The sequence below is a fragment of the Aphis gossypii genome, chromosome X, assembly GCF_020184175.1.
Source record: "Aphis gossypii isolate Hap1 chromosome X, ASM2018417v2, whole genome shotgun sequence".
Classification (NCBI taxonomy): domain Eukaryota; kingdom Metazoa; phylum Arthropoda; class Insecta; order Hemiptera; family Aphididae; genus Aphis; species Aphis gossypii.
The window spans coordinates 55,626,782-55,745,526 of record NC_065533.1 but is presented as its reverse complement, the minus strand read 5'-3'; the positions used below and the strand labels follow the sequence as shown (position 1 = coordinate 55,745,526).

At 28.6% G+C, this 118,745-nt stretch overlaps 6 protein-coding genes across 19 annotated transcripts in view; 4 read left to right on the top strand and 2 right to left on the bottom strand.

Annotated features, from left to right (window-relative positions):
• Positions 1 to 7,372: 7,372 nt before the first annotated feature.
• Positions 7,373 to 63,199, top strand: LOC114121912 (ETS-like protein pointed). Of its 2 annotated transcripts, none has more exons than XM_050205574.1 (10): positions 7,373 to 7,987; positions 11,628 to 11,993; positions 23,331 to 23,622; positions 36,308 to 36,469; positions 40,447 to 40,929; positions 43,051 to 43,329; positions 54,209 to 54,529; positions 58,529 to 59,110; positions 60,186 to 60,483; positions 61,992 to 63,199. In XM_050205574.1, the coding sequence occupies exons 2-10, from the start codon at positions 11,688 to 11,690 to the stop codon at positions 62,065 to 62,067; spliced, it is 2,799 nt and encodes a 932-aa protein (XP_050061531.1). In that variant the 5' UTR covers positions 7,373 to 7,987; positions 11,628 to 11,687; the 3' UTR covers positions 62,068 to 63,199. The 2 variants fall into 2 exon arrangements, with proteins under 2 accessions (XP_050061531.1, XP_050061532.1); XM_050205575.1 differs by having other exon boundaries at positions 7,375 to 7,987; positions 54,209 to 54,523.
• Positions 63,200 to 68,747: 5,548 nt separating this feature from the next.
• On the top strand, positions 68,748 to 79,767 carry LOC114121918 (putative ATP-dependent RNA helicase TDRD12). Of its 5 annotated transcripts, none has more exons than XM_050206560.1 (24): positions 68,750 to 68,946; positions 69,716 to 69,815; positions 70,706 to 70,826; positions 71,153 to 71,320; positions 71,457 to 71,612; positions 72,178 to 72,327; positions 72,393 to 72,618; positions 72,688 to 72,831; positions 72,918 to 73,108; positions 73,319 to 73,450; positions 73,570 to 73,718; positions 73,865 to 74,044; positions 74,112 to 74,295; positions 74,361 to 74,540; positions 74,601 to 74,823; positions 74,886 to 75,033; positions 75,701 to 75,814; positions 75,878 to 76,019; positions 76,088 to 76,198; positions 76,255 to 76,563; positions 77,565 to 77,944; positions 78,018 to 78,145; positions 78,616 to 78,717; positions 79,487 to 79,767. In XM_050206560.1, the coding sequence occupies exons 2-24, from the start codon at positions 69,781 to 69,783 to the stop codon at positions 79,612 to 79,614; spliced, it is 3,801 nt and encodes a 1,266-aa protein (XP_050062517.1). In that variant the 5' UTR covers positions 68,750 to 68,946; positions 69,716 to 69,780; the 3' UTR covers positions 79,615 to 79,767. The 5 variants fall into 5 exon arrangements, 4 of the variants coding, with proteins under 4 accessions (XP_050062517.1, XP_027840228.2, XP_050062518.1 ...); XM_027984427.2 differs by having other exon boundaries at positions 68,750 to 68,989; XM_050206561.1 differs by lacking the exon at positions 68,750 to 68,946 and adding an exon at positions 69,054 to 69,652.
• A 1,751-nt stretch (positions 79,768 to 81,518) lies between these two features.
• Positions 81,519 to 88,212, bottom strand: LOC114121915 (SOSS complex subunit C homolog). Of its 2 annotated transcripts, none has more exons than XM_050205961.1 (3): positions 88,068 to 88,212; positions 82,839 to 82,945; positions 81,519 to 81,889 (listed from the first exon to the last, which is right to left on the bottom strand). In XM_050205961.1, the coding sequence occupies exons 1-3, from the start codon at positions 88,117 to 88,119 to the stop codon at positions 81,770 to 81,772; spliced, it is 279 nt and encodes a 92-aa protein (XP_050061918.1). In that variant the 5' UTR covers positions 88,120 to 88,212; the 3' UTR covers positions 81,519 to 81,769. The 2 variants fall into 2 exon arrangements, with proteins under 2 accessions (XP_050061918.1, XP_027840227.1); XM_027984426.2 differs by lacking the exon at positions 88,068 to 88,212 and adding an exon at positions 83,032 to 83,205.
• On the top strand, positions 88,073 to 101,661 carry LOC114121913 (NHL repeat-containing protein 2). Of its 3 annotated transcripts, none has more exons than XM_050205960.1 (12): positions 88,073 to 88,201; positions 88,858 to 89,136; positions 89,211 to 89,377; positions 95,376 to 95,535; positions 96,722 to 97,101; positions 97,197 to 97,361; positions 97,451 to 97,782; positions 98,577 to 98,847; positions 99,009 to 99,266; positions 99,675 to 99,800; positions 99,889 to 100,081; positions 100,555 to 101,661. In XM_050205960.1, exons 2-12 carry the CDS (start codon positions 88,896 to 88,898, stop codon positions 101,076 to 101,078), a joined length of 2,817 nt encoding a protein of 938 aa, XP_050061917.1. In that variant the 5' UTR covers positions 88,073 to 88,201; positions 88,858 to 88,895; the 3' UTR covers positions 101,079 to 101,661. The 3 variants fall into 3 exon arrangements, with proteins under 3 accessions (XP_050061917.1, XP_027840223.2, XP_027840225.2); XM_027984422.2 differs by lacking the exon at positions 88,073 to 88,201 and adding an exon at positions 88,350 to 88,693; XM_027984424.2 differs by lacking the exon at positions 88,073 to 88,201 and adding an exon at positions 88,594 to 88,776.
• Positions 101,662 to 109,489: 7,828 nt separating this feature from the next.
• On the top strand, positions 109,490 to 113,415 carry LOC114121922 (uncharacterized). Its single transcript, XM_027984433.2, has 6 exons — positions 109,490 to 110,741; positions 111,107 to 111,280; positions 111,405 to 111,546; positions 111,624 to 111,964; positions 112,719 to 112,920; positions 113,046 to 113,415. The coding sequence occupies exons 1-6, from the start codon at positions 109,938 to 109,940 to the stop codon at positions 113,354 to 113,356; spliced, it is 1,974 nt and encodes a 657-aa protein (XP_027840234.2). The 5' UTR covers positions 109,490 to 109,937; the 3' UTR covers positions 113,357 to 113,415.
• Positions 113,416 to 113,522: 107 nt separating this feature from the next.
• LOC114121925 (E3 ubiquitin-protein ligase RNF185-like) overlaps positions 113,523 to 118,745 on the bottom strand; it is a 7,586-nt gene continuing 2,363 nt past the window's right edge. For 2 of the 6 annotated variants that reach the window (XM_050205818.1, XM_027984437.2), the window contains exons 4-6: positions 118,629 to 118,683; positions 118,251 to 118,362; positions 117,490 to 118,156 (exon numbers count right to left, since the gene is read on the bottom strand). In XM_050205818.1, the coding sequence (XP_050061775.1) occupies positions 118,059 to 118,156; positions 118,251 to 118,362; positions 118,629 to 118,683 (265 nt within the window). In that variant the 3' untranslated portion in view covers positions 117,490 to 118,058. Of the gene's footprint in view, positions 113,741 to 113,874; positions 114,009 to 115,842; positions 115,929 to 116,156; positions 116,285 to 117,489; positions 118,157 to 118,250; positions 118,363 to 118,628; positions 118,684 to 118,745 lie in introns of those variants that run through there. The other 4 variants (XR_007605644.1, XR_007605645.1, XR_007605643.1 and 1 more) reach the window with 4 other exon arrangements.

Here is a 118,745-nt window from a genome sequence, read left to right as displayed (position 1 = left end):
TACTGAAGTATTATTTATTTAATTAGTTAGTGGTATTACGTAGTAGTATAATTAATACACCAACCAATATAACAATACAATAAAAAATATAACATTAGCAATTAGTATTGTATTATAGGTGTGGCTCTATTTGTAATGAAATTAAAACCATAAAATATATCTATTAACCAATTATACAGTTAAAAGTAAAAATTAAATCATAATTCTTTAACAACAAAAGAATAAGAACTTTTTAATTAAGTTGATAGTATTATTATTATTCAAAATCTCTAAGCACCAAAAATGACACATTTACAGAAAACAATGAAATAAAATAAAATGTATATTATGAAATTCTATATTTTTTCACGGAAATTTAAATTTCTTATCAACTTGAAAGTATTAATTAGTGACTAGTTAGTTTTAATATTAAAGATCAAACATGATAAAACTTAAAACAGATAATAATAATAATAATAATAATAATAAATAATACTATAAACAGTACAATGTATAAATATAATGTGATATATTATTATCTGCAATTATAATATAAAGTGCTTATTGATCATTTATTGTATCTTCGTTCTTCGTATTATTCATTTAGATTCTACTTGTCTATATAAATACGCGTACTGGCGTACCTATTCTAACCTCATACAGTCACATTACATCGTAACTGATCACGGTAAAATCTTATACATGCTAGTATATCTGATATATTAATATATTATGGTAGAAATTTGGCAAGAAGAAAAGTTTTGACGTTAAAATATAGTCTATATATTCACAATATAGCATTCATCCGTTTTGTTTATTTAAATTTTAAATAATTATCTAAATAAGCATATTGTATAATTTGGAAAGTGAAAAAAAATACTTAAAAAGTTATTGATATCAAAGATTAAAATATACAAAACATTTTTTTTACCCGGGTTCTTGCACAACTGAATATTTAGATATTATTTTATATTCGATTACAAAAATAATCGTCAATTTATATAAACAAATAATCAAGTAAATAATTCACACAAATCATCAACTATTTGTCATAAATGCAATTATCTTCAATATTATTTGTGTTTGAATATATATTATGGTGATGACATATTCTTTGACTTGACTTTTATACCATCAATAGAGAATAACAAATAAAAAATAAATAAATACCAAACACTTAATATTCGTGCATAAAAAACTTATCAGTATATCAGTTTCTTTTTTGTGCGAGTATGTTTACGAAAACCGATTACCTATTTCTTGTTTACACGAGTCATGGGAAATTAGATTTATGTATAGTATACTTTATTTCTATAATGCTATCTACAAATAAAATAATTTTTATAACAATACACATGTCACATAATAATAATAATGTAATCTTAAAGTACAAATTACATTGGTCAATAATTAATAGTAGAAGTAGTGAAATACAATCATTGATGACAATGGTTTTTGTGGATTTATTTATTTTAGTTATCATCATAAATAATTAAAATGTAATTTTAAATTCTGCTAGTATAGCGATAAATATACCTATTGATTTTTAAAGTAGTTTTTTTTTGTATCTATCGTTACTTTTTGAAGCATTAAAAATTCTTAGATTTTAACATTGAGTATAGAAAATTTGATCAACTTATAGTACTGTTGGGAATTTAAAAGTAAAAAATTCTCTACACTTTTCTTAATAATTGAAAATGATTTTTTTTTTAATTTATGTATAATACAAATTTTATTCTTGTATAAAAAATTTGAAATTTCTAAATAAGTTACTTAAAATTGTTGCAGAACAATTAATCTTAATCATTTTTTTTTCGAGCGTTATTTAAAGTTAGAATTTTGATAGAATTCGTCAAAATCATGATAATTTGCAAATTGTTTTGTAGCTAAAAATTTATAAAATATTTTTTAATAATCATAATCAATATCGATGCTATGTTTAAATTTCGTAATTTTACAACATTTAAAACTCGAAACTACATCTCCTATCACCTATCATCTCATTTCGACATTTAGTGCGTTGGTGTATATTTTGTCTAATTTGCCTATATAGAACCCCTTTAAATCGATAGATGCTATATGATACATAATTAAAATAAACGGAAATGTTGAACACATCCATAAACAGTAGAATTAAAAAATAATAATAATATTATAAATAATCTAATATTTTAAACCAAATTATCTATTATTAAATAATAATACCACAAAATAATAACTAAAATCAATTTATTTATGCAGTATTCAAGAATCTATTAGTATCAATATTTATTTTGTCTACTTTAAATAATTGTCTTACCTATCATTGTTATTTTAGTATACACTAAACAGTATTTTTGTAAAATTGTATTATTGAATTTCAATATATGTGTAAGAAAAATGTTACTATAAATCAGGTTGACTACCATTGTATTGTTTAGTACTTTTTATCAGGATTCAAGTTTACCGATTTATGTATTCATTTTTGTTTACCATTTTTGTTCTTATTTGCATTGTCAAGTGACACATATACACGTTATTTTTACACTTATGTCGTGTTCCTACATACATTTACACTATTATATTCATATAAGACTTGAATAAAAATATTGTGTCCCTTATTAGGACCTGCAGTTTTTTGTACTCAGCAAAATTGAAAAATATATTTTCTTTTATATAAATAGAGATTTTATTTTGACCTGTTACAATTTTTATTTTTTGGATGATATAAAAATATTTCCAGAGAAGTAAAAATATAAAGATTTCATAGTATAAAAATGTATACGCGGGAGTTAGCCTAAATAATATGGGAACCTTGAGAAGCTAACATTTAATATAAAACACAATTTGATTTTCAAGTCCACGCACGCCTATATGGGTGCAGTTACATTGTACACAACCCCTGGCTCCGCCTATGAAACACTTATATAGTTTCTTCATTCATTTATAACATGAAAATATGTTTTGTAAAGCCGTAGTTTATTATTTATTAAATAAATTTATAGTTCGAATTTTTTCTTTAAATGTATGCTAACTGCAAAGTAACATTGTATCAAAATGTCAAATAATTTATGTAACACAAAACTATTGACTGAATTAAAAAAAAAAATTTAAAAGATTAACATAATTACAAAAATTTAATGTCATTCATATTTAAAATGCTTAAGAAATAGTCATAACGTGATTTTCTATTTTCTATTTATTATTCTCGAATTTAATTTTTAGGTTTAAGAAATAGAAAATTAATAAGTTCAAAAATAATTATAAAAAAATATTTTTAATAAATAAAAAATCTAGTCTTATTACCTAATTTTATTTGGTACCTATGATTTCAATTTGACTATAAATGATTATTTAAGTTAAGAAATAAAAATATCAGGTTTAACTGCTTATTTTTAATTTTAGAATAATGAAGTGTATAAGAATAACTAATAATTAGCCTTAAATTAACTTTTTTATTTATTCAAAATACTTTATACGTATATTAATTCTATTCATAACTCTATATAATATTGCATATTGAGATTAAAATGAATTGGTCATCAATCATCATAATTTGTTTCTAAATATAGTATTTATACTTTTATATAGATAAAAATAAATTAGTTGTTTTATTTTCTCAGTATTCATCAAAGTTATTTGAACAATAAATTAAAATTTTTTGTTGAACTTCTATCTAGTCATTAGTTGCAATATCATTCATTACAACTGATATTGGCATTAGCTGTACCTAAAAATTATAGTATGTATAATTATATAAATTGGCTATTAGGAGATAATTATTTAATAAGTATTAAAAATTATATAATTATTATAATTAAATAACTAATTATAGATTTTTAATATGAGTTTATCATTTATCAGTTGGAATTATTTGCTAATAAAATTATGCCACTTTCTTTTTTTATATTTTTTACAACTATTAAAATATATTTACTAATAATTACTAGGCATTTTAAAGTCAATTATTCATACTACGTGGGTTACCTACAATGTTTTAGAACTTCGTACCATTAATAGCTAGTGAAAATGTTACAGATTGCAATATTTACAAAAGCATTTCTGCGTCTGATATATTGTTAATCTTTGTTTACTTATACTTTATAGATACACAATTACGTCACTTATATACAGACGACGGTCAAGGTGAACCATAGTCCACCCTAAAAAAGTTAAATATTTAAGACTTGATAATATAATACAACTAAAAATATTCATTGATATAACAAATAAAATAAATATTAATTGTTATAAATCAACGTTTTATATAAAAAAAAATACAAAGGTATGGGTACTCATTGCTAGATTTATATATGTATTTATTTATAATTTATATACAAAAAAAAATCTTAGAGTATATTCAATAGTCTACATTTGGTAGTTACTTTTATGAAAACCTTATTTTGCATATTTTAGTATAAAGTATCAATTAACTGTTTTAAAAATAAATACATAATACTTTAAATAGTCTAAATGAATATTTTCCTAAATATTATTAAGCTCAAAATTATACTTATTCTTTAAAACCAAATAGAAATGATATTTGATGTATTTTTATAGAATAATATTTTATTAATATTGTTAGTTATTTTTATATTCTAATTAATATATCATATTTATTATGAAAATCTATACATTTCTAAGAATGTACAAACACTAAAAACTAATTAACTAAGCTCAAGTTAAAACGTATATGTATCTTAAATCCTAATCCTTGTATAATAAATATTTAGGTATTTGTTCTACTACTTTTTTTAGATTCGGGTTTAGAAATAGGTTATAGTCATATAATTTTATTATGACTTATAAGTAATTTATAAATTATGATGCATACACTTGAGTACTGGACTACTGAAGAATATCTTTAATTTTTTTTTTTTCAAATTCGCATACTGCAATTTTATTCTATAAAATTCAAAAAACTTCTTCCTTTATACTCTATAACCAAAATTTAATATGAGGTACAAATTTAAATATAACTATTTATTCTTAATTAAATATTATATAATAATAACTACTATTTTAATAAAATTAATTTGCACTTATGGGATATTTATTTTTGCGCTTTTAGATTGCGTTTGGCCATATTTTGCGCTTATGGGCTACAACCCAAAATACTTAGACACAAGCTCTTTTTCAAATATTTATTACCCTTAATCATCGAATATGAAAAATATCTAAACTTTTCAGTCTAAAATTTTTGATTGATTCACAAGCTGCCTTCTATTTATTTAATCATATACCACATTTGAAAACCACAATATTTTTCTTATACGTATCAGTAGATTCAACAGACTCCAGCACTTCAATATTGCAACCTACAAATAACACGAATCCTCTAGTTAAAGGGCTTGCATTTGAAAGTATAATCAATGACCCCTTTTCAAATGACTAAAGCGACATAGGTGTCTAAAAATAAAATGTAAATACCTAGTTCAAAAATGTATGTTTATCATTGGGCAAAATTCCCTCACTTTATTATCACGCCATATAATAATTATTAACCCTACATTTTACTTATTGTAAACTAATCATAAATTATACAAATTATAAATAAAATACAGTGATATTCTTTTATCAACACTCAACTGTGCTTATTAAATATTGTATTTTTTTTAAAAGAGATTAAAATGATTTGTTCAACATTTTTTTTAACAAGCGAGGAATATATTGGCTTAATAAACTTCTAACATTAGAGTGAATATTACGAGGGTTTGTATCACCTGTTCATATATTTCGTGTTTGAATGAAGTCACCTGTTTGAAAATCGTAGTTCAAAAACACATGTTCGAAAATAAATTGTTTTTATGAATCATTTGGTGTTTACTATTTAATAATTAGTAATTACTTTTAATTTAAAATAGTCCTAAAAACGATTTAGTAAGCCCAAGTCAAATCAGAATCGGTTTTATAATTAAAATGGGTAATTTAAATGTATACAATAATATAGTTAATATACATTGACCAGTGTCTAGTGGTCACTATACCATTAAATTTTAATGAATGCTGACGCGAATAAACAGGATTCCTATCCGGCATAATACTTACTGACACAATGTAACAGTAAGCATCTTTGTATCTTTTTTTATTTTACAGGTTTTTCGCACACTATGTTTATTTTTTTTATTCTCATTTGTTTCATTCTATTTCCCGACATAATCCAATAACATACACGTATAGTGAATAAGGTCAAGTCATGTACCAAACAGTATCTATAAAATGGTACATGGTATATAAACACTTAATGTGTACTATATCGAATTGTGATAAAAACGTCAACATAAACGACAACAATACCTGCAAGGTATATATTATATGTATATTTATAAGCAGGTTCAATTCCGGTGCACATATTTATTGTACACACAAGTGCTTCTGTATATAATTTAAAATCGATTTGTTCACAATAGAATCGGACGCGACACTCGGAGTAAGTACCTGTCGCAGTGGTACCTATATTATGTAGAGGAGGTATACCTGTTGCGGTCGTACCCATATAACGTGTCGTAATAAAAGGAGACAGCAGCAGCCGTGTTTAATACTTTTACACGCACATATATTATGTATTAAAATATTATTAAATAGTCGCAGTTAAAATAATATTATTATACTGTGGGCAGCTGCGGCGGGGCATTCGGTGACTCTTTCGGAACACTACAGCAGTTGCAGTAATCGCCAGTTAATGGTTATAACTTATATAAGTCTACCACAACCGCGTATGTATATAACGGTGCGACCGTACTTATACCGCAATAATTTTATGCGAGATCGGCCGGACACCGTCGCGTCGACCAGACACCGACCGACAGACCTAAACGAACGGGTTACGGAATCGGCGCGATGGCTTTTCGGTACCTACGCGCGCCGCGACGACCAGAGACTTACCTACAGCCACCGCCGCCCGCCCGCCCGCCCGTCCGTTCATTCATTCATCGGTTCGCGCGCGCGCGCGCGTGCGCTGAAATCGCGTAGAGCCGTCGGTCGGTACTATGCCGTGTTCTACGCGTTTCGCCGGAACAAAAATATCGGCGGCCGACGATGCCGGGCGGCGTGTCGTGTTTCCGAGAGACCTGTTTGCGCGCGCGGTCCGCCATCTGGTGGATAACGGTCATCGCCGCCGTTTGCGTTTTTAATACTCCATCATCGTCGTTATATGGTACACGTAATAATATAATATAATATACACACCAACGACTCGCATCGTAGTCGTCGTCATTATTATTATTATTATTAAAACACTGCGGCTCCCCGCCACCCCACCATCACGCACACACACACACACATACGGTCACACACGGCCGCCGAACGGCTCGGCCGAAGAACGACGACGACGACGACGACTGGAAGCCGGCCAACAGCAATACTCGTAGCCGCCGCCGCCGCCGCCGCCGCCTCTACCACGACACGACGTCCGCGGTCCGTCTCATTCATCGTTTCGCCGCCGCCGTGCCCGTAGTCTTTGCCGTGCCGTCTCTTTTGTTGCGCGTCGTCAGCGAGCGTACATAATAAAAATATTATAATATCACATATACACTTGTCGGTTGCGCGGTTATTATCGCGCACACGCATCGGTCCGGTTTCGTTTTTCAAATTTTTTCTCGCCACTCGACGACGTTTTGGATTTACTACGACTACTCTCGTATTTAACACGATAATTAACCGTTTTATTATCTCTTTCGATCTGGTGTACAATATATACACGTATTATTTACTCGCAAATTTGTTTGTTCGACCGTTTTTTTTTTTGAAAATCCATCCATTGTTTTCTCGACCGAGTGTGTTTAACGTAGTACATACTGACGTATGTAGCAAAATGTTAATCCGTGATTTAAAAACGTATCGCCAATGCGAATGTTGACAATGAAATCGCCAGATCAAATATTACACCGTCCGTGGTAGTGCGACAACACGAGACGGTCACCAATTCGTTTCATAACAATATTATTGTTGTTGTTGTTTGTTTCGAATATTCATCTGTTGCTGTTGTATATTGCTGCCCTACAGATTACAGTTGACTCGAGTTATATAGGTAACATTTTTTGCATTTTTTTAAGTACCTAACACCTACTTTGACAGTTTGGCAAACTTGTGTTATTATAATTTATTGTTACACTAAGTCAGCGTTTTTATCATTATTCGTTAGAATATTATACATTTTACACATTCTTGTTGCTATAATACATTTATACTATCGTGATTTGTGGTGAAAACAGAAAAATTACAAATAATACGTAACACATACGCTGAATATTGAACGTATTTTTAATAAAACGTTGACCACCCGTCCATTAAAGCGATAAAACATCTTACACCTGTTGGTTGTACCAAAATAATTAACTCGTGTATCAGTTATCTTATCTATAATATTTAATTGTTACGACAGCACGAGTGTACAACACACCACTAAACACTAAACACTACTAGTATGTATCTGATGTATGTACTATCTGATAGTGTATCTCAACCAAATGGCAAGTATCATTATAAATCATGTATTTTCAAATTATTAGGTAATTATTACCTTTATAGCTCTATTGTCAGGTTAGATTGTCAAATGTACTGTAATATTTTTGTACATTCAAAAATAATTTACATGCTAAATCTATCTCTACTAATTTAACCTATAGTTGGAGCATAATATTTAATATTTGTATTGAATTATACATACAATTTTGGACTTGGGTGTATTTTTAAGATCCTCTAATTTATTGTGATAATTATTTAAATTGTATAACTGCAGTTATTATTTTATATTTTAAATATAATAGGTAAATAATTATTCAAATTTAGTCCCTGCACCAGGGTCATTGTTTTCATTTGGTTGATGTTTTTTTCATTAAAATAATTCATCAATATTCTTGAATATATTATGTCCTCGTGAGCCATCCAAACATCTGGAGGAAGGTAATAGCATAATTTTAATATTCTTATCTGATAATATTCTCCAGTATTTTTCTAAGTGTTAATAATCATTCAGGCTTAACATAACGTGCAAAACATTATTTTAAATTTTACAATATTACATAACTAACCATTTGGGCAAGATAGTGCTGATTAGGTTAGATTATCAATATATCAAATATCAAAGGCTTACAGGGTACTTTTTTGTGGATATTACTAAAAAAATAATTTATATTTGATTTGTACACTTTATCGGACATTAAAAAATTTAATTATTTTACGAAAATCATAGGTATAAAAATATGTTACAAATGTCTTAATCAATTTTACAATTTATGATATAAACTATTAAAATGTTGTATAGATAAAAAAAAAATTAAAAACATTATGCAATTTACGACGGTAAATATAGTTTGTAGTTTGGATTGTTCAAAATAACTTCATTCTTATTATCTCGAAATAATTGAAATACTATAGTTTTATCTTCAACTTTTACTTACACCATCCACTATAATACACCATAGACAAAGCAACTAAAATATTATGAAGTTGAGTCTATGAAACTGTTTGTTTTTCATTTTTTTTTTTTTTTTATCAATGGAATCAGTGTGCTAAACTCTAATATACGAGTGAAATCCAATAATCCAAAAAATAAAAATAAAAAAAAAACCCTTGCCTCTTATACTTGTCCCAATAGATCACGCCCGTATACATCGCATAATATATCTCTTATACTACCACCTAGAACGTACCACCTATACGCATTGTAATATTATATACAACCGATGACGTAGTCGTCCTTCTGCACACCTGCTGCTGCTGGTGCTGCTGTCATGCCAAGTATCTACTCTTTTACACACATACACACACACATACATAAAACATACACACACTCGACCGTCATCTGGGAAGCAGCACAAAAACGGCGTCGTGTGTCGTTTTTTTTTCCTTACAATATCCGTCTACTACGTTCAGTGGGTAGTGTTGTACCCCTCCGTGTCGTCGCCTCCGAAGTCTCTCGCTCGATCCCTCTCGCTCGTTCACTATATCTGTTTCTTTCTCCCCCTTCTCTCTCTTACACACACACATACACACTCTTTCTCTCTCTCTCTCTTTCCATGTGTCTCGCCGTCTATAGCGATATCACCCATTCAAGTATCGTGTTACTTAACCATGGCGCGTACCCGTACTTACTTACTATGCAGTATGCACTACTACAACCACCACACAGTTTCACCACTAGTACTACTACTCTGCAGCTATATCTCCTATTAGTGAGGAGAAGACTTTATATGTGTGTGTATTATAATCGAGGGAGAGCAGAAGGCTCATAATATATAGTATATATATTATATAGAGAGTGCCGTTTTCCTTACACATTTGTACGTGCGTGCGTGCGTACATGCGTGTGCAACCGGTCGTCGCCATCGTTGTCGTCGTCGTAGACCTAGTCTCTTTCGTTCGGTGACGATAACCCGTCGGGGACGGGGTCGGTGGGGACAGAAACGAGAGACGACCGCGTGTGTCGGAGAAATATACAGAGAACGAAAGGGCGGGCGGAGAGGCAAACTAATATATATAGCCGAGCATATGTGTGTATGTGTGTGTGTATGTATGCTCACGATGGTAGACAGGAGAGATTCGTGGGAGAATAATATTATGGCTAACCGAGCCGCCCGCGTAAAAAAGGGATGTGTGTGTGTGGTTTTGGGAATATTATGCTTATTACTTATTGTGTACTACAAGAGACGACGGCGACGAATTCTTTGTGCCGAAAAAAATACCCATAACGCGTTTCGTACCCGTTGATGGGTTGTTGATTTTGTTTGCGCAAATGCGTTTATGTTGCATGCCAAAATATATGATCTGTTATTATAATCCCTAATATAAACTCAAATACTCAATAGGTAATTCATTATCAATGACAACAATATTTTAAATGTTTTATTTGAATGATGACGATGAAATCATTTTTTACCTATAAATGCCTTTCTATACTATACATATAGAGTATAAGTTACAGAAAACATATTACTTTCATGTTTTTCCATATGGCTAACACGGAAAACCACAATTTCCCACACTTCTACCCTGAATATAATAATGTGTTCTATATTCAATTACAAAAACGTAGGGTTATTGCATTTTATGTTTATTAAACTTTCTGTTCAAAACACAAAGCAACTATATAAATAATATATAATGTTATAAAATCTTACCAAAAACTCGATAGTCAATAAATATTTAAGTTTTTAAATTATTTACTTTTATTTGTCTTTGAAAATTATATTTATTATTATTTTTTTGTGTTAGTAATTAGGAAAAGTGTAGTCATTTCTTTTAATTACTCTAATACTTGAACTTATTCAAAGGTTTTCTTTCAAATAAAGTTGTTCACAGTAATGCATAAAAATAAAGATTTCAGTAATCATTTTCCAATATTCCAGTGGCAATGAATATTTTCTATTAAAAAAAATGTTCACTGTTTTTCAGTTACTTTTTTTAAAACTTAAATTTGCATATTACAGTGACGGGGCGAGGTAAAATTTGTATGTGGACGAAGTAGACTTAAAGAGGTCTTTTTTAAAAAAATTTCTAGTAAAAATTTTTTAAGTAACAAAGAACGCGAGGCCCTTTAAGATACGAGGCCATGGGTAATGGCCCACACCGCCCACGCTTAGCGCCGCCACTGGCATATTATTACCTAATAAATATTAATACAAACAAAATAAATGGTAAAATTTAACCAACTTTATTTTATTCAACAGGTGAACAATCATACCACCGGTGGTCACTAAAAACAGTGGCTAATACCGGGTTAGAGTAGTATGGACTCTGACGAAGACTTCAAACATTATTCGTCGTGCTATTACGACGACGACACTGACCGAGCTTTTTATCCAGAGAACGCACAACATCAACTTCAATTAGATACTAAAAGTTGGCTCGACTGTGACAAAACATCAGTAGTGACTCATCAACAATCTCAGTGCCTGCCACACCAGAGAATACTTGACAATATTGTGACATCATCAAACAAAGTTCGTAATAGTAAAAACGCAGAACGATGGACTAGAAATTCTGAACTATCTAGAGATTTAACGTGTGATGTAGATACCATTTCTCTACGTTCAGTAAGTACATATTCATTTTGACTATTTAAATAAATTCTTAGTCAACTATTGGTTATTTCTTGAATAGCATATACTTCTCATTTTAGACAAATTTACCAAAATTTAAGAACTAAAAACTTATAGTTGCTCTTATATTAGTTGATAGTACTTATTACAATATATTTATCAGTTCGATAAACCAAACTACTGTCTACTCATCAATAGTAATAAATATTAAATAGTAATCATAAGTATAACTTATAATAAACATTTTAAGTGTTTTTTAGTGTACTCCATTAAATGCTTTTACTTACATGGTAAATTTTAAAATTAACTTTTATATTTCTTAGTTTTTATCAATGTTATTTTAAACCTGCCAATGTTTTTAATATTTCACTAATAATTATTCATAAGAGTATTTAATACTAATTAGTATCATTATATGCAATTATAGTCATTATAAAATATAAATATATTGATATATGAGACTAATTTGATCATATTAGTTGACATTATTTTATCTATTACAAATTCTATTCAATAAAGTAATGCTGCTTGTAATAATGTAATTATCGGATGGTCCAATTGTGACTTACCTTAATTATTTTAATAATAGTATTGTCCTCGTGTGTTGAAGGCAATTGAAAAAAATTATTTTCTCAATAGAATAAAAACAATGCTATAATCTCATTGTATTTAGTCATACATTAAGGAATAAGTAATTTATTTTTTACCAATTTTGATTCTGAATAAATCAATAAATATGTATTGATTTTATAACTTTTTTTTTTGATTATTATTATTATTATTTTTTTTTTTTTTTTAAGTTAAATGTAAAAATTTTAGTTCTAGATCAGAATCAGATTTCAATAGTTTATCGTTGCTATAAAATGTATTGTTATAAATTATAATACATAATTATTCTGTGCAGTTGACAAAAGTTAGTAGAGTTTTACAATTTGTTATTTTTTTCGTTACTCGTAAGTTTGCGTAATTGCATGATAACTACATTATATATATACGCTTGAATGAATATTTCGATTAATTATTCTATATTGACGTGACGAAATGAGATGGGTCATATATTTTATTGTCACTCAGTATTATTAACTTAAACTTGTTAATAAATTATTTCCCATCAGGTATGTAGGATTCTCTCAAGGATAGTTCTCATTAACCTCAATTACAAAGTTAAGTTATTATACTATACCACTCAACCAATTGTTTAGATACATATTGTACTTCTAAAAAAATATTTTTAATTCAGATACAAAATAGTTAAACACATCTATATCTATGTATTACACTGAAAATATAGTATTAAATATTAATACATTTAGATGACGAAATAATGTACAATATATCATTATACTTATATTATATGTATTATTAATTTGTCGGGTTCTAAAATTCATACTTCCAGTTTGGTTTAAAATATAAATGTTTAGATAAAACAATAATTAATTTTGTAGATTGGAAAATAATATTTTTCTATTTCATAAAGTTTTATTAAGCCAGATAAAAAATAATAACTTTTCAGTTCTACAAAATTTCTGTAAATTATTATTTGAAAAGTCAATAATTATAAAATGAATAGAAAAAATTTGATTTAAAAAATTCACATTTTAAAAAAAAGATATAGTTTTTTCTCTCAACTCTAAAAACATACATTTTGCCAAGTTACACGATCAGGATAATACTTAATAAATTATAATATTAAATAGTTATTTGTATTATTATTTTAATAATTACGTGACTGAGTATAATATATTAACTTCTGCGACCGTAGTCCATCCGGTGTTGGTGATGCGGTGCTGTGTGCATCCGGTTTTTCTATCTTCATTCACCTGACCGTTACTTACAGGAAGTATTGCAGGAATAACAATAATAACAACGTATACACGCCACTTATACTGACGATTGTTATTATTAGATTCTTTAAAAAAAAAATTAATATGAGCAAAGGAAACGAACGATGATTCTATAGCGTTGACAATAAAAACAACGTAGACAGTAGCAACGTAACAGATGATACAGAAAAATCAAAAGCGGGAGTGAAAAAGATTTATTATTGTTATCAGAAGGGTACCAAACTAAACCGGCCGCATCCATCCCTATATATTAAGTATATTGTAATAGTGAAACAGCGGCGTTACGGTCTCCTCAACAATCTTGTAGTATTATAATGTCTTGTTGTTATTATTACAACGGCTATGATACTAATAACGTGTTCCGCCGGCGCGAGAAAAGACATTTCCGGTTTTTTAAATAACAATCACTATAGAATAGCGACATTTAACTCGTTAAAAAAAAAAAAAATAATAATAATAATAAAAAACGAAATTATGATGTCGGGGGCGACTCATTTAATCTTTAGATCTTCAGTTTGTGTGTATCAAGTGGGTACTAATAATAAAAATAATGCTGACGAAAGAAGAAATATCATTTGTTATTATCATGCATAAAAAAATGTATATCATATTCTACATATAGTATATTAGTACGTTGCTAGAATATATGTATTTTACTTTGAATATATCTATTTAAACATAAATATATTTATAAGCACAATCTATATATTACTCTGATAGATATACGACTGTGAAATAAAATTGACGAAATTGCTATACTAAGTAGTTTAAAATTTAAATACATTGTTTGTGCTGTCTGTAGTAATTTACAATTCCCGTAGTTCTGAGCCATGTTATTTTGTATTTGGTCCAATAATTGAATAATATAGATTGACTGATAATCCGTATTTCATCAGAGTCCAGAATTTTACGCAACAAATTATTTTATTTGTTGTTGTTGTATGTATAATGTATTGATTGTTATTCTTCATTTTTCAAATTCGCTTGAATAATATTACCGAGTATGTAAAACAATTTTTTGATCAAGGGTGTCATTGGTACCTATATTGTAAAATACCCATGTATTAGCTATTAGCATATATTGTGTCTACACGTATTATTATTATTATTATATGCATTGTGACGGAGATGGTGGTGGTGTTGTTGATGGTGGACGATGATAGTAGTGGTGGCGGTGAATAATAATGAATGGATCTTTTAATATACACGTTACGTACATGAATAATCTCGGTCTCTTAGGGTATTTTATATTTTCTTTGTTTTACATGTCTGGACGACGAGTAGTTTACATGAGCTGTACACGCTATGAATATTAAAATCTCATAGAATTTTGACGGATTCAATAATCGTTAATCCTATGAATTTCAATCGCGTTATTTTATTATTGTTTTAAACCGTGTATAGTTATGTCTATGAAATTTCAATATTTTATTTGTACCAAGAACAACAGATATTGTATTTGAGTATTCGACGTCTCGAATGGCCAAATCGAATAATAATGTTTCTTAAATATGAAATCAGATGATATTGTTTTATTAAACAATAATATTGTACAAAATATTATAAACATTTTTATTTAGTTACAATTTTGATAGGTGAATCGAAAATATAAAATTCCATGAATACAAAAAGATTTTAATTATAAATTAAACAAAAATAACATTTCTTATCTTCTGTGGTGAAAGGGTGCGTTGATGATGGTTGTTCAGTAGAAACAGCTGTGATGACTGGGTAACGACTCCTACACACTACCAGAGTACCTACCAGACACCGCCGTTGTTACAGACTATAGTTGTTGTAATGCTGCTTGTTGATGCTGCTGTATTCACAATATGCGTTTGCGTTTTATTTATATAAAATATTTAACGCTCCTAAACTGTACAGTTCAATGAAAATAACTCTTTTAACATTATGTTATAACACACTACATAGTATTATTGTAATAAGCCTGATTTACTATTTTAATTGATTACAAAATAATCTATTAACTTCGATAGTCTCTCGAAATCATACATAATACTTGGAAATCGTGTTAATGGAATTGTGATCATTCCATAATTAATAATAATGTAGAACTTTATAATATTATTATCTAGCAGCCTTTTATCATATTATTAGTTATATTACATAATTATATTACCTATTCACCTAAGATTAGTTTCACTTATATTATTCCTGTTATAATATCATAATATAATAATGTTTATATTAATATGTAAAACGAGTCTTGTGTGAAACACATAACGAGCGACTATCTGTATAGCAACAGCAATAACGTTGCTCACACACACTTGTATATTATACGTTCACACTTGGATTGTAGCCAAGTTCCGTCGAATTTTCATTATTTAGTCTCGCTTTAAATTCTGATGGCGCTGTTGACGATACTCTTGCAACTGCATGCGATTGAAAATAATTATAAAATAATAAATATTTTACTTCAAGATCTAAAGACATAGAACTGTCGGATAACCAAAATATCTTTTAAAAGTTATTGTTTAGTTTTGTTTTTTATTTTCATTAAATGTATAGATTAAAATAATAACATTGAATAATAATAATATTTTTTTAATAATCGTTATCAAACCAACACCAAACGTTACAGTAACTGCGGATTATTTAAATTAATATGTTAGTAAGCGTGGGCTTTGAAAATTGGAGGTGGTAGCGAATAGCGATAGTGTTGTATAGTGTGTAGTTTCGTTATGATCAAGATGGGTACTATTTTTAGAATACATAGCATACATATACATAAGCATTTACCACCTATGTATATGTATAATATAAGCTTATGCCCGCGTATTAAATGTGTATACAATATATTATCATGGGCTTGGCTATCATTAGACATGATATTATAGAACTATAGAAGTATAGAACATGGGCTGTGAACATGAGTAAACTTGGTCGCAATATTAAGTATAATTTTTTTCTCATTTATTAGTATAAATGTTTAATATATACCAAGTATCCTAGTTTAATAGTTTATAATATAGGTACTGTTTACTAGATTGGACAATATTTCTTTCTACTCGGCTTGTTTATAATATATTAGATAGTATATATTTTTTTTTCATTATTATTTTATGGAATTTATTTAAGAACTGTTTTTTGGTTACACTATCCAGAACAGTTGATCTTCAATAGTTTATAATAAAAAAACAAGATTTTTAATCACCATAAGCATAATAAAGAACGAGCGCCACCACTTTTGTCTTCTTACTTATTTGTAAAATGAAACGCCCGTTTGGTGTCTAATATCTGTTACATGTGTTTTCTCAGTATTCTTCTCCGTTTTTATATACAAGGATTGTTCATTATGCTGTTAGTGGTATAGTTTGTATGATGATAACCTATTTTACTCTTTTGACTTTTCATGTTATGGTGTTTGAAATTTCTGTGTTATACTAATCATAATATACATATTATATATGTTTTTTATACGTACGTGTTAAACTAATATCATTTTTTTTCCACTCGATGGATGATTAAAACAATAATATAATTTTAACACATTCGTCATCATTAATAGCGACGAACTGTGGACTAGCTATTAAATAAACTGAAAATATACAAACAATGACAGAAAAGAAAAAAAATAGAAAATATAATAATTTACTTGTGTTTGCTGACCAACCGTTTTGATTTGATTCATTGCTACTATACTGTCTATATTATATTACTCACGGTAAAATTATCTCATATTTTCATTTTCGTCAATCCACCTACTTTTTGTGTGCACATTTTTATTGCACAGTTAAATAATAATAATAATAATATTCATCTATTCTTTCGGTTAATTTTAGTGACAAAGCTTCTCCGCGTCGCGTGGTGGTGGTAATTCAATTAAATCAATTCGTTCCCAGCAACCGAATCAACTGGGGCCAAAGGCCGACGAGTACACCGGTCATAATAATATTATAGCCATTATAGGGGACCTCGCGACCCGTCCGTTCGTAGCTTCTGCTACCAGGATTTTTTTTTCAATTACGTCCCGCCTTATCCTTTCCATCAAACCGGACCGCGTCCCGTTTAATAACTATAACCAACTGGGTCGTGTTTAATTTTGTCGTCGTCATCTCGTCGCGTCGATCGTTTTTTGCCGGACAAAATATTTTTGAAATAACAAAAAAAAAAAAAACTGAAATCGGCACATTACATAATATGAGACGATAGTTCTATCCGGGCATCCGACCACCACCAAAGGCACGGGGTATCGCTTATATACAGTACCTGCATATAGAGTAGGTAATTGTATATTATATTAATTTAACGTATATATCGAGTGTATAGTTTTATTTTCACTCTTCCGTTGCACACACACACACACACACACACACACACACACACACACACATTCACACACGTACACACATGCACAGGTGGTCGGCGGCCAACTAGGAGTAATTTTTTTTTTTCGTCGTTCATTCATTCATTCGCCGTTCGTTCGCCGCGTTCATTCATCGGGTCCGCCGGGGCGGCCTACTCCTTGCCGTCGTCGACGTTCATTCATTCATCGCCGCCGCCGACACCGCTCTCGCACGCACTCGCACGCACCGTCACCCCTCCATCCCGCTCCTTCCCTCGTTCGCCACGCTCTTTTTCACCATCCCGTTTGCCGCCGCCGCCGCCGAGCTCACGAGAGCAGCAGAGTTCTCTCTCTCTCTCTCTCTTGGAACACCACACGCGGTGGCGGCCACGGTCTAGGCAGCGTCCGCGGTGTTCTACATTATTTTCTCTGGCTCGGCATGTGTGTGCGTATGCGTTTCACACGCTGTATACGGAGAGGAGCGTGCTCGCGCGCACTCGCACTCACGCGTTCCCACACACTGCAGCGGCGGCGGCGGCGGGGCAGCTGTTGTTCATTCATAGAGTTGGTAGTTGTAGTCGTCCGCGCGCCGACCTTGTTCTATCCCTTCTTTTTTATTCGATTCCCCCCCGCCCCGATATTCTTGGTGTGTAACGTTTTCGTGTATTATTTTATTATTATCATTATTATCATTACACGTATATATATATATATATATCTATATAATATTATTTACGTGCTAGAGCGCGTGCGTGAGTGTGTGTGTGTAGTACACAAGGTGAATTTGACCGCACTACACAATAACGCGTCTATGTGTGTGTATTATACGACCTGCTGCTACAGTTGTACCAAGCGCGACGTACAACTGAATATGCTTCCACTACGACACACACTACACTCATAATGATATTATTATAAATAATATAATATATGATAATATGCATAATGGATCGCTCCCGTGTTCCTCGTGTCTTATTATGTTAATATTATATATTGTAATATGCGCTTATACAGCGGAGATAACGGACAGGTACTATGTGCAGCCACCGCGGCCCGCCGCCGCCGCCGGTTAATCGAAGTATAATATTATTATCCCGAACGATGATTTTACACAGTGCATTTGTTATCATCATCATCATTACTTTTTCGAATAATATACATAGTAATATTGTGGGCCCGTGTGTATAGCGTATATTGTTCGTTAATGAATAAAATCAATGGTCTAGACTGAAAAATTACATCCAATTTAAACAATTAATTTTGTTTTGATCTGCAGCCGATCGACGAATACCCCCGACTTTTTACATTTTTTTAGAAAGTTTAAATTTATACGTACTAATTATGCAATGCCGGAGCATTCGCATTTCGCGCATACGCGGCGCGAGGAATTTTTTAATTAGAACATCTTTTTTTTCGAAAAATAAAAATTATCGCATGTGCGTACTAGTAGAATAGTTTACCGTAATAGTATAGTTTTGCTGTACAATATTATATTATCTATAGTTGGCGTTTTTATATAAAATACCATTTAAAACATTTTTTTAACAAAAAATATTTTAATTATCTTATTTTTATGTTTTTGCTATAGCAGTTTATCTACAGAAAAAACTTATATAGGTCGTTTAGAAAACCAAATATCAGATATATGAAGTGTTACCACAGAGGTGGACGTTAAAACTAAAATAATAAACAAAATTATATTTTTTTTTTTTATTCACAGTAGTATATATTATAGTAATGTATAAATATATACATTGACTATGTTATGTTATTTGAAAAGTATTTCTAATAACAATTACGAACCAATTTCACAATTTTCTATTTACATTCTATCGTTCATGTATTTATTAGATTTTAATAAAAAAAAACCACCATTTTACAAGTTTTTTCTAATAATCATAAATTTATAATTTTTGTTAGTTATACTCAACAACTATATCAAAATACGTTCACTTTAATATTTTTGTAAGTACCTACCTATTTATTTTATTTTTAACTTTTTTGCAGTTTGTTTATAAAATATATATTTAAATAGTTATTAATGAGTAATGATATTTTTTATCATATATTTATAACCAAGTTCGATACGTATGAAAATTGTATACGTCATTAAACATTTCTAGAATATAACTCATAAAGTCATAAGTTTATTAAATGCTGAATCATAAAAAAAATAATACTAATAAGTAATGACCATTAACACTAAATTAACATTCATTACAATTTATATGATTAGGTTTTTACATTATCTGTTCTATTGATGAATATTGAATAATGTCTATTATACACTTGTCAGTTGTCCTTATACAGTTATACATAATACATATTTATTATATACATAAAAACCTACTCGTGTTCTGTTTAGGTCAATATAGTTTTGATTAGAATAAAATTTATTAAACCATCAGAAAATTGAATTAAAATTTAAGTATTAATTGTAAGTTTAAATATATACCTATTGAGGTTATTATAATAAAATTCTTTTGTTTTTATTACATTTTGTATAAATAATTTTAAGTTAGTTTTAAAATTATTTTTATAGGTTGTGTTTAAAAAAAATAATAATACAAAACCAGCGTCTGTAATAGTGTTTTATTAACGAGAAAATATACCTATTATAGACTCAAAATAGTGATAAGAACTGTTCTGTTTTCCAATAAAAGTATTATATACCGTATATTATATTATACACCATATAATAATTAATAATAACGTTTATTATTATATATCATAATATAATATATACCTATCTGTAAAATTATTATGATTGTTACTATATTTATTCAACACCATATAATTTCAAGAATAAATATCAATATAGTATTAATTGTATTATTCACATAATTTAGATATTACCAATAGGTTAGGTTATAACAGATTAACAACCATAATATTTTCGGAGCGCGATGTAGGCGAATATCCCTAAGTATCATGTACTACGTATTTGCACCTACAATTATATAACATATATATAAGCTTAAACTGTATAGATATTATTCATATTAGGCTTATGTTGCAACATAATTAGAGCTAAAGTGGCGAGAGCGTATATTATAACCTGCATAAAATTATATTATTCAACAACATAAAACACTTTTATTTTAATTTTTTTTTCTCCGCCGCGGTTAATCTTATACTGATGAATTTAGCCCGTCAAGTTTAATATGCCTATTGTTTATGCTACGAATTATTTACTAACCTATAATATTGGTTCATAGTTCATACGTCTATAAATCTTGTCACTCGATTACTATTATATATGTTATCAGTATCTTAATATATATTTATGTTTATTACATATTATGTGTAGTATGTATATATGTTATAGTAATGAGGTTTTTTACTTCGTTGTTTTAATAATCCTTTTAGTTATATGAATGTATAAGTATATAAATTATTATAATATTTTATCTTAATGTGGAATCAATTGAAATTTAAAATTTTTGTTTATTCTAATAATTAAAATTATAATCTACCCAATTATATAATATTAAGTACCCAGTAAACAATATTTAAAGACAATCTAAAATCTAAACTGCAATAAGTAAATTACCTAAGCCTTTATTATTTATATTTTTCTGTGAGCATTTAATTTTAGAAAATACTTTAGATTGTTCACGTAAGTGGTTAATAATTAGGTGACAATCCTTAACACTATGTACTTACATAAAACGTACTACAGTATTTTTAATAACATCAAACTTGTATTATACCATAATATTGTTTTTTAATTTAATGATAATTTTTATTTTATTTTATACATTAAGACATTTCAATTTAATACTATTTATATCGTCTTATAATTTTGTATAGTGTATTTCTTAAATCTTTTTTTCACGATTTTGTTTGTGATAACGTGCAATTTTGTATGAGTCACTGCTCACTGAACTCCCTGTAAATTTTAAAGTTGACTATTCGTTCATTATCAGATGTTGAGATGATAATATTTTATGAGCCGTAACATTGATTTTTTTTTCATTACCTTACTATTATTAAAGTATAATGCTTGTATAAGTTATGTTTATTTGAAATAAATACGTAAACCTCTTAGCGAAATTAAAACATAAAAAAAATACAAAACTACGTCACAGATAATATTTTCATCTATTAATTTGATAATAGATCAATCAACTATAAAATATTGACCTAGAGACCAATGTTGGTTCTATAAAAGATGTACATTTGCTTTATTGTTCGTATTTTAATAGACAGATAACAAATCGATGTGATGGTACCATCCTTTCGATATGCTCAGATAAATTGTCAAAAAAAAAAAACAGTTTATTAAACTCATAATAATGATATAATTAAAGTTACCTATTTTTAAAAGTTGGTAGTTCAATCATTTGTAATTTGTGATCGTTTAACCACTAATTAGTAATTACCACTGAGAGATATTGCATTTTTTTTTAACATAATTTTAATTATATTTTTTCTTCCTACATATTTAAATGTTTGTGGAAAACAGCTTTACATATATATCTGTACATAAAAATATTCATATTATAATAACTAAATAACACGACTTAGCACAAAATAATAGTGATTAAATGTTATATTTGTAAAATAAATTGTATATAGTAGGTACTCATAGGTTTGTTATAACTTTATAAGTTAGTAACCTTAAGTTTAAAATTCAATGATAATTAATATCAATAGGTAATAGATATATAGTTTATTAAGTGTTCAAACTAGTATTTGTTCTATTGTTAGATAGATGTACTATTCATTTTATTATTGTTTTCTAGCCAGTAAAGGCTATCATATAATATATCATTTCAAAATACGTACTAAACCCAAAAATAATTAAATTGTTGTGGTGTTTGCAGTGATGGAGTACACAATTAACTATTAAGTCAAGTCTATAATATGTTAGATCAGGAAGATACATTAAATCGGGACTATTTGTTAATATTTATAAGCTTATAGTGCTTATACACTACTATTTATACTAAACAGCAATGTTTTTTCACTATTTACAGGACTATTGGGCTATAAATATTCGATAAAGATTATATAACGTATTAATACAATTTTTTAGGCAAAGTCTTACGAGTTATATTTTTAATTTATCATAAAGATTGTAAATATAAAACTTTACATTTTAAATTATCAATTTTGTGAAAAATTAACTTAAATAAATAATTTCTAAGCAAAAACTATCAATTGTGTTTACAGGACATGTCTTCTGGAGGTGAAGATTTTCAAAGTAGCCCAAATATGATGCCATCATCTGTATCTTCAACCATCATGTTGAACAGTAATAGCACTAGCAGTACAAACGATATGAATGGAGCTGTGACTAGTGAAAATAGTTGTGGAGGACTTGTAGTTATTAAACAAGAACCCAACTCATTGCAAGATTATAAAAGCATCACGACCAACTACAGCAATAATACAACAGAAGGATGTAATATGCTTCAAAAAGTGCCGTCGCTAAGTGATCTTTCCGATCCAGAAAACTCTTTAGGTATGTACTTATTATTAAAACTATTTTTTCGCTAATTTTTCTTTCCTATTAATGGTAGTATTGAACTATTATTTACGGTATATAGTATTTAATATTAGAATTAGTACTATTAAATGCTCAATATTATTTAATGGGTAACGGTCAATATATAAAATTTTTCATGAGTAATGTGTATTGTATATATAAATAACCAAATTCTACCGGTTTTAGGAGATGCATATATTTGCGATGTACCTAAGTTTACACTTAATTCAATGAGTAACGTTTGATATAATATAGAAAGTAACAGCGTGTTTCATATTTTTCCGTGTCTGATCATTGCCATTCTTTTTTATGACCTAATAAAATGTAAATTATGCATGAGTATTCCAGTTTTAAAGATAATATTGTCAAAGTTGGAATTAGGTAATATTATAGGTATATTTCATAAATGCATGTTCATAAAGAGCCTCAGAAATATGCATTACTATACTATACTATGCTATGTAGTATATTTTATAAATACATAAATAGGTAATTAATAATTTGTAAAATTAGTGGGAGACCAATATAATACCTATTAATATAAAAACATAAAGAGTAGGTACTTGTTACTCCCACGTCCTTTTATTCCAGACTTGTATATAGTAATTGGGTGAGCGGACAATGTCTCTTCTATGTATATTGTTTGCCCCTCAAGCTAAACGATTAATTCAATCACTTTTAAATAATATATCATAGTTCATAATTTATACCGTATATGTAGGTTAATATTTATAATATATTTTAATAGTCCCTTTGTTTGCTATCCCTGAAATTTCAGAATGGTTATAGATTTATTATACACGCCAACAATATGATGGTATAGGTACTTACAGGATATTACTTTGATAATAATAATATTACGTAGATACTTTAATTTGACTACTTCACGTTGAATCAAAATTTTCGGGTGAATTAGAAAAAAAATTCTTAATAGAATTATAAATACAATATCGTAAAATACTTTTTAATATAACGTTTCTTTAAAAATATTACCTTTGTCGATTACTGAACTTGTTATTTTTTAACCCGTTATATTATATTATATAATATTATTTATCTGTGTGTATAAAGATGTTTCTTAGCTCTAAATATAAGCTTGTTTTTAATTATGCTTAAAATAAGACAATTTTATTATATGTTTCAGTACTTGATAGTATAATAATATATGCTAACGTATCATACTATTGTATACTTTAGTACTCAATACTATGTATACCTAATATAATATTATGCCATATACCTAAAAATTTAACTATTTGAGCAGAACATTCCAAACCTTTGTACTAAAGTTTGATAACATTCTCAGTATATTAATATATGTTATATAACAAAAATATACAAAACGAAAATAAACGGTTTTAAGTAGGTTTAGTGATTCATATTTAAATATTTACACTAATTAACTATATGAAAAGTGTATACTAAAATCCACTTATTCACCTATCTAAATATTACAGGATACACCTACCAAACGGTTTGTTTAACAAATACAAATTATAGCTATGTTGATCGCTGTTACCCATATCGTTAATAATATTTACACAGAAAAATTGTTTTGTACGTTTGAAACTGTTATGAGAGAATGGAGCGATTAAGAGTAGAGGAGTGCTTCGAACATTGCAATTAATTAAAATCACAATTAAAAACGGTCGAATAATGAGTACAGTTGTAGTCAAACGTTAGCGTTTAAAAGAAAATTAAAATACAAATACAAATTGTATTAATAGAAAATCGTAAAAAGTCGATTATCACAATATGCTATTCTTTAAATGTTATAAAAATATGTTAATAATAAATATAACATTAAAAGAACGTTACACCTATACTTTTTTGAGGGGTTTGATATCGGCAATTTTTATACAATTTTGACAATATTAAAATTTTAATCCTTAAATATATTTAAATACTACCTACTTCAAAGCAATCAAAACACCCAACTTGCAAATGTCTTATGTCAATACTATTCTTGATTGTCACGCTTCATTATGATATTACATAAACAAAAATAGGTTTTGCGCAAAAAAAATAATTATCCTACAGTAGCTATATTATTGGTTGAAAAAATAATATCTATATATTCTTTAAGAAGACAGTATTTGCTGTAGCGTAGACTCTTAGCTTTTATTTTTTATATCATTAGTTTTAAAAAGCTATCATTGTTTTAAAATTCATTATTTTTATGTTTTTCGAACTTTACAAGATTTTTATATCATTATAACAATGATAATATCTAGAAAACAATGAAGTTACTGTACAGAAAATACTGTCTTCTGTAACGTTTATATGAATTTGGTTTCTCAAAATTTCAATTATAATTGACTGTTGTAACTCGAATAGTTATTTTTCGCACTGTTTTGACTATAATGATATGTGTGTGCATCACTGCAGCGTCCTCATAACAAAACACGTTAAAGAAGGCACATTTGCTTCAAAATCAAAGCCGAATGCGTTTTCATTGTGTTCTCCTGACGAAAGGTATAGATAAGAAATCTCGTTGACATCTTGTAGATATTATATTATACTTAATATTTATGTAACATTGTAATGATATGTAAACTGTTGTAAAATATAAAATGTGTCGAAATTGTCACACTCTTACCGCGTTCGTTTTCTTATTCTTGGCACTAAATACACCGCAGTGACAAATTACAGTCGATTTTTTTTACTCGAAAACAAAAAAAAAACTATAAAAATTTGAATATCCTCAAAAAAAACCATCACTCGCAAAACGATCATTATGATGCATATAAATAATTATAATTTACCCGTACGTGTATGGAAATTAGCCGCGCAATTTTAACCCAATCTGGGCTCCCAAATAGGACTTACGCCATAGGTCAAAATACCGTAACGCGTGCGAACGCGAGTTACACGTATAGTTTCGGCCGTAATACACATCATTCGCCGCCATGTCCGCGCGACGAGTTTCTAAATCTACGATTTATCTACCTACGTAAAAATCAAAATTTTAATATTACGTCGTGTTGTAAACGCCGTGTTTTATTATTCGTGTTCGCTAACGACGCGCACGCCGCGCCGCAAAGACGACGACAACGACATAGTGCTGCCATCTATCGGACCTCACACCGCCCGCTGCGCAACGCTGCCTGTCGGAGGATTGTTTACTGTCCGTGTCTGGGTATCCGGTTAGGCGTTTACAACGCAGATGGCGCTCGTCTATTTAGGTCCGACAGTCGGACTACGCGATTCTTACAACCCATAAATATTCCATTCACGCGAGACCCGTAACGCGCGTCCGTCGAACGAGTTGTGGAACGATCCTCCGACCGATCAATGGAAACCGTGTTGTTTTCGGATTACAAATACGTTTAAAAAATCTACCTCCGTACACCGCCGTCCCGTGCAACGCGATATTGACGGTTTCGATACGATATAATATTATATGACAAATCGAAGCACACGATGCGTTCATTGACATGCGTAATGGCAGCGACCGACTGTGCATTACATATGTATATAATATAAGTATTATATAGTGACTAACCAATAATATTATAATATTATACGAGGTTTGTGCAGATATATAATATTCACTAATAGTGACGTGCCGAGAATAACGACGAATAGCGTTTTTATATTGTTATTGACCATTTCCTGTCGGGGCTACGTAATAAACATATATATACGTATACGCCGGGCAACATGTTTGTGTGCCCGGGCAGCGACGTTACAATAAGCACAGCAACCAGCGTTCGTGCCTAAACCTCCGTATTGAAATTTATGAACTGTCGTCCCTATTATACGAAGTATATTATATCCGATCGACGACGATTGTTGTTATTAATGACAAACGTACGCGTCAACGTAAATATTATATACCTATTGTACAGTATACAACTGTGGTCTGTGACAAACCATTCGGCTAGCGTATAATGCGCATATATATATACGATATAAATATATCGATAAAATATAGTATAATATTTGTGAAAACCTTTTCAAGCGAAAAAGATCATCCACTCGGGCTACACAGACTACAGGTAGTCGACAAACCAGATTTATACGCACGCGGTTAGGAGAGTACAGGCGGGGGCGTAAACTCCGACACAAGTACCCTTTTTTTTTTTACTGTAAAATGCTCCATTGAAAAAAACCGGTAAAATTGGGTTCATCGTGTAAACTCTACCAGTGAAGAAAATCAAGTACATAGTACTATTGTAGTATAAAATCAATATGATATATTATAAGAAAAAAAATTATCATATCATATCGTTCATATTAAATATTTAAATCATAATAAATAATCGTTATACCTAATAATCTAAAAATATATAGTTATGTCATGTATGTAAACTAAAATAATGTGATATACAATTGAAAGGTCCGGTGCAAGAACCGGCTATCTCCAATTTTTTTACATTTTCTGATAACGAAGAATTTTGTCTACATTTCGGTGCAATAATCGGCTATGTCCGTTCATTAGATAGCCTAATACCATACAAATAGAGATGTCTGATATACAGTTACGGTGCAACAACCGGCTATAAGTTAATATTCTAAATTTTGTATCTTACATAGTAATTAAGTCTTGTTTTGCATCCTGTAACACTGTTATTTTATTTTTTGATTTCAAATTTTGAAACTGGTGGAGTTTACAATAGACCTTTTGTTACCTTTTTTGTTGACCGATATTCTGGCGAATTTTACAATCGCCCGGAGAGTACACGTTGACGATTGCAGACGACACAATATCTGACTTAGGGTTGCCAACCGTCCAGTTTTCGCCTGGACAGTTCAGATTTTCTGGTTCCTGTCCAGTGTACAGTTATACCTTTCAACTGGACGCCAAAATTAATTATTTATTTATTCATTTATTTAATATACATGTTTTATATACTTTTATTTATTTATTGTATTATCAGAAGTAGGTATAGTAATAAACGAATGAAAAAATCAATTATCCATAATAATAGTAAATATGCAGTTTTTTAAATTAAAAAATTTGGTAACCCTAAATTCTGTGTCGTAACGATTTTTTTTTTCTTTTGATATTGTTTACACAAAAAACTATTAAGTTACTCGAGTTAGAAAAACGATAGATTTCATAACAATAACACTACGTGTTTTGTATATTAATAATATCACTTCGATGAAAACCTTATGCTATACAGTAAATAATACTGTCTGTAAAATTTAGTTTCTTAACTGTGACTGTAGCGTAAAACGCAAATGGTTGTTTTACTCGCCAAACCGTTTTCCACTTATAATTATTGCGCAACTGCTAATAATATGGTTCTGACACAGGACCACTTTTAAGTTAGATACATACTTTGAAATAGTATTTAAATATACTGATGATTTAATTTAATTTTTTGTAAACATTTCATTAAAAGAGTCGATATCAAGCATCTCAAAAACTGTGTGTGTGGCATATTTCTTGGGACATTTAATATACTCTTAATTGGTAATTTATTTTAACGGCATATTAAATCCAAAAGTGAATCTTAATAGGTATTTAGTTTACCCAAATAGAATTGGACATAGATTATGTTGAAGATACAGTTAAATTATATTTTAGTAGGTAATCAATATAGTATGATTTTGAATTGTTCGCTTAATAATTAATTTCGATTTAGAATGTGTTTCTCTTTTAAAGGAGAAATTATATTAGTGAAGCACAATTGATGTACATTTAGAGTAAACCGGTAAAATGTAAAAAAGAATAGTGGTCTTTAGAACACATCCGTCTCCTTATAAAGTCTAAAGGTGTACTGTATGACAAAAAAACTATTGTATTTTTGTATATCATGCTATTAATATTTAAACAAAATAGCAATAATGACTTATAATTAAAGTAATATACAAATATAACATTAAAAATGTCAAATAAAAAACACTATTATTTACTTAAACTATTATTATCTTTGATATTTTCGTAATTTTATTTTAACGTTTTGCCATAAAACCCACAAAAGACTATAACCGGATACGTTTCCATTTAAATTAACTTTAGAAGTATAAATAAATATCTAGATTAACTGTAAAGTACCTATATGGTAAATACGTAAATATATGATTATAATTTTTAATACCTACAAGGTAGTCGCTGAATAAAAGTTAAATCTATATCAAAACACCAAATCAATTATAAAATGTCATTTTTGTACTGGTTAAACTCTTATTTATTATTTAAGGACAGGGGTGACAAACCTTTCGAACTCTATGTCCCAAAAATTACCTATTTTTTTTTTCGAGCGTGCCAAGAAAAATATTACATATTATATTATATTCAATATTGACCGATAAAAACCGAATTCTCTCAAAATATTTTTATCTGTTGTATATATATTATAATATAGTTATAGTAAAAATATTTTAAGTTTTCGCGTGCCATGGAATTTGCCGTCCCCGACTTAGGATATATCATTTTTTGACATTTGATGATTGTATCCAGATACTAACTTTTTTTTTGTGTATATCCTTGTATCTTTTTTTAATTTTCATGATAAAATACTATATACAAATTAAGATACTTTGTAATATTATTATTTAATTTAGAATATTTTAATTCACAATTTGTAACATACCATAACATATACAGCCATACAGGATCCTAAAAAAGTATTGTTATGTACCTATTCAATTAACTTTACAAAGTTACCTAATACTTATATATTTTTAGTAGTATAGAGGTACCTATACTCCACAAAATGTTGTTACCACTACTTAGCTCTTTTACACTTATTAAAAGTTATATATTAATAATTATAGTCACTCGTTCGAAAACTTATTTTTCATTAAATAATATCGAATTCAAAAATGCAACGATAAGAAATATAGACGCCTTGCGGCTTACAGGATATGCATCGAAAAAGTTATTTTAAATATAATATACCTATTACTACTTAATTATTATCTATATGCCGATTTAGATCATATATTTTAAAACAAAATAACGATAAATAATATACAAGACCTTTTTCCACTATTTAAAATATTATACCTATATTATGTTTGTTTTTCCATAAATACGTATCAATTCAACAGAAGCTATGTAGTATAATATACGATGCTGCACCCTATCATTGAGTTTTGATAATTAAAAATAAATACAGTATGGGTGTTATATGCTAATATTATATTTCTCGTATCTACTAACGTACAGTATATGTTTCTGATTCATTGCCAAATTGGTATACGGGTTTTTTCTCGATAATTTACATACACAAATATACTCGTCGAATTTACTGCGATTCGCGGCAAATAATACGCGTAGATGTACGCATAGTTACAATAGACGTTTTATTGAATTTGAATATTTTGTTATTTTTTTTTGTCCGACGTTCCCACGATTGTGAGCACCTGCAGCAGTTCTATTTATTCCCCCCCAATGTAATTACGGCTTCATCGTTACATTATTTTATGGCCGCCCATGTGCACAAACACCAACAGTGAACAAACTATCTTTATCTATTCGTTGTTGTTTTGTGACGACTGCGAGTGGGCGAGTGGATGATACGGTCTAATGGTCACTGTAGCACAGGTATTATAGATGTATACAACCATCCAGCCAAGCTTGAAAGTATGGTAAAAAGCGTTCATAGTTGATTTAATAATGTTTCCACTTGGAAATATAAAACAACTATAAATATTCAGTAGAATATAAAATAAGTACTTGATAATTTTTTTTCCATAAAATATTATATAATGCTTTAAATCTATTACGTATTGTGCCTTAAAAGTTATTGCATTGGCTAAATGTATTTTCTTATAGTTGCTGTTATTCGTACAATAATATTTTACACTTATCACATAAAAACTAGTTATTTAAACAATGAGTTCATTTTATGACGTATTATATATTATGCTGGTTAACAAATTATGTCAATGGCAAAATAAAATAGGTACGGTTGTACATTTTAAAAATCATGTTGAATTTGGAAAATGTTGTTTTAAAATATATGCATATTAGACTGCTGAAACGATTTGAGAAAAAAAATTATCATTAGGTATTATAAATACTTAATAAAAGTCCTTCGAGTGAGCACTGTCTTGTGTGGTATTGCACTAATGCAATAAATGAATAATTTCAGTTAACCTTTAGCACCTGTTGACTAGTAGCGGTCAAGCGACACGCAATTACTCTTAGCGTGCGTGTGAATATAGGGTGCTGAGAAAAAGCCCATGTCTATCAAATTAATATTATTTGTACCTACCTATACTTCACGTATATACAAAACAGGTGGTTGTTAAATGTTAATCATAAGAGGGGAGTATTATTGATGTACTTTCCCACACTTTAATAGTACATTTCGGATGATTTACGTAGGGTTGTTATAGTGTTTCATTTTTATTTTAAAATTAAAAATTATAATTAAAAGATTATTAAATTCATAGTTAATTTTAGTTAACAGAATATTTGAATATTTATGTTTGTTTATCAATAAATTTACACAAAAGCTATTTGAAGACAATATTTTACATTTAACGGTGCCTCTAAATATACTATTGTATAGATATTTATTTAAACACGAATAATCGATTTTAAAATATCGGTCTTTATACCTTAAAATTTAAAATCATTTTTTTAAACATAAACAACGCTTTAACAGTTGATAAGTTTCTGAGTTTGATGCACCATAATATAGCAGTTAAATTTTCTTTAGTAAATAAGTTTGCATACAATATACTAGTAGGTATGTGTATGAACTATATACCGAATTTCGTAACCAGTATAAATAAACATATGCAACAGTTTCAGAAAAATAAGCATTGGTATAATAACGAATACGACGGCTATGTCGATGTTGACCCGGAATTAAAGACCTGTGAGTGAACATTACTATTCGACTATTTATTATTGTAATGTATGCACGTCCTGGAGGTGACACCAACGAGTGAGCTAAGCAAGCGAGTCGAATTACGTTTTTATATTTTATTTATGATTTTGACATTAACTACGTCCTTATTTTTAAGCATTTATAATAATATAATACATTATTCTCTTACTACATAAAAAAAAAAAATTACCTACTAGTGAAAATGATTATAATATGTTGAATGTTAATTAATTATGATTATGATAATTTTTATACTTCATTATAGTAAACATAAATTACATCTTGGTTAATAATAATTATCAAGAGTATCAATGAACGTAATAATATTAAACATAAAAAAATATTAAGGCATTTATTCTTATAGAATTATGCATTTCATTACAATAATGGCCAACGAATAAAGTGCAATAATGAAGTACGTCATTTTTATTATTGTTTCATGTTAAATACGGTAATATTTACATTTCTTGGACTATTTTTTTTATTCTTTCCTCAAAAAAAAAAAAAAAAAAACTACTGGGAAATTCTAAATAAATAATTAGACAGATAGAAAAATCAAGTTACTGTGGTAGATGCTACACTGCTGTATGACCTATTTCACTGTTCTGAAAGTATTTTTTCCGAACGAAATGACTAAAAAAAACAACAAACAAAATAAAAATGCATGTCATTGTATAAAACCGATAATACTGTATCTATTATAATAGCTCCCTCACATCACAGTTCTGAATCTAAATTCTAAAACTATGGTGATGGCGTTCTACTATGCAGGAAATTTATAAACGAATTAGTTTGTTGCTACCAGCAGAAGTACAGACTTGAACTTTTCATCTGGGTTCGCCGTTACTCAATTTCTGTTGTTAAACAACACTTTAATATATTATACTCGTGATAACCCGCGCGGGCTCGACCCCACTGATGGAATATTTACTTATATTTTTAAATGTCTTAATCAACCATCCACAGTGACCTTTTTTTCCTTCTCTTAGTACGTATTTATTAATCACAGTGTGTGGGTCGTGACCCGCATCATCGTCCTATATACATTATTCGTTCATCTATTTATTACTTGTAAATTACTTAATCTGCCACCGCTCCTGAATACCGTCGTCGACAAGTGCTGAAGTGCCGTGCATTATGACTAGATGAATTCGTCGTAATTCATATAGATTGACTGTTTGGTAGTCACATGTTCACATGATAATATTATTATTACATAAAGCGTACTTGCAGTCCTGTTTAACTTATATCATAATATATTATACTTAATTTGAAATGTATACGATGAGAATATGTTTTTAAAAACATGTGCCTACCGGGCTACTCGGTTCACTTTTTATTTTTATTTTTTTAATACACGTATTAGTGAAACTCCTTAGGATCTCCATAATTAACGAAGGTTATTACTGATTAGTTATTATAAGTATATATACTTTTTTTATTGTTTACATTGAATTCTGGTATTAATTATTAACGTTAATATACAGTGAAAGAAAAAAACACGAGAAAATGTTTGAATGGAATTTATGTTTACACGGATAGTTACCTACTCTAAAAGTAAATTGCGTATTATTGTAACGTGTATTTATATATATGTCGTGTTTTGTATATTATACGCTCGTGTTTATTGTTTTCTCGCAAGAAAATGTGCATACTAGATACATTATCCTATTATCCATTGTCAAGCTGCTACGGGGAGAAAGGGTTAGATAACGCAGTGACAGGTAACACGCTTGCACACGTCTCAATTGCATCAGTATTGAACATCGGCTAGGTATAATAAATTAAAGTGTACTCCTATTTTATTTACCACCATTATTGGTTCATCTTTGCAGCCCAATCACAGCTACATTGTTATAATATAACCGTATGTTTTGTTCATACTATAAAGACTCTTCTATATAATTTACTTTTTACATTGTATATTATTAGGTACCTATTTGTAATTTTAACGAGGACATTTGTATTATCTTTATCGATTATCAGTGATGCTTGAAATCCAAATATTTTGCTTAAAAGTGTGTCGTCTATCGACTGCACGCAGTGCCACAACTGAGTACCTATACCAAAATATATACAGTACCTATGTTATAATTGAGTATAATATATTATGCAATATTCCCTTAAAAATATTCTTCATTTAATTTAATTAACAACACTAATAAAAAGGTTATTATTTGCAACCTCGATATTATTTCATTGTTATGGCCTATGATTTAGTTAAAATGATACTGTCCGGCTGTAACGATAGTGAAATATCATATTTTATTATACTGCTTCTTTAATCATCCTTTCTTAAAGTAATTCACATAATTATAATTTATAACAGGTATAATTCAAAACTAACATCTCGTCGTATATATAATTTATTATGATACTTTGTATTTTTCAGAAAAAAAAAACCTTTTAATTTAAATTTAAATTAAGTTTAAAGATTATATAGCGAATTTATCTAACAAGCATTCAAATAATTTTAGCTAAATAATCATTGTAATGCGTGTAAAATACGAGACCACGGAACATGAGTATATACTTACATCTTTAATTTTAATAATTATACACAGTAAAGCGATTATTGTTCATATTTTTAGAATTACAAATTATTCATCCATTATTCGTGATGATTATTATAACATTTCATAATATCATGTAACTTTGAAAAAATAATTTAACCAAGTAAAATTAGTCATAATGTACTATATATACATATAAAATCGACAAAAATATTATTTAAAATTTTTACATTCATGTATACTATGGTTAACATTTCTTCGCATCTAAGCAACGTGCATTTTGAGTTGTACGGTTACTTTAATCGCAATAAATGGCATTGCAATAGGAGTTTTAACTAGTTAACAAAAGTCCAATAAAAAGGCTGCTGTTATAATTTTTGTTACAATACCTTGCCATTTATTGTTGTAATATTAGTAATGTGGCCATAGAGTAGTTCACTCGTTACGATCCCTATTACTTAACATTTAATAACGTTATAAATTGTTATAGCAGAATGAATAGTAAAATGAATGAAACTATTAAAACGAACAAAATTGGTCGTCCGTTCAATTAAAACTTATATACAAATAAATTACTAGAATGTTAAGGATGTTCAATAGGTACGAGATAAGGTACCTTATTATAATGTAAAAATAATAATTATTATAATTTATAACAATAATATTGTTATAACTTAAATTTATGTTAACTACTGTTATATAGAGGTAACTATAACTGTATAACTGATCTAGGTTTGGTTTACTGTCCTGTGGTAGCCCTAATACATACCTATGTTAAGAAACCATTTAAAAGTTCCTGTGCGTTTTTCTGATATACAAACTCATTTTTTTTGCCTAACCATTAAGCCATATATATATAGCTGATTTTAACCCTTCTCTTTTGTTGTAGAAAATATAATTATGTAGGTATTTTAAAATGTTATTATATGGTAGGTATCTAATCATAAAAATATTATTAGATATTTATTTTTGTTATTTTTACAAAATCTAATCATATATATGTTCATATAATAAATTTATGTTTCAAATAAAGATTTTTATTTTAATGTACTAATAGTAAATTGGGCTAAGCCCAATTGTATTTGGTACTATATTATTGAATAAATAACATAGGTTAATCTTAAATTTGATTTACATAATTTTATTTAAGTACATATCACACATATTATACATTATACTTCAGATATTTTTAATTTGTCTTTTTTTATTCCTTCGTATTTATCTGGATATTGTTGTGATATTGATAGTTTTAGATTGTTATTAATTAGTAATTTTCATTACAATAATTATCATTTAATCAACTGTTGAATACATCATCTATAAAAATATTTTTTTAATTATTTTTAGATCAAACCCCGTCAGCGGTAAACACCAACAGCACAAATAATGCCGGTGGACAATTGGTTCCACCACCTCTAACACCTGGTACAAATAAGAAAATGACCGAAGCTTTGCAAGCTACATTCGCATCTTGGGAGAAAGAACGACATAAGCTGAATGTCCCAAAAGGTAATGAATAGTTAAATCTTAATAAATTTTAATGGATAAGTAAAATATTTAAGTTTAAGTTGAATTGATTTATTGTGTATGACTTTCGATGATAGCTATGAAATACCTATCACATATTATGAAAATGACTGTTATATTTCATAAAAAATAAGTTACCTACCAAAGTATTTACGTATTATCTATAGGAGTCTCGTGAATCACTCGTGATCAAAAGCTACACTATTTTAAAACCATTACCTTTCTTATTTAAACAAAATGCGCCATTATACTATTACCTTATTCTTAACTCAGTTTTAAATAAATATATTCAACGGTAAAATATTGTTGTCTAACATTGAATAAATATTACTTCAAATAAGGCAGTTTTTTAAGTTATTGTCATTGATTTTATTCTGAGCAATGCTATAAGAATTTTCTAGTTTTATAATGATGTATTATTTTCATTTATGGACATCTAACATTATGTTTTAAATCGATAATTTTAAATTTTAGGGTGAGTTTTGGTAGACACTTTTATCTATAGTTATGTAGAGCATATAGCAAAAAATTCGAAAATTCGATTAATTAACCTATAATAGTTGAAAAACTCACAAAAAACCGCAGAAAAACTAGGATATATACACAACATACACAAAGCCACTCTTCTACAAAATCAATTTTTTTTTATAATTAGAAATTAAAAAAAAAATCGGATGCTTGATGTTTTCATCAAATATATAGATTAGTATATTTTTAGACCTAACAACATTTTCAAAGTATTCTAAACATTTTAAATCTTTGACTTTTTCTTAGTTATATTTTTCAATTCACGGATTGTTTTTCTATTAATAAGAAAGTATTTAATATAATCTTCGATAACGTTTCTCAATGTTTGGTTTATAGAAAATCAAAAGTATATCACAAATAAATAAGACATCTTTTTTTTTTGAGTATTAAGTTCGAATGTTGATGAAAACCCAACAATTTTAAAAATTTTGTAGTAAAATAATCTTAGTTTTCATTTTTAATACATCTAATGGTGCTTGAAAATAAATAACAAAGTTCTCATACCTAAATATCTCTTATAAAAATCCAAAATTCGTATACATCGTTTATTACTAAAAATCCTACTACTATATGTATAATAGCAGTAGATAATCGAGTTTCCCGTTTTACATTTAACCTCAAAGTACATGATATGTTTTATTTTAAAATTATCAAGTTATAGCATACATGCAAAATGTATTTCATGTATAAAATATCGATGTGTCTTATCTTTATCATTTACAATCAAAAATAACAAATTCACATTAATCAAAACTGCAGTAATTATAATTAATGTTAAGAATTTTATACTGTAGACATGTATGATACTATCTAAAATTGTGTAATATTAAAAATAATATATCTTACTCCATGTTTATGTATTCAATTGTATTAGATTTTCCCCAAACTAGATTTTATTTCTGAGTATTTTTCTCGGTTGAGTGACTTATTATAGTTGATGAACCGTGAGTCACAATCCATGCAATTGTGCTCTACATAAATGGTCCCATTTTATTCTGTCACCTACAAAACGAATCACATTGTTAAGTTATAATTTATCTAAATACATATGTATAATACATTATTATATAATTACTTAATTAATAATAATTAATAATTAGACCATCTTTATTATTAAAAGCATATACCTATATAAATTTTTTATTAAACACGATTATTATTACAGCAGTGTGTACCCTACGTTTATAGGTATAAGTATAATAAGTATAACTTATATATATATATTATACTTAATTAATGTTATGGAAACTGATGTTCCCACAACGTAGTCCTAGCCATTGCCGCCGTCGGTGATAATATTATGCATAATATCCTATTATAAATAGGTGCTGTTGGTACAATATATATAATATCCAAGTGTGACTTCAAACTATAGTATATTATACGTCACTATATGTTGTTGTTTTTTTTTTTTTTTTTTAGATTTCTCTTGAACCTAAACGTATAGATAGATTTAAGTTTTTACATTGTATAAATATATGACAATTATTGCCTTCGTATATTGGGTGCGGCTCGAACAAACAAGAGGTGTGAATGTGTGTGTGTGTGTGTATGTGTGTATGGTTAATTACGCCATCATCATTGCCGTAGTCGTGTAGACTGTAGAGTATAGCGTGTGAACTCGACTCGAGTAAGTGTAAATTTTGTAGAAAAATAATATACATTTGCCGGACCCCATAATGTCCGTGGTTCCCACGACGGAATTGGCGTCGGCCCTCGACGAGCGGCTTGCACACAACGTCGCTACTTCCAATATTGAACTTTCAAAATGTATAACATTCCATTATCGTTCTATTCGTCTTCGAACGAAATCAATCGTTTATGTTTTCGACTGTTCCACGCGCACATAGGACAATGTTATAAATTATAAAGTATAATAAGTGATGTATGGTAGGTAAATATGCGTTGCTGCACCGCGGTATACCATTATAGTACTACCAAATACGAATCATATAATACGATTATAAATAAACCGTGTCTTGTCTACTACATTCGCGAAGCTTAAAAGACATCGAATGCCAACAAGCATTATTAGTTCTTCCAACAAACGGCGTGGAAAATAATAATATGTATTTATATCATTTTGTATTATGCGCTGCACAAAACGGGATAACGTATCTTGTGCGTTCTGCAGTAACAAGAAGAATGGAGCTTATTTTTTATTTTCTTAGAATAATTACGTTCGATAAAGAATCTAAAACGATATAGCGTATATAGGTACATATAATTTTATTGTATTTATATCGCGTATATATATATAAATGTAATATTTTTTCGTTTTTACATAACATGCAGAGGGAAAGCGTAACGACCATTGCCGATACGCACCGCGAGTATGGTGGCGGCTATATTATAATTTTTATTATGTGAAAATCATTGTGGAAGCATCAGACACCACTGCCGCCGCGTGTCTATGTACAATAATAATATGTAATAATCTAGATTGTAGAACATACGTATACCTATATGGGACGCCACTGTAGAGGGCTGAACGTGCGTATCTCGAAGGGTTATTATTCACGTGTATCGGTTAAATTGTTATTATTATTGCTGCTATTAGAGGGTGGTAATAGTTGCTTTTGTTTTGACGATTTTTTTTATCAGTTATTATTATTATTCATTCTATAAAAATAATACACCCTCGATCGTTTCATTCAAGTACTGTGACACTCAGTAATATTGATATTGATTACAAAATATTTAAATATTTCGTTAAAAATAATTATCAAATTTTCAAATGTCATGTTATTTATTTTTGAAGTTATTTTGTTTATTTTGTTTATTTTGACAAGCCATGTGCAGGGATCATTATCTTTCCGAGTCTTACATTTGAGACAAGCCGATGAGTCGTTTTATCTTTAAATGCAGTTTCGAGTTTAACGATAAAAATTGAAGTGTTCTGCAGATAAGAAATCGCTACCCTATTTGGTCGAAATCACCTTATAAAATGGTCTGTTATATAGTAGAGTTTTCATGTTGTATGCAGACGAGGGACATCGTTGTATAATACACTCAAATAATATTATGTATGGTCTTAAATTCATAACTATCAGCTTAACACGGAATCTCATCTTAAATATAAAAAAATATAGGTAGTATGGGGTTATATCTATAAATAACATTTATAATTTTATGTTAATAAATCGGATATTCGCGTGCAGTTTTCACGGAAATGTTTTACAATGTAAATAAAAATAATTTTTACGAGCGTACGCGTGCTCTGCAACAATAATTCTCATCGTGATATATGAACATAAAAATTATGATAATTTGACCGAATTAATGCCAAACTATATATATTAACTGATATTATTATTATCGTTCACCGTATGTTACCACCGTTTTTGTTGTTTTTTGAGTAAAAAATATTATATCATAACAAACTTTATAAGTATCGCTTTTAACGTCGGTCGGGGTTTTTTTTTTTTCAGATCCCAGACTGTGGACCGAGGCGCAGGCCGCTCATTGGTTCTGGTGGGCTTACCGCGAGTTCTCGGTACCCGAACCGCCGCCGACGCCGTTGCTGCGTCGCGTCGTGTGCGGCGCGTCTCAATTCCAGAAGTTCACCACGGCCAGCCCCAACACCACGATCATGGGCCGCAGCAGCCAAATGATCCGGGAACGCGTGCGACGCGGTCGCCGCCGCCTCCGGAGCAGCGGAAACTGCAACGGCGGAAGCAAGTCGCCGGGCAGCAGCAACGACGACGACGACAACGACCCGGACAAGGACCTGCAGGACGACGACGACGAACCGTACGACGAGCTGGTGTCGTCGTCGTCGAGCGGCGGTAACCGACCGCTGTACGCCCGGAAGGGCAGACACTTGTGCAATATGGGACGCGAACGTTTCGTGGCCGAGGCGCCGCCGTTTTTGGGCGACATCCTCTGGGAACATCTCGAAATGATGCAAAGGGGTGAGTGGTATTCTAAGGCATTATAATATTCCTATTAGGCGCCCTGCGCACCCCTATACCTCATCACTCAACCGTGATGTATAGTATAATACCTAATAATGGCGATTTCTGGTGCGATGCGTTTGATGACGACAATCGATATAGCGCAGATCTATTAGCAGTGCGACGTGGTGTTAAAATAATATAAACTATATATTGTTGTGACTGATATTAAATAAATTTTATCCGAAATATATAATATTATTGTAAATATAAAGCAGTGTCGTGCGAACCGAACGACAAAAATTCCTCGTGTCTGCAGTGCCGTAGTTCCGGTCATCGCGTTATAATGTGTATACACTGAATACTGAAAGTGGTTGGTCGTACACAATCATAATTTAAACATAATATACGTGTAACAATAATATATATAAGCTATTGTTTAGACGATAAAAAAATATATGTATAATAAAAAACATTATTTCGTGCAATCCGAACGTGCATATATATATATATATATATGAAGAAAAAATCGTAAATTTATTATAACCGAGCACTCACGATAATAATTATAATAATATAAAAAGTTATTATAAAACGTTATAACATATTATAATATGATGTATACATTATACGTTCGGGGCGGACGATGTAACGAATTTTACGATATCGCGGTGGCGTGGGATGCGTACCCACATACATGCTATATCATATATGTGTGTGTGTGTGAGTGTATCAGACCGAGTACGATGCGAATGTCCAATATTATCTATAATATACCCGAAAGAAGAGCGCGCGTTTAATAAAATATAATAATATATGACGATTAGGAAACGATATGCGATTATCGTATGTACATGTATATTATGTATTCGGTTAACACACGTGCCGGGCATGGTAAAGTGACATGACGGTTCGTAGATAAACCACTACCGCATACCAACTGTGAACGTTACTGTGTAAGTCCGATAAATAAAGGATACTGATGATACTATATAATAATAATATATAATATATATGCTGTATAGTTACTATATAGCTACCACGCTGTACGTTTTATATTATAATATGTTGTAATAATATATATCTGAAGATAAATATTGCAAATGCGGTATACGTGTCGTTATATGTATATTTTTGTGTCAAAAGAATTATCGGTTTTGTGTTAATAAAATATTCTGTTACAACCATATCGGATCGTTGATAAAAAAAAATTAAAATTAAAAATAAAAAAAAATAAAAAATTGTTATACTGTATTATAATATTATACATTTGTATAAACCACCGTCACTATAGGAAAAATAAATAAATGCAATTTACGTCTCGCGACCGTCCGACCCGTTCAGTCAGTGTAGTTAAACTGACTAAACTAATAACATTGTTACGACCACTAGCTGGATAAAACAGGAACAAAAAAAAAATTAATAAATAAAAAAAAATAGTGTTTATCCGGCGGGATACGTGTGCGGTGCAAGCTCTGTGGCCATCGGCGGCCTTGCCGAGGAACGCTAGAAGGGGGCTAGCCCAAGGCTGTTCTGTTGTAATAAGCAGGATATCCTTTGACCGCTATCATCCTTTTAGCAAAACGGCCACAACGCTTTGCCACCACCGTTGGTGTGACGTAGTTTCGGTGTTGTATCGTGAGCAGGATATCCTTTGAATGTAAACAAACCTATATGGCGGCTATATATATATATTAATAAGTCTGTGATGGTGGTTGGTATTTATAAATGTGACGTAGCAGACAGGATATCCTTTGAATGTAAACACTGCACTGTATCGTGGTCGTGACGTAAAAATATGCGCCGACGATGACCTACATAAATACGCATGTTTATAATTATATATTGTTAACCCTTAAACTGTGCTATGTACAGGTACAGTTTTAAATGCAGTTGAAATAATGCATGCATATATTTACGAAATCTATCTCGTTGATGCCGCACTGTAATCTGTATCGATACGTCATCCTTAATATGAAAATAAATTACGTTAACATCGTAATCTGCCAATGTATATTATACATTTATACCATATTATATAATATATTATACCATTCATTGTAATCAATAATAGAAAATTAGGTATATGTTATTCATCGAAACGTATATAAAAATTATTTTTTATTTATATTTTCGCAGACGTCGATAGGGCTGCATCGATACCCATGTTCGGCGGTGGCAATCAACATGTATCGTCGTTACACAACACCAGTAGCAATAGCAATAATTCAAATTTCTATCACGAAAATTTCGTGCAACATCAACAACACAGACATCAAGTGGACGACAACAGTGGTTTATTCTCTTCCTATCCTGTACCGGCTGCATCCGAACCGCAGCATATCCGGTTGCAATCGCCACCACACCGACTGAACCATCGTAATCGCAATCTCCATCATAACCAACAATACGAAACAGGTATGTCGCTGTTATTATAATATACCGTATATATAGATTTATTGTTATTGTCATTTCGAATATCGGAATATATACCTCATTTTATTCTTCAGTCGAATTGAAGGATTATACATACCGCCTTTATACGCCATACATAAGTGTGTGTATATAAATCTTATTATTATTATTATTATTATTAGTATTATACATAGACTTCGAGTGTGGACCACATATTACATACGCCAAGGGTAGTTATTAGCTATTGCACTTATATACTGTTGTCGACGACGTCATCGCGTTATTTTATTACCATAATAATAATATAGACAAGAGAAAAAAACCTTATTGTTGCACACTGTATATTATATATATTTATATTAAATATTAATTGGGCCAGTTTCGGCTTATAAACGGTATTTAACCGCGTAATGCCGGGCCCCATTTAATTTTATTTCATTTTATCGAGGGGACGGCTACTTACGGCGGCCACCCGCTGTTAACTGCGTATAGACGAGCGATCACAATATTATTTATTACAGCCCTTGGTTCGCCACGGGAGCCCATCATGATATACCTGGCCGAACAGAACTGCAGACGAGCACTTGACGATCATCATTACTTTTACGAACACTGGTTATATCCATAGTCTCTATCGCGTGCATGATGAGCATCATCGAGACTGCAATGTACTATATTAGATAAAAAGCATTGTCATTTTATACAATATTATTATGTACGATGACATAGTGTGATCTAACGTGCACTATTGTATTTACCGCGTATACTCGTTTTCCGGGTATTATAAAGTTTCAATGCTCCTCCGCAGTAAAAGAAAAACCTAACCTATATAATATGACGCGACGTCTAAGGCAACCTTCAGCACGTGATCATATATTATTGTACGACAAATTATTATACAGCACCGATAATGTTTTAAAATCCCATTTCTCAAATGCTTCTATACTAGTTCTACTAGGTGGTATATAGGTTCCTCCTCTTACACAAACCTACCCGGTAGTTCCGGTTCTCTTAACGACTATATACACCTACTAAAAAAGTACAGCTGCCCCAGCTGCATGCTTTTGGCGCGCGCGCAAAAGAAAATATGAATGACACGCACAAAAGGGTGGCGTGTTATGGCACGCCCGTCCTTGTCGTCTTTGGTTTCAAGTTACTCGAGAATAAAAGCGGTACATGGCATAGCACGGGCTAAGAAGAACAAGACTCGCGCGTATATTACACGCCCACCGGATGTACAACAAGCAATACCACCTCCTCCTCCTTCTTCTCCTCCTCTTAAAACTTGAATACAATAAATGAAGTTCCGATTATTCTTCTAGAGTACCTATACTCTATTATACTATAATAATATAAAACCAACGTCTATATATGTTTAGTAGTATAACAACACAAGAACCGTCATCAGCGTTACCAGCCTTGATATATATTTGTATTATTAGTTACCTATATATATACGTATTTAGGTATAGCAGTTGTAATAATGTAAGTCTTGAATGGAAAAAAAACAATTAAGACGTGAAATTGTAAAAATAATATTGTTAACTATAGGTACCATAACTACATATTATGTAGGTTGAAATGCGCATGAAATATGTATTTCGTAAATAGTGATTAAATAATTATATAGCAACATGATGTGGACGCTAAATGAGTAAATGTCTTTTTTTAATAAAAAATATGATAGTACTCCGTTATCGCCTTATAACAAATTCATACAAATTTCCGGTACAAAGTACCTATACTATTTCTTCTAAAATTATAAACGTATTAATTTTTTTCTTGTTCAATATAATATATACGCTTAATGCAGACTGATTATATATAATTATCGATTTACTTACTAAATAAATAAACTTAACAGTAAAAGTCGAAGTCCAATTATTTTTAGAAAAGAAAAGTGTAATTATATATTCTTTTATTTGTCTAACGTATTTAAAGTTTTTATAACAAAACATTGTATTCCTTAATTATTAAATTAGTGTGTAATGTTTATTTTATTATATAGATTATAGAGTTGAATTCAAATCGATTTATCGTGAGAAATTGTCGAATATAATTATTCCAATGTAGTCTTATGACCATAAAAATAGCCACTACAGGTTAACATTATTAGATACCTTATTCACCCTGCGTTCAATAAATAGTGAATACCTTCATTTTATACCTAGTTTTAATGTTGTTCTGTAGTTCTCCTCGTAATACGATCTAGGGTTGCCAACCGTTCAGTTTTCGCCTGGACACTTTAGATTTTCTGGTTCCTGTCCAATGTAGGTACAGTTATACCTTTTAACTGAACGCTATAATTATTTATTTATTTATTCGTTCATTTAATATATTATATGTTTTATATACTTTTATTTATTTATTGTATTATCAGAAGTATAGTTATAAACTAATAAAAAAATTAATTATTCATATAATAATAAATCAGTAGATGTCCAGTATTTTAAATTAAAAAAGTTGGCAATCCTAAGTATAGGTCTATATATTATGTCCTTATAAATTGTAATACCTTAACGTTTGAATAGGTCAGGTTATTACTTATTACTAGGGCTTACTTATTCAACTAAACAAACGATTTAAACGTGTGCACATTATCATTTTTAACGCCTATATAACGGATGTTATCATATACATATGTATACGAATAATAAGATTATGGGGTGTACGATGAGTTTTGTTAATTGAGCGTAGTGTATAATATTTTATAGAGCTGATGATGCTTATATACAGCGCGCATATAGTATTATAGCACGATGAGTCTATGCATCGAAATAGACGCGTGCGCAAATAGCAGTTAAATTATAATATATTATATATTATACTACAAATTTGAGGTGTCTATAGATGACTATACAGATACGTCGTATACACTCTAACTGACTTATAAGTGAAATGGATACGACCGCGGTATATAGTTATAATAGTTGTCAAATATATATACCTATAACTATGAATTATGGTTAAACAGATCATAAAAAACATTTATACATAGCACCTATACCAACTACTATATACATGCACGTTTTCAGCGAAATGTCGTCTTATCACCTACATTTTTACATAATATATTGTTTATTATTCGCTTATATTTTGAATAATCTATTGACGGTCGTCAATAGACCGCGATAATATTCATAAAGATGGAATATAGATACAAGATAGACGATTCTTCGCCGTGTACAAATATTTACAATATTTTTCGTACATTTATGCCGTCGTAACGCGCGCGCGTATTTTTCGTTATGATGTATTATATTTGTTATGACGTAGGTAGTTTAGGTTCCTAGACTATTATATTCGAAGAGTCGCCGTTTTTTTTTTTTTTTTTTGATGGTCGGAATACATACTAGGATCTCGGGAGTCTCTGAAAACGTCCGTGACGTGTTGTAGGGGGGCGATGGCGAGGAGGGTTTTCGGGCCCGCCCGCCACCGACGTTTGCTCGTGGCAGTGGGGGTAAACGCGTATCGCCGGGCGTCGTGCGCGCACGCACTGTCAGAGTTGCGTCGCATTCGCTTCAGTACGGTTGTTGTGTCGCCGGGCGCATTTCGTTTGAACACACTGTCACGTTCACGTTATCCATCCGGAAGAGACAATATATTATTATAATCTAATACTGATTTTACTATCGAGTTTTCGTAGTCGGTCTTGACCGTTTTCCGTCGGTTATAATATATATCGTTTTGGACACCGAGAGACATATTTTCGGTTTGTTTTTTTTTTTCGAATCATCGATGACGACCGTTAGGTGATAATCTCGCCGAATCCGATAAATATATCCGCTGTGACACACTCGATGCGTACATTATAATCGGCCGAGACATCTCTTTTGGCCCGATTTTGCGTCACGTCTCTCGTTTTTTCGTACTCTCGTCCGACCACCGAGTCCACTTGTCTCGTCATCACCGTCCCGTGCCGGCGGCCGACCGGCACATCACCCGACAAATGATGGTGCTACTACAACAACAGCACATCATCCAACAGCAGCACCCGGCGCACCACAGGAATCACCACCACCAGCAACAGGCCCTGGCGTCCTCGCCCACCCAATGCTGCGCGACCGCGGCCGGCTCCTCTGCGTCTGGTAACGCAGCGCTGGACAACGCCGCCGGTTATTTCGATCTCGTGGTCACGGCCGCCGCGGCCGCGGCGTCGTCCACGTCCTATCATCACCAGTACAACAGCCAGAATCTTTACAACAACAACAACAATAACCTGCTGCTACATCCGGCCGCGACCGTGGTCGACGACATGGCGGTGTCCGTTCCGGGAGGCAACCGACGGAGATGTTTCATCAAAAATGGTACTATAGGTATTATATAACACTCATGTTTACATTTATATAGGTTTGTTTTTTATCGCCCGCTTTCGATTCCGCATTTATAACAATAATATAATATTTTAATGTTTATACGTTTTGATGGACCATTATAATAATACAATTTACATATATACCATAACGGACGATATAGGGAACGATTTTTCGATGTGCCGTCTCGCACAGTCAAATTCAAAAATATTATATGTTTCGCTCTATAATTTTGGTAAAATTCCTTTTTCGATCTGACTTATCGCCGTTATTTTGACTCTTGTCATTGCCGCATATACTACCTGGTCAAGTGTTGGGATCGATAGAATATAACCGTATATGTGCGTGCGTGTAGGTAAACAGTATGGATACTTTATTGTGTGATACTGCAGTGATGTGTATGTAGGTATACAGTTTTTTACCTACTGTCGTACCTACAGTGTTTATATATAGACCCAAAGACCGCCACTTTTTTTCTTCTCGTCTTCTCCTTTTTGTTGTTAAAGAACATGCGTGAAATTAATTGATAGCTATTCTGTGTAATATATATACATACACATGTACCTATACGTGCGCACACGCATTAAGTACACGAGTTGTTTTTTATATTCGACGGCTGTGGCTCGTGCCACCGAGACGACTGGTGTTGGCCACCTGTTATATGTATACGACGTGTGGCGCAGCGTCGTCGCCGTCGTCGTCGTCGTAGTTTGGCTGCTGCTGGAGAACGATGATAGCAGCAGCAGCTCGTATCGTTTAAAAGCCACCTGCTGTTACTCGGCAATAGCTAGACAGCAAGCCCACCACTTGTAATAACGTTTTCTTGGTGAACGCGAAATTCTGTCTATAATATAGGAAATAGTTTCATTTGGCCAAATTCCATATATTATACACCTATAGGTTCATTCGGATCACGGGTGATGCGAAAATGTAAACGCGTTTAGTGAGTTTTGTTCGACGCTTCTATATTACGTTATTCCGACGTATAATATAATGTATGCATAAAAGTTTTCTTGGAAAGGAATCGTCGCATAATCTTATGAAGAGGGCGACGATGGTATTATAGACAAGGGTAAAATGTAGTATACTGCTAGGATGGGTGCAGCAGGCGGAGGAGGGTTTCCGCAACGGAAACGGGAGCAACAAGCAGTCACAGGTGCGTCGCAATAACATAATATTTAACATGGGGTGAAAGACGTTCTATGTTGAAATATAGACTATAACGCACGAACGTTTAAAAACGTATTTTATGTACATATTCTTACATCTTATTGTGTTCTAAAACCACTATGTTAAGTATTAATTTACACTATACTAAGTCGTAATGTTATAATGCGTATTACTGCGTATACGTGCACACTGCAGTATACTTACATTTAAAAATTAAAAATTGTATGTGTTAATGTGTTATAATGTATGTGTATAAACTTTTGGCCCGCTAAGAGATGATGATATTTTTTTTGGCCCTTGAATAAAATACTTTGGAGACCCCTGCTATAGACATAATACGACCACTTTAAAATACGTATATATTAGTACTTTTATAATGTATAGACTGTATATTTTTACTTGTATAGCTGTATGAGTATATATTTTAGTATAGCAGCGTACCTTTATATTGTGACTATTATATTGATAGGTAGTTGAAGATACAACGATAATACCAGCGATTTATATAACGAACGAGTGCCTCACCGGACAACGCCTAATGCTGCAGTTTGCACCTCATTCATAACCGATATACCTATTGACCTTTTGTATCAGCTATATAGTGCTTGTTATTATATCTTTTTTTCATCATTATTGTTGGCGGAATATTTCACACTATGGTCCGCCGACGAAAATAAGATGAACAATATATAATACGTATATTACAGGTAACTAGCTCTCACCGCACAATGCGTAGCCCATATAAATTTTGGCCGGATACGATATAATTTAAAATGGGTTTTATTATACTACTGTTTGTCACTGCAGTCTATGTACCTAAATAATAGTGTGGTTTTTAATATAATATATTATATAGCTACCTACCCTAAAATTGTTATAAGCGCGTCATCGTTTACGTGCGCCTGTATAGAATTGTCTGTTATATAGATACAACGTACACGTGCGACGACTTGTAGGTACCTAGACGACGTATTTCTTCTGCTGCAGTGTGTATATTATAGTATAGTATATTATATATAAACACCTGCTGTTCCAGGCTTCTGTTGTTGCTTTTGGATAACGTCTACGACCACGACGGCTGGTCGTCGGTCTCCCCTGCAGCACGTGTATATAATATATATGATTAATATAAACGGCTAATATTCGTAACGTCTTTTTCTTCTTTCTTTCTTTTTTTTTTTTTTTTGTCTTAGGTGTTTTTAATAATAATATATCTATAATATTACATCGTGTAACGGTTAGTTTGAAATTAAAAAAAAAAAAAAAATGTTTAATCCGTCCGATCGCGTGTTTATAATAAATTGTATATTATTGTGCACGTTGCAGCACGCGCACTACTGTCGTTTTTTCTCGATTAGTGTTTTAAGAACTGCTCGACCGATATTGATATTCAATAAACGCTATACCGTGTGAGACACGTGTGCGCCCGCAGAGCACCTAGAATACTATACGCCGGCGACGTTGCTCCCCGACAGTGTGACGCGTGGTACGTACGTGCTTAGATTTCATTTCAAAGGGCGATCTCCCGCCTAGACATTTTCCAATAATAATAATTATTATTATTATAAAATTCTTGCCTCTTCGACAATGGGTAATGTGTGAATGGATAATATACGGGGACAAACCGATGCGGTATATTAGACTCGAAAGCAAAATCATTTTAGGGCCCGTGAATAACTGTAGGTAGCTGGTAGCTGGTGTATAATATGCTGATATAATAATATATAGTATAGACTCGTTTCTGCAGTCTGCGCTTTGTCAGACGATGGTCAGTATTTGATTTTTATATAGAAGTGAATAGAATATAATCCCCCATGAAATTTTCATAATCCGGGTCTCTCTGGAAGTATCGATTTTTAAAATGTTTGCGGAATATGTGGAATTTTATATTTTATAGAACTGCGGCTGTGAATTAGATTCCTGCAGTGATATTATACTGTCCAACCTTATCACAGCAGGGTATTATGCTATATAATACTATTATCGTTATTCTTATATATATACGCATATATCTGCGATGGACGCGATTATGTGCCAATGTTTATTATATATTATATAGTTACACAGATTCTACAGCTCTTTTGCTTTTAAAAATCTTAGAAGATAATATATAATATTAAATTTAATAAATGACATTTCGAAAATTTTTCCCCATCACGTTGTGTATACTTATAATAATCATCGACATTGCTGCGATCGTTGTACAATACCTATATATAACGTCGGCCGTCGCCGTCATATATACCTACCTACTGCAGCCGCGTAAATTTACATATCGTAACAATACAACGCTTTTTAGATTTTCCAATATTCGATTTATACTGTTATATGTGTGTTTTATTTATAATGTATCGCTCTTGCACTGCGTATAATATATAATATAATATATACATCGGCGCGCGTGTTTAGTCGGGCGGCGAGTAGGCGTCGCACAACGACCAACCAATCACTGCACAGCGCCCACCCCACTCGGCAGCGGTATATTATATTATAGTATAGTCGTCGTCGTCATCGTCGTCGAACAACTCACTTCCGGGCCTATCTGCTTTAACTTTACACACCGATGATTTTTTTACACCGATTTTTCACCGCCGCACCCAACCCATCACATACACAATGACTAAATGATAAATTTCGACACGGTGGAGAAAAAAATCAACGATTCGGTCCAACGAATCGCGTATACCGCGCTGCCACTATAATATACGCCATAGAAAACAACAATAACCGTGAATTAAAATAAAGTATAATATATAGGTACCTATGAAATAAAAAAAGAATCGAGACGACATTATAATATATTTTTTACGTAGCCATTTTGGAATCGATTTCGATCTGTGCAAAACGATGCGCAAGCGATGCGTATTTATTATTGTAGGATATATACTTACATCGTCATGCTGCAGCATGATGATGCCTATATTTTGTGCGCATGGACCAGTACCAATGCGAAATGCAAATGGTTTTCTAATCATCTGTTACCGTTTTACCCTGCTGACTATAGAGAGGTGTATATATGTGTAATAGCCCGGCAAATAATTAAAATCGTTTTTGTATTCTAATCAGAGCGAAATGATTAAAAGAAATAATAAATATCTCGCGATATTAATCATTCGTTGTATCTCATTTTTTTTTTTTTTACAAGTAAATCCGTTTTCCCTCGACGTTTTCGTATTCCACGAAAAAACTTATGATCATCGAAATCATTTAGATAATGTAGCTATAGGTGTACACGGTTTTTAACCTTGCGTATTCCGCGCAGAAATTGATTTTACGGTATTTAGCTTTTGTTCAAGGTACCTATCCGTTTAATTTTGAGTTGCGATTTGAAATCTGAAGCTGAAGGTTCGCTATCATTTATTCATATTTTATCCTAATATTATACCCTTCATCAAAAATCCGGATTAGTTTTTACAAGTTTGACATTCATTATACAAAGAATAACTGAAAATACACTCTTATAGACTTAATAATATTTTTTTTGTGTTTTTTACTTGCTATATTGTACCAACTATATAATATTTTATCATATATATTTATATAGTATAAGTTTGTGATGTGTGTGTATTATGTGTCATACATATTGACTGTTGGTACTATATGTATAACTAACGATTTTTACGTTTTATCAAAACTGAATTATTTTTTAATTATTATTGATTCTTATTTATATTTGATAAGTTAGAGCAGTATACGCTATAAGCATGTATATATATATACATATTTATAATAATATAATACATTTTGAAATGATAATTAATATACTTTCATACAAACGACCTAGCTGATAACTGTGTAAGCTAGTTAGATTTTACGCCATGTACAAATATCAAATATACGTATATATATTATACCTACGTCGTATTTGTTTTTTGTTAATTTAAAATTCGGATAACGCCGCGACCACCATGCCTGCACACCTATTTATCGTCGCTAAATAATATATAACACACCCAATCGCTTGCAACGCAGACAATCGACAATATTAACATTGATGTCGAAATAATATATACGTATAAATATAATTTTAATTATTACTCGTATATATTATGGTTTTGATACATCATGACAGAAAAATTGGACTGTACATATGCATATAGTTATTGTAGTAATAACTTATTACATTACGCGGTGCATATTTAATTGATATATAAAAAAATTATATATACTCTGCATTATTAGGACATAGTATTAAATAGGTATACCATTGTTTTATAGTCTTGTTATCGCGCACAATGCACATATTATATATAAACGTATTTATAGATACGAATAGGCATAAACTTATTGATATTCTGCAGCATGCGGTCAAGTAGGTATATACAATATAATTAATTATACGTGCCGTCGACTGTGTATTATATATATATACCTATAATATATACGTGACGGTTTGTACCTTAAAGATTATGGGTACGCCGGTAGGATCATATTATGTTATGTTTATTATTTTTTTTTATTTCCCCGTCGCCATCGCTGTGATGTATAAAAAATATATATATTATATCCGAGGACGACGCGGGATGGGCCTCTGTTGCAGCAGGATATCGCGCGCCGCAGTGTGTGAGATGTGCATCTATATATGTATTATAATGTACCGTGGGTACTTGCTGTGCCCGCCGCTGCTGCAGTGGCAACGATTTTAAAATAATATAATGGTTCGTCGACGGCGGCGATGACCGTGACTTTTCTAAGCTCCCCCTTTATTTTGTATTTATATTATTATAATATATTTAGGCACATCGTGAGTGTATATTATATATGTATATCGTAATATTATATTGTACGTCCCTCTATACATACACGATAATATAATGTAGCCTATCAACCATTACCATCGGGTATATTATATTATTATTATAGGTACATATACGCGTAGGTACACATAATATGATAGTATAATATTATACGATGGCTGTGTGTAATGGTCATAATTATCCCCTCCCTCGGCGTAAAAGTGTCCATAGCATTGTTTCGTATAATAGTTATTACGATTATATATTATATATTTCTACATGCCCCAGTACGTTTGTTCGTACTGTTTATACTGCGGCGTATTGGTATAGTATACACCTCATATTTGTGATTTTTCTATATATACGCTGCACAAAAAACCAACTCCTCGGCGGTCAATTTATAATAGTAATAATAATAATAATGATGATGATGATGACGATAATAATATAATATCGTAAAACCATCATATTACATACCTATAGTTGTACCTATAACGTTACGAGTCGTTCTACGCTCGCTAGAAATGATATACGTGTGGCGGACGACCGGAAAAAGACTGTAGATAGACTATAGAGGAGACGATTTGTACGTAATCGACCTGATTCGTCGTCGTCGTATTTAGGTCCTGTGTTTTACATTATTAAAATTATTGTTTTTCGCAGGAATCACCTATTCGGCCAACTTAGGCACTACCACGCCGCCCAGCCAGACCGGCGGAAGTGGTTCTACAACGCCCGACAACAACATCGCCGGCGCTGGTTTGATGGTGTCGGGCGGCGGAGGCGACAACGCCATGGAGTCGACGGTATCGTCGCCCCCAGATCTCTATCCGCAGCAGCAACCGTCGGCACCGCAGCCGACCGCCATACCTCTGATCCAGCAGCAGCAGCAACAGCAACAGCTGATGCAGCAACAACAGCAGCAAAACAGATACCAGCAGCAGAGAGACTATCACCACCAGCAACAGCACCGAGCCAGTGAGTGTAATATACTACATAATATAATATGATATATATTTTATTTTAGGCTGTAGTCGGTCGGTGTAATTATATATATTAGAGAAAGGCCCTTTTCGTAAAATTCTTAAAATAAACATTGGTTTTAGGGATTTGCAGTTATACCTTCCTATATAAACTTTGAATAATATATACTCACATTTTAAAATCAATAAACCACATACTATATCGTCCATCATGTGTTTTTAAAAATGTCGGTATAGATGCATACGCGTTATTTCATTGTACACTATACGTGATATCTCGTAATTTTGTACTATCAAAGTTCAATTTTTTCTTTATTTTAAACGAGATTATTTAACCACTTTGATTAGAAAACACTTAGGTCCAATATCCAAAATAACGCTTTTGATTGGACGAAAATGGTATGATATATATAGAGAACGTCGTGTCTAATAGATTACTCTATTAATTCTGATTACACACACTGTCATATACTTCTCAAGTTCTATAATGTTCAATATAATATATTATAACACATGATGTATCATGACTAAATTGGTATTGTCGAATAAAATAGTAAATTATGTCTTGATAGTTACACATACATAATTCAATGTAATTTTAAAATTTAAATTCGTTCGTGCTATATAAAACATGTTTTATTTAATGTGTGAGTTGCAGTTTTAAAAACTAATATATAGACTATTAAAATGGTTTAATATCATCATACTCTTGATATGCATTTGGTTAGAGTTTATTTCGTATTATACTTAGATTCTTATCTATTTACATAACGTATAGATGTATGCATGCTGTTAAAAATTTCACGTAATTCGTAAATAGAAATATTGTATTCGTTGTACAAAAAACAATTCTGCTAAGTATTGTAAGACTCATACTATTATATTTCAGTTCACCAACTTTTTATCTTGGTGACTTTTATATATTTCCCTTTAGTCATTTCGATACATGAATATTATTACTTAAACTTATTTAACGTATATAATAATATATATTATTTCGATTACATTAATTCGCATATTTATAATACAGTATACGATATCATAGTGCAGTTGTAAGTCACACATCACAGGATGTGGCATATATTAAAGAAAAAAACCATATGGTGTGGACCGTGAGAATTCAAAACAGTTTGAATTATGTACTATAATTTAATAACTATAACATAAGTAGATTTTCCGTAAAATCGTATAATTTTTTTATATAATAAATTAAAAAATGCATCATAATATTCAAAGTAGATATATTACTGATGTATATATATTGATAAATAATATCATGTTTGATGGAATTTAATGCGCCTTTTTAGAATGTTTTGTGGAATAATCGTACTCGCGTACTACTTTGTACAGCTTTAATCGTTATTTATGAGTTTATGATTAAAACTAACTATTTAATCTATCATTTCCCACAATAGATCTCTGATAGGTTGATTTGATTCTTTTAAATTTTAAGCCATAAAAAGATCCTCTAGTGTAGAATTTGTAAAAAAATCAATGAGTAACAGGAATTGCTTCTGCAAGTAACTGCGATTGTTATGAATAAAATTTATTATATGATAATAAAATATATTTAAATATTTTGATTTGATTTAATTCTGCATTGTTAAAGGTAAACATGAAAATGATCATGCTTGGTGAATCACCTTGCATAATATAATATGTGCTTTTTATCATGATTTACACGTACAAGTGTTTTCGATAATCGATAAGATACCGCGATAGATGTCGAAACAAGATTCCATTATTTATCGTAGTTTATTATTGAATAACAAATCATTTTATTAAGATTTTCATGATTGAAAAATAGTGTAATACTTATACTATTTTTTTTTTTACCAATATTCATATTCCACAAGCTTCTAAATATTACGGTAATATAGTCTGTTTGTATAAGCCGCATTCGTGTATACTATGTATTTGTTGATATGTATTAGATTAAGTCAGTTACATTAAGGTGTAAGCTAAAATAGTTATAATTATTATTATAACGTGCATGCAATACATAATATATCCTACGATGAAAGGGGGAAGGACACAGACCCCTGCTTCGAGTAAATACGCCCTTGTGACACAAGAACCGCCCTCTTATACGTATTAGGTTTAAATTAATAATCACTTAGAACTCAACTTTCAACGAGTACGTCTTATCGGAGCGCACTACAGTCGGTTGCGAATAGTATATAAATTGTTTAAAATATACCTATAGTGTGTTTGTTCACCGTTTATTTTTTTAATCGACCTCGTCGGGTTTTGTACTAAAGATCACTGCGTGGAAAACATTTGACTAGATTTTTTATTGTTATATGCGATCGACGTTCCTATATAATATAAATTGAATCAGTGAAAACGTGCATAAATAATATTGAATGCGTTATATACGATGAGGGGTCACGCGAGCTACTCATAATTGGACGTAGTCGAACACGGCCAACTATTATATATACATATAGGTATATTGTATTGTATCGTAGAACAATACAATAACGAGGTAGTGTGCGTAATACAACGTAAATAAAGTTTTTTAATCGTCATCGCTAAAATAGCAAGAGAGTACCTATATACATATATTTATACATCGCAGTCTATTGTCTAGTCGCGCGCGTCACGGTTTGCTTAAGCGTTATTCTTTCTTTCCTCCCCTCCGACGCCTCAACGTACGATGTTTATACACGACTCGCGTGTGTGTGTTTGTGAGCGTAAACTTATTATTTATACACTGCCCTGCCCAAAAATCATCATAAAATACATTTATATATATATATATTATAAACATACGTGTATAATTCGCTTCTTCAGCAGCAGCAGTTACATTAAACCACGCCCTCGTCCTGTGTCCAGAATATAAACGCTATTTCGTGTTCAACCGTGTTCGCGGTTACAACCTCTTATAATATACTATAAAACAATACGATAGAGTACTTCCAGCACTATTTATACGAAACGTCAAATTAAAAGAAATATTCCCGTCCGTGTTGTACTTTGTACATAATCGTACCCATGATGTGTATATTATAGTATATAATAGCTCATTATACGACAGCGTGATAAAATCGTCTTGTAACACTTGTAACACTTGTAACACTTGTGGCTCTTGTGTGCATAATACGGACAATGACAGGTTACGTTATCAGAATTATAATATTATGTGCAAATTCATAGGCGATAGATGATCGAATAAAAACAAATTAATAAGTTTGTTTAAGATTACGTTAATTTGTCAGCCATCCTGTTGCGATAGAATTGAAAAAATTATACAAATAGTTTTTTGCTAGATGACATTCCTTTATAATTGCAGATGATGCCGGTCAAAGTTTTAGCTGTTACGTCAATCTGTAGCAAAGTATATTATACAGCACGCTATTTGACTAAATAATTACTAATGATATACCTAGTATAATGCGCGTGCGTGTGTGTATGCAATTTCGAATTTCAATGTATTAACCGTATATATAGCTGTATGTATAGTACATTGTCAGGGAGCAAGTGCGTGATTACTGTATGACAATATACGAATAATGCGCAATATAAATTCTGCTGGAAACGCTTTACAAATAATAATCCGTCCACACACAATAATTTAGTGTATAATACCTGAACTATAAACCAAAATAAATGTCTTTAGAAATTAACGTCCTCGCGCCATATTTATTATAGGCATTATAGGTCTGCAGGTCTTATCCTTTTAAAAAGTTAACGCATCAAACGGTCTGTATACCGTATGCTCGATCTGGCCGGTTTACCGCTTTATATATCGAAGTCTTTCGCGTGCCTTTTATCTCATTCGGATTGGCCGTGTCAATCTCATACAGGTATCATATATATTCTTGGGTCCAGCCATAAACTCGGCTTTATGCGATACTGCAGTCGACGACTCGTCGCATATTGTAACTTATAATAGCCCACCGAATAACCGGCGCAGTATACCTATACCTATAAATCATAATGATATCGTTAAACATTTATAAAACACGACTGATTAAAAACGGAAATGACGTTACAGATCACCGGTACATACAGCAGCAGCAGCAGCAGGACAACTATGCGGGCGAACAGCAACCGTACCCGACGACCAGCGGCAGCCCTTACTTGGACGCCGGCGGCGGTACCACGTCGCCTTATCTGACGGCCGGTTCTTCGGTGCCGCCGTCCCAGTCCGCCGCGCAGACCGTGCCCAACGGCGCCACCACCACGACCGGGCCGGCCCATCAGACCTCCGCGGCCTCTGCGGCCGCCGCGCTGGCCGCGGTCGATCACTGGGCAGCCGCCGCCGCCGCGGCCGGTGCCGACTCGGCGTTGCAACTGCAGTTCATGCACCAGCAACAGCAGCAATATCAACAGCAGCAGCAACAGCATCATCACGGCCATCAACAGCAACAGCAGCACCATCACCAACAGCAGCAGCAGCAGCAACAGCAACACCTCCACCATCACCATTACAACAATAACAATCCGCACGTCCAACAGCAGCACCAGCAACAGCACCATTTGATGGTGCCCGGCGGTGGCAACAACAACATGTCGGTCGACATAAAACCGTGTTTGCAGTTACAAGCTCCTCCGCTCATTACCGGTTATACGCCAAGTAAGTACCCACCCACATTTTTATTGATAAAAATATAAATATATATGTTTTTACCTATAGGACCATATATCCCGAGAGGTTTTTTAGACGATTTTTAAAAAATCTTTGTATGAACTGCACTATATTCGTGCAAGCTATTAAATATTTTTATGTATACCTAGCAGTAGAAAACGTTTTTGCAATGACTCGATTTATAGAAATTATTATATATATTCTGCAGCCCGTTTTGAATTCGGCGCGATTTTTTTGAATTTATCATGGTGCAGGGTTTAATTTTTTAATTTTTAAATATATTTCAAAAACGGACCAGTCATTTCGAGGGACTTGACACGACGGCATGATTATGGCTCGCCGACATTACGACTACAGTTGTCCGCGGTCCAGTGCCCCGTCATTTTCGCGTGCTTCTATTATATAACATAGTGTTATATAAGTATATAACGACGACTGTGCCTACGTAATGATATTATAAAGTTTAATAATAATATACTATGATAATTCGTGTTCATGCTCATAGTTCCAAGACATTTCTTCGGCGTTTGTTCTTAGAAAAACATATATATGAGTGCTAAAAAAACGTTATTGTGTAGTATAAACATATTAATTATAACGTGTTCGTCGTATAATACGCGATGTTCGTCTATATATTCAGTCTGTAGGTATGTGATGCAGAATCGAAAACTTTGGGGATGGAGGCGTCGGTACTCGCGATTGATAAAAAGACGGTTTCTACGCAACCTGATGTCTATATATTTTATTCAAAACGTCTCCTAACCATAAAACATACTTAGTTTAGTTCTCAAAAATACTAGTTTAGGTACATTTTTTACCGCGGTTATTCTGGTGTCAAAATCGACCATTCAATAAACAAATTATTATATTTGCTGCTATTTACCATACGTTATTGAAATCAAAAATTTTTTTAAAGGTTAAACTAATCTTAAGCTATTCTAAAACTATTGTTTGTTCTTCTTTATGTTAAAAAAACACGTTTAAGTCCTTGACAATTCTTATCTGAATAAACCTCACTTGGCATCCTCTGCAACATATATAATATAAACCGTTTTCTTTACAGACGGCGGTCCTTGTTTCACTGGCAGCGGCCCCATACAATTGTGGCAATTCTTGTTGGAGCTGTTAACCGATCGCGCCTGTAAGGCGTTCATTTCATGGACAGGCGATGACTGGGAATTTAAACTTACGGACCCGGACGAGGTGGCCCGCAGATGGGGCGTACGCAAGAACAAACCTAAAATGAACTACGAAAAACTGAGCCGTGGTCTTAGGTATTATTACGACAAGAACATCATACATAAGACGGCCGGTAAACGATACGTGTACAAATTTGTTTGCGATCTCGAAAGTCTTCTTGGGTAAGTAACTATATAATATTGTGATACACATATATTAGAATCACGGAAATTTATTGCATATATAATATATATTAAAATCGCAGTCGGAACTTTGAAAAACGAAATCTCGATTACAAATGGATCGGTGACCCTATTGCAGTGCTATGATATATTGGTTGTTAACAATTTTTTCATAGATTACCTACTAAGATTACTTAAGAACTGAGCGTAGTTTTTAATGAGAATAAATGCGGGAATTATTTTTTAAGGGGTTGGCGCTTGCTGTTAAATAAAAATAAATTAAAGTGTAGACTAAAACTAAACCATCACTTTTATTATGTGTTCGACCTTGGCAGGTGGCTATTTTAATTAACTGTATACATATTAAGTGTATACAGTCCAACTGGCAGTCATTTATTTGCTCGTGAAAAAAAACTTCTAATAACTTAAAGTAAAAATAGCTTTATAATTTTTTATTTTCTTACAAATATAAATAAACTATAGCCTATTTCTAATTTTTAAGTTACACTATATTTTTATTGAGCTTTTTAGGTATAATAGCATTATACCTTACGTCAACACTATTTTTATAAACGAAAATGTTTAAACGTTTATATTTAATATAAATTGTATAATCATACGGATTTTTATGGAGGGATTGGTGGCAAAATATCCGTCTGGTTCGTGTATTTTAATTTTTTTTAATTTTCACGTTCACAAAAATAATAAACATGTTACACGTATAAGATACTATATAAAGGTATTTTAAGTATAGGTATTCAAAAAAGAGAATGTAAACTATTATTACATCGATAAAGATCTTTTCTTGTAGGTATACGTTAAATAGATTATTATACAGGTATACAAACACTTCTCTAGTATAATATTATACTGCATTACCACGAGCGCGTGTACAGAGGAAGACATCTGCCACCCTACCGAGATCATTATTTTTTATTTGTTCATCCCAATTTACTTAGTTTAAACTATGATAAGACCCTTGCCTCAATTAATACTTATTCCTCATAGGGTCTTATGAAGTGTGTGTATATGAGACAATTACAGGTTAATGTTATAATACAATATATAATACAATGTTATATATTTGTACAGTATTCTGCGGTTAGTGTAAGACAGTCCCTATCTGTTATAGGTTATATGAAATGTTTAGAACCGTGTCAGCTGCAAGACGCAATAGTTGCAAAACTTTAAAATTCGCTTCATTATACATAGCCTCGTGCAGTGTAAACGTGTAGACAATTATGTTGAACATGCTTATACTTAAAATAATAAATCGTTCACTTGAAAGCCGATAAAGAAGGTCAATTCGCATAATGTGACAAAAGGTTTTAAACCCCTTAATATCCACCAACGCGTTGACTAGATAAATATATTTTTTTTTTGCCGCATTAATTCAAATAACACCACCGATTGAATATATAATATATTATGCGATAAACGTTGTGTTAATAAAAATGTTGATTGAAAATATAAGTATTTATACGTTTTTTTTTTTTTAATTTTTTCAGCTATAGTGCCCAACAATTGCACGCCTTAGTTGATTTCAAACCCGAATGCGGAAACAACAACAAAGACGATGAATAGATGATGGTGTTCACAGCCGTCGTCGTTTTTACTACTGTATACGATCGCTAAGACTGAGCTGCCGAACGACAATTTATTATTTTTTTTAATTTTTTTTTTAACCAAAACAAATTAACGATAAAAACTAAATTAAAGTTTACATTTTATGCACTTGAATGTGTATTGTATAAATTATTATAGGAATAATCGAAAAAATCGCGGGGACTGCGAGCCACCTGATAAAAAAATAAAAAATATCATTATTGTTACGTATAATTTTTTATCTTTTCCTTTTTTTTTTGTGTAGTCAACACATGTTGTTTTATATATTATTTATACGTATATAATATTATTTACCTAGTTTTATCATTATTTTTATTTTTCACAAATTTTGGACGCGTTCTAGCCGAATTAGTAATCGAGCTTCTCTTACCATATAATATTATAATGTATAATTTTAATTATTATTATTATTATAAAATATATGAATTATGTGAAATTGTATCGAGCTTAAAAGAAAACTTGTCAATTGATTTGATTGATACGGTGAAATAATTTGCATGTTATGATAAACAAAAACCAACACCGTATTGTTAAACTTATTATTTTTATTATAAAGAATTTTATTATTATTTATTACATTTTCGTACGCGTATATTTGAAATATACCTATTGTAAACTATTCCTGTAAGGTTGTTGTGTACATTTTTTCTTTTTTTTTTTTACTAATAATAACATGATTATTAAATAATGTAATAAGTTTATGATAAGAAATATAGATATCATAAATGATGTAGTATATTATTATGTTTACGATCTAAGTTAATATACATTTTAAGAAAAATCATTATTTTTTACTTAAATTATTATTTTATTATTGACACCGCCAAGGAACAATTTAACTTTTTTTTTAACTCTATAAATATATATATTTGAACAAGTATAATGCCAAGATGTGATGTCAAAAAATCGCACAAAACAATACATTGTACTTTTGTTTTTCAATTATCGAGTTATTGTTATTTTTCTATACTATTATAATTGATATGTATAATATATATATTATATATATATGAGATGATAACTATTATGCGTGTATATTTTCAATTATAATATATATTTATAAATATTATACAAAATTTACCTAAAACGATTTTGTGGTTTTTATCATTATTTTTTTTTTTTATGAACCATATGTTATTCAAATATCCTTTCTTACTGTTGTCATTCTGTATTACTCCGATCCGCAAATTAGCTATTGACCACCACCTCCACCTATAATACTGATAATATTTTAGATGAAAGTTCGTCTCTTAACGAACTAATAGTATGAAAAAAGATGTTACTCCATACATAATATTAGTCTTTTTTAGGTTCTGAATACACTTTAGTAAATTTAGTGATTCAGTAATTTTCAGATAATAGGTATATTAAAAATTTAAATTTATTTAAGACATTTTGGTGACTAATTTGATTATTTTTTCAATAGCTAAGGCATTTGCATTAAATATGTTATATATTTATTGTTGTTATTTTGTATATGTATATTATTTTCAATAATCAGTACAAATCCAAAGCTTGTATTGTATTTTAAAACAAAATTAAATACCAATGGTTCCTTTTTGTTATGAATTTTTGCTATATATTTACATAGCTGATAATCACATATAGGTTTCAAAAAAGTTGAGAGGTATGTGTTTCTGGGTCCTTTCCATTAAATAAAAATCAAAAGTAAAAATATTAGTTTTCCGTAAAGGTCTTTTTGAATATGGTGGTTTTAATAAATAGGTATATATTATTTTATAATTTAAGTTTTAAGAAGGTTTCTACTTTCTATTATTTTATCAATTAGTTCACATATACATTATTTTATGAGCTACAAACTTAGATTTTTATTTTGTCAAAGTTATTTTTAACTTTTGTAGTTTTATAGATTAGGATTTAGGATATTCGGTTTTGAAGCTATTCACAAAATGAAGTTCTAGTATTCTACGTCTTTTCTCATTTCAAAAATTAATGCTTTTTTAGTACTTATTTTATTTTTATTACTATTATTACCGTTGTACTTTATAAGTGTTATTTGATTGAAATTTTACCATTTTCTTGGAAATGTGTACATAATTACTGAAGAAGTTGAGTATAATTATTTATTTTTCTTTACTATTATAGTATATTTTTTAATGTATTTGATTTTTTGCCTAACTTTCAATAATGAAGGGGTAATTTTTGTTATTGTATTAATACAATGTTGATTTCTTCATTTTTATCGATCATCTTTATCTTTTAAAATCTACAAAAACGAGTAAATTTTTGGTTGTTTTAAATCTATTGTAGTCTTTTTTGGTTTTGATTGCGAAATCATATAGGTTTTGACCCGCCTGCAGGTTTTTCTTTTGAAGTGTATTATTTTTATTTTTTTAAGTGACTATTAGTTAATTTAATTATTTTGAGTACAGTACACTTATCAGAGTTAATTCAATATAATATTGGCTTTCATTTATGTTTATTTTCTCTATTTTAGCATTGGTTAATTTCCTGTAAAGTTTCCAGTTGACATTTCTAGCATCCGTTATTATAACGAACAATATATGTTATTGTACTTTAGTCTCTTACCTAACAGACATCAGCAATGATGAGATGTATAAATATAGGAGATAAAAGAAAGTTAAAAATCAAGTGTCTAAATTGGTTAAATCCAAAAATATCCAAATTCGTTACTGGCACTCAAACATTGGCACAGTTTGTAAATGATATATTCAACATATTGGTATCACTATTTATAAACCTATAAATCGTATAAATAAATGAAACGGAATTAACATAATTTTCCTAAATCGTAAGTATCATAATTCTTGATATATTATGTACCTATGTCCTAATATATAATATATATTGTATAGATATATTTAGTGTGGTTGACCATTCGACATTCAATATATTAATATGTTTTTTCGAATATTTTATTTCCTATACCCAATCCTACCCCTATATTATTTAGTATCGTACATAATAAATGTTATTGTAAATTGAGTTACTTTTGATTATTAAAAGTAATGTAATTTAAATTAACGTGGTGTTTAGGTATATTGGGCGAATACAATTTATTATATTTCCAGCGAGTAAAAACAAATTACAATAGTTAACTCATTGTAGCCATCAGACGAATAGTCTAAATGAATACTAGTAATTTATTGAATAGGTGCAGTACACAATAATCATAATTATAGTCAATTGTAAATTGTATATACGGGAGAATTGTATACGCCACTTGACACGCGGTTCCCTGTTCGAAGATTTTCGATACAAAAATCATGTGCCTACTATTTCGTTTGAAAACGAAATATTATATTATGACAATCATCGTAAAAAATTTTAATTATATCCTAAGTCATATAATACGATAAATTGAATTATTTTCTTTAATCATTATCGTTGTACGGTTTGTCGGATTTAATTATTTATTTCTTTAATTTATTGAGCTTTAATTATGTACGTATATAAGAATTCCAGCGTTGTATAATTGTATCTATTATAAAATCTTCTTCTTCTTTTTCTTTTCTAAAGGCTTAGCCTTATCATCGTTAGAAAATAGATCTCATCCACTCCTCTCTCTCTAATACCGGAGTCTTCATAATATGTGAATATCGGAAAAAAATATTTAGTTGTATAGTAACCAGGCGCGTACACAAAAAAATATTTTGGGGGGGGTTTTGGTTTTAAATTTTTATTCTTATATAATCTAACCTAAGGTTATAAATAATAAAACTTATTTTCTGAAATTTCGGGGGGGTTTGAACCCCTAAAACCCCCCCTTGTGTACGCGCCTGATAGTAACCATGAAAATAGTTACTGTAACCGTAAATTATTGTAGCTATACAATTTATTATAGCTAGACAGACAACTTTTAAGCATAGTTGGGAGTACCTATAATGAAGAATGTTGGAATGATTGTGTTGCGACAACATAAATATTATGGTTAAATTGTCAACTATACATTATGGTTGTCCTAACATAATAATTAGGTTAGTTCTATTATTTTATAGGACCTCATATAGTCATATAGTGAATCCAACCATCCTAAATAGTAACAGCAGCAATGCCCTAACATAATAATTAAGTTGGTGGTTTTTTTTTATTATTTATTATATTTATTATGTATACATTGCTGCAGTGTAGTTTTTTATGAAAACATAATATCCTGAGAATCATAGGTAGTATTATGCGCCTACAAATATCTTTAAATATCAAGTAACATCCAAAAAATTAGTAACTATTTTATAAATAACTATGATAAAATGTACATTAGAGACGGGAATTAAATTTAAAAATATTTAAAATTAAAAAATAAGTTCTCATTATATAGGTAGGTACTTGTTTTCATATTTTTAAATGTTATACACTAATCACATACATAAATACATATCATACAAAATGCATAGATATTTACATAATAAAACAATAGGTAACATACAATACTTATAAAATTCATAATTGTAAACTACTTGAAATGTACAGAATACTTGAATTTATATTCAAGTTAACACATATAAGTGTAGAAGAAGGGGTAATACAAGAAAGTAATAAATCGACAAGTTATAACGCAAAAATACAAATTTATTATTATACAGCGACAAATGAAAGAGATGGACAAATTTCAAAATATGAATTTTTGTAAAGAGCGTGTATTGAAATTAATTTACGTGAAATAAGACATGGCGCTACGTCCATATTGGTATCTACTGGTAGCTGTTTGTCGCACAAATCGATTTTATTAAATATTGTGTCGTTCCTTATTATCATTGCTTTGGGTTTCGAGGAATCCATAACTCAAACACACTAACGTTCATTTACTTTACACCCATAGACACGCCACTAGACAAGGCTACAAAGAGTTGCCTATACATAACTCCTTTGAAATAGTGGTGCGTCGTGCTGCAATCTCCTGAAGAATGAACGACAAAATGTTAATTAGGTAGCTATATTGTATTATTATTTAATTTTTTTTTTTTTTTTGAATATACGATTATTACAATCTCTTAAAATAATTTTTAATCATAATATACTTTTTAATTTTAAAAATTGATTTTTCTTAATTTTTACGTCTATAATACTCTTATGAGTCTCTACAATCTACACTAATGCTGTCATAACACGTATTATACCACCTAATTAAACGATAAATGTGTATTCGCGTATATAATGTATATAGATTATATCGTAACGAAATGTATATAGGTAAGTAAAATAGGTTAAAAATTTCATTTTTCATAAATATAATAAAATTTAAACAATTTGTATAATATAAGTAAAAATAGATTAAAAATTTCATTTTTTTTTTTTCATAAATATAGTAAAACATAAAAAAATTATATATAAGTATAAAAGATTAAAAAATAGAAAGTATATAAAATATAAATTGCCGCAGTTTGTATTATGTATTTTATCAGTTTTGTCGCAGATTGTATAATCTTAATTTTTTTTGTCACAGTTATAACATATCGACTTTTAGAAAAAGGTAAATTTTGCCGCAGTTTACATACAGCCAAATATAACACACCCATTATAGTTGCCTACTCTGTATCCGAGATCCACACGACACCTACTGTTATAGCTTTACCCATTTAATCACTATTTTTTATTTTGAATTATAAAATATGACTTTTGTTTGCAAGCAATGTGATGCAAATTTTACCAAAAAATATAATTTATATCAAGGTCAATCAACAAAATAATAATATAGTATTGACAATAAATTCATAAACTATTTAAATTTATAACTTATGGTTTAAATATATATTATATATACGTAAAAGTAGTTATATAATATAACTTGATTTGTTTTAAATTTATTGGAATGCAATGAGTGCAATCAAAAGTTATCAAATTAGACTATAGAAATAGTCCTAGAATTTTCAAACGTTCACTGATAAAAATATGATACATATTATTTAATATATTTCTTCAGTTACCTATATCAACAATAATCAAAGATTTCAGAAATATGTATGCTCATCAAGACCATCCACACCTCCGAAATAATTACAGGATCATCGGCCCAGAAGAAACAAATAAAAAATGACCGAGAGCTCATTAATTATATAAGTAGTACCCAAATTCGTGACGACCACCTCTAAAATCAAACTTCTTCCTAGAGACGAGGGGCAAAATCCCCGAAACTCTATAAGTGGACCGTAAAGGTCACCCCAATCAAGCAGAGCGAAGTATTTACTACGTCATTCGTGAGATAAAAATTCGTCGGAGAGCATGTCGACTACTCGACTATACTTCCGTACCTAATGTAAACTCCACAATAATTATATGTTTATCAGTCCCGCGTGCAGTCGTCTTACTGTAAGCAATAAAATTATTTTGGTTAATCCGATTCGTGGGGGGGCGTAGGCGATTTGACCGGTTTCCCCTATACGTCCCCGACGAAAAGAAAAATAAACAATAAACCGGCTTGCAAAAACCGTGGTGGCAAGAGGTTTTTGTTGTAAGAAGAAAAACGCGATAATATCCGCCACCGACTTATTTGTGTCGGAGCGAAACGGTTTATTTGCAATGAAATTTTCATAAAAAAAGTAACGTTCCGAAGTAGAGAGAGAAGCGCGACGGCGTATGGAGGTTTTTTGGATTTTCGTGGGCGTGTCGTACGAAAAATACGTAACGATAAAACAATTCGAAATCTGTGATAAGACGATAGCGCGCGAACGCAATATCAATTTTCACGACAAGTCGAATATTATAAATAATGAAACGCCGACGACCGACAAATCGTGATTTACCGTGACTTAATAATAATATGACGCGTATTTTTCGTGGCTGTTTATTTCCGTACGATTACTAGCGGCCGGTACTTCCGCACGACAGTTCACATAGGCGGTGTACGGTAAATCCCGAGTACGTTACTATTAATAAACAGTAGACCATTACACACACACAGGTATATATATATATACTAATAATATATAATCTTTATTATAGTATATTATATCTGTGATTACAAATTATTAACGCTGATACCGCAGACAGATTTCTCAGTTCCCATCACCACTGAGAAACGCGATTTAAGATAGTATCTTAAATCGTGCTGAGAAGTAATCGGACGTAATATTTTAGATCGTACTTTTATATTGGATCGGCTTTCAGCAGAATATTATTACCGTCTCGACTGTAAACGTCCTTACAAAACGGTCTACAGTGGGTACTAGGTATCAACTGATAATTCCATCATTTTAGAAAACGCTCGTGAGCGTGACCACTCTGTAGACTCGATCAAACGTAATTTGTTCACCTTCTTTTGATAATATTATATTTACACCATATCTATTTTTAAATATTGAAAATACCTAATTACGAAACGCTTTAAATTTGTAAATAATACACAAACAAAATCGCGGCAACGTGGCGTCCGATTTTACGCGCAATTTTATATGCCTTTGAATGGTCGAAATCACGTTCTCAACAACTTATTCCAGCACTGCGCGCAATCGTTGGTTTACCAAACAGGTAAAGCGCGCGCATATCGTTTTCTCGTCTATTTTTCGCTGATACCGTTCAACCATTCAGTTAATCAGTAGTCGGATGCCGAATGCCTTGTACTAGGGTACACGATATTATAGTTATTTTGGTTTTTCGTGACTGATTTGTTTGTTTCTTTTTGTTATAGATATCATAATTGTTAATTGCTTTGCGCCTGTAATTTGGTTATTTTTTCTCAAAATCGAATTCAACATGACGGATCAGATTAACTTTAAGAAATATAAAGAGTAAGTGCAATATTACATGATTATACTTGGTATTACAATTACTGTGGTAAACCGAGGTTCGTCTCCGGTAATTATTAAGACAGTACGTTTCGTCCCAGAAACTTTTTAGCTAAAGGACGCTTGGTCCCCGACATTTATGATAATCTAAATACATTCATTTTTAATGAGCAATTTAATGTTTAAATGACAATACTACAAAATATAAAAATACATAATCAATAATCATAGAATATATTTAGCCAACACAAAATGTCATAAAAATAAATACCTAAATTAAAATTAAATACTACAATAGATACAAAGATTAATAAATTACATATTCAATTTTTAGGTCAACTAACATGTATTTTTAAACAGTATATAAATTAGTAATGAATTATCTTAATATTATAGTATTTAATTTTTATTCATTCATTTTTAAAACATTTTGTGTTGACTTAATAATATACTCTTATGATTATTGATTTGATTATATATTTGTTTATTTTGTAGTATTGTTTTTAAACATTAAATTATTCATCGAAAATTTCTATATTTAAAAATCCTATCTTAATAATTGCCAGTGATGAAACTTCCATGAATGGGTTTTTTTTTCACTGGGGCAATAGACACGTAATTCAATTATTGTACTATTAATGTTGTTGTGGGTGAAAATAGGTATCTAATGGTTTTTATTTTCTGTGTGTCTAACCTGCCTTAACTTGGCATGTAATGAGTCACTAAAATACTGATCACAGATCTAAATATCCTTTAATAAGGTATCTAAATTAAAACAATATTATAATATTAACTCTTACCTGTCTGTAATTCATATTGTTTTTTAATTTAAAAAATTGATTACAAATTTCTTGACATAATTATTAAACTGATTGAATCTACCTTTATTTTAGTCTGCTATATAATAATGAAGGATCTAAAAATAACGGAAATTTAACACCAATTTATGGACCTTATGAAAAACTATACCTCAATGATTGGGGTCAATCCGACATACATCATGAGATTGTGCAGGTAATTACTAGTTATAAATTCATATTTTATGATATACTTAATTATACATCATTTTTATTTTATTTCTTAGTTAGATATATTTACTTAATGTAATAAATTTGCATTTTTTATATTTTAAGTTAAGTTAAAAATTTATGTTAGGTCCACGGCTTATTTTTTCCATTGTCATTTAACTATCGCTTAATTAATTATTTTTAGATTAGTCGAAAATTCAACTATTATAATCATCTGCTAAATAAATATTATACCTATATCACTGCATCTATTATATTAAATTCCTACATATTAATTGGTAGAAATGTGTATGATACTTTATTTATTTATAGGCCTTTGATAAAATGAATATTAAACAAATGAAACCAATACAACAGAATTCATTTTTATACTTGACGAAACATTATAATACGGCAATGATTGGCTTTTCAAAAGGAAAATCAGTTTCTTACTTAGCAAGTATTGGTTCTTCAATTTTGAGCAACAGTAACAATAAAGTGGTATGTTATAACATTATAAAAAAAAGACTAAAGAGAACATAATAATTTGTTATATGTTTAACTACTTGAAATTTTATGTTATTTTTCAGTTTTTTTTTTTTTTATTTATATTAAATAAAAATAATTATATTTGCAGGAAAATTGTGACATTGGGCCTAAAGCTATTATACTGAGTAGTTCTCTAAGATCATGCTCTTTGTTAGAAGATTTATCAAAACTACTTTTCTCTTCAACTAAAAATAAAATTAATATTGTTGTAGCTTATGAATCTATTTCAGTACAACACTCTATAGTAAGTGAAATACTTAAGGTTATATCAACTTTTTCATATAAGGAAAGATGGTTAATACTATCGATACTTAAGACATTTTAGAAAATACTATTGTTGGTAATATTATTGGTTGTTGCATAATTACAAGATCATACAGAGAAACAGTTATGTGAACAAATAACTACAAAGGCTATTGCTTTGCTTTTCTACTTTCTTAGTTAAAAACCAAATTTAAAGACAATATTTTCTATAATTTAAGGTTTTATATTTTTTATATCATTAACCCAAAATATTCTTTAAGGGTATAAAGTAGAAATATTATATCATATAAACAATTTATGTAAACAATAAATATTTCCTTCTGTATCAAGTGTAAATGTAATTTCTAAACTATTATAAACATGTAGCTAGTGGATTTTTTTTTTTTTGTATACAACTGTTTTTCAACTAATTTTTACTAATAGGTTATGGATGTATGACATCATTTTAATATGTTTAAATTGATAAATAAAAGTAGACAATAGACATACATATCAAATTTTAAAGTTGTTAATTGTATTTATATTTATTATTATTATTTTTATAGGCTGCTTTATGTAATGGTTGTGATATTTTAATTGCTACTCCAACTGGCCTCCATAATTTAGTTACTCAATCAAAAATATTTAGTTATTCAAATCTAAAACATTTTGTTTTTGATAATATAGATCTACTACTGGATATCTATAAAACTCAAGTAACTATATTAATTGTTATATAACATTAAAAACAAAAAAATATTTAACTTAAGAAACATTTTAGATAGCTTATTTTTCTCAACTCTTAATTAAACTTAAAGAAAAAGAAGGATGTAGTATACAATTAATATCTGCATCAGTCAAATGGAATAAAGAAGTAGATATGTTTTTAAACCAGTTGTTCCTAAAATGGCAATATATTTTTGGATCTCCCCTAGAAGCTGTTCGTTATATGAAAATAGGATTTAATGTTGTACTAGTCGATGATGATAAACTAGAGAAAATATTACGTAAACAATTTTTTTTTTAACTTAATTTTATAATTAATGTTCAATTAATATTTTATTTTATGATTCTAGAGTTCCTTAAAAATAATAAAAAGTGTTATCAAAGTGTTATAGTTACATCTAATTCTAATGAACTTGACATGATTTCTAGTTATATTGAACAACATAGTTCTAGTATAGAGGTATTGGTGCCATGTGATATGAGAATTTCTAATGGTAAATTAATTCATAGTAATTTAATTTTGATAGTAATATATTACTTCAAATGGCTTACTTTACATACAGGCTTTATTTTTGTTTAGTTTATACATTGCAACGATGGAATGACTCATTAAAAAAAAAACAACGTGTATTAATTTGTTGTGACGATATGTTAATAGATTTTTGTATTGTTGATGCTGATTGTTTAATACATTATGACATTCCAGATAATAAACACAAATTTTCAATGAGATTCAGTGTTTTACAAAATTCTAGCAATGTTGTTAATAAAGTGAGTTCTTTAAATTAAACTGTTTTTATTCATAAAAAATGCTTAAATTAATATGTAGCTTAGAAATCTTAGTGGTTTATAAGCTCTAAAAATATAAATGCATGAACATCACACATCACTCCATCCATTCCTAAATAAATGTACTGATTGCACCTGAATCATTTTACCAAAACTACATTTTTTATTTTATTTTATTTTTTTTGTTTATAGAATAAAGACCTAAGTACTTATATATTTTTAAGCAACAATATTAGAGACATGTTGCAGTTGCCAAAAGTAGTAGAAATTATGAAAGATTTTGGTAAAGGTGAAGTGGATCCAATTTTGCTAAAACATGCCAAGGTTTGATAATAATTTTTTAAAACACAGCTCTAAATTAATTGTGATGGGTATTTGTAAATTTACTTTTGAATTTTGATAAGAAGATTCAATTTTAATAATTAATTTTTTCCTTTTTTTAGAATATAAGTGACTCTCTAGAAAAAGAAAAAAAAAATTGTCTTTTATGCAGCGAAGTACAACAATTTGGTCATTGTTCTAGATCTTTAGTATGCCAGAGTCGTCATATTTTATTCAAGCAACATGATGAACCTAATACTAACATTCCTAGGTTAATTTTTATCACTTTAAATAGATTTGTAGAATTAGTTTGTATACTCGTACCATTATTAGACATTGAGATCTTTATTTCAAAAATTATATCTATAATTAAATAAAATATTTAATTACTACTTAATTATAACATTTTTTTTTTAGATCTGGATTAGCTGTTGTTAAAATTTTAAATGTTTATGATGCATCTCATATTTCTGCTAAACTTTTAAAAGTGAATAATACAAATAATCTTAATGATGAAGAACATTGGTCAAATGTAGTAGATCATTCTGATACCATTAATTCTAAGCTCAGTTCACACTTTTCAAAAAAAAATTCTGAGTAAATTTTATATAGGTTAATACCTAAATAAAATTACATATTAATAAACCTTTTTTTAATATTATAGAATTCTTCATGAAAACCCTAACCCTGAAGATATAGTTGCTGTAAAGATTGATTCTAATAATTCTAGAAAAATAACTAATACTGGATATTTCAGGGCTCTTGTTATTAATATAGTTGATAAATATACAACAAACCCTAAAGTGAGGGTTAAGCTAATTGATGAAGGCTATGTTGAAACTATATCGGTAAATAGCACTTCTTAATTAATTTTAAATTATTTCTGATATTAAAATCATTAATATGCATTTAGAAATGGAATGTATTTGTGTTACCTGATCTGTTAAAAAGTATACATACAACTACTGTCGATATGTTTTTGGCATCTGTTAAACCAATTGGCTTTGATAAAACATGGTGCACCCACGCTAACACTTGTGTCCTAAGACATTTGAAGGATGGTGAAATTTGCAATAATACATTTATTGTAAAGGTATGAAATTTAATACCTGTTTCACATGGTTTTTATGTGTTAAAATTATGTTTTTTCCAGATTAAAATGGCATTAAGAAATACTATATGGATAAAAGCATTATATGAAAAATATTGGGATTCAAAATTAATTAAATATGACATTAAAGAAATTTTGCCTGAGGTGTTGTTCAATTTTGGTTACGCTGATATAAATTTTGAACATATTAACAATTTAACAGAACTAAGTATTTCAGCTGGTATTGCCAAGCCATTACAATCAAAAATTAATGTTGAGAACAATAGTAAGTTAAATGAATGATTTTATTGTTCAATTTTCTTTTATCTAATTTTTATGTTATTTTAGATGAACTCAGCATAGAAGAATATATGTCAATTTATGAACTGCCTCAACCTCAATGGGCACATCTGGACCAAAATGTCGCTTTGGTTTCAGTAGAGTGTTTTCTTAGTCCTAAACTGTTTTTTGTTGGAAATACCAAATACAATGATGGGTAAAATATTCTATTTGTTTGTATATATAGAAAATAACTTATAAAACTTGATTGTTATAGAATGATTTGGTTTTTATTTTTCTTAGAAAATATTTAAAAAATTATTTATTCAAATTTAAATTTTAAGTGATGAATGTATTGGTTTTACTGTGATGATTTTTTTTGTGTCTCATCATTTTTTCGATTTCGAGTGTAGTTTCTGGTAGCAAATTAAATTCAGTTGACTTGATAAGATGTCTAAAGTAGTTTTCAGTATTTTATCAAACATTTGGGGAAGAGTAAATTTAAATCACAAAAAATTACACTCAATAATGGTTTTTGATTGACTAATAATATATGATTATATTTAGTTAACAGCTAGTTATATTATATGAACTAGTATTAAATTATATAAGATTTATTTTTGAAAAGTTAGTTCAGCCTACTATATTACTAATTAATGATAACAATATAAATATATAATGTATCCTTAGTTATATTGACTTGAATAAGGTTTAAAAACATACTTTTAAATTGTTATATGTGTATCATTTAAAGTATAAATTTGATAAACTTTTTGCAGTAAGCAAATTAATTAGTGTAATTTAGATAACTATGCATTTTTATAAAATAAAATTAAACCAGTCAATAAATTAGTATACAATATTAAAATATGATAATGTTTTAGACTTGACAATCTTCAACTATTAATTAATAAATATGTAGAAGAAAAACAATTAGAAAAGTTAAAACATGTTATTAAAGGCGCAATTTGTTTAGCAAAACATCCTCAAGCAAATACGTAAGTATTTAATTATAATATTAAACATACTCTATATCCATTTTAACAACTTTTGTTTAATAGGTTTAGCCGTGTTAAAATTATTGATAAATTTGGTGATGGGACTGTTGAAGTTTTCTTTGTGGACAAAGCTGAATTTCTTAATATTCAATTACATTTATTACTTACAATACATCCAGATTTAATTACTTACTTACCATTCCAAGTAAATTAATGTTTTAGTTAAATATAATTAGTAGTAATACATTCTTAAATTAATTTTTTTATTGTCAGGCTATTGAATGTAGTTTAAAAGGCATTAAAGATACATTACCTACAGGCAATGAGCTAAATGATCCAATCGACTATTTATTTGATATGACTGCAAATCCATTATATTTAGAAGTTAGTAAACACTATTTTTAATAATATATATATTTTAAATCTATTTTTAATTTTAGGTTACTGACACTATTTCATCAACAACGTTTACTGGCGGTAGTCTCTATGAAGTGATTTTATATGATGAAAATATTACTGTTAATTTAGAGTTTCAGGCAAAATTCAGTGAATATTGTGATGATATCCAAATGTCTAAAATTATGGATTTAATAAATAATGAATATAATGAAGATATTAATGTGAACAATGATGAAGATATTCCATATGTTATTGATGAAACTAAATTTGAAATTGACGATATGAATTCTGATGAATTGAAAATAAAACAAGAATTTTTTACTGATTTTGGAACTGCGGTTTTTGGTGAAGTAATCAATAATTTATGTATTCTTATAATTATCAGTTCTTAAAAAGATGTACAAACTCAACATTTAGCTTTGTTATTTTTAATATTAAAATGAATTGACTTATTATCAACCCTTAAGGTGAAAAGAAAATTTAGTGATGATTTTCTTTATAAAATAACTTATACAATATATAATTTACTTCAAATTTAAAATATCTAAAAAACTCTTTTATAAATTATTCTGCAGATGATGTTTTATCTATAAATTTGATAGTAGGTAAATACTAAATTCATTCTAATATTTAAAAAAGGTACTTAAGTTAAACAGAGAATACCGAGTATTGATTTTCCATGTTATGCATTTATAAGATAAAGATAACTTATATGAGGTGATGTCCTCAAGATAAGATGACATTTAAGAGGACGTCGTACCCCATGTGTTATCTTTGTCCTACACACGTATGACATAGCAAATTTTGGATTATCAGTTTCAAAAGTATGCTGTTAGTTTTGATATTAGAGTGAATTAACCTATTATACAATTCAAAGGAAGAATTACTATCTAGGGTCCCACATAGGTTTTTATTGATATTATTTTTTTTTAGTAAGTTATAACCATTTTGAAACTCTTCTTTTTAAAATACCCTATATAATAGGTCAATTCACTCTAATATCAAAACTAATAGCTTATTTTTTTGAAACTGGTGAACAAAAATTTGCTATTTCATACTTGGTGTAAATTGGAGACAACACATGCTGGTACGACGTCCTCTTAAGCCTTGAGGATTAGAATATCCAACGCTGTAAAAGTGTTGTATATATTATACAATTTATCAATTTATACTTTTATTTGTAAGATCACTATATTGGAATGTTTTTCGATGTTGGAATTATTGTAATCTTAAAAAAAAATAATAATAATAATAATATAATAAATTATGAAACAGAAATTAAAATTATATAACAAATATAGTAAGACATTCTACTGTCAGTGTTTAAAATTAAAAAGTATTATTTTTTTAGGCTTATACAGATATTTTAAAAAGTTCAAACCAAAATATTCAAGATGTTAAGAAAGAAGATTCTTTAACACTCACAGATATAACACCATTAATTGAAAGTGAACCTCTTAAAGAAAACATTAATATTGAACCAATTAAAACTAATAAAATTAGACCTGTTGAAAATGTAAAAATGACTAAAGATACATCTATGAAAAATGATTGCAAACAGAAACCTAAGGAAAAACTACGACAAATTTGTTTAACGTGCAATACTAATATACAGTCTATCATTCCTATATGCACTTGGCATCAAGATAAAAATAATATTTATTTAAAATTCAATATTCTTGAAATAGATGATTTTAACTTGGACTATTCAATGGAAAGTATAAATTTTAAGTAAGTATGTATTAAATATATTAAGCAAAAAATAATAAAAATTTTTATACTTAACTAAATGTTTTATTTTCAGAGCTCAATTCAAAAGTTATACTTATGCGTTTTGTGTTAGGCTTTATGGTTTTATTATGGATAAAAGTATAATACATAAACATAATTTTGATGGGTTCTATATCAAAGCTGAAAAATTGATTAAAACAAGTATGTATTTTATTATTAATAAATTAGTAAGTATTGTACTATGGTGTTAAATCATATTTTGTAGACAAACCAAACCTTAACTAAATTATTTCATATAAAGCTGAATAAAACTATTTAATATTGTATTAAACCTAATCCAACATACCCTACTTTCTACTTTATAATAATTTCTTAATTTAAATAGTGAATTAGCTTATTGATTATTCTATACCATCAATTATTCGTATTGTTCTCTTTGAAACAGATTGAATTAAACTTAATATGAACGAAAAAAAAACAAAAAAAAGTAGTGAGTTAATATTGTATATTATTGTTTTAAAATTATTTATATAAATAAAAATTTTAATACTTTAAATAATTCTATTAGTGCTCTATTTGACTTGGTTGTAGACTACTTAGGCTTAACAAAATAATTGAATATGTCATGACTTCTATTAGTGTCTAAATTTACAATATAAATATTTTTACAGATTACAAATGGCCACATTTGTTTTTATGTAAAAAGCATCATACATATGTGAAATATGATACAGAACACATTGAAACTAAAGACAATTCCATCTGGATTAAAGGTATTATAATTAATAATAATTTGGTGAATATAATCATGTTAATTATGTTTTGAGAATTATACAAGATGATTTACCAAATGTGTTCACTCTTATTTTCCTTTAATAATATTTGTTTTTAAGATAGATACAGCTTTTTCTTCTGACATAGTTTGTGTTATTATTGCAATAGCATCCAAACAATAATAAATGAAATTTATGTTATTACTATACCATTGTAATTTTTTGTTTTAATATCTAAGTTTAAACCACTATGTTACCATAGCAACCTCCTTGATTTTCTTTAATCATCATTAAAAATATATATGATTCAATATTTTTCCATGCAGCAGAAAAAATATCAAGTAGAACACTACATTTTGTATATATTACATTTTTTCAAACGAGAATCACATTTTAAATGAAATGGAACGTGATAATTTATAATTTATAGTAATTACCAATTAATATTAATCTGTCAACATTTTATATTTTTTAAATAATTTTTAATAGCTATTATTCTTTGTAAATTATTTGTTTTAATAACTCATATACAACTTCATAATTTACAATAAAGATGGTTTGTTCTTATTTAAAAATAAAAGTTTGTTATTGCCATAACACACTCCTTAAATAGCCTAAACAATCTCAAGTATTTGAAATTATGGTCCTTAAATATCTTTAAAAATTCCAAAAATTAGAATTTAATTAAATATATTATTGAAGGAAAAATAAAGGTGAAAATACACGGTTCTTCTCTTTATTTAGATTAATTATTTTTGCTCTCTTACAGCCATGAACACATTAAAATTACATGCCAAAGGTGTTCCCTTAAACTCAATAGAAAATGAAAGTACTAATAGTGATAGCTGTAGTGACAATGAAGAACTCTCTGTGTATGAGGATTCTATTGATTTCTGACTCAAGTATTTTGCATATATAATTTAAGTATTAACATTGTATTCCGTTTAAATTTTATTGTTAACGTATTTTAAGTTTTTTAATATTTTGATTCCCAGATGACCAGTACAATGTATACCTATTTTTCATGAATAAAATTAATATTAATCATGATTGTTTTTGTCAAGAATTTATAACTAATATTTTGAATATGGCTTTAGCGATCCTTTAAATCATATGTACTTAATGACCGTACAGTTTTAATATATCATAATCTATGAATGGAAGTCTAAGATAGTACCTATTGTTAGGTAAACCTTAAGAATTCGTATCTACATTTTTGGACAAATTAAGGTTGGGTTATGTTGTTATGTACAATTTTACTGTGCTTTCTTTTGTTCATATACACAATAACCAAAAAATCATAACTTTCCCTCCAAAACTAAAATGAGTGATATCATGTAGCATAATATGAGTAATGTACAATTTAAATAGTGATTTTTAAATTTTATTTTTTTCATATACTTTTTAGATACTACTCAGTTTTTTTTTAAACTCACAATAAAGAATTTTTTCCATATTTTTGAATTTTTGAGTACATAAATATGCATATTTAACAATAATTTTTGCATAAAAATCCAGGCTCTATCAATTACCTACATAAATTACAAATTTTAAAAACTAAAAAATATTTTTTTCTCTTAAACCTATTAATTGTATTATATATATTTTACTATGAGGTTTTTATTCACATTTATTTCAGTTTTTACATTGTAAATTATAGTAATCTATTAATTTAAACTTTAAATTACAGAATATAATATTAATTGCCTACTTTTTTAATATATTATGTAATTATTCTTTTAAACCAACCTGAAATAATTTTAATGAGGTACCTACAATGAAAGTATACAAATTACTAATATCTGAAGAAGTAATTTGAATGTTCTTTTATAACTTAACATAAAATATTTTTTTTGATTGTACACAATAAACAACAAGACGTGTTTATTAGATATGGAATGTTACACGACGTGTGACGTGTATATATTTTATACAAACATCTTTTAGTCTAAATAGCCAATCTATTACACATATTTTTGTCATACATCATAATATTATGTCATAACAGCGCTTTTTAGCAATGGATATGAATATAAGATATCATATAATGTATTTTATTTCAAAAAGAGTAAAATTTGTTACTAAAACATGGAAATATTTTAGAAAAAACCAAATGCCACTGGATATGTAGCATATAATATTATATGTAAACAATTTAGTGTTCTAAATTTGAAAATGTCTTAATTTTAACAATATTGTTATCAATCTAGCTTAGCTAAAGTTTATTTTTAACAAGCAGGTACAAGGTCGATATATTCAAAAAAGAGTACACTTTTTAAAATAATCGTACAAGTAAGTAAATCAACAATTTATACTTATACTCTTCTTGATTCTGTAATGATAACCACCATATATAAACACTGTTTTAACCATTAAAACAAAAAATTATACCAACCTTTATTATCTAAATAGTGTGATCATATACTAATAAAATAAATAGGAGAAACATTCAGTTTCACTCTGAGAAAATACCTTCGATTGTTTTAAAAATAATTATATATTTTAAGATGTCTTTACAGAGACATAAAACCAGCTTTAGTATGTAGTATAATATTTTATAACCTTTTGTATTGTATTTTTGTTGTTTTTTTTTTTTTTGCGTATAGTAATAAATATTTTAACTATGTTAACAATCATAGAAATAATAACAGATATATTTCTAGAACCATTGCTTTCATAGTAGTTAAAAGATTGCAATTTTTTACCATCCAATATCCATAACAAAGTTGTGATAGAAAATATTTTATACATTGTTGCATTAATTTTTTACATAGCTAGAATATTTTATAAAATACCAAAAGTTGTTGATGAATAATAAATATATTTATAATTCGTCGTGAAGTTTAATTGATGACAGCATTTCCATTTAGTAAAAATTGATAATATATTAATATTATTCTAAGGAGTAATGTATCAAGATCTTTTAACTCAAAACACAATTTCAGTATTTTTTTATAGAATACATTGGGTTTAGGTTTTCAAATGTTTCAATCTCTTTAAGTATACACAGTAAACGCTTTAACTTCATAGATGCAGCCGCCATGATTCAGTATTATTTTTCAAAGCGAGGTAGGACAGGAAGCATAGAATTACCAAAAGCTGAATCTGTCGTGATAAAGAATCCTGTAGACTGTAAAGCTTGGGCACGTTGAAAGTGACCATCAGATGTTCCCTAAAAACATTGCAAACATTAGATAAACATTTTTATAGGTATATACCAAAGGTAGAACCAATGACAAAAATTACTATGAGCCATCAATATTTGGTTATCAAATATTGTTTAAGTGATATTTAAGACAATTAAAAGTTTATCTCTTCACCAAATACCTTCTAACATGAGTGTTGAAAACACTTTTGCATGACATATTTAATATTATTTTACTTGATTTGTTTATTGCTGAATTACGATATCTCTTTAATTATGGATGATTCTAAAAACATTTTATTTAAATTTTAAATTTATCAACCGATTTAACAGCTTCTATTTATAAAATATGAAAATTTGTTTTTTATGTACATAAGGTACAATATTTAGACTTACAGATTGTATTCTTAGATATCTATCTTTTTTAAATTTAGATATTATATTATGATTAGTGTTCATTGTATAAATTTAAAAGTATTTAAAATCGATAAGCTATTACATAATTAGTTAATTACATTAACTATATTACATTCAGTTTATAATTTGTTTGGTGGCTAGGTTATATTTTAAAGAATTTGTGAGATCATAACACTCATAAATAACTAGGACCATTAAATTAAATAATAACACACACAAAAAAAAACATGTATAATTATTTTTAATAATGTTTGATATTGATAAAACAATTTTACCATACACTATATTATAATAAAATATTGATAGATAAATGACTGAAAACTAAGTATGGCAAATTGTTTCACAGGATTTAAAATAAATAATACTGAAAATTTAAGTATAGTATAAATATTATTGTAATTATATTATAAACCAATAAAACCTTAGTTCAAAAATGTATTTTAAACAAATACACAAACATCTATTACCAAAGTATACAGCATAAGTAACATTTATGTATGTTATAAATTATAATAATATGATCGTTTCTCAACTAAAAACTGAAACTACATTGTCATACCGGTGTTGTAGGATGAGAAACTGTCGGAGGAGTTGGAATAGCACCAGTTTTTAATAATATCTGTTTCTTTAGTTCCAAGTCTTCAAGTATCTTTCGATTTTGAATACCTAAAAGAACATTAGAATATTACATATTTACATGAATTATTAATGTACAATTTTAAAATATATGAAAATAGTTGTGTAATAGGTACCTCTTGCGTTTTGAGCTGGAAAAGACATTATACCGTTCACAATATATTAATTAATCTACATTAACTATTAAAGTGAGTGAATAGAGTATACACACGAACGCTTTAAATTAGAAATCAAAAAGACGTAATTGTCGTGATTAGAGTGTTGTGGGTTAATCAATGACCACTGATAACTTTAGTGTTTTTATGGGGAGGCTCAGTTTTCCCGATTTTGATAACGGTGACTAACCTAACTTGACAGTAACTTCACCGATTAAAAGTGTCTTATTTTAGAGAACACAAAATTACTTTATGTAACATACAATATAAAACTATTTTGAGCGTAACTCTCAGATGAAAGATCTATTGATGAAGATTATTGCAGTACATTTTTGAATTAAATGGTATTATTAATAGAAAATTAAATTGCTAATAATATATGATATATGAACAAAACATAAACATATAATCAATTATAGATTTACTTTTTTAAATAAAAACCACATTTTTAAGATAGGATATAAATAAATAACAATGAAACTGGTAATCGGTCTAAATATTCATACCAAAATAATCAAAGCATCCGCTTTTCCGAAAATAATTAGATACCTACATTACAGTTTACTTTCTAATAATATTATCTCAAATATTAAATGATTTAATTATAAAAAATGCCTAATATAGGTAGGTATAATAATAAAATAAATATAAATGTATTTTATAATATATAAATTATGTTAATAGTAATAATATCATAAATTATACAGCACACATATTAGTCAAATAATATACTACAGTAGGTATATACTACACCATTAGCTCAACCTTTATAATGCTGTATTACTAATAAGTAATAATGAAGTATCAAGTAATAATATCACAAAATAAACAACTTGACTTAATAACGAATTAAAAAAATCGTTACTTGCCCAGCCTTTATAAAATATATGATTAAAATGTAAAATAATTTTCTAGCATTTTGATAAAACAACCAAAATTTTATAAATAAAAAAAAATGTATCATAAAAATGCGGGTAAGTGGGTACCGCTCTGCTGTACATTAGATGCTGTGTACAATGTGGATCACTATTATGTATTATAGGAGTATTAAATTTGAATTCAATGAATAATGATAGGTATCTTTGTAGTTTGTATACGAAAAACAATTCTGAACAATCTGAACGAAGATGATTTGTCAACCTAGGATATAATTTCCAGTGCTTGGTGAAAAAATGATGAATTTTTGTCAATATTTGAACTTCAAATGCTAATAAAAAAAAATTGTGCCAATGAATTCTTTATAATTTTTTAATCACTATAAGAATAACTTGTGACGAACTTTGTATTAAATTTTCAAGTATTATGACTCGGCAAAATTTTTTTTATAGTATTCATAAAAAAAAAAAAAATAATAAAAACGAATATTTTATTAATAAGAGTATAGGTATTAATAAGACTCATATATTATAAGGTTATTATTTACAGCAGTCCTAACTTCTAAGATTTAATTTATCTAAGCTCTCTAATTAGTCTAATCAGTCTAATCTGTATTTTTTGAATATCGATTTAGGGTAACTTCACCAGTGAATGAACACTTAACGTGTTATTATTTGATCTCTAACTTTAAAAAATCATAAAAATACAATGTATTACAATACAATTTCAATGGCTATATTTTTAATAATAATTTTAAAATTCTTATGAAGAATTTTAATTTTAGTTTATAATGTTTATATACTGAAAATGTAATACATTTGTGAAAACATTTTATTAATTTAAGTATGATTACATAAATCTTATTTACCAATGAATGAACAGGTAGGTATTTTAAAATAAAAATATTTGAAAACAACTTAAAGAATTTTTATTTTATTTCTTCTGAAGATTACTTACCTTATTTAAAATTTAAAATTTAATTTATTTGTTATCTTTGTGGCGGTTTACAAGTTGTTTCAGGTCGACTGCTGCCATCACTGCAGGTGCTATACTCGGCGTAGTAAGAAAATGTGTAATAATAAAATTAAAAAGTGTATTTTTTTAAAAAATTTTTTTGAAATTGTACCTACACTATACACGCATTTGCATATTATTTACTAATTATTATATTAAATAAATCGATTTCGCACCAGATGATCAAACGGCAAGTACGGTTTTTTTTAATATTCCAAGTGATAACTGCAAATCGTACGTATAAGTAGGCGGGAACTTTCTTTGGATTGCAGTTTATTTTTTTAGTAATAGTTACCTTTCGTCAGCAACTGAGCTTTGCTGAGAATCGTTTTCAAAAACGAACCGCTGCCATACCACAACTATACATAATATGATTTTTTTTTTGTCTCAAATTTCAATAGGTTTCTATAGGTATATTACTTATTATTATACTTATTATTCACTTATTCAGTATTCCACTCATATATAATTATAGCCATAATGTAGTTAGAAATTCATAAGCAATTTTATTTTTATATCAAAGATTTGAAAATTTAACTCAATACCTATTCATTATACATTTTTCAACCTATTAAAACAAAAATTCTACCGGAAAGTTGCGTTTTTTTATGTACCTAAGCATTGGAAGTTTACATTTTGATAATATTACAAACATTTGCAAATAACTGTGTGGAGTTAAGGATACTAAGTTATACTATGAGATAGTCTAAGGAATAAGGATTGCAATCTCAATACAAGATCAAGAGCGTAGTCAGGATTTTTGCTGGAGGGTGCCGTAAGCATTGAAAATACATTTTTATGAAATTTATCTTACAGTTATTTATTAATAATATAAATTTTATTTTTATCTTAACTCAATTTTCATAATATTATCTAATACAATTTTAAACTTTAAAGCAACGCTAAACGTCGTGAATCCAAAGCAATTTCTTCCTCAAATGGTTTTTTGTTTTTCTAAAACTAATTTTTTGTGTACGCTTAACATATAAAGACCTGCAAATGAAATTTAAACAAAATTTTACTATACAATTTTTCATAAAAGTTATAAGTTATATATTTTTTTATATACATTCTAGTTTTTACTATTTAAACGATTTTCTGTCATTGTTGAACGTAATTGTAGGTACATATACACTGCATACAGTATAAGGTTTATAATGGTTTAACGCTCTAAGCCTCTAAATGTCTATAAATTGGTGATACAGTGTTATAAAAATATTTCATCGAAAACATAATAGAAAACCTTTCTAAGAAAGGATCACACAAAATAAACTACAGTCTACAGATATACTAATGTATAATATTCCAATTTGATTTATCGATTACGTGTTTATATACGGACATATTAATTATTGAATCACTTAAATATTCGATATTTAACATATTAAAAACATCTACTTAATATTTTGATCAGGGGGGGGGCATTTGCCCCTAGCTACCCCTCCTTGCTACGCCCTTGTACAAGATTAATTAGTCTCATAAATATTTTATATTATAACCAAGTAATTATTATTATTATTGTGATAATAAAAGACATAGGCGTAAACTGGAGGAGCGAGAGGGGATAACTGCCCCCCTTGATTTTTGTAAAATGTATTTATTAGGTATTTTTAGTTATTAAGTATCTTAAAGTATACGATATATCGACATAAAATAAAGTTTCCCCCCCCATAAAAATTACCCAAGTTACGTATATGATAAGACATTTAGACATTTCAATTTATTCAAACTTAAATAAAATCAGATACCTATTTGAACAAAAATAATGAGGGTTTTAGTTATTTTGTTGCAATTTTAAAATACTATTAATGGGCTTAAGTAAGTAATGGCCAACGGGTAACAAAGGATTCATTTTAAGTACCTATTTAAAATATTACTTCAAATATTATTATTTTTTATATTATCTCAATGTATTAATCTATTTTATATAAACTAAGATATCTTAAAATGCAATGTTTTCGACAAAAATTAATTCAACCTATCGTCATAGTCGTGATACTAATAGTAAAATAAATTACCTACTTATTAATAGTAGCTGATAGACTACATCTCTGCTCAATTTTTCGTATATGCAATAATATTTAACAATAAATTCAAATTTATAATACAATAATATTAATGCGATTTACTCCTCAAGGACGATAGGTATACTCGTATAGTACGTATTCTTAACACATGTCATACTGTATAACAGAGTGGTTATTTATTTGCGATATTTTATACTACATAATGATTACGAATTATGATGAGTGATAACTGACACAAAAAAAAAAACTAAGAGAGGAGGAGCGACTACAATGTAACTACAAATATTATGTTTAGTTTTTTAAATAATATTAATATTTATAATACAAATATGTATTATGTGTTTATAAAAATACAAAGGAAGATCACAAATCACAATTCATATTCAATAAATGGGTACCTACTTATTTTAAATCTAACTTCAAATCGATAGTTGAAAAACAATTTACCTATTTAACTAAGTATACATTTCAATTACCTACTACTGTCTACTAGAATATTTAAATGCTAAATTGATAGTATCAGAGGCGCAAACTAATTCAAATTTGGGAGGGGGGGGGCAAAATCAAAATATTCAATACCCACCTATTAAAAAAAAACTTCGATTTGCTCATTTATATATAAATAATAATACAATGTATTAAATAAAAATAGAAATTATAATTTACATCGTTTGATAACAGTATGAAGGGGGACAGTTGCCCCCCGTGCTCCCCTAGATTTGCGCCACTGGATAGTATATAATAGAATCCATCTAAAAAATAGTTTATATAATAGGTAATTTATGTAAAATCAACAGTAAAAACTATTTAAGTCATGTACTAGGTAGTAAAAAATAAATTCAACATTGTAGTTTCAATGTAGGTACCTACCTAGACATATCTAGTATTATCGAATTAATAATATTATTACGGAGCATATACAAAGACACGGAAGTGTTGCACGCAAAACGCTGAAAAATATAAAAACAATAAATATTTCATAAAGAAAACCTAACCTGACATCGAGAGAGAAATCAGGTAATATCTATCACCTATGTACAAAATATTATATTTTACACGTATTGTATTATGTGTGCGTACATCGTCGGTGTTTCACGTCGTCGCCTCTACGCAGACTGTGATCCATCATCATTACGACGAACACTGAAAACGGCTTGATATTCGAATATTAGATACACGCGCAAATCACGAAAACAATATTATTCTACAAATTCGTAAGTCATAATAATGTACGATAAAAAATTATTAATATAATAATTATAATATTATAGACGGATTAAGATTAGGTAGGTATAATTTTTAATTTTAAGTATTTTTTTTTTAACATATTTTTCTACGAACGAAAGCGGACATGTTTTTAAAAAAAAAATGGGACGATTTAGCGTACCGGAAGTACGTCGGCATAACGAGACAGACTTTGTAGTACTGTGTTTGTCCGTATACAATGTCTGGGCGACTGGGCGTCTGCCACCCTACAAAAGTCGGTAATTATTGCTCGGTTGGTACAAAACATGCTGTGTGGGAACAAACATGTAGTGGAACAAAAGGTGGCGATACCGGTTTCACTATCAACGATATCAAATTGTGTACACAGTATATCATTCGTTCTGTTTACGGATTACCACCCGCAGGCCGCAACGGAACACCGATTTGTCATTCAATCTATTTACCGCAATACCGCATTAATCGAGATTTGAGAATTTCACGTTCGTAATCGTAACAGATATTTAAGAATTCAATTTATTTTGCATTTTATGATTTTTTATTATTGTTAATTATTTACGTATCGGTAATTATTGTACAGTACATTCGTGCTAAATTAATAAAATTGTCTACAGTACTAATATTGTGTGATGCTTTTTTCTTTCAGATTATTTTTGGGGTCTAGTCAAAAAGCTTCGTCGAAACATGGACAGAATAATCGAGATATCATCAGTGTTTGTAGATTTGTTTAATAGTTCGGCCGGCAACCAAGCGTCCTCTGACGAATCTGATGTGCCCATTCCCGTACAACTCCAGGAGATAACCGAAGATTATATTCAGAAAATTTTAACTGCCTGCTGTAGTCAGCAAGCTGCAGGCGTCCAGGGATTTCAGAGCGGGTCGGCTGTCGGTTCGTCGGGATTGCGTGTTAATGAGTTTAAGCCCAGTGAGTATGATAGCAACATAAACATAAACTAGTCATAGTTTGTAATAAAATATTATAATGTTTCGTTTGTTTAGATCTTGACTGGTTCAATTGTACAAAACCTTTATTATTCAACAAAGATTTGAAAGGCAAACTTGTTCTACTTGATTTCTTCACTTATTGTTGTGTAAATTGTTTGCACATACTACCGGTTCTACATAGCTTGCAACAACGTTTTACGTGTGAAGATGGATTGGTAATTGTAAGTACAAAAATTCAATATCTACCTACTATTTGTTAATAGAAAATTCTATGAATATTACAAAATATGAATCAACCATTAATTATTTTATTTTCATGTTATTAGCATTTAGTTTCAATTTAGTTTCCAACAATAATCATTTCTACAATTGTGTATAACTATCAACATAAAAAATGTTAACTGATCACAGTATGTAAAGCACTAGGTCTGATTTATGATAAAATATTGATTCTAAGATTTTAGGATATAAAGTACTTGATTAACATACATTTAAAAATACTGTATTAGTTTAAATTCCATTTGTATTATACTTCCAAACAGTGCCATAACTAGACTACTCGAGGCCTGTGTGCAAACCAAAATCTAGAGGACCCGTATGGCCGTATTATAATCTCTTTTTGAGGCCCAGCAATATAGTATGAGGCCTGTGGCCCGTGTGTGGTGCACACTCTGCACAGTCAGTTTTTACAGCTCTGCTTCCAAGATTAGTGTTTTAACATAGTCTGTTTAGTTCACTTTAGTAAATGCAGAAGCATATAACCTGTCATTAAATTATTCATCACTCACTAGTTTTAATCATTAATAGTAAAAGGTATTAATCATTTTTTAACTTTTATATTTTTAATTATTGTATTATTTTTATACAAATACTTAGTAATGGTTTATAAATACTATTATTTAAATTTGGAAACTAATGAATAAAACCAATTAAGTCAAAATAATACCTCTATTATAATAGGTACCTAAATAAATTTATTTTCTAATTTATACAGAATGTGGCAGTAGTTTCTGATGATTTAAGAGTGCCGTGGTTATGTACTTAAATTTTAGTTTCTGAAAGAAGTGATGAATGTATTGATTTTATAATCACAATGATGTGTGAGGAGTGGGTGTGTGTTTTTTTGTGTCTGTGTGTTCTTGACGAAATAATAAAAGTGACAGGTACGGGAATTATTATGTAAAACCAATTTTCAACAAAATCGACTTTATAACTCAAAAACAAATCACTGTAAATACTTGACATTTTCACCAAATTTTTATACTAGTATTATCTAAATACTTTTAAATTTTCAAGATATTTTGGCTTTTTGAGCCATTTATAGACAGTTGAAATTTTCGATTATTCCAAGTATTTTTTTTTTTTGAAGTGTCGATAAGAAAATTTTGAGTTCCCAAAAAAACTTGAAAATTTAATACAAGGTTTCTTATAAGTTGTTCTTATTGTATTTAAAAAATCAAAAATCGTTAGTTACAATTTTTTTTATAAGCGTTTAAAGTTTAAATTTTTACGAAATATGTCAAAATCACGAAAATTTGCAAATAATTTTGTAGTTGAAAATTCATAAACTTTTTTGTATTTATGTCATGGGTTAAAAAATTCAACCCTAAGTTTTCTTTCAAATAGCTGTAGAGAAAACTCAAAGTATCATTAAAAGAAAAAATATTATGAGCGTTTGAATTTTAAATTTTTACGAAATTGCGTAACGATAACGATTTTAAATATTTGTTATTATTCAAAAAGTATAAGTCGTAAATAGTTGAAAATTTCAACAGTTATTTAAATTGGCATTTTCTTTACATGATTTAATTTTCAAAATATTTCGCTTATTTTAAAGCTATTTATGAGCACTTAAAATATTTGTTTTTGTTTAGTTTTTTTTATATATAAATATCGATAAAAAATTTTTAGCCGAGTCAAAATTTAATACAATATTCCTCATAAATAAGTCTTATAGTGACTTAAAAATTATAAGAATACATAAACAAATTTTTTTGTTTATTAGCGTTTGAAATTCAAGTATTGACATAAATTCGTCAAAATCATGAATATTTGCAAATTATTTTGTAGTTAAGAGGACGCTATATAATATATATATATATATATTTTTATATATATACACTCGCGTGTGTTTTCTCCGTCTTATAATTAATGTAAAACATAGCAAAAACTTTTTTGCACGGCCCACGGGAAAGAACCGAGAAGACTACAATCATAGTTAAAAAACGAAATTTTCACCACATATAAAGGAGAACTTAAGTTGTGAAATATCGTTTTATTTTTTTGATATTACTTACTCTTAGAAAGTTTTATTGATTCAAAATCGATTATTTTTAAACTTGAATATATTCATTCTGATATTGAAAAAATAAAAACGATATTTTATAGCTCAAGTTCTCCTTTATATGTGATGAAAATGTTTTTTAATTATGACTGTAGCGTTCTCTATTCTTTCCCGTGCAGAACATTTTTTGCTGTTTTACATTTGTAAGACGGAGAAAACACATGCGAGTATTGCTTCTTCTCAATATTTATAAAAAAACAATTGTATAAGTTGCTAAGAATTGAAAATTTATTACAAGATTTTCACAATAATTAATAACTAACTTAAACTACTTAGTTTAAATTTTTACGAAATGCAAAATTTACTCGTAAAATAACGATTTACTATCAAATAATTTTAGATTTTTGTTATAGTTAAAAATTATTAGTTTATAGTCAGTGGCGGCTCGTGGGTGCTAGTGGCGGGGGTGCGACTTTAATTAATATAATACCTATCTCTAGTCATAGATATAATAAATTGTCAAAAATGTAATATAACTTAATATTTATTATATTATGAGCACAATTCGACATGATGAACTAATTAAAATTACAATTTATTCTTGAAATACGTCAATACGTGTGACGACAATCTACTTAATACTAGTTGCAGGCACAGACTTTTATACTAACTAGATAAGGAACTCGTATATTATTTGTATTATTAACATTGAAGCTCGCGTATCAGTTTCCGCCATTTTTTCGGTTGGCAAAACATTACATTTCCTATACAATATGCATTGGAATAATATCGTTTTTAATGGTAAAATATAGAAATAAATGAAAAATGATATCTATAAAATATTCTTAATTAACAACAGGTTTAGGCATCATAAAATACAATACAACATATAATAATGGCGATTAGCGGCCGACAATGACGAGCCTACACTCGGTTAATTTTAAAAATATAAATAAACTAGGTACCTAATGTAGTTGTGTATTTTACCGTATGGACGACGCTGTCTGTCGTCCAATACTCGAATATAAGATATTAAGATCGCATGCACACTATTGCAGCGCCTTCGCTTACGTGCATTGTTCGTATTCAGAATTATTATTGCTGAATGCACAGACGACGCTGCTGGTCGTCCAAACACTGCTCGTATGTGCATACGTACCCGTGTACTCCTGGTATATGAGGGAAACAAATTTAATGTTAGGCGCGACATGTAGCGATTTTATTTTTTCCGTGCGGATATTCCTCTGTAATGTGTCCAGTAATATTTAAATGTATGAATTTCCATTTCGGGAAAATTCCGCTGCGGATATTCTGCAAGTGTGACACCGGCCACACAATAACTATTTATTTCCTTATAACTATTTTACTAGGTATTAAAAAATTTTTATTTTTGATATTTTTTTAAATTTAGTTTTTAATTTTAGTAGGGGGTGTAATCGTCTCGTCGTCCAAACCATGAGCCGCCACTGTTTATAGTATAAGTTAATTATTATTAACTTGAAACATACACTAGCTGTTTAAATTGGCATTTTCTGTACATGATATAATTTTGGGGTATTCAGGTCATTAAAACATAAACCACCTTTTTCACCACCTAATTTAAAATATTATAACCTAGGCTAACAAATAATCTCCATTCAGAATCATTTTTCATATACAATGATACCTATTTATTGGATCCAAATTTAGTACATCCATTATAGTGACCTACTATACAACAGAACATTACCCATTTAACCACTCTTTTTAAAATGTATGGATTAATTTTAATATCTTTCTATTTATACTATGAACCTATTAAACTATTTTACGGTAAAGTATTACCTATTAATTTATAACACTAATATAATTTCAATAAATGTAATGTTTTTAGAAAAAATGAATCAACCTGTGGTAATACTAAAAGTTAAATTTACAATTATAAATATTAAAAAAATACAAATACAAATACAATAATAAATGAATAAAAATCATAAAATGTCGGTATACTTATGAATTATGATATAGATTAACAGACCTCTAATAATCTTTTTTCATTTATTACAACATAATATCATGGAATTAAAATTTAACACTTCCATTACAGTAACCCACTTATCCATATTTTTTTTATTTGAAGCTATTCAAAATACAAATAACCTTTAAATCAAGTGTTATGAATTGTATAAATTTTTTGAATGCAGGGTTATTAATGTGTTCAATCAAAATAATGAATACTTAGCTAAGTATCTTTAAATATTATGTAATATATATTTGTACTTCACATAGAATTTAATGAAATGTTATTTTAGTTTTATTGTTATTATTCTTCCTTCATTCCCAACTATATGAAATCAGTCACTATGGCCTTACTTAACTATAGAGATCTGAACTCCCACAGCTTTACTCTTATCAGTCTTACCATCTATTTTTATATCATTCTTTATTGTGTCTATCTACCTCTTCTCTAGTCTTTTTCATATTTTCTGTATTCATTTTCATATCACTACCTTTAAGTACGCTCTCCTTAAAACATAAACAAATCATCTCAACCAATTCTCCATCACTTTTTCTTAAATAGGTGCCATTTTTACACTATTCCTAATTTATTTGTTACTCATTCTATCCTTCTTGGTAACTATACACAACCTTCCTAGCATTCCGATTTCAGTTACTCTTGTCTCTTATCCACTACTGGCACTATTCAACATTATGATCCAAACATCATAAGTCATAACTAGTCATAAAACTGCTTTTTTAAATTTACCTTTTAATATTAACAGCATCTTTTTGTCTCACAAAATACTTAAATTTTCTCTCCATCCACACATAATCCCATTCCTAATGTGGTCCTCAGAACCACCTTTCTTTTGTTATATAATTTTTCTAATAGCTAATTTAATTTACAAGATATAATACATTCTAATCGAAAAATCTCATCAATTGACCATAAACTTTCCTTTTACACATTTTTTATTGTTTATTTATTGATTTATTTTTAATCAATAAGACAGTAGAGAAAATATAAATATACTTACAGTATAAACATAGAAAATAATAAGTAGTCGATTAAATAAACATAAAAAAAATGATAAATATTGAATTAATTATAAAAATAAGTTGTCATCATTGTTGGCTCATTGTTTGTTATCCATTATTTTAATAAGTGGTTAATTTCTTGAATAAAGAAAAAATGTTTATGTTAGTTAAGACACAAAAATACCATTTAAATTTAAGGATTATCAATTAGACTAAAAAGTAGCTAGTTGTTAATGATAAATTCAACACCTAATTTAACTTTTTTGATTACATTTCAAAGTCATTACTGTGTAGATATTATTTACTAATTTTTACTTTAGGTTTTAAAAAAAAAATAATTAGTTAGTATTATTTGTTTGAATGAAATGTATTCAATATACTTAATAATATAATAGGTAATAAAAATAAATTACATTTTCAACCTAAAACAGTAAAACATGTCTACTGCATTTAAGAATCTAGTATCTATTCCAGTATCTTAAATAGCTATAAAATAAATGAATAAAAAGTAATTAAAATATCATTACATATAGATTTTCCTCAGAATATAAAAAAGAAAAGAAAGATTAGTTAAATTTTATTTCATGATTTTTTCAATAGCTCTAATAAAATGTATATTTGTAAAGCTTTTTATTTAAAATTTTTTTTCTATAATAGTTTCATTCTTAATTGTTTAAATTAAAGTAGTTCAATTTAAGTCCTAACTCCTAACGAAATGATATGATAATTATTTTGATTTGTAATTTAAATATTTACCTTATTTAATAAAATAAGAATAATTAAATTGCGTAATAAAATTTAAAACAACTGAAGAATACATAAAAGTTGAACTTTTAATATTTAATTTTTCAAAATAAAATACTAATATGGAAAAAAAATGAATGTATTACATAAATAATTTTTAACAATTTTTGTAGATTGGTGTGCATAGTGCGAAATTTCCAAATGAACAACAATCTTTGAATGTACATCATGCTATTGAAAAATATTCAATTGAACATTGTGTTGTAAATGACACAGATGGTACAATGTGGAATGATTTAGCTGTATGTTGTTGGCCTACTTTAGTGCTCATTGGTAATATATAGTTTATCATTAACTACCATAAAAACATGTATATTGTATTGTAACGTGGTCGGGGATGAACCATTCAGGGAAGAAGTTAGTTTCTTATGAATATAATTTAACCATAGCTCATGAGCATAAATGGTACTTAGGATACAAATAAATGTGGATTAATTCAAATACTTATTAATATATAAAGTTTATTCTTACCTACTAAAAACGTTTACAAGCTGTGGGGCAGTCTCGGAGTTCATGTGCGCGTGATGTTAATTGTGGGGAACTGCTTATCTCTTACATATTCGTATTTAGCCATAGCTTTACAATAATTAAACATGAGACATCACAGGAGGGGCTTGATGTATATTCAGCATAATATATTTTACATGTTTTGGTTTATGATACATATATATATGTATCTATGTATACTATATAATATGTCATATGTGTAAGTATATAATATGTACCTATTGTACACATTATTATGTTAATAAAATATAAATAATTATGTAACAATCGTTACATTACCCCCTTCTCTTTAGCACTTATATCTATATTTGTATAGTTATTTTGCTTTTCTGTGCTTTTCCAGTACTCACAAATACAGTCATACGCATGTTATATTTTTATTATTTAGTGAACATCCGTTTACCGATCCGTTTATCGGGTCCGTTTTTATTTGATTCATCAGTTTCTGACAGTTGTGTATGTATATAATGATTAAACGAATCTACGTAATAATTTGTAAATGTCAACAACATGTTTTGGTTTTTGTTCATATCATGCAAAATTTTAACCAGTTTATTACTGACCTTGTTATTTTTATTATTTATGAGAACCCTTTCCCTCTGTATTAATAATTATTGTATGTATTCTTTTTCCCATATTTTTTTTTACATATATATATATATTATATACATTTACATCTCATAATAAATCTATAATAAATTTACATTATTTCCTTTATCCAATTTTAATGCTTCGAATATCATTCCTCCTGTAACCCGTTCAGTTGATTAATTAGAAATGTTCATCTTCATGAATGTCACTAGCCCTTAAACTTGTGTTGAATTTAGGGATGTCAGTATTATATACAATGAATTATATAAAATTTACTAAAAATAAAAAAAACACATGTTTTATTATTAATTAATAGTGATGTTTATAAAAATTGTTCTTTTTCTTTAAAAAAAAAAAATAGGTCCTAATGGTGAACCAATGCTTGTAGTCCAAGGTGAAGAATTTCACTCACAACTATTGCCTACATTTATTGAAACAGCCTTACAAATTCTCCGTCAAGCATCTATGATAAGCTCACATGACATACCAGAAATTATTCCTGGCCGTACAACTTTACAGTCTTTAACTTCAGGTAAACAGTCATCTGCTACAAAACAACATCTCTTATATCCTGGTAAGGTGTTTGCATACACAAAAAAATTGAAGAAAAGAAGGAATAATAGTGATGAAACATTAAACAATTCTAATTTAAATTACCGTCGTCATGGTAAAATATTAATAGCAATTGCTGATAGTGGTCACCATAGAATAGTAGTCTGTACACTTCAAGGACGTGTTAAGGTAATATATTTTTAAATAAATTATTTAATTATTTATAACTAATAAAAATAAAAAATATTACCTGTATAATATAATTTTTTCTTATTTTTAAACAGCATGTAATTGGTGGTGGTGGAATTGGTCATTTACCATCAACTATTAAAAAGGGATTCAAAGATGGAAATTTCACAGAAGCTTTATTTCATAGCCCTCAAGGCATATGCTTTCAAAATTCTCATATTCTATTTGTTTGTGACACAGAAAATCATGCTATTCGTATGGTAAAATCTTGATATTATATTGATTTTTAATATTTCTTATTTATTTTAAACTAAAAAATATGTTAACCTCTCAACCTTTTTTTGTACAGATTGATTTAAAAGATAAGACTGTTAAAACTGTTGCTGGTAATGGTAAAAAAGGCCGTGATAAATATGGAGGCCAAATGTGGAATTCTCAAATCCTAAATACTCCATGGGATGTGGTATACTACAAACGCAAAGCACGACCTCAATATCAACAGCAATACACACCACAGCCATATATTCCAAACCAAAACTTTCAACAACTACAACCATCTCCTTCTGTGCCAACACCGTCACCAGTGCGTTGTTTATTAATTGCTATGGCTGGTTTGCATCAAATATGGGCCCTTTATTTAGATAAGACAAGTACCAGTACTTGCTCAAGCATGAAATCAAAGTAAGAAATCTTTAGCCAACTAACTATTTAATGAAATATACAAGGGTTTATTTTTATATATATTTATATGCAATATCCATTCATTTCACTATTTTAAAATATTAAATGTATACTCATACATAAATATATATATTTATAGATATATATTTTTCTTGTTTTTATTTATTTGATTTCATCGCCAGTAACATAAAATTTTCCAAAATTTCTTACGTCTCTTAATTTTCTTACTACAGAAAATATTATGGCCTAATTATTATTCAATAATTTAAAATAACAACTGCATAAAATGTAAGATACATCATATAGCGGGGTTTATATGCAATATCCCTGTATTTCACAATTTCATATTAGTTTTAAACATAAATTTTACCTATATTATGATTATGTATGTTAGGTGGTCTGCAGTATATTTTTATAACCATTAGCCACTATTAAATAAAAATTAATAATATGTTTACAAAATGTTAATAATTTTCCTAAAAAAAAAAAATCATATTTTATACCCAGTATGTATATATTATATTTTAATTTTAATACATTTGTTCCTATTTATTAACCTTGACTATTAATTTAGAACCATTATTAAAAATATTTAATAGGTAGTATACATTCATGTAAAAGAACTAATCATAAGAAGGAAAAAAATTATTTACCCATTTAGTTATGTTAATGAAAAATATGAATTTGTTGTTTCACAAGTTAAATTGTTAATTTGTTTTTGTATATTTTATTTTGGTATAGATAATTTTTGATTGAAAATAAACTGTAAATTGTAAAATTAATTAATTTTTTAGATGGTGTTCCAAGGGATTGTGTACTATGGTGGCAGGAACAGGCAAAGAAGAAAATAGAAATAATTCTTATAATGGTCAACGTGCTTCTTTTGCCCAACCCTCTGGATTGTGTTTAACTAAACCATCATCTCGTGTTGGGTCTGGATTAAATGGATCTGATCCTTCTTTATATATTGCTGATAGTGAAAGTTCATCAATCAGACGTATGTATTTGGATTCAATGGGAAAGTTTAGAGTTCTGAATGTAGCTGGAGGAAGTCCTGATCCAACTGTGAGTTGTTTCAAGTTTTGTATTTATCGATTATTTATTTGTTCTATTAATAACAATTAACAACAGTATTTCAATAATTGTATTTATAATATTATACTAACATTTTATATCTACATTAAACTTTTAAACTTTTTAAAATATAAAACATTTATATTTTATAGGATCTTTTTAGCTATGGGGATATTGATGGTGGAGCTGGTGCCAATTCACGTTTACAACATCCTATGGACGTTGCATGGAATTATAAGCGAAACATCCTGTATGTAGCCGATTCATACAATCATAAAATTAAATATGTTACTGGGTTGTCAGACAGTCATAAACAAAATCATTATAATAATGGTGGTGGCAACACTACAACTGGGGGCATTCCTGGCTCTACAGGTGGTTCTGTACATACATTACCATTACCTGTTAAGGTGTGTCTCGTTTTTATGATAACAAAAGCTTATAAAATATTAATTTTTTCATTCAAACCAAACTTTTTGAATTGAATCTTTACTCGTTTACAATCTATGTATCTATATTGAATTTATTTATTTGGTTATAATTACTTAATTATTATTATTATTAATTAATAATATTCAATATATCAATACAATGCTGTGAACATAATTATGGTAAAATATCAATACTATTAATTTAATGTTTTTGTTTCCAACAACATTATTCTTATTAATTTAAATAATTTTTTTGTATATAAGGTTTATCCTATTTGAAATTTTAACATTTAACTTAATACCTATACTATTTTTGGGAAATTTAATATAACTACATTGATTGTGTGTAAAATATATATAATTAATTTAATTAAATATATTTTATAGTTGAATGAACCTAATGGATTACATTTTATTGAAAATCCTCAAGATGGATCTAGTCTATTGTTAATTGCTGATACAAACAATCATAGTATTTGGGTGTATAACTTTGATACTTATGTTATTAAAAAGGTAAAATAATGCACATAACAAACATCTAAATGTCTTATCTTATAATTTGACTTGTAATTTGATATTAATATTTGTTTTTCATAATTAGCTACAATTAGAATTCCCGAAAATTCTAGAATCTTCACCATCAAATGTCGTTGGAACAGCACAAATTAGATTAAATAGACGGACTGGTGGTCAACTTATGTTACGCGGACGCGTTATTCTAGGATGCAGTTCTGAAACCGAAATATCTCAAACTATAGATGAACCACACTTAAACTGGACCCTTCAACTCCCAGGTATAATTTATCAAATAAATCAAGTTACTGGTTTCACAATAATGTATGTTTTGAGTTGTTAAAAAAAAAAATTTAAGGTTGTGTCAACTATATTATTTAGTAAAGCATAAGATTATCTTTCTATTTTCATTATGTATACACTTATTTAATTGATAAATACATTTTACATGGATAAAAATATATTATAGATAACTATTTGTTTATTATAATTATTATATAATATACTTAATACATGCTTAACTGTAAAAGATTTAAAAATAAATATCTATGTTTTTGTTACTTACACACTCTTATATTTTAAGGAGATAACTCTTTAGGTAACATAAGTTACCAAATTTTTTTTTATTAATCATTTTATTCTCAACATGAAAATATATACAGTTGATAGATAATTATGTAAACTTTTTTACTCATTCATTATATATTGTATGTTAATAACATTTTGTGTTTAATAAAATCTCTCTATTTTTTAGATTCAACATGGGAATCAAAAGAAATTAAATCCAATACCTCTCTACCAGCTGTAAAAGGAGCAGCAGCTGATTTTAAGTACTTAATTCGTATTCCAAAACAAGAATGGGAAGAAAAAGCTGATGAAAATAGTGAAAATTCAACATCTAAAGATGGGAATAGACGGTGGAATGATAAATATAATCCAGATTTCGAAAATGAATCTGATGAAGATTCTGAAGATGAATCAGACGATGAAGAGGAAATTGTTATTTTAAGATGTCAAACAAGTGTTTGTCAAGATGACGATAAATGTGTTCCTGTAGAATTTGATTTTGTGGTGCGTGTTCGATATGGTGATGAAGAAAATACTCCTCAAGCAGCTGATACTTATTTCCCTTATACTCTTCCATATAATAGTGGCAAAAAGTTATTAAATAAAGCATCTTCTGAAATTAATTCCCCTGCTTCAACATACTCTCTTGACTCTTCAGCGGAATTCACAAATAACAAACCTGCACCAACAACTCTTACCTCTAACAATTAATTATTTTTTAAATTTATTAATTATTCTTTTAATAATTTTTGTATTAAACTTAATAATAACAATTACTTCAAAAATAATTTTTCGAGCATGTAATGCAAATTTAATTTAACCATTTTAATGTTCTTTTTTAATTATTATTATGAATATATGATTAATTATATTATTATAAACATAACCCTTTTTTTGATAAATATATTTTTATCATAATATAATTATGCATTGAATTATTGTATATGTTACGATGTATTCATGTGGTATCTTTAGATTCTTCATGACTTTCAATTATTTCTTAATTTATATTATTTTTTATTTATTTGAAATAAATGAAAATTAATTTTAAAGTTTTTAATTTTTGATAATTTTTCAATTATTTCTATGATACCAATGAATATTTAAAAAAATAAATAGAAGTTTCAATTAATTAGGATAAGATGTATTTAGTTTTTAATTTTTTATAGTTTAAGATGTATTTTATAAATTAATTAATTAATTAACTTATAAATTCAAATTGAATGTTTCACTGTGTTGTTTATTAATAAATTATAGAATATCTTTTTTTAAATAAAGCTATACATTTTTAGTGTGATAAGTCAATTTACATTTTTTTCAATCATTCCTAAAGTTATCGATTGCTATATAATATATATAATTCACATTCCATTAAGCCTTACTAAAAATTAACTAAAATTATATATATTAAATTTAATAACTGAAGATTAAATGTATTTTAATTTATTATATTAATTGTTAAACTTTAAACTACAATTGTAGTACATAATCTATTTAATAATATGATTATTTAATTGTGGCCTTGTTATTGGATAAAAATTATTCTGAGACAACAGTGACTGTATTTAAATCAACATTTTGTAATTGCTAGTTAATTTTTTTGCAAAAATACAAATTAAAGAAGTTTAAATAGTTAAAATGTAAAGATATATACTTGAGTAGTTAGTTTGATTACATTTCCATACTATCAGTAAACAATATAACTATAATAAAGTATGCTTTTTTCTTTTTTGACTTTCCACGAAAGTTATGTCCAACTAATTATTGGTTAGTAATTACTATTTTATTGTATTAGCACTGTTTTCAGAAAACTATTACATCTCAAATTATAATACAATTTAATTACATAACTTATGTATGTGGCCGGCGGCCGAATCCACTTGATGAAATTGTCCATATCATGAAATAAAAACCTTTTTTTTCCGCTTAATAAAATGGAAAATTAAAATTAAAATTTCATATTGTGTAATTTTTATATCAAATGAGGGGGACAAGGATATTTGGTCTGTTCATATAAAAGAAAATATAATTTTTGTAATGTTGTGCATTTTTTAAAGCTAAATTAAAATGTTATCAATCATCGTCACAATTCAACTCATTGTTTAAATAAGTAAATTTAAAAAAATAAAATGACAATGTATTCCTAATCTTACAACATTTTATAAAAATTCATATATTTAATCACGGCATGATTGTATTACTTATGTTTATTGTAATAATAATATATTATAATATTGATAATAATTATTTAACTAAGTGGAAAAAAACCGTTTCCATTTCAAAAGTTGGATACCTAACTTTTCGTGAAATGGGCAATTTCATCAAGTTGATGTGACATATACAAATTTTATTTTATTTTTTCGCATTTCATACGAAGTTAGTTTTAATTTTTTTATAGGATATTAAATCCTTTGACAACAGTTTATTAAAAATAAACATAATTGAACTAAAAAACTGATTTTTTAAATCTTGGATCTAGGAATGTTGCTTTTGGGATTATTTTATTTTTCTCCGGTACTCCTAGACGCTTTTAACGAATTGGTATCGATTTATTTTATAATTTGTTTTATTGTACTTACTGTAGCTGTTTTAGTTGCTACATTTGCTTTAAATTGTTAAGTTAAATATACACGAAAGAAAAAGGAGTGGAGTAGGTAATTAATACCATGTGTATTGTGTATAATATAATAATACGTAATAAAAAATAATCGTAACACCATAAAATATACATACTGTAAGTGTCTGTAACATAACAAATATTAAAATTTACAATATATGTATTAGTTATTAGTGATAACCGTATAAGTAACTGTAATATTAACTTATCACAGTATATACTCAATAGTCAAATAGTTAATAGTAATTCTATAACCGACACTTGACACTAATTGTTCTTACGCACAAATAAAGAGATTAATTTTTGTGTACGACTAAGGTCTCGTTTTCCGCTAATGGTATAAAAAAAATGTGTAATTTGTTGTTAAGTAATTTAATCAGATTGGCTCTCGTCTACGTCTACCCATATAATATTTGCAACCGTTTATTTTAAACAATCGTACCTATTTATTATTTTATGAACTTATAATACATAGGTACATATTATAGAAATATTTTTTAGTAAACACAAAGCGAGTGATTAAAGTAGGCCTGACCGGCGAAGCAATAAATTATGCTCTAAACATAACTCAGTGGCGGTCAAATAATTTTGTCATAGAGGGCGGAGAGGATATGGCTGATTTTTAACAAGCACAATAATTATCGTCCATTTAGTGTTTGGAGGTAGAGCAACTTGCAGCAAAACAGCTAGTTAATTTATTTTTACTAAAAATAATAGGTAAAACAGTAAAATAGACAAAATTTTAATATTGTACACGACACAGTACGACTGTAGTACGAAAGACAAAAAACGACGATAACAAAATATTATGACAAACGTTAATCGTAAATCGATAAATCGACTACTGAGTATTAACAACGACCTGTTTACGAATACTTAACGACACAAGGCGTGTGAGGAGTGTATTGTTATTGAATATTTTCCATTATCGAGCTTAGTACTTCCCGTATTCAGTAGGTATATTTTGTACAGACAACTAAAATACTAATTATAAATAATAATAATTGCCCAATTCCTAGTTATGAGCATTGATTATAAAATGTATAGTATTTGTAATCAATGATATGAGTCTAGACAATAATAATATACTGTATACACCAGTAACACAAATACACAATATTGTATAATAGTACATACCTATAGATACTGAATAAAGTCGTCATAAGACACAAAGACGAATTATTCTGTGAAAATTTACCATAGTATTTATGTTTTTAGATAAAAATCGAATACATTATAATATAATACGCGCGTAAATATGTAATCTAAATCGTTAAAAATATTGAAAATAAGGTCATTTTCATTTATTAATTCCGTCGATTTTTATTCGACTGCGAATTATCTGATAACAGATTTAGTAGAATAATAATAATATTACGGATGCTTTGCCGGAAAATGGTGAACCGCGTATATGGGATCCTGGTTATTTGGGACGCAAAACAACCGACTAGTGACTGACATAGCCGTGTCGCTGTTTTATCTGCGGTATACCTCCACGTCGTTAAATTTTGTGAAAAAAGAAATTAAATTTTAACGAGGATCGGGAAATAAACAGTCAGTTACGCTAAAAACGTAATTGAGGTAAAAAATTTACATTTAATCTACAAAAGTTTAATAATATAATTAATTAATAATTTATCATAATTCATAATATATTATGAACTTATTAAGCGAGTTATTAGAAGTTACAGCGATTGTATTGCATAAGCGTAATGTTTCTGTAAAAAAAAGATCCGAAAGGCATTATTGAGTACATCCGAGTATCCGATGAACGAAAAAATGATTAAAGAAGATCAATTCCAAGTGACCTTCGTGCCACTAAAGGCTCCGAAGAATTTTTTAAATATTCCAGGATGTCTACAACAATGTTCAACGAATTTAAATTTTGTTAGTAAAAAATATTTAGAAATTTGAAAACACATGAGCTACACATTTGACAACATTTTTATTGATGTTTAGCCTTCAAAAGATATCCATACTCCTACCTATAATAAATAATTTCAATTTTATAGATTTCATTAGTAATAGGTATATTAGTAGTATTTCATTAATCATTACTATTATAGTAATTTATTTCCATTGTATTAAAATAAACATTTAATATACAGGGTGTCCCACGGAGATCTGACAAATGAAATAACTTTTGTTCTGATTAATATTTTTAAAAAATTTCTTTTAAGTATAATTCATAGACAATTGCACTACATTTTTAGTATACATTTTTTATTTTTTATTTTTTAATACTGAAAATAAAAAACTTAAAAATTGATAAAAAATTTTTCCAGAATATTCAAAATAGCCAATTTGTAAATCTGATTTTCAGAAAAATTTGTATGGTAAAAACATTTATTTAAGTCAAGTGGCTGATTTTTTACAATTTTTTTAAATATCAATATTCTTGTTCAGTAACATACGCGGGCGGCCATGGGTATCATTGTATTGTTATTTCATTTGTCAGATCTCCGTGGGACACCCTGTATATAAATATGACTTATTAAATGTAGTTAAATGTATTTATGCATAATAAATAAACTTAAACATCTGAAACATCATTGAAAATTGTTTATATAATATTTTGACAAATTTATAAAATGTAAGACAAATTCGGTACTTATATAAGTATAATTTAGTTTTGAAAGGTATTTTTGATAATATAGGTATTAATATACCTAACAAGTATGAAGTAATAATTAACAATTCACGTGTAAGACTGAAAATGCCACAATAGTGAGATTTAAGTGATATTAATATATTATGTACATTTTATAGTGCCGGCTGAAAAGCAGAACAAAAAGGTCAGCTGCCTAGGGGCTAGGGCCCCACCATTTTAGGGGCCCCGTTCCTTTCATGACATTTAATGATTATAAGTCAATAATTTTGTATTTGAAATATAAAATACAAGTCCCATCTGCAGGCGGCTCGTGGGTTTTTAATGAAGTACACATCAAACTAAAATTTAGCCAATATATTATATTATGAGTAGGTACAGTAAAATCTCGATTACACCAACTAATTGGCACCACACCGAGTTCGGATTATAGAAATTGAAAAATAATATTATTGACAAATTTTGTACAATGAATGTTTAATTATTATTACATATTATTATTATCGACACGTTAAATAGAATAAGAAAGAGAAAGTTTGAACAATACAAAATAGAGGATTCGTAAACGGAGGTTAGGATTATCAAAGTTCCGCTGTAATTTGATTTTAGTATACCTTAACATTTAATTTGTACATATTTTATTTTGTATATGAAAATGTATCTAATACAACTTATAAGAGTATAATATTTGAAAAATAACATATTTTGTAATTAAAATTTAATGTTTTAAAAATAATATTGTACTTTAATACTTTGTTTAATTGTGTAAATAAATAAACATTTTTAGGTAAGTTATATAAAATAGAAAAAAACGTCATACGAATAAGACGTACCAATAAAACGTGCCAAGAAAATTTGTTTTGCCTAACGAAAAAAAATTCTTAGGCCCATGAAAGACTATGCAACGGGCCCCGCCAAACTTCCTGTCGGCACTATACCTATGTACATATTGAGTTTTGGACCTTTTTTTAATACATAATATGCATATTTATTGTTTATTTTATTTATCATCAGAGCTAGAATTTGTATGCAATAAACAATTGTAAAATATACATTTTAATTGTTTAAATACACACACACACACAAATATATCTAATTACAAAAAAATATATTTGTTTTTGAAACATAGGTACATCAGTGATTAGCTGATTGTTATGAAATAATGAGATTAAAAATTAAATTATTTGTTTATTTTTCGCTTACATTAATTATTTTTTAAGTACCTAATAAAATGAACAATTCTCATTCAATAGTAGAAATATGTGTATTATGAGCTACGACCACATTTTTTTTTAAAATTTTCGAATATAAATGATCGGCGAACGTATAGCTGGTACATAGTATATTAATTCACCATAGGATTGTATATTTATAAAAATAAAATTTAGATTTGACCAAAAACCAAGTTATATAATATACTTTGATCGTTTAATTATTATCGACTTAAATACAATAAATACGATCATACTAAATATGCAAAAATATATTAAGCTCAATATGACGTGCAAAACGTGCGAAATAAAAATAGTACCATTTTCGTTACAATAATATTATAAATCGCGGACGTCACTCACTTAAACTCCATTTGGACGTAGCAATAAAAAAACATGCTGTAAATTAAGATACTCGGCTTAACATTTGTTTTATCTCTTCTACTCAAATGCAACACGGAAAATTTGCGTTCAGTAAAATCGAATTTGTGTTATAAGCTTTAATATCGGAGTGAATTCGGCACGACTTACAGCCGATAATTAATGTTAATTTTACGTTGGCTTTTTTATGATGTTTAGATTATTATATTTCCCTTTATCGTTGAAATCATAGATACAAACATACAATATAATACAATATAATTGTTTATGATTGAGTAAGTTTGAGTATAAGTTCGTATAGAAACCAAAAAATGTTATACTGAAAAGTCGGTCGCGAAACGGTTTGGCGAACTCGGTCGTAGCGACGTTATTAGGGACGCGTAATAAACGGAATAACCGCGTACTTTTATAACGCGAAAAATTGGAATATATGTAACAGGAACGTATGCGGTCATGATGATGTTCATTGAACGAGCTATACTGCAGCCGTGCCGATCGCCGTCGCCGCCGCTCGGACCGACCGACACTGCGCGCCGCCGGTTACTGCAGAACGCGTAGCGGCTCGCTCATGCGATCCTGGTACCGCCAGCTCCCGTTTCGTCGTCGACGAGATGTTGAGCACATTTTTAGTGAGCCGTTTTTCGTACGAACGCTAAACGCTCCTCCAACGCTAACCTCCCGACGGTCGATATTTGTAACGCAACCAACGGTAGGTCTGTTTGTCGAAACATTGAGTTTTTTTTTTTATAATTGTTTAGATAGGTATTTTATTTTTATAGATATTCATACTATTATATAATATTATAATATTATAATATTATTTTAATATAATAAATAAAACAAAAAAAAAAAAAAAAAATTAAAAATTATTTATTTATAAATATAATAAATGGTACACATTGATTGCAATAATTAATATTGTACCGTTTCATTTCATTACAAAAACTATTTTCAAAACATCTTTCTAATTCAAATACTATTTATTAGAAAAATATATCATCAATACACAGTAGTTTCATTAATATTGAAATTTACATAAAAATAAAATCAACAATAGAGGATACAAAAAAAGATAACTGTAAAACCAAAAAAATTATATTAGATAATATAAATAATTAATTAATTAATTAATACATTATTAGGTACTACCGATATTAAATAAATTTAAAATTGTATTAATATTTTATGTATTTTATATTTTCACAACCTAATACTAATATTTTAAGTCGGTTTGGCTAATTTAAAATCTAAAATCTACAACCATTATATTGGTTTTGCAAAAGCTTTATCATTTTTAAAACTTTCAAATAAATGCCCACTATAATTAAAAAACTATTTTAATTTTTAATCATGGCTTAGATAATATAATTACAGAATTATTAATTTTATTTAGGTGTATCAAAATATACGAAAAAATTGCAATATTAGAGTATCTTATGAGTTGCTAATGTTATAAATTCTTTTGTTAATCCAAAATACAGGACACTCTTAGTAATATTGGTGTAATGTTATCTAATGGACAACTATTATAATTATATTACTTATTAGGTATTACACTTACATTACATGCGCGTTTTGCGGTGTAAACGCCAAAGTTAAAAATAATTAATAATAATAACTTTGATGATACATTTGAAATATATTTGATGGGTCAATAATTATGCTATTTATTGATTTGTTTAAACTACGTTACATACAACCTTATACTTTATAGTTTATACCTACAATTATACCACAGAACAAAATATAAATATACATTGTTGGTACCTAATTATATCTATGTATTGTTAAGTTTTATTAGTTTTAATGAAAACGGGAAGCAACTTCATTGTGTTTTCGGCAGGGAGTCAAAACGGCTTAAAATATTTCGGGTTTCGGGTTTCGTGTTAAAAACCGGGTACAATTTTTTGCGGGTAACCCGGGTTTTACAACCGGGGTTCAAACCCGTTTTGACGCCCTGGTTTTCGGGGCATAATATTCAAAAATACACCATTGCATTCAAGTAATAACGACGACGAAAATCACTCTTAATATTATTTATCGATATTATGTATGTAAATAGTAAATACGGTGATGTCACGAAGATAACGTGTCTGTCCGTGTCACGGATATAATATACCATAATATATATTATATATATATTATTATTATATATTAATATATTATAATATATTATTATATATATATTTTCATTAATATAATTAATCCGTGGTCCGTGCCGACGTGCAGTTGCCATAGTTAGAGCCGGCCGGTGCAAATACGAAACGGAATTTACGAAGTAACCAAGTAACTATAAGTAATATTTATCGAGTAAACACGACATTGGATATTTTTAAATATTTTATTGATATTAATTGTGGCCCTCGCAGTCGTCGCGATTGCGTTTCCGTGATTTTGTCAATATTATTACCGCCAAAAAAGTAAATGATAATGGTTAATGAACAACATGAACATGTGTAGTACCTAGTTCATGATGATTGATGAACAATGATTATTCTGTAGTGCAGCACATTATCCTGTGTTTACACGACGATTGACGATATTATTATTATTCCGTTATCAGTATCGCGGTTGTCGGGTTTTTTTCTGAAGTAGTTAATCTAATACTCGACCGTCTCGACTAGTAAGTAATAACTCGCAAGTCGATTTCGGGATTTAGTTTTACTATGCTCGTCTGTGGTCGACCGTCGAACCTGTTGCATTCGATTTGGTAAGCACACCTATCCACAACTGACGAAACGCAGTCTATCGCTATGCAGAAACACAACGATAATAATACGAATGAGTATTCTCGGTGGAGAAACGGGCCGAAGAATTGGCAACAGAAACTATCCGATAAAACACGTGAACAGGACGTCAAGGTAGCCGCCGCCGACAACGTCGCGCATTCTTCTACCGGCAACACCAAGGCGTATTTGAATTACTTCAACGTAGTACAACCCGCCGAATTATCCATGTTTTCGGATCAGAACAGGTACGATACATCGGAATCGTCCGTGTCGAGGAATACGCCCATGGGTTCAAATTCGAATTCGAAAACGGTAGACTCCAAAAACGGCAACAAATTTTTCGCGAGAAAAACGAATTGGTATAACAGAAATTCCGGACAATATCAGGAAAATCATCATAATAACAACAACAATAATTGGAAGTACTCAAACAAATATCGAAAAAACAGAAACAATGCAAACGGGAAATTTAATGAATTTATTTCAGCGAACAATTACAGTAACGAGCACAGTAATCTATCCATTGAAAATTACCACTCGGCAGCTACTACAAATGACCCTTCTTATACAGACCCAGTTATAAAACCGGAATTAAATCAAAACGCTCTTTCTAATAATAATATCCTGGACATAAATCCAAATTGTTATTATGATTCAGATTGTGATTCTGATCCCGGTGATTTAGAAAAAATGAAAATAATGACAGCTGCAGATTATAATTTAGATCGTTATGCTCGCTATGGGATACACGAATCAGAAATCAAAGACTATGTGCGCACTATTACTTACAAAAACTGTATAGAATATTGTACTAAAGAATTTATTAAGGTAAATATAAACTATATCTTGCTAGTCAAAATAAAAATTTAAATTACAATTAGTTTATGTATTTTTAATATATTTTATTTTATTTAAGTAATTAAAAAAATATCAAACAGTATAGGAACCTACATATTATTTTAAAACATAAATAATTTTAATGCGATAATATAATTCTTTTTCATTGAAAATATTAAAACTTCTTATGAGTCAAGTTTATAATAAAGTATAGAATTTTATTCATTATAAAGTGACAAAAATAAATATATATATATTTTCTAATAATGAATATTAAATTTGAAGATAATTATTAATATAATATTTCTACTACCTTGTGAATTATGTAATTACTTAATTTTAAATTCATTTTTCAGGATAAAATAGTATTAGTTATCCGCAGTGGTATTGGCTTATTACCATTGTTATGTGCCCGGGATGGACAAGCCAAAAGAGTAATTGCTTTAGAACAGTCATCTTGTATTGAATATGCTCGTCGTATAGTCACAGACAATCGATATAGTACTGTGATTACATTAATTCAAAGCAGTGTAAGAAAAATGACATTAATTTTAAACAAATTACATATCACTAGTATATATTTTAGTGTTATATTAAATACATGTATTACAACTTTATTTACTAGATCTTATTTAAATATTTTTGTGTTTAAAGGTCCACGACTTGAAACAGTTACCACACAAACTTAAGAAGGTAGACGTTATAGTAGCTGATTTTTTGGGAGACTGTGTCATAAGTCAAGGTGATCAAATGGAACAAGTTATTGAAGCTAGGGATCGTTTTCTTATGCCAAATGGTTTGTATGAATGTATAAATATTAACTAGGTTATCCTTGTATTCAGATTTGTTATTTTAATCCACATACTTGTTTAGGCTTAATGATTCCCATGTGTGTTACTTTATATGGTCAGTTATTAGAACAAAGACGAATCTATGGAAATTGTCGTATACGCAAAAAAACTAAAAAGAAGACATTAAAAAAATTCAATAGGAGCCTAAAAATAAACAAGTCTGACAAACCTGAAACTCAGTCAAGTGATACTGACAGTTCATCAGATTCAACATTGTGTTCATGGTGGAGTAATGTTTATGGATTTGATATGAGATCATACTCAGAAGTTGTAGTAGATAGTAATTCTGAAAGTCCTATCTCAGCCAAGGATGAGTGGCAAGTGATGGAAGAACCTTTAGTTACATTTTTTGATCCATGCAAGGTAAATAATTGATTTTTATTTATTTCTCAACATTATTTTGAAAACTATTCACTTTATTTGTATTATAAATGTTATTGCTTTTAAATTATTTGACTATCCCATTTTTTGTTTTTTTTTTTATATATATATAATTAATATATAATATATTCAAAAATTAAAAGCTAAATATGTTATCAATAAAAACAAATAACATTTAGCACTGAATAATAAAATGTTAAATAGACCTTTTATAGTATTATTACTTTCTTTTTTTCCATAATTATGCTTATCATAAAATGTTCATAACTTGTTTCAAAATTAAATACCAAAAAAAACCTATGTGGGCTTAATTTTCTTACTTTCAAAACAGGAATTCTCCTGAGTGTAAAATTTGCTTGTAAAATAAAGCTGAATATACTAGCTAAGTAACGTTAAGTATTATTTAACTATACTTAAGGCAACTTCATTCTTTTGTTGATAAACAATAATGTTCAAAACTAAATAAAATACTGAAAACTTCATTTTTTTAAATATATTTATCTAACCGAAAATAATATTGTTTAATTTTCATATTTTAATTTACTTGATAATTTTTTTTTTACTAACTCTGTAGAATGTCTAGTACTTATTTTAAAAAAGATAAATTCTATCCAAATCTAAATTTTAAATAGAGTAATAAGTCGCAATTCTATTTACCTGTTTAATTTTAAACAATTTCCTTTTGTTTTTGTCACTATGTTTTTATAAAACAAATTTTAATAAAAAAAAATTTCAGGTAGTGTCTAATGCTTGCTTAATAAAGAAGTTTGATATGTATAAATGTACTATAAATGAAGTACGACATGTACATTGTAAAGACTTAAAATTAGAGTGTTCTACACCTTATTCAAGTGCCAATGGAGGTGATTATGCACATATGTTAGAGTTGTTTATGGTAGTTGATTTTCCTAATGGTCAAACAAATGTTAATGAAAAAGGTAATTATTTTTTAAACATAATTTTAAATACTTTCTGTATAAATTACCAACTCTTACTTTTTGTTATTTTGCTGCAATTCAATTTTTATAAAATAATGTCTAAACTTAATTTTTTATGTTTATAGATGATCTACAAATAGGATTTTCTACATCATCGTATTCACCATATACTAGATTTAGACAGACTGGTTTATTGTTACGGGATCAGTTACTTGTGGAACAAGGAGACAAGTTTAAAATAAATGAATTCCATATGTGGCGTGGTCCTCAACAAAATCAAATAATAGTTGGAGAAGACACTATCACTAAAAGTACTTGTGATAGATATGGACAAGAAGAGAATTTAAAGTTAAGGTTAAATTATACATTTATCAACCAATATACCAAGGCGATTAACAGACGTTGTGCTTATACCTTATCCAAGCAATTATTTTAAAGGTTTTTAAATTCTATTAATGTTAATTTTGGATTTATAAAGTATTGAAGAATTTATTATTTGTTTTACATTTTGTTAAAACGTTATAAGAGGAATAACTAAAAAGTATTAAAATCAACTGTTAAAAAATAAAATTATTTAAGAGCAATATAAAAATAAAGATTAATTTTTAAATAAACTAGTTTTATTAATTACATTTATCCTTTCATGATAGTTGAAATAGTCTAATTAAAAATCATAAACAACAACATTTAATTACTAAATAACTATATAGCAATATTTTGTATTCATAAATAATTATAAACTAAAAACTTGCCAAACAGTATTCTGTAGTTACCCGATTTTAGAGCATTGTTTTCTCTCCATTTACATTTGTTGTTTACCCTGGTACATAAATACATACATAATTATTTTATGTAGGCTCCGTGTGTGATATTGGTATGAAAATAAATTAACAATAGTTTGATGTAATGAATAAAAAACCTTTATATTTTTATTAAAATAATTCATAGGCTTACCAAATGCTATACCAATTGCTGCTCACGACTGCCTAAAATGCAGAGAAGAATTCAGAGACATGCAGTTTCTTAAATATTCTAAAAACAGTATATGCATAGGTTTAAACCATTGGTATGTAAAAACTGTAATGCTCCTACAATTTCATAAAAAAAAAAATTAATTAATCATTTAACAAACCAATAACAATTAAAATAATACTAATATAATAACTTATATAAACATAAATATAAAAAATCTACCTTGGTATTGATTTTTTTTTTTTTTTTGACAACTTATTCAACTATTATTCAAAACAATATATTATTACATTTAAAAGTTTTACATCTGTAATAGTTTGCTAAGAAAATTAGAATCACAAAAATATTGAATTTGCAGTAAAATTGTACTATACAAAATACGCAAAAAATTGAATGTTTCAATCTTATGAAGTACACTTCACTTCATGAAAAAAATAGTATTAAATATACTTAAATTTTACTTTAGAAGAATCAATTTTTTTTTGTTAACATCTTTTTATAAATATTAAAATTGTTTCAAATTTGCCTATACAAACTTCTATTTTTATGAGTATTTAGACTAAATCGATTGTTTGATCAGTTAAATGATCACTTATTCTCGAAATAAATGAGTGAACACATGAATATTAATTATGATGTAATCTACAATTTTTACTTGAAATTATAATGTATGCAAAAATCATATTGATCATATTTTTTTTTATAAGATAATTAGTTTCCCAAATATATAGCATGCTTTTATTAAATTATTCCTATTTTGTAAACCAATTTTTAAGGAATAATAATATTATTCCCAATTGTTTTATTAATTTCTAAATACTCATGTAAATAGAATGTTACAGTTTACTAGTACTAATATTGATTTATTAAACTAAATAAATAGTAATTATAATACAATTTTCATTCATAGGACTTTGAAGTAGTCAACATTTGATTGTAATTATTTTTAACTTTATTAGGTAACTAATAAGTTATTACTTTTATTTTATTATAACATTTTAAAATACTGTTAACATAGTATATTAATATTAATGTTATTAATTGTGAAGTAACACTTATATAGAATGATTTTTTATCATGAACCACTCATTATTTCAATAACTATAAAAGTATTAACATTTTAAAAAATATTTCTTTTGTATAATTTACAGCCAAAAGTGTAGTTAACCTTAAGTTAGGTTAACTTCTACCTAATCTGAATAAATATATTTTAAAATTTTTAATAAATATTATTATAAGACATAATTATTTTTTTTTTATAATAATAAATAATAATTTAATATATTTCTTATTGATTATAATTTTTTATTTTATATAGTTTTATATATGCAATAGGAGACTTTTTTTAAAATTTCATTTATTTTTACCTCATTCAAGCATAATTTTAATTTTCTCAGACCCCAGTAAGTTAAAATCAATCTTACATTTTACAGCAGTGTTAAAATAAACAATTAATATTCATTAATACAAATAAAAAAAACATTTATGGATAAATTTATAAAAAATTAATGTGTTCAATTGAAATTTATCCAGAGTATTCTGATCTGTGGAATAGTCCTTAAATAATTCACCTTAACTTTTAGATATCACCACTTGGTTTATATTCAACTCTCAAGACAACAAACCATAATCATTCGACTAGTTAATTTAATTGTGTTGAATTAAATTCTTTCATAGAGCACTCTGATTAAGAGTTTAGTACACTACAAAGTAGTCACTTTTCAAGGTAAAATATACTCTTGTGTTTATGTACAGTTTGTGGCAGTCAAACCCGACGATTTAAAAAGAACTGGTTGGCAGGGCTAAAATGGTAGAGATTTTGGAAATGTTCTTATCGCTTTTATCGTCGGATTTGACTGCCGCATCCTGTAGTTAAATAAAATATTATCAAATTATAAAATTCATTTTTACAATTTTAAGTTTCTCGATAAAATCATTTTATCATCTTACCATCAATTTTGTTGTAATTTGTTTATTAAAAACAATTCTTTTGATGTCTGATCTTGTAAAGTAAAATATGTCAAGGTTGTCAATTGCTAAATATATAGTACATATAATATGCCAAATACATATTAAATAAATAATAAATACATTTTTGGAAAGTTATCTTATATTATGATACATGATTCACCAAGTATGCTCATTATTTCTTTCCCTTTTAATCATTTTCGATAGATCCAAAATTAAAGTAGAAAATAGAAGTGAGCATTCTTAGTAAATCATGATAATATATAAAAAGTAAAAATATAAGATTAAGAACTTACTTAAAATAATATATAAAATTTGGAAATGGTTTAGGTGGATCAATTTTGCGATTCTCTACATACTTAAACAGTTATTATGTATCCATCAGAAAAATGAACTGTGTGAAATGTCTCCTAAAATTTCAAGACTGGAAATAATTAATTAAAATTAATTATGACTGTATATTAATTATAAAAAATTAATTTAATAATATTTAATAAAATGAGACAAGATAGACGGCAAAAAGAAATTTAATAAAATATTAACATAATTTTTTATGGTTGAACTATGTACTTCAATGTTCCATGTTTAATAATAAAATGTGTACAACCTGTGCAATGTGCATAGTAAGCACTAATTAATATCACAAATATAAAGTTAAGATAACAGGTGTCTTGTTAACCAAAGATTATACTATAAATATTTTTTATAAGATTTTTAGTAGTTGCAAATCAATGTTTAACCTTTTACTATTTTTTATTGTTATAAATTTATTAAGCAAAATATTTTTTGGAGTACTTAATAATATAAAAAGTGAATTTTGAATGAGTATCTTAAAAATTGAAAATATTTAAATCTACAAGAACGAAGTGTTATGAGGACACAGGGATACCCATAAAATCAACTACTCCACTTAGGTATCTAAACATAAATTATTATTAAAATAATTAAATACTTTTCTGATGTTTGATTTATATAATATAACATAATACTTCAAATAATATTCTACTATCGTTAACCCATTGGTTGTCTTATTAACATAATATAAAGTAATTAAATTTATATCCAGAAGAATACTTCACATACTTTATACTCAGTGTAATACTTTTAATGCTAGAGTAAATTTACTTATCTTCAACTAAACAGATGAAGCTATCACATATCTAAACCAGTGTTCAAGCACCTCTTTTATGGTAATTAAATGTATTCACACATACTTAGACTATAGGTACATGGTGTGTGTGAAGTGAATACATTTTAAAATTTAAGGTTTTGTTAGGCCAATTCTAAAAAAACAAAAATCACATTAAAATAAATGTTAAATATTGGTAAGGGTACTGTCTGTCTGTTTATACTAGTTTCTTTAAGTGAGAACCTGTACAATTTTTGAGATAGCCGCTACTGTTTAAAAGTATAAATATTTTCCATGACATTAAATAAGATTTTTGGATACTTTAATTTTAAAATGATTATATAAGGGGACATACCATGAGGGTATAATGTACTCATCTCATTAAGTTGAATAAATTAGGATACAATAAAATAAAGAAAAAAAAAAATAATACAAAGTATGGCTTTGAGTTAAATATTTTTTTAATGGATGGGATGGACATAATAATAACAATTAAAAAAAAAAAAATAACAATTAAAGTTTTAATATAATTAACCATTAAGAATTATATTTTAATTAAGTCAAAATAAAACCATCATATTAATCATAATTATAAATATTACAATATTCACGAATACACAACTAGACTATGAAATTGTATATAATTGTTGCAGTTATTATAAATAATACAATAATAAATTAATATTTGCAAATTTAGTAAAATGGATTACTAAATTAATGTTGTTTTTAAAAATATTCTTGTCGAAATCACAGATATTTCGTCAAACTGTTAAAAAGTTTAATATTATAGTTAATATAATATTATATAGTTTTTTATATCATAGTAAGTAATTTAATTAACATTATAAGCTTACAGTTTTAAACTTTAAAACTTTTACTATACTTTTAAACTCAGCACCAAACAATAAAAATTGAAGTATAACTAACTTAAGTAACCAATAAATTTAGATAATAATGTGAATAAAAATAATATATAAAAAGAAGCCCTCATGATTTGTTTACTATTGTAGTTCCCTGAATGGTAAAATAATAATAATAACTAATAATAAGAACGTACTCTTAGAATTAATTAAGCCAATAATAGCCAAACAATAAATATTACTGCAATCCATAAGAAAAGTTTTGATAAATATTGATCATCTTGTTGTAGTTGACTGCCAACTGGAACTAATTAAATTTATAAATTAATTAAATTAAACCAATTTAATTCATCATTGAAATTAGAACTCAAAATTATTACTATTTTGTAATTAATACTTACTTCCATGTGGACGATCAGTAATATTAAATGATGTTAAAAAACCAAAAGGAAATGCTCCTATTCCAAATGATAAATGAAAACCACCATCTCCAAAAGTAAAACCGGGGAAACCCTGAAAGAGTTAAAATCACTTTTATAAAAACATGAAAAATAAAAATGATATTAGTTGATATACTGATTTAACTAGTTAGGTTATGAAATGGAAGCCAAACACAAAAAGGCCTATAGGATATTCTAGACAAAAATGGAAGGTTAGAGTGGTCAAGGACTTGAAAAAACTTGGAATAGTGAATAGGGAAGAACTGGGAAGAGACAGACCGGTTGAGACAATGGGCCTAAATGGCCTGAAAAAATTTGAAAAATAAGTTGGTATCTTACAGTACTAGGTTCAGGTTCAGTTCTTTGACCAGAAGGCCTAGGTGGCACTTTATTTCTGAAACATAAAAATATATTTAATGTAGTAAACACTGAATTCATGAGCATTATTTTAGAAAT

Excerpts from the sequence above, each read along its gene's own strand:
- LOC114121912 (XM_050205574.1), top strand. The coding sequence starts at position 11,688 with ATGGACTCTGACGAAGACTTCAAACATTATTCGTCGTGCTATTACGAC. Across the intron at positions 40,930-43,050 it reads TCTCGAAATGATGCAAAGGG|ACGTCGATAGGGCTGCATCG; the intron begins GTGAGTGGTATT and ends ATATTTTCGCAG. Across the intron at positions 60,484-61,991 it reads GATCTCGAAAGTCTTCTTGG|CTATAGTGCCCAACAATTGC; the intron begins GTAAGTAACTAT and ends TAATTTTTTCAG.
- LOC114121915 (XM_050205961.1), bottom strand. The coding sequence starts at position 88,119 with ATGATGATGGATCACAGTCTGCGTAGAGGCGACGACGTGAAACACCGA. Across the intron at positions 82,946-88,067 it reads CGACGTGAAACACCGACGAT|GTATTCAAAATCGAAAGATA; the intron begins GTACGCACACAT and ends ATGTTCTTTTAG. Across the intron at positions 81,890-82,838 it reads TTTCTCATCCTACAACACCG|GGAACATCTGATGGTCACTT; the intron begins GTATGACAATGT and ends CAATGTTTTTAG.
- LOC114121922 (XM_027984433.2), top strand. The coding sequence starts at position 109,938 with ATGCAGAAACACAACGATAATAATACGAATGAGTATTCTCGGTGGAGA. Across the intron at positions 111,281-111,404 it reads TTACATTAATTCAAAGCAGT|GTCCACGACTTGAAACAGTT; the intron begins GTAAGAAAAATG and ends TTGTGTTTAAAG. Across the intron at positions 111,547-111,623 it reads TCGTTTTCTTATGCCAAATG|GCTTAATGATTCCCATGTGT; the intron begins GTTTGTATGAAT and ends ATACTTGTTTAG.
- LOC114121913 (XM_027984422.2), top strand. The coding sequence starts at position 88,432 with ATGTCTGGGCGACTGGGCGTCTGCCACCCTACAAAAGTCGGTAATTAT. Across the intron at positions 89,137-89,210 it reads TGTTAATGAGTTTAAGCCCA|ATCTTGACTGGTTCAATTGT; the intron begins GTGAGTATGATA and ends TCGTTTGTTTAG. Across the intron at positions 97,783-98,576 it reads TGCTCAAGCATGAAATCAAA|ATGGTGTTCCAAGGGATTGT; the intron begins GTAAGAAATCTT and ends TTAATTTTTTAG.
- LOC114121918 (XM_050206560.1), top strand. The coding sequence starts at position 69,781 with ATGACGGATCAGATTAACTTTAAGAAATATAAAGA. Across the intron at positions 71,613-72,177 it reads TTTCAGTACAACACTCTATA|GCTGCTTTATGTAATGGTTG; the intron begins GTAAGTGAAATA and ends TTATTTTTATAG. Across the intron at positions 73,719-73,864 it reads CCTAATACTAACATTCCTAG|ATCTGGATTAGCTGTTGTTA; the intron begins GTTAATTTTTAT and ends TTTTTTTTTTAG.